We start from the raw sequence: 144,179 nt of genomic DNA, 5'->3' as shown, positions 1-144,179 counted from the left end.
GGAACACATGTGGCAAGTTATTTTAAAATCTGTCCATACAAGAGAAAGTTACAGCCCGGACACGACAACCTATACTCTATGTCCTTATATGCAGCACTCCATTGTAAATAAACACTAAGTGTGACCTTGACCTTTGAGGTACGGACACGGGTCTTGCACGCCACACGTCGTCTTGGTATGTGGAACACATGTGGCAAGTTATTTGAAAATCTGTCCATACAAAGGAAAGTTACAGCCCGGACACGACAACCTATACTCTATGTCCTTATATGCAGCACTCCATTGTGAATAAACACTAAGTGTGACCTTGACCTTTGAGGTAGGGACACGGGTCTTGCACGCCACACGTCGTCTTGGTATGTGGAACACATGTGGCAAGTTATTTTAAAATCTGTCCATACAAGAGAAAGTTACAGCCCGGACACGACAACCTATACTCTATGTCCTTATATGCAGCACTCCATTGTGAATAAACACTAAGTGTGACCTTGACCTTTGAGGTAGGGACATGGGTCTTGCACACGACACGTCGTCTTGGTATGTGGAACACATGTGGCAAGTTATTTGAAAATCTGTCCATACAAGAGAAAGTTACAGCCTGGACACGACAACCTATACTCTATGTCCTTATATGCAGCACTCCATTGTGAATAAACACTAAGTGTGACCTTGACCTTTGAGGTAGGGACACGAGTCTTGCACGCGACACGTCGTCTTGGTATGTGGAACACATGTGGCAAGTTATTTGAAAATCTGTCCATACAAGAGAAAGTTACAGCCCGGACACGACAACCTATACTCTATGTCCTTATATGCAGCACTCCATTGTGAATAAACACTATGTGTGACCTTGACCTTTGAGGTAGGGACACGGGTCTTGAACGCGACACGTTGTCTTGGTATGTGGTACACATGTGGCAAGTTATTTTAAAATCTGTCCATACAAGAGAAAGTTACAGCCCGGATACGACAACCTATACTCTATGTCCTTATATGCAGCACTCCATTGTGAATAAACACTAAGTGTGACCTTGACCTTTGAGGTAGGGACACGAGTCTTGCACGCCACACGTCATCTTGGTATGTGGAACACATGTGGCAAGTTATTTCAAAATCTGTCCATAAAAGGGAAAGTTACAGAGCCGGACGGACGGACGGACGGTGCGATTTTAATATGCCCACCTTCGGGGGCATAAAAATGTTAGTTTGCGTTGGAGGTTTCACGGGAATGGAACCCGCAAGAATTAAACAATATTAATTTTTGAATCCATTCAAGCGAAGTAACCTCACGACTATGCTGACACAGGTGATGATAATTTTGGTTATTATATACTTACGAGCTAGAATAGTTAGATCAATGTCCCATATCTAGACTATATTTAGTGCAACCTCAACAAATCGGAAAAAATTAAACCTACTTAATTTCTGTTTAAATCAATAAATTAAAAGGTATAATGTTTTTTTAAGGCTAAACAATTGAAGAAAGAACAAACAAAATTGGCAAAAATGTCAGTTTGCGTCAGAGGTTTTCACGGGAATTGAACCCGCATTAAACCAAGTGAAAGTCAGTTTTTGATACCAATTCAAACGAAGTAACCTCTTGACTACGCTGACATAGGTATTTCAATATTGATATTATTGGATTTATACTTCAAGCTTTAAAGCAGCGGATAAAAATAGTCAGACCATGAACTATATTTAGGTTATACTTTCGTGGCTCATTATACAATATTTCCCATTTATTTAATTATTTATATACTTTGCCAATATTTCAAGCAGACTCCATTTTTTTTCAATCATTGCTGTCTTAAATTTCCAAAATGATTTTGAATCTGTTTGAATTTTAATAATGAATTTATTACTTATTAATAAAATGTGTAATAAACATAATAGTGCATATGATAAGTAACCCCTTGACTAAGCTGGCACAGCTACGAAACGCTGGATAATATTGGCTTTATACTCAACAGCAAGCATCCTTAGTTGCCACAGTATTATGTGATCACAAGTTATATTTAGATAACAAAATATTTAAATCTCGTAGTATTATTTGTACCCCTGTGTTATTTTCTCATTACATGTAGAATAGTTCAAATCTAAACTAATTCTTCTAAAAAGAAATTAAACTATTAATTTTATGAATTTATTCTAAACAAGAGTCCAGCCACAGTCTGCTTGAAGCTTGTAGCCATTGCCTGTTGACCATTTCCTTAGTGTAATTTTTTCAATTTTTTTTCTGCCATGTTATTTTTTTTTATTTATTTGTTCTTCTTTTACTTACAAGATATACATATTTGGTTGGCAATCGACCCTTACCATGCTGCAATGTTGTAAATGTAGTTCAGTGCTCACTGCTGAGTTGTTTTGGACAATCTCATGGAAAATCAAATAAGAAAATCATTAAATCTTTTTTATGTTTAAATCAATAAATCAAAGGAATTATGGATTGTAAAAGCTAACAAAAAAAACAAAAAAAAACTTAATTGACAAAAATGCCAGTTTGCTTCAGAGGTTTCACGGGAATGGAACCCGCAAGAATTAAGTCGCAATTAATTTTTTAATCCATTCAAACGAAGTAACCTCATGACTATGCTGACACAGGTGATGAAAACTTTGGTTATTATATACTTACGAGCTAGAATACTTACATCAATGTCCCATATCTAGACTATATTTAGTGCAACCTCAACAAATGAACAATGAATTAAAACCTACTTAATATCTGTTAAATCAATAAATTAAAAGCTATAATGCTTTTTTAAGGCTAAACAACTGAAGAAAAAACAAACAAAATTGGCAAAAATGTCAGTTTGCGTCAGAGGTTTTCACGGGATTCGAACCCGCATAAGACTAAGTGACAGTTAGTTTTTGATACCATTCAAACGAAGTAACCTCTTGACTACGCTGACACAGGTATTTCAGTGTTGATATTATTGGTTTTATACTACAAGATAAGCAGCAGATAAAAAAAGTCAGAGCATAGACTATATTTAGTTTATACTTCTGTAGCTATATACCACAGAATATACAATATTTCCCATTTATTTAATTATATAAAATTATCTACTTTGCCAAATATTTCAAGCAGACAACATTTTAGTACATCATTGCATTCTTGTTTTTCAAAAATTATAAAGAATCTGTTCGAATCCAATAATGAAATTATTTGTAATGCAATGGTTTCTGATTAATTTTAATTTGTTCAGTGCATAAATCCAGAGACAGTCAGAAATGAGACTAGCAGCCGTCGCTGACCACTGCCCCAGTGTGGTTTAATCACAGAGATCATGACCACTATTCATCATGTGTCTATGGACAAAAGTCCACAGGTAAGTAATGAAACCTACCGTTGACAATCTTCCTTTAGAAAATTGTACATTATGTACATATTTAGTTCAACATCAAATCTTTACTAATTTAATCAAAATTAATAGTCGTCTTATGTCATCAGTATCATTTGGGATTATAATCACTAATTGTTTTAAAAAATGCTAAAATCATTAAAATATTAACTCCCTTACAGATCTTGAACAATTTCCCTTTTTATAGTAATAGTTGCATCCCTTGATTTACGACAACTTATAGTAGTTGCTTCCCTTGAATCATAGTACCATATTTTCCTACACTCTACTATTCAAATATTTAAAGATATATGACATCATACATGATAGATTATGCTAGCATAAAATTAATTATAAATCCCAAGATTTTGGGTCTTCCTTCGAGATGAATCATATCAATATGCCACCTGAACCAAGGCATTGTGCAGAGCCTGGCTGGCTGGCCTCCATTTAGCTGGAATTAGTTAGCTCAATTTTCTCTCTTCTGATTTGGGTCATAATTAAGGTGTCATTCATCTTTGCTATACAAACAATCTTTTAGTACTAAAATATTCTCTTCTGTGTTTAAATCTCATCCTGTATGACAGTTAAACTTGCGTTTCCAAATTCCACCTAACACAGCACAGGGGATGCAGTGGGTTCAGCCCATACCAGAAATGCAGCCAAATGGCGCATGCAGATCTTATTACTTTCAATCAACCAAGGTGTAGATTTGTAATACATTTTAATTTGAGAATTGAAAATGCTGCATCAAAGTTTTATATTTCACTTTTGTTTATTCTCTTTTTAAACGAAATCAAACCATGTCGTGCAAAGAAGTCCCAAGTAACATCCGCTAAAAAGGCGCCTTCTTGAGACCTCTCCAGTGAAAAATGTACTGGTTTTTAATCATAAAGTCCAATTTTATAATATACGCTAAATCCATGAGAAAAATACCAATACCAACACATACAAGCCAGTTGCTGAGAACCGACAAAGGGCAGACAATCAGCGTACATCTAGGTCCCAAAGTTAGGGTTCTACCAGTGACCTCCCCTACTTTCTGAATACCTGAAAATGTCATAATAGAGAGGTTGCGAAACACTAGCTGTAATTTTAAGTGTAGCTCATTTAAGTACAAGTTGCAGTTGGTTTATAATGTATAAAGTTGTAGGTAAAATTTCTCTTTCTATATCAATAAATATTTGTAGGCTCACCTACTAACGCATAAAACGTTTTCCTCATGATTTTGCCGATGTCATTACTGTTCATCTTGCACGCCTACTCTTACCCAGATGACATAGCTAATTAACTTTACATATTTCCTGCATATTTGCTACAAGCATTAAACTTGTTCAAAGTACACATACCTGGATATATTAGTCAATTATTTATAAATTTCTGACAATGTTTCATGAGAGGATCTGTTTCCTGTGAAGAAACTAGTAGTGGTGATTTTTTGAGAGGCTAAAAGAATCATGTGTCTTTGGTCAGACTCATTCCCACAAGCTCTTGGTTGAGAGGTGGACAATTTAACCGCAAAACCACAGACCAACTTCTTTGCATCATATGTAAGTTGTGTTTCTATAAACTAATGTTCTGACACATTTTTCTGTTTGAGACGTTCACTTTGATCAAATTTCTAAAACAAGGGAATGATGTCTGAATGTTTGAAACTTCAGGCTTTGTTCAAGTTTCAGTATAAATACACTCAAAAAAAGCTTTGACCCCTCTGTAGCACTTAAAATGTTTAAATATATTTTCTTTTGACTAGAATTTTAAGTAAAAGGACAGAATATTGGGAAAGACTTATTAACAACTTAAATTCCAGAAATCGGTTCCCTGTTAAGAGCACTCATCGTTTTTCTATTAAAGATCATGACCTTTGGCTTTCTTTGTGTGTACCAAGTAAAAGTAATAAATGAAATAAAAGTGTGATGCAGACAAAAAAACAACCTCTTCAGTAAATATTTCGGGCCTTTACTTACTTGGTTTGGTGTAATTAGCATGAACAACAGTCTCCTCCAGTAAACTATTACCTGCCAGATCTGAAAATATAAATTAGTACTACCAGGTATGTCTTCTTGCCATCTTATTTGCATTCTTTGGCTATACTCCCAATGCAAACAAATATTTCAACAATTAATATTTCTCTTGGATGTACCGGTAATGAAATATTATAACGTTCGTTCCTTAGATTATAGAAATATGTTCAACAGATTAACATTTTATATTGCATAGCAATAAACGAGAATACCAAAATCTAGAATACCTTTTTAGTTGATAAAGAGAGGCCAAACTAAACAAACATTTAAGCCAAGGTTGAAGGCCTTGCCACACATATGCCTACTGGCATTGGTTATATATGCACTAAGTTGAGATGAGAATATCTAGAGTTTGAAATAAAGCCAAAACTCAGTTTTTACTTGGCATTGCAGAAATAACATTGTTAACATATAATGACCTTTTCCTTGAAAAGCAAAGCATTTTTCGCAGTATTCAAAATGCCTATGCCTTTTCAATTTCGAAAATACGTGCAAAATCAGGGACATTTAAGTAAGAGAGAAATTTCAAAGAACAACAACCATTTGACCCATTTATAGACAAGTTTATACTTATTTAATGGTGGATGTGGTTTATCACTCAAGCAGTTATATTGATCCTTTTACTATCCTTCCAGGGCTTCCATTAAGAATTTGAAACTGGAAGTATGAACTTCTTGTCCATCAATTTTGGAAATTTTTCACTGAAATGTGGAAGTTTAAGTCTCCAGAATACAATATCTTTTCCCACTATTTTTCAACTAGAATGTTAAATATCAAGTAATTTGCAATTTTAACTTGCCGAATTCAAAGACTAATATTAGTAATAATTCATATTACTTAAAGACTGATTGAAATTGTGACCATAAAATTAAAATTGACACAAGGTTTTGATATTTTGAACTTCCAAGCTTTCTACTTTGGAAGTTTTCTTCAAAATTATGGAAGTTTTTGTACTTCAACGAAATCAAATTTGGAAGTTTTAAGCTATTTCTAGGCATTAATATACTTCCAAACTTCCTTTAGTGGAAGCCCTGATCCTTCCTTTAATGTTCAAGTTTTGTTTACCAATATTTGTTGTGAGCCTGTGTATGGCAGTTAATTAAAAATATATAACTAAAACAAACATGCCAAAACTCTTATATAGAGAAACAAAATTGAATGTAGAATGCTATGTATTTACCATGGGTTTTAATGAGACTGGCAACTGGTAGAAGATCAGGCAACTCGAGGTACTTGCTCTCCCTGTCTGAACACACAGCAAACCACTTAAACAAGGCTTACCTTTTTAAAGCACAATATAAGCAACCACTATCATCATGAACCATGAAATGCACATAAGATCATTATTCAAGACAAAAAAATATTTACCAGGGTTTTCAATGCGATTGGCCAATGGCAAGAGATCCGGTAATTCTGGGCACTCATTTTCCTCTTCTAAACAAACAGCAAACCATTAAAACACAGCCTACCTTTTTAAACACAAAAAGTAACAGCCACCACCATAACTCAATGAAATGAATAAAAAGGAAAAATTCAACAAGTGATACCAACCAAATTGTTCCTTGTGCTTGGCCACTGTTTCGAGATCTGGCAATTCTGAACACTCACTCTCATCGCCTTGACACAACAAAAACATGGGGTTGAATCAACATTTCTTAACCATAATAAGACAACATATGAAACACACAAGTTTGCATGGATGAGGATGCTACATGTGTTTTTTCCTCTAATTTGAAAAAGGGGTCAGCAGCTTTTTGCTTGAGAAAATCATCTTCAATTGAACTAAATTTTGGATTTCCAATTTAGCCTATAAATGAACATGAAGTCTTTAAAATAGAGAAAAAAATAAATTTGATTGATATTGTTTTTGAAAATACACAAACTCTTCCATATGAATGGTTTTGGTCCAAATTTGATGAAATATGTTACTCATTTGTTTTCCAAGGCCAAAAAAATGGTTTGGTTCGTGTTACACCCTTTTAAAAAACCAGGTAGGGTAGGTAGGCTTTATTTACTTTTTTATTTGATTTTTATTAGGCTTTATGTAAGATCATTATTGTCATAATTGGGGAATGGTGTTAAAGTAATCTTCTGTAAAAAGCTTTAAAGGTTTTAAACTACATATTACAACACACAGATTTTTTACCAACTGACTAAAAAAAATGGACGGATCGACACCTACATGTATTTCGTAGGTAGGGTGGGGTAACCTGAACCAAATGTAGTTCTTTTTAAGGCCTAGTTAGTTATTTTGGCAATCATTTTTTCCAGGATTTTTTTTCATTTCAAAGATATCAAATCAGCTTGCTTCAACATCCAATGAAAGAGTCAAAGTTGACAAACCTGTTTTTATTTTTGTGTCAGATTTCTGCTCATTTTCTTTTTTCAAAATCTCAGCAATTTCATCCTTAGAGCTTGTTTCTTCTAAATCCTTCTCTACAGTTTTATCACAACCATTCCCAGTTAAAGCACATTTAGTACAGTCAGTTGCAGTTTTACCATTCAACTCTCTGGCATGAAGTTTCTTATGTGACTGACCTTCCTCATTATTTGTAGCATCTTGCTCAAGGCTCTGTTTCACCACATTATCATAGGAATCCTTGCTTTTATTTGTACAATCTTGTTGGTCTATTTGGGGTTCAGTCACTGTCTTCCTCTTTTTCCCCTTTGCCTTCGAACTCCCAGAAACTGGGGCTTTGCCTTTGTAAGGCTGCCTTGTTCCACTAGCTTTCTCAGCGAGTTTTGCTGCAAGCATTGAAAATAGAAATGAATATGCAGAAAAGCCAATTTTAACAGTGTTTTTGGAGATTAAAAACCAATTAGTGATCGATTAATTATCAAATCACTCATCTCTTTTTCTGATGATGTTGACCTTTGATAGGGATTAGAACAACACTAGTCAACTCTAGATCTTTTTCCTAAACCTTTAGAAAGGTTTTTCTGTTTCTGTTTTTCCGAATTTTACCAAAAGCAAGATATATTTGCCCTTTTTAAAGATTATGTATTCATCTTCCAAATTGATACAATTTTGTGAACAGACAGACAGATGAACAGAAAATGTTTTTTACAGCCATAAAAAATTAAAACGATGATAAAGGTAATTTTACCCAAAGATAAGGTGTGGAGACTTACGCTTCTTCTTGGGAGTTTCGTCATTGTTGATGTGTTCCATCATTTCTTCATCACTGCTGTATGTATACCGCACTGGCCGCTTGGCGCCCCTGACAAATAAACATGCATGGATAGAAGATTTGGATCAACAAGCCAGAATCACTGCACTACTACTTGTAATATTTATAATATAGCGAACCTGATAATGTCAGGTTTATATGTTGAACTATTAGGCTGTTTGGGAAGTTAAAAACGAGGGAATAAGAAATTAATTTAGATTTATTATGGAAGATTGAGATTAGCATTCAATAAAAATGACTCTGATGGTAAATCAATTATAATAAAATGGATTATATTTTATCACTGCCGTAAATAATAGCGCAAGTTTCCTAATCCTGTTATGGCTTTATTGAAACACTTTTGAAAAACTACCTCAAACAAAATTGTTGAGCACGCAGAGTCACCTTCTTATTGATGTCATTCTAATTATTTGAGACAATAAGGCATATTATTAAACATTAAAAAACCTACCTCCTCGGTCGGCAAGCTGTTGGTTCTTCAACCTCAACTCTCTTGCTCAGACGTTTCCCTTTGGATTTCACTAGCGGGCTGAAGTTTGGGTCCTCCTTGCAAAGCATGGTCTTCTCATCAATTGCAGGAAGATCATCATCAATAACATCATCATCATCATCATCATCATCATCATCTGAGTGGAAGTAATATATATGTTAATGTCAAATCCAATTAATTCTATGAAGAATTTGCATTGGCTACAGACATATTTTTACAATGAAAATCAAGTTTGTTCATTATCCAGAAGATACAAAACACAGCATTTTGATAGTTTTTTAATAAAATTATATTCTTATTCTTGAATAGTAAATATCCAAAACTTGAAACAGTCTTCACAATAATATTTTCAGCTTCATTGCCTTTTCAGGAAGCTGGCATAATGAACTTGTCCAAAGCCACTCTTACTTGCTGGAACACATTGACAACATGATGAATTTTCCATAAACATTTTTTAACAAGATCTGTTAGCCATGGTTACTTTATGTATGAAAAAAGGTTCCCAATAATCCAATAATGTTGACAGTACTTACCATTTTTATTGCTCATATAAAGCATTTAAATTTGCTTTAATTTAGGTACAGCGTCTTGATTAATCTAAATGATCTTTTTCTGATTCTGCTGACAACCATTTATTTGACTTAATACCCAAATGGGCACGATAAATGAATCTTTAACTTTCCTTCTTCCTGACAATTTTACTGGTCTTGTTCTTTGGGCAAGTGAGTTAGCGTGAAGACTGATACATCTTAATGGAAGAGAGCAATGTAAAGGGCATAAAAGGCAATAGAAATTTTGTCATGTCATTTTTATCAGCCTATCACAGTGTGTGTTTTTTTGTCAGTGCCTTCCCATAAAACCAAATTTTATCTTTCTGCTGCAATTTCTTACTCCTTACCCTCTGACAGACCACACTCCTGATCATCAGGCAGTTCCGGCAGTGCTGGCTCCCATGCAAGTGACTTGGCTGCATGACAGGACAAGGATTTTCTACGGGTCATTTGCAAAGACTGCTTTGTTTCAACTTGTCTCAAATCATCTACAGGAAGATCCTGCATAATGTAAAATAGGCTTGTTATTGCATTTCCAAAGTTAACAAGAGATTTATAGCTACACACAGAAGTGTATCTGTAAGGTAAATCTTTACAACACAAAATCTAAACAATACATTTACCAGTATTGAAACATTTTTATTGTATCTTTCTTATAATGAAACAGGTACAAAGTATTTCATTTTTCAGATTTCCAGAAAAATTATTTCATGAACATTTGCTTCATTTCACCCACCTTTGCCTTGTCGAGGGCAAGCCTTTCTGCCTTTGACTGTCTACGAACTCCCTGGATGGGTTTAGCCAGTGGCTGGCCATCCACAAAGTTAGTCACTATCAGCGCGATCACTTCCAGTGTTTTTCCGAGCCCCATGTCATCAGCAAGCAATCCTGAAATTGTGTACACAAGATGTATAAGGTCAATATGAATGTCATCACTTCCAGTGTTTTTCCTAGCCCCATGTCATCAGCAAGCAATCCTGAAATCGTTTACGTGAGATGAAGCTGTAAGACAGGTTTGAATCAAAACATCCCATAACTTCCAACTGTGGAATGTTGCAGCCCAATACCAATTCCATCGATATATATCCTTTACTTGGTGGTTCGTCATTGTTGAAAAGAAAGATGCTATTAAAAAGTGGTATACAGATGTCTGCTTATTCCCAAAGATGTCCTGGACTAAATCCCCAGCTGTTGCAGTTTTAAAAAATTAACAAAGTACTGTTTTCTTCCAAGGAACATCAGAAAGATTCATCACAACTGAGCTGATATAAACTGGTACAAAATACAGCAACAGCTATAAAATGTGTTTTAAAGGTAGTGCATGTTATACCTCCACAGACACTTTTTGGCCGGTTGTTTGTGGTGAAGTTGAGGACAGTGTTGAAGTAACGGCCGCTGCGCTCTTCCCAAAATGGTGGCAGGACCTCATTGTTTTCCCGAACCATCATCCAGTTTAGAGCTTGCTTCTGGTGAGGGTACAGCTGTGTGCACACAGCCTGTACACAAAGACAACCAATTAAACAGTTAAATATTAAATTTGATCTGAACTGTTGAAGATAGAAAAGTATGGCATACATCAGTCCTTCTAAAACCCTACAATTTGCCGGTTAGGAGCAAATTTGACCATGCCAGATCGACTTCAGTAACAGACTATGGCTAAATAATTTGTCCTAAATTAGTTCATTTTTAATATATAATTTCGGTCCAAAACTGCTAAGTCAGTAAAAAATGAAGAAATTGTCATCCAAATACCCCAAATAAACATGCCTATATGAACATGATAACCATCAGACCAACATGACCAAGTTTGTGAATGTTTTCATATAAAAACGTCTTCTCATTCAGAAGCCAAACCACCCCTATTTTAACCAGTGTACATGGCGAAATTTTGTGCAATATCAACATTTATAATATAAGAAGAAATACACTCTAATTACAATAACTTTTGGACTAAGTCATCATGGTCCTTCATAGTATTTCACACTCATAATATTATGGATGCTTTCCTATGTCAACCTTAAGCAAGTTTTTAAATTCCATGGGATATGGATCCCCCGGCGGGGGACCAGAGGATGGGTTGGAATTTCGGGGGATTTTTCCCACCTGCGGCGGGATATGGCATGTATGAGTGTACTCACCTGAGCAGGCTCAGCCATTGTGGTCTTGTCACCTTTCTTCATCGTCTCGAACACACGATCCAGCTCATTCTTCACCTAACAATGACAAATGAAACAGGGGATCGTGACATCTTAAATTTGAGCTTCTTAGACTCTTCATCGCTCATTAGGTTCCTGTCCAGACTTTTTAAAACAGATGCTCTTTGAAATTCATTTGTGTCCAAGTTCTGTACACAATGGTAAATTCAGTTAAAGATGCACTCTTACTCCCAAAAAAGATTTACCAAAATTCTAATACTATTGTTTAGTATTAAAAAAATGATAAATAAATGTCGAAAACAACTGTTATTATGAAGGATATAAAGTTAAATTTTAAAGAAATGTGCCTAAAACACGGTATTTCTACATAATGAGACTATACATGTAGTAGATAACAGTAAATCTTTTAGCACTCACCAATCAATTAATATTTTTTGCATTTTTCGTTATTAAATACAAGGTTACAAACTTGTTATCAGTAAAAAATATTCTCCATAAATGTATTATTTAGCAAGTAGTAAAAGGTTTATCAGTCAATACTGATGTTTATTATACATGTGTATGCATTGATTTTGAATAAGAGTGTCACTTTAACAGCATATTTTTTCATCAAGAACAGCAATACTAGAAAATTCTACTCTAATTGCAAATATATGATAGATACTGACAAGTTAGCAAATAAAAAGCTATGATTGTCATGATGATATCAAATAATTTTAAATGCTCTTATGATAAAATTGTCAGTTTTAAGATTTGTTTTACCTTTGTTATTACGATTTACACCGGATTTGAAGCACTACAGGAAAGTAAGAAGCTTTTTTCATTACAATAACATTTAAAAATTTACAATGAAAGCAACAAGAGCAGTCGTAAGACAGCGCGCTCGCCCACGCCGCTTTGACTTAGAATACAATAACGATGTAATAATACAAAGTTTGGTCTCTTTATGTCAAACCTAACTAAAATTATTTGATACATAAGGTGACTTTGATGCTGCCCTCCCACCAGCCCGCCCAAACAATGATGCAAGTCATTTAAATAACTTGATTTCCCATTATAAAAATGTGGTTAAGAATATACAAATATGCCTTTCAAAGGAAATTAAATAAAAAAATCCCAAAAAAAATCAAGGGCCATAACTTGTATTTAGGCTTAAAACGGAGTTATGTTTCTTGTTGTAAGATGGTCATAAATAATTTTGAATTTTATTAAGTGCATTTAATGAACGGTATAGAAGTTTTTTTTATTAAAATCCCAACTTGCCCTTAACTTTTACTTGCCTAAAACTTTAACCTTTAGAAGTCAATCAGGAGCCATAACTTGTATTAAGGGTATGGAGTTATGTAACCTCATTGGGTGATGGTCCTGAACAATTGTGTGAAGTATTAAGTCAATTAAATGAAGGGTATAGAAGTTATTAAACAATATCCCAACCTGCCCTAAAATTTTAACCTAAGTTTCATAGTCAAGGGCCATAATTTGTATAAAAGATAATATGGAGTTATCTAACCTCATTATGTGATGGCTCTGAACATCTGTGTGAAGTATTAAGTCAATTGAATGAATGGTATTGTAGTTTTAAGTGAAAATCCCAATCCCAATCCCTAAAACTTTAACCTGTCCTAAAACTTGAACCTAAGTCAATCAGGGTCCATAACTTGTATTTAGGATAATATGGAGTTATGTAACCTCATTGTGGGATGGTCCTGGACAACTGTGTGAAGTATTAAGTTAATTGAACAAAGGATATAGAAGTTATTAATAAATATTCCAACTTGCCCTAAAACTTTAACCCAAGTTCCATTGTCAATCAGGGGCCATAATCTGTGTAAAGAATAATATGGAGTTATCTAACCTCATCATGTGATGGCCCTGAACAACTGTGTGAAGTATTAATTGAATGAAGGGTATTGGACTTATAAGTGAAAATCCCAACTTGCCCTAAAACTTTAACCGGACGCCGACGCCGACGCTGGGGCGAGTAGTATAGCCCACCTATTCTTTGAATAGTCGAGCTAATAACAATGGGGACATCCATTCATGCGGATCGAGAGTGATTGATTCTGTCATACAGTCTGCCTCTCAATAGCCAAGCAAAACTTATATACACAGCTGGAGCACCTACTGATACAATTTCTCATAATAAACAAAAATACTCTTTTCCATAACAGACCTATAATTCATGGATTGGAAACTTCATTCTGCATCTATTTTAAGTGTTTTGAACTATCATGTATAGAGTGCGAGATTATCAGAGATCATATGGGGTGTTTATTTTTAGATGTCATGCCATCTCGTTTTGGATCGAGAAATAGTGCAACATTCATCTGCTGCAATCTTCATATCTACTGCTGCAACCTACAAGTTGGTTTGTATTTTATATATTTGGAATTGTATTTGTTTATAAGTAGTATCAGGGTTTTTTCTCTTACTTTTTTTTATATTACTTTGATTTTTTTCAGAAAATTATTTTGCATTTTCCAAGAGATCAGTTACACTTAAATGATGATGATTACTTGATTCTGTGCATTGATTCTTATCTATATCGTTTTGTTTATATATATCTTAATATTTATGCTTTCTCCAAAAATAAAATCTCTTTCCAGCTTACAATGTCGTTGCTTATAAAAATCACCAAACTTTTTGTCTAAATTAAAATCTTTGCTTCAAGATAAAACAAAAATGGCCTTTTATGTTATTCTGATGAACAATTATAATCTAAAACAAGAGCTGTCACAGAGACGGCGCGCTCGACTATTCCGCCGCTTTTCAGTGTAAGGATTGAAAAGTTTTGGCGAAACATGCATGGATCACTGTTAGATAAGATTTCAATAAAATACATGATGTGCGGAGATATTGACTTAAATGTGGTTACATGCAAAATTTTAACCAGAAAATTTAAGTGTAATAATAAAGGGCCATTATTTGCAAAACACAGTTATCTAACTTGGTTATCCAATTAGGTTGGGTGGTTGAATACCATTGTATAAAGTCTCAATGCAATACATCAAGTAGTTCCTGAGATATTATCCTATGTGTGCTAACATGCAAGACCTTAAAGAGTTATCTTACTTGATTAAATAAGAAGGTTAAATGGTTGGGAGCCTGTGTGTAAAGTTTCAATGCAATACATGATGTATTCGCTGAGGTATTGACTTAAAAGTGGTTACATGCAAAACCTTAACCAGAATTTCTATGTCGAATAAAAAAGGGGCCATAATTTGATTTAATGCAAACTAGAGATATCTTACTTGGTTATTTAAGTAGATTGGATGGTTGAGTACCATTTTATAAAGTCTCAATGCAATACATCCAGTAGTTGCTGAGATATTAATCTATGTGTGCTTACATGCAAAACCTTAACCAGAATTTCTGAGTCCAATAATAAAGGGCAGTTATTTGCATTAAATGCAAATTAGAGTTATCTAACTTGGTAAATTAAGTAGGTTGGATGGTTGAGTACCATTGTATTAAGTCTCAATGCAATACCTCAAGTAGTTGCTGAGATATTAACCTATGTGTGCTTGCACGCAAAACCTTAACCAAGGGGTGACGCTTGGGTGAGTACTATAGCTCTCCTTATTCTTCGAATAGTAGAGCTAATGAATGAAAAACATCAACATCAGCAACTTTTAATGTCGTTTTGTCATGATTGATTACTGAGAACATTTTAGCCATTTTAGATCATTTTCTTCTTTTTTTAAATTAATAAACACTTTCTTTTAATCAGGCTTCATAAATGAAAATATCATATCACAACTTGTCAAAAAAAGCAGAGTTATGTAGATATAAAAAATGAAGCCAAAATAGAAGAGTTTGAGCCTACATGAAAATATTCCATTATTAAGAGATCATTGAACTGTTTCAATCTCGGATAATCAATTTGGTTCCATTCCCAACACTACAGTATAATGAAGAAGCCCACCTCAGCTGGAGTGAGGTACGTCCTCCGAGGCTGTATAGTGGCAAAGGTCCCTAAAGCTGCCTCCTGTGAGGAGGAAGCGGCCCCAGATGGTGACACATGTGACCCTCCCGTCAGGTAGTAGCCACATGACTTGAGTCTGTTAACAACAGTAGCCTGGTGTTCTGGTTTACCCCACAATGAAAGATCCACAGGCATTTTGTACATGTTCTTGTTACCACTTGGGACTACACTGGAATAAGAAGGTCTCCGCATAAGCATACATGTATAATGGTGACAGTGTTACAACTCCTTTTACAGAGAAGTTCAATACCTAGTAAATAACTTTTACAATTATTATGGAATTAATTTTAAATAATAATGGAATTAATTTTACACAATTATGTAACCCAGTCTGCCAATTTTTCACAAATAAAGGCTGAACTATTAGTGTAGTTAATTAAAATTGACATTATGACAGTTGTCATCTTGTCAGAAGTAAGTAACTTTTTCTTTCATTCTTTTATCCATTCAAAGTCCATTCTAAACCATCATGCATTTAGAGTCCAACAACATTGGCCAAACTAAAACACTGTTTCAAGCTAATTGGGTAACCCTAACTCACCCCTCCAGCCTAGAAAAGCTCCCATCCATGATGTAGGCCAGGGGTCTGGCCAGCTCTCGCTTGATGTGCCCCACTTGAATACGGTCAACATTGAGCACACGAATGGCGTTCACATCGTAACGGTTGGTGGGCTCTCGTTGCAAGGCAACCATTTCATTTTTGTTAACCTGTAAACATATCTTACATGATCATATTTGTACATTAGTAAATACAATCCATGGTCATTACAGTACTAATATTTTGAAAGTGAAACATTTTGGTATACAATCGAAAGATACTGACTGATTTGGCACAGGAGTCAGCATCAGTCTGTCAGACAAGTCACTACCCACTTACATATTTATCATACAACTGATATTTTTAATAATCACACAAGTATTAAACCAGATGGCAGTTACAGACATCTCCTATCCTGAAATATATATTGTTACGACCCAGCTTATGACGTTTTGGGGGTTTACGGCACAGCTAGTGTAACAGTGTCCGTTTGGACCTGGCTTTCGATAAACCTTCGGTGACTCAGATAAAGGGGCGATATTCTTCAATTCTTTTATTCAACTATAACTAACAAATGAATTTCATAGGTATTTAATGTCATTGGTAGCGATTTATTCCGAGCAGTTCGTAAGGCAACATCCAATAGTCCCTAACGTTCCCCTCTAAATGGTTAATACAGTTCTTATGGTATATCGTCACAGAGACCTCTGTTGCGTTGTTGTTCCCCCATGTGGCTGACTTATATCAGGTAGCGATAGAACGCGTCCTGGTCGTAAGGGCTGATATCATTCAGTGTTTATTGTCCAATGGTTAATATTTGTCGCTAGGGCCGGTTGTTGAGTGGTCTATCAGATCAAGTTAGATTTGATAGATGATGCAATACACCAAAACTGGTAAGTGTCGGAGTTTGAAGACCTGGTAAAATAGGTGGCTGGCAGCTAGTTGATAATACTATGTTGAAGATAGTCCCGATCCGGTAACAATGTTAAGTTGTTATTCACAAGGTTTGGTCAAGGCACTTATAACGTTGTTATTGAGTAAGTACTCCACTTCTATTCATTTAGTATAATTATACCAGATTTGGTATTAACACTTAGTCAAACACGTTTTTGTTGGAAGTTACCAGATGTGGTTATTACACTTAAACACTGTTAATATGGAAGTTACCAGATGTGGTTATTACACTTAGAAACTTGAGTATGGTTTCAGATACCAGATGTGGTTATAACACTCAGACACTGTTAATATGGAAGTTACCAGATGTGGTTATTACACTTAGACACTGTTAATATGGAAGTTACCAGGTGTGGTTATTACACTTAGACACTTAGTATGGAAGTTACCAGATGTGGTTATTATACTTAAACACTGAAGTATGTCATCAAATACCAGATGTGGTTATTACACTTAAACACTTAAGAATGTCATCAGATACCAGATGTGGTTATTACACTTAGAAACTTGAGTATGGTTTCAGATACCAGATGTGGTTATTACACTTAGACACTGTTAATATGGAAGTTACCAGATGTGGTTATTACACTTAAACACTTAGTATGGAAGTTACCAGATGTGGTTATTATACTTAAACACTGAAGTATGTCATCAAATACCAGATGTGGTTATTACACTTAAACACTTAAGAATGTCATCAGATACCAGATGTGGTTATTACACTTAGAAACTTGAGTATGGTTTCAGATACCAGATGTGGTTATTACACTTAGACACTGTTAATATGGAAGTTACCAGATGTGGTTATTACACTTAAACACTTAGTATGGAAGTTACCAGATGTGATTATTATACTTAAACACTGAAGTATGTCATCAGATACCAGATGTGGTTATTACACTTAGACACTTAGTATGGAAGTTATCAGATGTGGTTATTACACTTAGTAAAATATCAGTCAGTTGTTTTCGTCTTTGGAGATTTATACCAATATGGTATTCTCAGGAAATAGGTATAAGGTAAGTGGCTAATGAAACCAATATGGTTTTCGGCACAGAACTGGTACTGGAGATGGAGGGGTGCTGACCTAATACCAAATTGGTATTCTTGCAGAAGTGGTTACCTGAACAGTAGCTGGTTCCATGATGTCAACTTATCACTTCGGGCAGCACCGTTCAAATGGTGGTGGTGTTAGTAGTTTATACTCCGGGTCCCGGCGTGAGCACATTGAAGGGTCCCAGAGTGACAGTTCGACCACCGCACACCTATCCTGGGCAGAACCAGTACTAGGTGCCTTCACCTCTGCAAGGAACTGACAACTTCTGTACATGCCATGGGCAGTGGTACAGTGCGAATGGTCGTAGAAAGGATTTCATAACCAATCACAACAGAAGTGACCTGGCCCACCCGGGAATCGAACCCGGGTTGTCCGATTCAGAGTCCAACGCTCTATCGATTGAGCTAACCGGGTGGACAAAATGAGCTTTTTCGCGCTCTTATATACTGTTAAAATTACCCACAATCCTATTCATGAACGATTCACAACGACCGAGTCCGAGGTTCACCGAATCGTAAAAAAATGGCTGCCAATATTTTCTGACATTGAAAATTCATATGCTTAGTGCTGGATATCTTCGCTCACTTTGTCAGCTAAGTTTGATAAACTTATGCAACTTACTCAGTAGTGTTTTAAGTTAATTTACGAATAGTTATTTAAAGCCGAATAAACAATATGGAGTTATTATTCGCTATGATATGCTGACCATAATGTAAATCACGATGGGTGGGGTATTTGTTATTCGCTTGAGGATAGTTTTACTGTCTTGAAGCGGATAAATACTTCTGGAAAGATGGATATTAGTCTTAACAAGGTAAGATCTTTTCTCCTTTATCACTGTTGCATTGTTCCAGACTGCTATAAACTTGGTAACTATAGTAACAGGTTAAGATTACACGTAAGTATTGATTTTAATTATTCTGATGTGTGTTTCCTTAATAATTCTGTAAAATTTCCAAGTACATTGGATTTATTTTATTACACGGAGGGCTATAAGGTCCATAACAATATATATGAATATTTGTATATTCTCAAATAATCATACAGTTCCAGCGTAGTACTGCAGACCAACAATATCTCCACGCAGTGAGCCAAAGCAGATCTCGTCATCAAGTTCACTGTGTCCCATCTCATCAACTTCCTTCACAAGGTCTACATCATCATCATGGATTAGCTGACTTGACTGGGAGCCTGAACTGGTTCCTGCAAAGGGTTTGTTCATAATTTAACAAGAGCTGTCACAGTATGTGATGAATGCCCCGAATGTGACATTGACCTATGAACAAGGTCAGTACATGAAAAGTTAAAGATCAAACAAATACATATGGCAAGTTATTTTAAATTGCCTCTGAACATAAAAAAATACCACCCATACGTGGCAGCCTACATTCTTATGTCCTTATATTCAGCATTCCATTGTGAATAAACACAAAGTGTATCTTTCACCTTAGAGGTAGGGACATGGGTCTGGCACGTGACACGTCGTCTTGGTATGTCGAACACATGTGGCAAGTAATTTTAAAATCTGTCCATACAAGAAAAAGTTACAGCCCGGACATAACAACCAATACTCTGTATCCTTACATGCAGCACTCCATTGTGAATAAACACCTAAGTGTGACCTTGACCTTAGAGGTAGGGACACGGTTCTTGCACGCGACACGTCGTCTTGGTATGCCGAACACATGTGGCAAGTTATGTTAAAATCTGTCCATGATATTCTGAGTTATTGAGTCGGACGGACGGTGCGATTTTAATATGCCCACCTTTTGGGGGCATAAAAAGCCAGTTGGCAAGGTTTTAACCTAAAATAGGTGTAAATTTCAAATAATGTTGGGCAATATCCTACTCTTTAGTATTTTGTACATTATACTAATAAATAATAATTCAATTTCTATTTGTTTACCTGTTAAAGATAGTAAAAGCCTTACAGATAAATACAAACAGAACAAGAGTGCAGATACCATACCTAGCCCAAGAAGTCGCTCTGCTTCACATCTTAACAGTTCAGTATCCTGCTGATCATCGTACCAATCATGTTAACGATTTCGCCTGCTCCCCCATGATGAATTTCTCTTTTTCCATCCCCAGTTACTTCTGCTTCGCCACCACCCACGACCCATGCTGAAAAACTTGAGATAAAATTGGTTTTGTTGAATTAATGAGGATGTCAGCATCATTTTGGAAAGCCAGATTCTAGGCCACTTTGGATGGTATTCCGAATGTGCTGGTTCAGTTCATCAGATTCCACTAATAGGGGAAACTGGATTCAGATTCGATGATGCACCAGACAATATTAACCACGGCCCCTCCAGTTCCGGGGAATATCGGGGACTTTTGACTTTCGGTCCAGCCAAGCCCGGGTAAAACCCCCGCCCAGCGGGAACGCACTGATGATAAAATCCCCGCCAAATGCCCCGCAAGGCACATTCCCCGGTTTATTTGGCACGAATACAAAACCACCGCATTCACCCGGTACTGCGGGGCCACCAGGAAGGTAAAAAGATGGCCCATTTCCATCGTCAGCTTGCTAAAGATATTTTATAAAGGGAAATAAAATTACAACTTCTACTAATCTTTTGATAGGGTTTTGCAATGTTTAATAAATTGTATTTCACAACTAAACCGTCAGTATTATACTGTTAATGTACCTTTATAAATAAAGGTGTCAGTAATTTCACAAGAAAAGTTCTATATTTCTGTTTAAAAATATACTTAAAAATGGTCCAAATTCGTAGAAAATAAAATGACAGCCTCACACCAAATAACGAGCGACTCAAGTGAAATGGCTGATCAAGGAACTTGCCAAACACATTATGCCCATAGTATGGGCCCCATACATATTCTGACCAAATTGGTGATGATTGGAAAAAGGCTTTTAAAGTTATTGATCGGACAAGACCGGTATTTAGCAATTTCTATAATAGATGGGCGATTACTCTGGAGTGATTCAAGGGATATGGCTGGTATCGAACTTATCAGAGATATCATGCTCATATACATTCACATTTTGACCCAATTTGGTGATGGCTTGATAAATTCTTCATAAGTTATTGATCGGAAATGATAAATGAAGCCCCTGCCTGCATGACGCCGCAGATGAAACAATGTGTCTTGTTCTATGAACAGGCATATAAACAAGAGCTGTCGTAAGACAGCGCTCTCGACTATACCGCTTTGACTTAGAAGTGAATACAATACAAATGTATTATGTGCCTGTCAAAAGCAATAAAACAATCAAATTAAAAAGTGAACAAGAATCGCGATGTGACAAAACCAGGTTTTTAATGATTGGCAGAAGAGATTCAGTTTCAACTGCTTTCTTCTATTTTTTGTAACAGTGACCTTGATCCTAAGGGCCCCAAACACAATCCCATGGAAGTCATCCATAAACTCTTCCTACATATCAAGTTTAGTCACAGTATGTCAACCATAACTGAAACAGTAATCTATTTTTAGAAACAGTGACCTTGACCCTAGGGGGCCAAAAGGCAATCCATGAAAGCTCTGCATAAACTTGACCTATATACCAAGTTTGGTCACACTATGTCAACCCTTACTTGAGTTATTCAGTACTAACCATACTATTTTTAGCAACAGTGACCTTGACCTAGACCACAACTCTCGGGGCCCAAAACACAATCTCAGGAAAGGTCTCTATAAACTCTTCCTATATACCAAGTTTGGTCACAATATGTAGACCCTTACTTAAGTTATTCAATACCAACATTTTTTCTATAAATAGTAACCTTGACCTTGATCCTAGGGGCCTCAAACGCATTCCAATTAAAGGTCTCCAAAACTCTTCGTATTTAACAAGTTTGATCTCTTTATGTCAAACCTAGCTAAAAAGCTAAAATTATTCAATACATAATGTGACTTTGCCCTCCCACCAGCCCCCCCAAACAATGACGCAAGTCATTCAATATGAAAATGCGGTTAGGCCTAAAAAAAAAATACATTTGGTACGGGTTACCCGACCCTACCTACGGAATAGGCGCCGACCCTAACGTTTTTATAGTCAGTTTGAAAAAAAATATGAAAAACTAAAAAAAAAAAATCTTTTTTTTTTTGCTTTTCAATATGTAGTTTAAAACCTTAATTGCTTATATAGAAGATAACTTTAACACCATTCTCCAATGATGAAAATGACATTCTTATATAAAGCCTAATAATAAAAAAAAAAAAGCCTACCTACCCTACCTATTTTTGAAAAGGATGTAACCCTAACCAAACAATTTTTTTTTTTAGGCCTTAAGAATATAAAAATGTGCCTTTCAAAAGAAATAAAAAAATCAATAAAAAAAATCATTCAAGGGCCATAATTCGTATGTAGGGTTATAATGATCCTTGTTGTGAGATGGTCGTCAATAATCTGCGTAGTATTAAGTGCATTGAATGAAGGGTATATAAGATTTTTTATTAAAATCCCAACTTGCCCTAAAACTTATACCTGCCCTTAAACTTTAACCTCAGTCAATCAGGGGCCATAACTTGTATTAAGGATAATATGGAGTTATGTAACCTCATAATGTGATGGTCCTGAACAATTGTGTGAAGTATTAAATCAATTGAACGAAGGGTATAGAAGTTATTAATAAATATCCCAACCTGCCCTAAAACTTTAATTTAAGTTCCATAGTCAATCAGGGGCCATAATTTGTATAAAAGATAATATGGAGTTATCTAACTTCATTATGTGATGGCCCTGAACAACTGTGTGAAGTATTAAGTCAATTGAAGGATGGGTATTGGACTTATAATTGAAAATCCCAACTTGCCCTAAAACTTTACGGATGCCGACGGCGGGGCGAGTAGTAAAGCCCTCCTTATTCTTCGAATAGTCAAGCTAAAAATGTATCATCATGTATGGTATTTAATGTACAATTATGATATAACATTAAACTGTGTAGTTACAAAGACAAGCCACCCCGACAAAATATTTACTGGGATATCATGCAATTTACATTTGAATAGTATGTGATTACTATATCAGTACAATTTGATGCAAGAGTTGTTCATTGGTTTATGTAAGGTATTTGTTCTTGTTTGATATTTACTTTTGAGTGGAAATACATGTACACTTTTGTTATCAACTTTACCTTGCATGTTTGTTAACACTAAGCTATCAAATCTGACAGCCTATTTGTGTTTTGAGAGTCCCCAGCATAAAAGCGTGACAGTGTGTCATGTGATTGGTTATTGGTAAAACCAGTATGTGTAGAAAAGTTGTAAACAAGATTCTTTCAGAGTATATATATGTTTTAACCAAAGACAGTGTAAAAATTGTTTCCGAAGTGATTTGTTATTGGCGACCTAACTATATTGCAGTCATCGAAATTAGGTTTAATGATAAACAAGCCCGAATTCTTATTCTATTGCTTGGCATCAATTTTTTTAACAAGCCCTGCTCCATAAAATTCAGAATTTGAGCAAGCCCGGAAGACATTTTACCATGCACGGCTTGGGGGCTTGTGTTAATTTCTACCACTGGTATTGTTATTACTTACGTTATAAATATTATTTCTTGGTTGCACTGAATAAAATAGTAACCATGATACATGTACACTACCAGAAATTGTGTAATCATTAAATGTTAATTTAAAAAATTATTTGCTTTCAAAACTGTATTCATGGTCAAAATTTCATTTCAGTAGCTTTAAAAAAAAAGTTGGTCAAAAGGTCAAAGTCAAGGACATCCAAGGACAACATTCTGGGGTCATTACTGGCCATGTCCCGGGGACGTGGCCAGTAATGACCACAGGGGCATAATTTGAACAAACATTCACAAGCAAAACTCGTTTGCAAAACTGTACACAAGGTCAAAATTTCATTGCTTTGTAGCTTCAAAAAATAAACTAGAAGCGCCGCGATGCGACGAAACCAGGTTTTTGTTATGAGCAATCAGAAATTATAGCCAATTAATTTGTTGTATGACTTTATCTTTACTTTTATCAAAAAGAGACGCCCCCCTAAAAAGCAATCCCAAGCTAGCTCTTTACATAAGCTACCCACACACCAAGTTTAATCAATATCTATCAATGCTATCAAAAGTTATTTGGCAAAAAACATTTTTCTATTTCAAGTAACAGTGACATTGACCGTAGCCCCTCCCCACTCAAAAGCAATCCCAAGCTAGCTCTTCACATGCTACCTACACACCAAGTTTCATCAATATCTGTCAATCCTAACTAAAGTTATTGGGCGGAAACCATTTTTCTATTTTTAGTAATAGTGACCTTGACCTTAGCCCCTCCCCACTCAAAAGCAATTCCAAGCTAGCTCTTCACATAAGCTACCTACACACTAAGTTTCATCAATATCTATCGATGCTAACTTATGTTATTGGGCAGAAACCATTTTTCTATTTTTAGTAACAGGCGACCTTGACCTTAGCCCCACCCCCCTCAAAAGCAATCCCATGCTAGCTCTGTACATAAGCTACCTACACACCATGTTTCATCAATATCGGTCAATGCTAACTAAAGTTATTGGGCAGAAACCATTTTTCTATTTTAAGTAATAGTGACCTTGACCTTAGCCCCTCCCCACTCAAAAGCAATCCCAAGCTAGCTCTTCACATAATCAACTTACACACCAAGTTTCATCAATATCGGTCAATGCTAACTTAAGTTATTGGGCAGAAACCATTTTTCTATTTTAAGTAACAGTGACCTTGACCTTAGCCCCTCCCCCATCAATAGCAATCCCAAACTAGCTCTTCACATAAGCTACCTACACACCAACTTTCGTCAATACCTATCAATCCTAACTAAAGTTATTGGGCAGAAACATTTTTCTATTTTTAGTAACAGGTGACCTTGACCTTAGCCCCACCCCCCTCAAAAGTAATCCCAAGCTAGCTCTTCACATAAGCTACCTACACAAAGTTTCATCAATATCTGTCAATGCTAACTAAAGTTATTGGGCAGAAACCATTTTTCTATTTTAAGTAACAGTGACCTTGACCATTTTTCTATTTTAAGTAATAGTGACCTTGACCATAGCATCTCCCCACTCAAAAGCAATCACAAGCTAGCTGTTCATATAAGCAACTTACACACCAAGTTTCGTCAATATCTATCAATGCTAACTAAAGTTATTGGGCAGAAACCATTTTTCTATTTTTAGTAACAGTGACCTTGACCATAGCCCCACCCCCCTCAAAAGCAATCCCAAGCTAGCTCTTCCCATAAGCTACCTACACAACAAGTTTCATCAATATCTATCAATGCTAACTAAAGTTATTGAACAGAAACCAATGTTTGACGCCCGCCCGCCCAACGACAACTTCATTCTAATAACCCGGTTTTCGTTGAAAACCTGGTTAAAAAGTAGGTCAAAAGGGTCGGGGTCAACTTTTGCCCCAGGGGCATAATTTCAACTGTTTTGCTAGACGGTCATCATATGATGCTCCACAACAAATATCAAAGGTATGAGCCTTGTGGTTTGAAACTAGAAGATTTGGAAATCATTTCTTAAATAAGTCTCTAGGAAACTTGAAACCCCTGGGGCAGTGCCAGTTTTATGGCATAATTTGGCAAAATTAAGCCTTATTAAAAATAGCAAGGGCCTGCATAGCTGTTTCAGACAAAAAGATTTTCAAACATATCCAAATTTAAGTATACCAAACCTGTGAACCCGGGGACGTGGCCAGTAATGACCCCAGGGGCATAATTTGAACAAACATTCACAAGCAATTGTGACTTTACATGTAATCTTGGCTAAAAATAGACTTCACTCATGTAGACTTGGCTAAAAATAGACTTAGCTAAAAATAGAATTTTCATATACTTTCAAGGCCCATAATCTAGGCATGCATGGGCGGATCTGGCTGGTTTTCGAAAGAAACCGAGCTCTAATGAATATCTAAATACTGTACAAGTTTCATTGAGATACAATCAAAACTGAAGACTGTATCGTGTTCACAAGCAATTGTTTACAGACGCATGGATACTTTCAAGGCCCATAATCTAGGCTTGCTTGTGCAGATCTTGCTGGTTTTCAAAAGAAACCGAGCTCTAATGGATATCTAAATACTGTACAAGTTTCATGGAGATACAATCAAAACTGAAGTTTTCGTCTTTGTGGTAAAACCTTTCTATATAGCTGCAGAAATTGCAAGAAATAATGGGTATGACATTAACTACTTTCACTTTTGACAGGACGTTGTTATGGTAATGGGTACCTGTTCTGTTTCCCCAGCGTATTTCTGACTGGTTTACGTGGTTTATGCAGTTAAAAGACCGATAATGAATGACAATTGGTACACCAGTTGGTTCTGAAATATGGGTTATAGAACACTAATTTTATTTTCTTCTTAACATTGGAGCAATGTTCGTCGGAAAAAATAAAAATAAAACTACGAAAATGAATTTTATTTTTATTTGGGTTTTGCAATATTTAGGTACAGCGCTCCCGTAAATCTAAAGATATAAAAACTCTGGCCTAAGTGGTAAAATGCAAACATGAAGAAAAAAGGCAGGTTAAACAAACATGTAAATAAAATGTAAAAATGGTAATTTTCTATGTATTCGGACAGCGAAAAAAATAATGAATTTAAGGAGTCCGAACTCTTAGGTGAATTACGGTACTGTTTAATTTGGTCATTCTAAAATGACATCCAGGCTTCTTTTTTGAATGATGGTTAGCCTGGATGTAACCACTCATACTTAATAGCTAATAGGCAAGTGTATCTACATGTAAACCTAAAGGTAAGGAAATACAATTTGGATGTTCTCTGCCACATTTGTTGACAAAAACAATGAGACGAAGTGATTTTAACTGTGTTAAAGACGGATTTCTGCTTCTGTTTTGACTAACTGGTTAAGATTGTTATGCTTGTTAGATAAGTTATGAATATGCATTGCTCTAAAAGCAGCATATGCCACGGACCTATAAACCATGGATTGGCAACTGCCCGATATCGGTGAAACGATAAGAAATAATAATTTACCCACAATCCTTAGAGTGCGCTCGGTAAATATCGGAAAATTCCGCCGAATCTCCGATTGGTGAATAACAGCGTTCTTCGGTTATTTCCACCAGCTCTGCTAATAATTATTATTATTAACACCGATCAACATGTCGCATGTAATATGTTTGTAGAGTGTCGTTATTGCATTTTCTCTAATTATCGAAGTATTAATCAGGACCTAATATGTTCCTGATTAAATTTATATTTAGTTTTAATTAAAGTTTTCCTACATGCATATATTCGGCTGATGTGGGACGTCTCGAAAACGACCACACGATAAGATCTCGGAATGAAATCGCGCTGCACGCGTGAGTTTGAGCTTATCGCATAAACACAGAGGAGAGTTACAAGAGTTATAAACCATGGTTTATAGGTCCGTGCATTAGTCTAAAATAATAGACATGTTATACGGGATTCTTCCAATCCCTAACGTCTAAACGGGAATGTGCAAAAAAACGGGGAGTTTTAAAAATATTGAAATTGTTTTAAGTAAAGTATTTTATGGTTGAAATTGATCATAAAGAGTTATATTCATATTTTACCATGTAAGTGAAATGTTATTTTGCACTAAACAAGCATTTAATGCATTAAAACAAGTTGTTTACCTTTCCAATAAAACGAAAGTTGACTGACACAGACAACAATTATGTGAAGGGGAACAACTCGATTCAATCGTAATAACTCGGCCTCCTCCGACAAAGCTTTGACATAGACCTCATTATACAATCGCCATGGCCGAAATGTTCCGAGCGATTTAAAACTGTGCCCTGAAGCATTGCAGGTGCCCTTCATGTATATATCGTTATGTTTTGACAGAATGAAATGAAGAAAAGCCGTCAAACTCATAATTATAAGTAGGATATTTATTTTTTTGTGTACGGAACTAATATAAAATAACATTATCTGGTAATATTTCTTGTTTTTATGATATTTTTAGACGCTATATGCTTTAACCCGGAATCCTGATCGGAACAACTACCCACTTTTGATACTAAACAATTTGTACCTGAAGGATTTGCCATATCAAAAATCTAAAAAAAATCCGTCAACATACAATTATTTGGACTAGTCCGTGCATATGCGTATGATTTGCATTTTAATATATCAAGTTCATTCATGTACATTTACCTCTTACAGCTCCGCCATGTTTTTGAAACTGTATACAAAACCATGCATTTATTACTTCAAGCAAAACTATCAAAACCGGTTTCGAAACTGCTGAAACCATTAAAACCAAAACTGAAACTGGTTTGGTATGAACAAAAACGCCCATAGGAAGAGCATCCTGAAGTACACTAGGAACTCGTTAAACAAGAACTAATTAGACAAAAGTTAAACGAAAGACGCGCTGGAAAAACTGATTAAGCAATGACTTTTACTTCTTGTTGTTTTTTGCGTTATCAACTTACAGTAGCTGAAAAAGTCTGCGTGATATCTCCCGCACTTTTGTCCGGTGCAATAATATAATTTTGTTGCGTGCAAACTCAAGCCGGTAAAAAAAACAAGATAAAAATTGTAGCGCTGTGCTACCTAATCTTAATTTTACTTACTTAATATAACAGTTTTTAATTTTTAATAGTATCTTCGTAAAAAAATATAATACAATATTAGAGGAGACCAAAGCAAACTGTGATCGTCTGCTCAAAAAGGTACGAAAGGTTAAAGACCACTAAGAAGGAATTGGTCATTCGGAGCTCCTCGGCCATTTTTTTCAAAAACAACCTCGGATGTGTTTGGACGGTTTACATACTAAAAAAGAGGTACGTTTAAGTCCGCTGCAAGTAGATCGCGTAGTGATTTTATTTAGCAGTAAAACTTTATGACTTTACTCTTGGAAATCTTAATAATGTTTGCAATAATAAACTTCACTGGCAATCAGTTTAAACTTAGATCAATAAATACAATTATAAAACATTACATTTCTAAAATGATTTAATTCAAAAAATTACAAACTACTTTAACTGATGTACCGGCATACATCCGAGGTTGTTTTCGATAAAAATGGCCGAGGAGTTCCGAATGGGAATTGGTTTCAAAAGCAGTAGACTAGTTCTATGAATTATTTCTGAAAACCTTCGCTTGGCAAAGGGGAATTACTCAAATTAATGATAGTCAGACGTCTGTGAAACTATACTTTTAATATTAACAAACAAAAATATCGGGTATAAAATAATAATGTTTTAGCACCATAGAGAAACACATTTTAATAAAGTTGTATAGATTCTAGTACACCCTTGTTACAATATAATGCAAAAGAAAACTATGTAACTTGTCTGTATTACCTGGGACCAATAGCAAATCCTACAGGCATGACGCAGGGTCGGCTCCAGGGTTTGAAGTTAGAGGGATGCCCATCCCTCAAAATCGAACTTAAAGGCCTAGTTTAATCCTCCTATAAGTGACACCCCGCTTAAAAACAAACGTGTAATGTACACAACCTCTGTGTATTGATCCTTATCTAATTGCCTAATTGTCTTATCGGATCCCTCATCTGATTATCCTGCTGTGTAGGTTTTGGAGGTTTTATTATAGAAATGAACCCTAAATGACCCTGAGCTAATAAACCGGAAATAGACCCCTATTGTGTCATCAGTGCAATTAGCAGGAGATGTACAACAGAGGATTGTCATGCCAAACATTCCTTAAACTAGGCCTTTAATGTGGTAAAAAGTGTTAACAGGGGGGTTTGGGGTATGTATATGGTATATGAGAGTGGTGTATACCGGTAAACAGCGGATCAAGGGGCGCAACTCCTGCTATCCCCGGACTTAGCATGTCATTATGTAAAACACTTTCAGTGTGTAAAATATGTTTATGTGTCTATAATGCACTATTTTAGAGAAAACTATTTGTTTGCTTAAAAGGGATCCGTACATCCCCAGTCCCCCCCACCACCACCAATGTGGGTTCTTATTGTTATTCCGTTCTAAGGAGAGTTGCGTCCCTTGTATCGTTAACCACCGAAATACATCTGGCACAAAAATGTTGATGTTGTTGTGTGTTTTTTTGGTTGGTTTCTTTGAGAGTTTCGTCTTCTGTAACGTCTAATCTGGGCACGCTCCTAAACAATAAATCTGACTCATTGAATGGAAAATATGCTCTACTTATGAGTAATTTTTAAGTGTGTTGCGCGATCAGCAACTGTCAAGAAAAGGGATATATAAATATATCATTATTTGAATGCGTTACAGCGGTCAGGGACATGGCTGGACCAAAATACGTTTGTAGGACCGACTTGCAAGGGGTACGGGGGCATGTTCCCCCGATTGTTTTGTTTACTCTAAAGTGCGCGTTCAAGTTACACATTTTGGAGCACCATGTTCTACGTGCAAGAACACAATTAGAAAGTTAATTAGACCATTCCAAGGTATACACAATAAATGTATGCTCGTACCCAGGCAGGGTTGGACCTAGCCATGATTTGATGCTGTACCTTAAAATCCCCCTACCCGCACGGAAACGGAAACATGTCATGATTGGCTTTATACGTGGTATTACTACTCGTTTTGGGGACCGTATACTCTCCGGTAGTTTGTTTTGCTAGACGTATTTACATGTTCTACAATCTTTATTTATACAGGGCCTTCCACCGTGCAAAAGCCGTTTGAAGGACCAATATATAATATATAGTTTTAGGTTCAATATTTAGTAAGAATAAAACATGTATCCGTTGGTTGACCGTTTTTACAACTTTATTGTCTTGGAATGAAAATTGACGTTTTGTGGCTAAACGCGTTAATAACGCTTTAAGAAAAGTGATTTTTTTTTTGCGTGTACCATCCGTGAATTTTCGAATGTAAATATGAAAAACTGCAGTCTGGTCCTTTGTCAACAGTATCAATATCATTGGATCTTCAGACATTTACGCAAACATGCGGCCCTTTTGAAGTAACAAAAATAACAAAACAAAGTTGTTAAAACGGTCTATGTGAGAGTGCAGCTTTAAATTAATGGAAAATAACATATGATCGTGATTTCGCTTGCTGATGTCTTATTATTGGTCTTTGGTCCGCACAGAAAGATCACTTGTAACTTAATCTTCAATTCTACATGGCTTGTTTGTTTGGTAATATGAACTTTTCACCTCTTTTACACGAAGGTTATTGTCCTCTTGTGTTTTTCCCCATGAGCTATTGTATTGAATATGACAACTAATAGTTTCCTGCTGATTATATCAAAACAGTACGTGCATTTATGAAATAATTACCAACTAACGAATCTTTCTCTGTGTGTATATTTATGCAGCCTTGAAAACTAATTGCTCATATCATTTCCCCCTCGGATCGACCTACATAGAAGCACGGGATCGATATACTTGTAAACAAATCAATATCGCTGACAAAAAGGGAACATTGTAGCTTACAGACAACACAGATAAAATCCCCAGTTTTGTGAGTGACCTAAATATAATGATGGATTATTCCTGATTAGGCAATGGTTAAGTATTTATAACGTTAACTTATTACTGCGAGCCGAGTGTTAAGTAACAGATGTGAAAACGCGGATGTAAAACTGGATTAAGCATGAAACGTGATAATATTCAGTTGTAAAATCGTCCAGAGTTCTTCTACAGATATTCGAGGAGTATTATTTCATCATCATAAATCACACTTTTGCATTCGGTTAGTTACTTTAGTTTCGCTTAATGTAAAAGTGCATAATGGAACGCCACTATTAACAAATGGGTAACGTTTAATTGAAATATAACTATTCAAATATCTCTAAATAACTCTTCTTTCAACAAATGCAAAGTAATGATTTTAAACATGCATATACACGTGTATTTCTTTTGAATGCATGTACTATAAGACGGAACTACAAACGAAGTGTGTCAGCGAAGTGTGTCAGCCAGTGAGTCAGTTTTTGTTTACAGTATTTCCTGGCTTAAAACCAGGCCATTTGCACTGGTGAATTAATTACTAAGTTCTATATATACATACAACTGAATTCAACTGAATACATCCATACAACGTAGAACGTGGTTTTTAAAAAAAATCCACAGCAGTAAACCTGGTGTTGAACTGTAGTTTATATATAAATGTTTGAAAACTATAAATTCCAACGAACTTCTGGAAAACATGTAGTAAGCTTCTGTACAAAGTGTGCGCTCATGGTTTACATAAACTTTAGTTCTTATATACGGTAAGTGTTGCTAAAACGAATAAACATCATAGATAACTGATATGTGTTATAATATTCACATTGCCACAAAAAACTGAGGTTCAAAGGTCATTCAAAGTCAACTGATAGCTAGACGCGATCGATTGTTCGTACCTCTTGAGACTAGCGAAGTTTTCATGCAAGCCAGTTTGAAAATCAGAGATACGGTAAGTTAATGATCATAATGATGTTGTTCGGTCAGCTGGGAAAATGGATTATGCATGGATTTACTTTGGAGAGTTTTTACTTCGTTTAGTTGGTAAAACTGGTGTATAGAACACCAATAATACATGTGTACAGTAGAAACTGGAAATACATAATAATAAGATAACAAAACTATATTAAGTATACTAAAAGCATCATCTATGAAGAGTGTCGACGGCTCTACATAGTAACAATATTTGCAAACGCAGTATTTGCGAAAAGAATATGTCTATGTTAACTCATGGGCGAAACAGGACTTATTCGAATCGTTGACAATGATAATAATGTTCCGTTTCATATTTTCAGACCCGGCACACAAGGGTAACTGAGAGTAACTGATGCTGGCACCCTGTTGGGGCCGGGCGGTATGCAGTGGTACGTGCTGCTCTCCATTGTTCTGGGCGTGATCGCTTTAGCCTGCTGCCTTTACTGCTTATGGTGCCTCAAACGACCAAAACCGCCGAAACCACAACCGCCGCCTCCACCAATGACGCCCCTCGATATATACAGACAAGTCTCGCGCCTGTCCGGCCACCCGGAAGACAAAGAACAGGTGGCGCCTCTCACGGGCCCGCCCTTAAAAAGACCTCATAGACCACCGCCTTTGTTTATACGACAGCATTCAGCGCTTTCGGAAGGCGAGGTTGGACGGCCTATTTCGCCTCTGGCTATTTCGCCAAACGTTACTCACCAGTATAATAGGTCGCATTCAACTAGCGAGTCTAATCAGGACTCCGGTTACCGAAGTCGCGCCTTTACGTATCCGTCAAGTTCACCTACGGTCGGTAGGAACCGGCCGCCCAGCTTCCATAGACAATTGTCGCGGACGTCGCAAAAATCAGTGGAGAAACGCAAACCGGTGGAGATGTCATTTACACCGATGGGTTTCTAGTTCAGGACCATATACGTATGTTCCGAAGAATAGCCTGAGACTTACTTGGCCGCCAGTGATACGGCGGAGTAAGAATTGTACGTCGATTCTTACACGACTTTGAGTCTGGACGTTTTATGATGACGTTAATGTGTTGTTGTCGCATAGCGGACTCGAGACTCAAACGTTGATTATCCTGCCAGGAAAATGACATGGAACAACAGTTCGGGGAACTGAAGAAAAGGTGCACTGCTGTGGAATTAATCATATGTGTTCGGATATTCATGTAGCATTCCTGAGACTAACTTTCACCTGCACCATTTGATGGACAGTTAAGAGTCATAATCTACACGCTTCGCTGCAGCATTTAAGTTCAGGGACTGTGGAACTGCGTCAGACAAAATACATTAACAAATATAGCTTTTGTTCATAATCAAGACATATAGTCTGAGGGCCTCTCCCATCATATCACCGACGTGCTTATACATTTTCATTTATTTGCTTATGATACATAAATCAGTCTTTAGTATTATAGCTTACATGGAAAAGCTTCAAGGTTACGGTCATTGTGCGATTCTTATTTCAATCATTTTGCATATGTACTTTTTAAAAATGCTTTCCGATGATAAATGGAGTGTTGAAGGTAATACTGCCGTCAAATTGTACATTTTTTTTTTCATGAAATATGAGTGTGTACACATAGAGGCCATCTTATCAGCGGACGTAATTGCGTCGTTTATTATTGGTTGTGATGAGATGATAAACTATGGCCTGAGTAGAAATGTAAGACTATGTTAAACAATTTATTTTGAAATTGAAATCTGTTATTCGATTTCTGACACTCGCTTACAATTTAACTTACGACTCGTTGTTAAAGGGACACAATACAGGTTGATGCCAATAAAAAATCTGATCAATAGAAAAAAACATATGATTTTCAAATTGATAAAACATATTAGCTGTAGGCGCTTTTTGAACTGTGGAATTGGTGGCCACATAACTATTAATTGAAAATCACGTTTAAAATGGCTAATATTTTTCATCTGTGCACAAATTCTCAAATGTTTTGTTTTGTTTCAATCATGTCAGTCAAAAAATGAGTTAAACATAGAAATAATTTAAAATAAGAAATAAAATAAAAACGAATGCATCAACCTACTTTGTGCCCGTTTAAGATATCTGAACATGGTATATTTGTTCTCTATCTTCAAGTGAATGATGAAAACCACCATATTCAGTGTAAGATGCCAAGGTCGAGAGAAGCATTTTTGTATTTTATCTAGCAGTATTTAATCAAGTATTTTAACTAGCAGTATTTAATCAAGTATTTGCTCAACATGTTTGCTTTAAAGCACAAGACAATTTTGAATGATAAGCAATGATTTTTTTTTGTTTTATCAAAATGTTTTTTTCTTTCCTAAAATTGCCATTTAACTAATTAAATATTTGTTAGACTTGTGACAAAATTAATCAGCCTGTCACATCCTTACCTGTTGCCATTTAAGTTTCACTGCTGCAAGATATTATGTCTAAGTCAATTTATCAGTGTCAATTTGTCAAGTATTTAATTTAATTTTTATTTTAATATATTTTTGTAGGGTTGTAAAACAACACTTGTTTTCCTATGCAGTATGAATATCTGTAGTGCTAGTAATTAGTTTTATGGACTTTGTAATGCAATACAACATTTTTATTTGAGTGGTACTACGCATTACATTTTGTATGATTAATAATTTTAACTGTTTGAATACATGTCTTAAATGATATCATATCATACTTTTAATGTTTGTTGTTTTTGCTTATTGTACAAGCGCCCGTTGCTGTTATGAGAGAGCTAGGTTTGGGAAAGCTACTTGTACGGGTATGTGTACATGTGTACATGCGAAAGACTGTTTGACGCTATACCATTTTGTACAATTGATGAATTTATTAAGTTCTGATATCTAGGGCCCTTGTTGACAAACTGTTTTCAGTCTGACCTGAAACTAAAAATCTCTTCTTACGTATATTTTACAAAATCTGTGCATATCAGTGTAATATTCTATATTTTGAAATATTTCAACAATTTTCATCATCCATGCTCTGCTCTAAGTCCATTAAAAATTATACTAAAGATGTTCAATATTTGGTCTTGAGTCTGAACTCAGACATGAGACCATTAATAAACACTGGCCCTGGGCCCTTGATTAGAAGGAGTCTCAAGTCCGAGTCTAGACTCATAATCAGAAAAGCGATGTGATGAAGAAACAAAAAAATTACTTTATGCCAGCCCTTTTAAAATCATTATCACTATGTAAATAAAGGTCACAGCTTCAATTAGTAAAAAAAATCAGCAAAGTTCACCATCAGTGCTCAACTAGAGCGAAAGTTACAATGAAATGGAGACTCGCAATTTTGAGTCTCGAATCTGAACTCGAGACTGTTTGAAATTATGGGCCCTGCAGGGCAATGATTACAAACAGCCTTAAGTCTGAGTTCAGAATCAAATGACACAACTGTTTAAAATCAGTTTAAAATCTTTATTTTAATGTAACTTTTCTCTAGTTCAGTATTTATGATAAACTTCACTGAATTTTAATTATTTTTATTTGAAATTAAACAATTGTAAACATTTATTTTGCTTAAGCAAATGGAATAAAGAGGATTCTCTGAAATTTAATAAAGGGCTTTAAAACTTGGAATTGAGACTGTTAGTAAACATGGGCCAAGGACATGTAAACATTGTGATTTAAACATCATACAACCATGCAAGTATGTGTTGGCTGTTCAAGGTGAATAATAATCACAACATTCGTGAGTTGACCTAGAAAAAGGGAGATCTTGCATACTTTGAAAGGCCAACTGCATCTAGCTACACATAATAACAAGCTGTGCTTTACATCTCTCAGCTGTTTAAAGAATCAATTGTTATATTTTCCCAGTTTAATACTACTATGTTAGTAACTAGATGGAAAAAATTATAGCTTAAAGTAAATTCCTTGAAGATGATTTTTTTGGCATCTGCAACACTTTTTGTCCTTGATTTGCACCAGCTAGTTCTGGAAATGCTGAGAAAGAATATTTCATAAACTTTGGATGTGTTGATCGACATCTTGCAGACATTTAACATAAGTTAGATTGTAATGTATTGTGTGATTTTATAGTCAGCCTTCTAATGATGGCCAAATATTGAGGGTTTTGTATTCAGATTTGTATTCTTTATTTTGACATGGTTCTGTGATGTATGTGCTATTTGCAGTTTTTATTTTACAAACTGTAACTTTGTAATGATCATTGTACACATTTTATCAAGGAAAGCAATTAAATGCAAGCTATCAGAGTAGCAATTATGCAAATTAAGTAGATAGACAAGAAACGATGTATAATGCTCAGCATTTATTCAATACCTCCATTGACAATAGAATACCAGTATCAATCACAAAACTCAACAATAACACTTGATTTCATCAACAATGAATAATTTACAAAATGGCAAAATGACTAAAAATAGTTTGAATTCATTTAAGAAGAAAATTACGTAGAATTAATCTATGATTTGCAAATATAACAATAGTATTATTTTCATGATTATTATCATACAAGATACATAAATTGTCATCATATACAATAGAAACATGTTGTACAGGAGAAAATATTCTAATAAATGTGACAAAAAATAGCCAGCAAACCCCTGCATGTTAAACATGAACCCAAAACGTCTGAAGTACAATATTTTAAGATATTTTGATAGTTTAAGACAAAATCCCCCCCTCGCTCAACAATATTTCTTTACAAAGACCAACAAAATCCCCCCTCCCTCAACAATTTTTTGCCAAGACAGACAAAATTCCCCTCCCTCAACAATCTGTTTGTCAAGACAGACAAAATCCCCATCTCTCTAAAATTTGCTTGCCAAGACAGAAAAATACCCCCTCCCTCAACAATCTGTTTGCCATGACAGACAAAATCCCACCTCCCTCCATCAATAATTTGTTTGTAAAGACACTTTGTATAGTTTAGATGGTAAATAAACTTGGGAAATGTCAAGGTTAGTTGAATATCATATGATGGTTTTGGCCAGCCTATGCAAAAATAACCACAAAAAGACCCCCTGCACAACTTATAGGGCATGCACGTCTAAAAAGACAAATACAGTATTTTCAAATAATATAGAATGCTATAAAGACATGTGTTAAAGACACTATTATTGTGTATTATTTTCTTCCAAGGTCAACGATACCTGTACTACAGCATAACTGCCATTTACAGCACACTGGTAAACCAACATAATTAGTGTTATGGTGTATAAATTTGTAATTGAATATCATAATTAGAGATTGAAGAAATACACAATAATTTTTTGAAAATATTGCATTAGTTTTTACATTATAAATGATGAAATGTTTAAAAATATGTATAATATAAAAATGAATAAAAATATAAAAATGCCTTCACTTGTTTTCTATTGTTTCCCATTACATTTCAATAAATCATCTCAAACTACTTACTAAAAACAGTTCATTTTCTAGTCATATGCTTCGTTATCGAAATTTTATTTTCAAGACAAAATACATTTGAAACAATGAGAGTTTCGATACACTGAATATAAGCATGCTTATTGTATGATTTCATCTTTGGGATAAAGAACATCATGGATGTAGTAAACACCGTTAACATTTAACAATGATGATTTTTTATGTGAAAAACACAGGCTAAAAAAATATCAGCTTTATGATGACAAAGATGACCTTTCAATCTTTTTTAAAACATAACAACTTACAAAATCTAACCATTACTTTCTAACAAAATCTAAATAAGTTTCAACAGTGACACAAAAAGCGAAGCAAATTATGCAAACAAATTCAAAAATTATCATTTAATGTAATTATGCTCTGTTTGCTTCAGACACATGCTTGTTAACATTTCATACATTTAAGACGTTATTCAAACGCTATGTTTTAGCTTGTCTGCTGAGCTGGTTAGCAGTTTTGCTAAGGAGAGCAATTAGAATATGTCGGCCCCCTAAAAATAGAAACAGATTTTGACGTATTGCAATTAAAACAATTACTAGTAAACACTACAGTTTGAGGGATCATTAAATATATTTCATTAAGTTCTTGCAATATGTCTTATATAATTCCCTATATAAGATATTATGACTTAAAAATATTAAAATTATTTCGATTTATCATTTAAATACACCCAATTAACAGTTAATTGATAACCAACCTTTATTTAGGGTTTACAATTAACTGATAACCAACCTATCTTAAGGGTTAACAATTAATTGATAACCAACCTTTATAAGGGTTAACAATTGATTGATAACCAAGCTATCAAAAGGGTTAACAATTAATTGATAACCAACCTATCTAAGGGTTAACAATTAATTGATAACCAACCTTTCTTAAGGGTTTAAAAAAAATTCATCGACATAACAATCTTTAAATTCGTAGTTTCAATTTAAGATTTACTTGTGAAGTATCAAATGTCCAGTTATCTGAAACATTGGATTTTTTCAATAGAGATAAAATGTTTAAACTTTGTAAAGATGTAGGATGAGTAATGGGACTAAAACATCAGTAGTTGACACACTTAAGTACGCTTTAAGTTTTTTGTACCATCTTTTGGACATGTCTTGATAAATTTACTCGACAACACAAAGTGTTTTTAGATAGCAGAACAAGTTCAACAATACATGTAGCATTCAAACAATGCTTTATGGCATAATAAACGGAAGACACATTCAATATGTAACAAAAAGTTCTAGCTTACTGAAGACTTAAGTGCTGTCTGAGTGAAAAATGAGTGCTTTGTCAGTAATTAGTGCTTTGTGAGCGATATACTGGAAATAAAAAAAAAATTAATGTCAAATCACAACAAAGTCATCACCACAGGGGGCAGAAACAAACCATTTTTACCATTTCCCAGCCTATTGGTACTAAAAACATACTGTGAATATATAAATATATAGTATATATATAAAATAAAAACAGTTTGCTTCATTACGCTTTCATCAAAATACGAATTACAAGTCTATTAAAGTGTGAAAGCATGCAAAGATTTCTACAGATACATGTTACAAAGGGCCGATTGCCGTTCAGGCAGAACTTAGTTAAAGTTTCAACGTTGTTGACATCATCGTTATTAATTTTTTTATTTTTACTGCTCTGATAAACATGTAAGCTGCACTATTTTTAATAAGGTCGTTATAACAGACCCGGCTTTATTTGTGTTATTTAATTGTACCTGCATACCACAAAATATTTCACCTTACCGTAGTTTAAAACGAAGCTGTAAACAACGTTGTTGATTTCAACCAAGTTCTGTACAATCGACACCATTGTTTATCATAATAGGAATGTTTAAAATATATACTCTATTGATATTCATTCTTATGTTGCTGCATTGTTTACGACTCTCGAACAGTGTGAACCTAAACAAATATTCTAGAATTATCACACCACACAAATGTCTCCTAAACATGTGGGCTGCACAATCTTTAAGTGCACTTGAGGTTGATAATGTACGATTTCCCAACTGAGGTTACCATATTATAAACCATATTGATCAAATTAATGGGTCCATCACAAACACAAAGTGCTGTTATTTTACACGATGATAAATCACGTTTCAATTGATTATGAAACTAAACTTGAATCTATTTGAACAACTTTCCATCAGTAAACACTCAAGTTGAGTTACCATAACAGAAAGATTTAATAGGTTTCTCTCACTGCTTACAAATAGATGAAAGAAACTTTTTTGGTCATGACATTGCATTTCTTTGTGAAGATTTTTTTCCAGCAATAAATGGCCTAATAATGGCCAATCAGAAATTAGCTACTTATTTAATAGTCGCAGGCCAATCAAGTTGAAATTTGGAAGAAAGGGCATATGATTTGTTAATAAACGGGTATTTATACAGCAATTATAATTCCATTAAGTTTTCAAATATTAAATGGATACTTAAGTTTTATTTCATTAACTACCATTGAAAATGGGCATGGACTAAAGTAAAATGGGTGTTAAACAGCCAAATGAGTTGTTGATTTGACAAAAAGCTCATTTTCTAGAAAGTGACATTTTAGTTTTTGAAAAGATTCAAAGCAATTCAACTCATTTAATTAAGGACCATATTCAATTAAATTTGACATGAAGGCCCTTTGATACATGTTCTTTAAAACTGTATCTTGTTTATCCTGTCAAATCAAAAGTGGCTTTATGGTCAAAACAAGATGTTTGATGGATCAGAATAGTGAACATCACAGGGAATATTGAATAACTTTCCTTCAGAGTGTAATAAAAATCTGTGACACAGATTTTAGATTGTATTGCAAGTACATCCATTCTGTGAAATTCAGATAAAATTCATCAAAAGAAAAAAGAGTTTATAGCAGTTTACTTATTCCACTGTCATTTTTTATATTTCAATTAATATATTTTTCCTGTGAGGTATAACCTAAAAATAAAAAATAAACGTGATGCAAATGAACTTTTGTCCCCATTAATATGACACCAAATTTTAATATGTATCAGATACTTTGGAAAGAAGATGATCTTCTTTCGAAATAGGTATTATGGCCTGTTTAAGCAGGAACCCCGCACAGGGGTGGGTGTATCGTTAACTGCATGCATGACCTAGCTATAACAAAATTTATAAGCAGTGTTAACCATCATGCTACATAAATGACAAGGCCTCCTTTTATGTAAGCAAGTAAATAAATAAATCATTTAAGAGTTTTACAAATATAACATTTTGAAGATAAGAAGAGATTGACTCCTTTATTACATCAAATCCTTCAAGCGTCTATATAAATACATGGAACTTGAATATGGATTTTAAGGATTATGAGCATATTTCATACATGGCATATTTCTTGGAGGCTTCCCAGGTGATTTGTTCAGAAAACCAGGGAGTTTAAATTGCCTTCAACTAATCATGTAACAGGATTTATTATCAATTAACATATATCCACTGTCATTGCCATTTCTTTCAGCATTAACAACTTTTAAGAGCATTTTATTTAAACTACAGTAGCTGTTCTAAATTGAAAAATATATTATAATGATATATATAGAGAGAGAGTATTAATGTTGTAAGGAAATGTATTGCATATAGCACACAAGAAAACATTTTGTTTGTTAAATTTTGGCGAATATTCACCTATTCACTTCCACCTAGGCCGGGGCAGGGGGTGGGGAGATAAAGCATAAATCCTAGTAGATTTACCCTCCTGCCACGTGATTTGGTATGTATAGTATTTTGCTTCAAATCTCTGAGCATCTGAACATATAAATTTATACATTCATCTGTTTCAGGTAGTAGTAGTAGTAGTAGTAGAAGTAGTAGTAGTAAAACTGATTAAGTTAAAAAACTGAATTAAAACATATATTGCCCTACATCTGACATAAAGTGCAAGTGCAGCTATCTTCAGACATACTACCCTACTTCAGATATTTATTGCAATCTGTTGTCTACACGTATACTGCCCTAATTCTGATATTTAGTTCAAGAAGTTATCTTAACCTTTTTGCACCACACAAAGGCCTTTACACTGCAATCTTATAGCATGATGTTAAATTGACAATTAAGTATCAATTTAGAAAAACACAAATAAATAATTCACACTTATACATTATAACATATGTATTTATGTTTCAAGATTAAATTCTAATAATTTCTTTAAAAATAATATAAAATACTAAAATTACTTAGATATTGTAATGCATCAGAGTAATAATATTTAAAAGTATACAACTGACTTACTAATAAAACGCTAAAATATAACAAGAAAACATATCACAGCCAACAAACGCACCATATACCCTGGTCAAAGCTAGTCAGTATTTTTACAAAAGTCAATGGTTATTAGAACGTTTGCTAATCAAACTTTGTATTTGGACAATGAACAAGAGGCATAACTCAAGCAATTAGTCAGTCAGGGTGCAATATGAGTTACACATAAATTATATCAGATTTATTACTGAGTTTTTACACTATGATGCAAGGCCCTAATTTTTCGAAAACTCTTAAGCGTAACTCATTTAACTACTCACTTAACTATCTTATTTCATTTAGCAATATTACTTACATAAATATAATTTTATGAAACAGGAAGCAGTTTATCTTATTTATCTTAATTATAATTTCCTTTAATAGCCTCAACACTCTTTAAAAAGAGATTATTACACAATTTATACCAAATCAAAGATAACATGCTCAGCTTCATCCTGTTATAAAGGATTTAAGATGTTCTGACAAATACGGGCCAGATATGTATTGCCATACAAACAAGGTTTTAGTACAGATCAGCTTAAAAAATGATACTCCCAACATTTGTAAATTCTATGTTAAAATAAACAGAATTGTAAATACAACATTGTAGATACATAACAACTTTTTAGAAAAAATATATACATTGAAGATACATAACAACTTTCAAGAGAGAATATAAACAATTTTCTCACACAAAGCCCTGAATAAAGCAAGAAAATATTTACAATTCACATATTGTAATATATTGTATATAAAATATTGTGTATTACATTAAGCATTATACCATAACATTTACACGATCTATAACATGTATATATAGATAAAAATGTGAACTCAACAGGCCTCAATTTCTTGGAAGCTCTCAAGTGTTACAAGCTTAATTACCGGTCACTTATTTCATTAAAACCTAATGTGTAACTTTTTTTTGATATTACCAAATACAAACTAGAGCTGTCACAGGAGTGACGAATACCCCCAAATGCCGCCAGGACACAGGAATGGCAAACCATTCCTTTGAAAAGAGGCCATAACTCCAAGGTTACTGCCAAAAAATGTTCAAATCTGTCAACCCTTTCATGAGTTATCGTCCAGAAACCTTTTTTCTATTTTTAGTAACAGTGACCTTGACCCCACCAGCCCCAATATCGACATTGATCTGTATCTTCTGATGTTACACCTGTGTACCAAAAATTGTTCAAATCTGTTTAACCTTTCATGAGTTATCGTCCGGAAACCGTTTTTCTATTTTTAGAAACAGTGACCTTGACCTTGGCCCCACCAGCCCCAATATCGAACTTGACTTGTATCTTCTGATGTTACACCGATGTACCAAATTTTTTTTAAATCTGTCTAGCCTTTCACGAGTAATCATCCGGAAACCATGAAAACCGACCGACCGACAGACAGACCGACCGACCGACCGACAAGCTCACTAACTTGATCTGTATCTTCTGATGTTACACCTGTGTACCAAAAATTGTTCAAATCCGTCTAGCCTTTCATGAGTTATTGTCCAGAAACCGTTTTTCTATTTTTAGTAACAGTTACCTTGACCTTGGCCCCACCAGCCCCAATATCGAACTTGACCTGTATCTTCTGATGTTACACCTGTGTACCAAAAAATTTTCAAATCTGTCAAGTCTTTCATGAGTTATCATCCGGAAACCGTTTTTCTATTTTTAGTAACAGCGACCTTGACCTTGGCCCCACCAGCCCCAATATCGAACTTGACCTGTATCTTCTGATGTTTCACCTGTGTACCAAAATTTTTTCAAATCTGTCTAGCCTTTCATGAGTTATCGTCCGGAAACCATGAAAACCGACAGACCGACTGACCGACAAGCTCACTCCTATATACCCCCTCAAACTTCGTTTGTGGGGGTATAATAAGTTTATCATGATTTTCACGAAGACAATTTTAAGTACAAACACTTAAAAAATGTAAATATTACACAAATTATACCAAAACAAAAATAGTGAGCTTAGCTCGTGTTACAAGTGACTTAAGATGCTTCCAGAAATTGGACCCAGGATTAAAGCTTAATTGAGCATTGAGAAACAATCCAACACTTAAGTTCCAGCAGGATCAAACTACAGCACTTCGTTTATAGGAATTTGTTTTAGCTTTATTGTGACGGAAAATGATAGCTATATAATCATCTAGTCAATTTCCTGGGTAAAACAAGTACTGATGCCCATTTTGAGTGGCTGTGGGAAAGTTCTCCTGTTGGGTATGGAACACACAACCTCTTGGGTGAGAGGCAGACATCAGTACCACTAGACCACTCTCACCCTGGCGGGGATGGAACACACAACCTCTTGGGTGAGAGGCAGAAATCAGTACCACTAGACCACTCTCAGCCTGGTGGGGATGGAACACACAACCTCCTGGGTGAGAGGCAGATACAAGTACCACTAGGCCTCTTTCAGCCTTAAACAACACACAATGACAAACTGTTTTCAAACCCAGTAGAATAATGTTAGCTAAGGTTGAAAGTTGATCATGAAAAACATCCATTATGTTGTTGTTGTTTTCAACACAACAACTTTGCATACTAGTTTTTGTGAACATGCAAATTTGATCCTCAAGTTTAAACAAACTATTGCTTAAGAACATTAATTCAGGAATTTCAGTTAAAAACTCATCTTAACCTGCTTTTTTCATTCAGAGTATTCTTAACTATTCTTAACTTGTCAGCCCATTAAAAAGAATACTTGAAAACCCATCTAATTTCTTTTTTTTCTAATCATCTATAACAATGGTGGAATCAGACTTTTTTGCTCGTTTGTATGGTGAAATTCCCTTTCCATGTTTAGAAGACACGTTTGATTTGGAACTATTCCCATCACTCTGTGAATCTGAATGCTTTTTGTCATCATCAATATCCTCGTCACTATCATCGTCAATGATTATGCAGTCGCTACTATTATCAAGATCACTGAAGTCTCCATCATTCACATCATTGTCCTCATAATCATCATCGCCATCATCATCAGTGTCACTAAAATCTTCACTATCATCACCTTCTAAACTGTGTTTACGTTTTAAACCTCGACTAGATCCCTGAAATGGTGGTATATCAACAGAAGTGTCAGATTCTGCAGATGATCGTATTTCACTGAATGGTAGAGACTTTGGAGGAGTTGATTCAACGTCCATTACAAACAATTCCTGTGCAGAAAGTCCTGATGCACCACTTTGACTAGACAAGATATCGACAGGAGTAAGTCTCTGCTGAGGAACAAACCCAAGGCTATGAACTGAGCTCTGCGAGATTGAGGAGTTATTAGAGAGGCTTGAATTGTTTGACAAACTCCGAACCAGGCTAGTTTCACTTGGCACTGTCAAACTACCTGAGCCACTGGCCTGAACAATGTCTGCCTCCTCCTGGCTACCTGAAACTGAGCCGAGAGAGGTCGCAGACCCCTGTGACGTCCCTTGACTTTGAAAGAGTCCGGAACCGTGAGATGAGCTTGTCTTTGCCACAGAGCCACTCGAGTGGCTACTGTCTGTAGATTCACTTCTGTCTGTGTTTTCGTCTGATGCTTTCTTCTGTTTCCGTCTTTGAGCAAGTGGGGCCTTGTTTACTTCCTGCAGTGTGAAACCGTCCCTCGTGGCTTTCTGGAAGGCATTTATTGTGGCGCTAAGCTGCATCTGGACATTGTTAGCACTTGTTAGAACACCAGGGGTCTGTAGGGTCTTTTCTGAGAACATACTGTTGTTATTTCGCAGCAACCATTCGTTTTTCTTCAAGTCTTCCATGGTAAGGCGCTTCTTTGGATCTACTGTCAGAAGACCTGAAATAATTCACTGCTATTAAATGCATCATTATGACAATGCACCTTTATACGGGAGATGAAATTTTCTAATTTTATAGTGCATTTTTAAAAAATAATTTTAAACCACTGAGAAAAAGTTTAAATCACTGCAAAATTATAATTATAAAGAGCGTTGTATTACATATTATTTAATACCTTCTGCAAGTGGATGGAAATGTTTTTTTCTTTTTTTCAGTCAAACAATGGGTAAAACTTAACAATTTTTTAAGCCAGTGATGATCTTGAAAGATTTTTGAGTTAAGACTAAGGTTAAAGTTTTTTTGCATGCAGCAGACACATGCACCATGACAATACCTTGAACTTTTCCAATGGAAAAATACATGGGCTAAAAACGTACAAAAATTAATGTACTGCATTTGTACCTTGAATGAGGGACTTGGCAGCTGTTGATACATTGTCCCACTCAGAGGCGTTGAAGTTGAAGCGTCCAATTTTGATCTCCTGCATGATTGCCGATGCCTGGTCCTCGCTGCTCCCGACTTGAAACGGCACCCGACCAGACAACATCGTGTACTGGAAGACAACAGTACATGACACTAACAACAAGTGATCACAAAACCTGATAAATAGCTAAATGAATAAAATAAACACTTCTTTCACAATCTGTGTCAAATACAGAAGGATCGGAAGTAAACACATGTACCGTCTCTTGTCTGCCTTTTACACCTGATCTACATTACTCTACATCACATTATATTTGTAGGCATAGTTATTTTAACTGTATGTTGACATCTTTCAATTAATAGTGCACCAGTGTCCGTCAAAATAAAAAAAAATGGCCAGCACATTTTGTAACTAAAATGATCTAAGTCTTATACTTCATTTCCTATTATATTATGCAACATAGCATTTTCGAAATATTTTTTGAGTAGAGACAGCATTTAAGTTTTCATCCTGCAAAAAGCTACAACAATTTAAATGACGAAGTGAAGCTACAACTTACCAGTATAACTCCAAGACTCCACAGGTCACATGACTCATCATATCCTTCCTTCTCCCGATTGGCTGTTGCCTGTAGCAACACTTCTGGTGCCCCGTATGGCAAGGTGAAGCATGGAGTGCTCAGTTGCTGGTTTCCGGGTTTCAAGCGGGCAAAACCAAAATCTATGATCTTGATCTCTGCGTTTTCTTCTTTGCTCTCATAAAGCAGATTCTGTGATAAAAGAGTAGAGGATATGATAATGATCGTAGGTTATTACATTGTCACTGATTCTTACTACCTTGTCATAGTTTAAGGTTTAATGGCCATGATTTTAACAAAAGATTTCATATTTTAAAGTAAGAAATAGTCAACTTAGAAAGTGTCCCCCACCTCTGGTTTCAGGTCGCGATGCACGACGCCACGCCTGTGCATAAAGTCAACAGCAAGAACAAGCTTGAGCATGATCTCGCTGGCCTCTGGCTCGCAGAAGCTCTTCTTCTTGCGTATTCTATTGAGCAGTTCTCCCCCCTCACATAGCTCCAGTACCATGTATGTGTGGAGCTGAATACAAAACGCATGAATCAGAACAATCTATCAAATCTTAAGTTTCTATACACGGAATTTGTGAGGGTTTAATTTTTTTGCATTTTTTTCCCTTATTGATTTGCTGGCAAATTTAAAAGGTAGAAAAATATTCAATCTACCATTGCTTTCCCATGGCATAACAAAAACTAACAAAAAAACATAAACCTAGGGAAATGGGCTAGAACAAAAAAATAATAAAACAAGAAACGTCGCAATGCGACGAAACCAGGTTTTGAATGATTGACAGAAGAACTTCGGTCTGTGTGTGTATTTATATTTTTAATACCAGTGACCTTGACCATAGGGACCCAAAACGTAATCCCATGAAAGGTATTCATAAACTCTCCCTATAGACCAAGTTTGGTCAAGATATATCAACCCTAACTCAAGTTATTCAGTTTCAACCATTTTTTCTATTTTTAGTAACAGTGACCTTGACCTTGATGCTAGGGACCCCAAATGCAATCCCATGAAATGTATCCATAAACTCTTCCTATTGACCAAACCAAGTTTGGTCAAGATATGTCAACCCTAACTCATGTTATTCAGTTTCAACCGTTTTTCTATTTTTAGTAACAGTGACCTTGACCCTAGGGACCCCAAACGCAATCCCATGAAAGGTATCCATAAACTCTTCCTATAGACCAAGTTTGATCAAGATATGTTTGACGCTGCCCGGCCGCCCGCCCGCCCTAACAACGATGTTTGTCATTTTAATAACCAGTTTCAGTTTGTGAAAACCTGGTTTAAAAAAGGACCCCACAAAGTTTCCAGCAATCCAGAGTTCTAAATACTACACCAGGGCTCTCACTAGGCTGAAAATTTTGGGAGAAGTGACTTCTCGCTTCAGTCAATTTAGGGAGAAGAGGGGAGACTTTAGGGAGAAGTGATACTTTTCGTAACACCTGATACAAAAACTATGCCATACCACACCCCTCAGTTTATATTCACATTCAAATTGATTCAACTATATAAAATGTTCATAAAATAATGTATCATTTTTGGCTCAGCAAAAGTGTATTTGTCAATGCCACATAGTCTATCTCCAAATAGCATCTAAAATGAAACAAAAACCAAGACAGCTAAGAATTTGAAACAATCAAAATGACAAGTATATTAACAGTCAATATAGTAGGGGGACGAATCTTATTTTGGTACGTTCGAGATAGGGTACGAATGTCACATTCAGCTATGCTGTTATTTACTTGTCTCTGGCTAAATAATTTTAAATATGCTGACATTTAAGAACCAAATGACATTTAAATCACTGTCCTTGATGAAAACTTTACCAGTACATATAAATGGGAGGTTGAGAAATTAACTCGGAAAATTGTTCTGACAAAATGGCGATCTCGCCGATTTTTTTGACATCGTAAACAGGAGAAAAATACTGTAAGTATTAAAACTCTACATAAAGCAAAAAAAATAATATTTTGTTGTGTACAAATCAATTTTTTATTATGAACATTTCACTAAAACCAATCAAATATTTGGTGATACGTCATGTTATTGATTTTCTTAGCGCCACCTTGCCGATGGCCCAAGATGGCTATGACCGTCTGCTTCAAAAGCAACAATGTTTAAAATGTCTTGCATTGTTTGTTCTATACATATATCAATTACTTTTTAACTTCATTAATGCCTGACACGATTTTTCATAATTATGTCGCCTTTTCTATCTCATTTACGAACGTATATCGTTTTATCACAGTCTTCTCAATGTACATTCTGATTGGTTAACTTTCAATAGCTTCGCCTACCGGCAATGTTTTGGTAATTGGATGACATCGCCCAATTATTGGATTAGGAGATTACCAAATTTTATGAATGGCTAATTGCGATGTCTTGACTAATGGGACAGTGGCCAAATACTCGCTGATTGACAGATTTACAATGTGTTATAATTTTGGCGAAGTCAATGTCGCTTTGATGATACAAATGGGCGAAGTCTGGGAATTTTAGGCGACCACTTCGCCCAAGTCGCCCCCTCGCGAGAGCCCTGTTCACATCCCTTGGAGCTCATTCTTGAGAGTAACAGCGATAACAGATCAAATAAAAAACTTTGAACTTCTGATAAAATCTTGATGTAGATATTTTCTAACAGCAAGAATTAATTAAACACATTTTTTTGAAGAAATATTTTTTAGAGTCTCGAAAATACTTGTATAATGACAGTTGTCACTACTTCACCACTCTCAACTGAAATGTCAGACTTACATCATCATAAAAAATATCCACCAGCTGTACAATGTTCCTATGGCTTTGACATAGTTTCAATAACGTCACCTCCCGATTGACATCGATACGTCGACTGATAATCTTTACAGCGTAGGCCTGGCGTGACCTCTTGTGGTAACATTTCCTGTAAAAGTAAAGATAAACTGTAATCAGAATGCTGTTATATCAGATAACTCAGCATAATGCACTAAACAACTAGAAATGTGTCCATAGGACACGGATGCCCCCACTTCGATTTTTTGTCACAGAAAATAAGCCATAATGATTATTCAGGATAATCTGAGGGCCCTAACTCCTAAATGATTAAAGCGATTTCCATGGCTATCGAACTTGATCAAGATATTATGGTCACAAACATGTGTTAAAAGTTTGGTGAGGATTGGACAAACAGTTTTCAAGAATTAGATCGGAAACAATCTTCGGGACATATTTTTCAAGTCTTTTTTTGCAAATAAAGGGCCGTAACTCCTAAATGACAAAAGCGATTTCCATGGCTATCGAACTTGATCAAGATATTATGGTCACAATCATGTATGTAAAGTTTGGTGAGGATTGGACACATACTTTTCAAGAATTAGATTGGAAACATATATTTTTGAAGTATTTTTGGCAAAAAAGGGCCGTAACTCCTAAATGACTAAAGCGATTTCCATGACTATCGAACTTGATCAAGATATTATGGTCACAAACATGTGTTTAAAGTTTGGTGAGGATTGGACAAACGGTTTTCAAGAATTAGATCGGAAACAATCTTCGGGAATTTTTGGCAAAAAAGGGCCGTAACTCCTAAATGACTAAAGCGATTTCCATGACTATCGATCTTGATCAAGATATTATGGTCACAAACATGTGTTTAAAGTTTGGTGAGGATTGGACAAACGGTTTTCAAGAATTAGATCGGAAACAATCTTCGGGACGTACGTACGTACGTACGTACGTACGGACAAGGGCAACCCTATATGCCGCCACTTTGTGGGGGCATAAAAAGAGATCACCAATGTAGAACATTATGCTCTAACCAGTAAGTGGTCAGTGATTTTTTTTGGTGCAAATTACTGTCTGCAAAAGGCTCCCTTGAGAAATATCTCCAAAAATTATATTCTTTTCCCAATTTAATAAATGCAGACTACGTAAATGAATGAAAAAGCAACGAATTTCTTCAAAATCTTGACAAGACCAACTCTTTCACAGCATAATGTATGCATAAACAAGAGGCACATCAGTGCCTGTGCTCCACTGGCCAAAAGGTTCAAGCAAAGACCACCTAACGAACATTTTCGTCAAGTTTCATAGAAATACAATCATCAATTTTTGAGGAGAAGTTATTTAATTATTTTTTTTACTTTAATAGCTCTGGCTGCCATGTTGTGCAGTGGACCGAAATGATTTGGGCAATTTGAGTAAAGGAGCACCAAACAAACATTTCTGTCAAGTTTTATCGAAAAAAGGTCATCGGTTTCGACGACAAGTCATATAAAGTTTTTTTTATTTTTTAGCTCTGGCAGCCATGGTGTGCAGTGGACTGGAACCATTTAACAAATTTTGGTTAATGACCACCCAAGGAACATTTCTGTCAAGTTTCATCAAAATCTGATCATCGGTTTCTGAGGAGAAGTGGTGTCAAGGTTTTTCCTATTCTTAGCTCTGGCTGCCATGTTGTGCAGCGGAACGGAACCATTTGGGCCATTTTGTCAAAGATTTTGTTGAGATGACCCTTGTTATTAAGTCTCATAAAGATTATGTCAAAATTGTGACGCAGGCAATTTGTGGACTGACGATTGACTAACATGTAATCTTGTCTTGTCATATGACAGGCGAGCTAAAAATTACAAACCATTGTTTTCCAAATGGAAATGGAGACGTCGTTTGCTTTGTACAAAGGATCAGAAGATCGCAAAACAAGCAAAGAAATAAACCTTGGAATTGTTCTTTTTTGTTATCACTTTTGATTTATCAGAACTGCTATATAATCATAATTGTGGTAAATCAGTTTCAGACTGGTTGTCAGGTGTACCCACACAGCACATGTCATGTGATACCTAGCAGGAAAGATGGCTTTGGTTAAACATTGTAAACGAAGAAATAACAGCACATATCTATGAAAATAGATGTTTTAATGTTTAATGTTTTTCCTTTAAACTATAAATATCGACCCAAAATAATGCTTAAAAGTTAAACAATTAATAAACATTTAATCTGAATAGATTATGAAGCAAATATCTAACCTGAACAAGAACTGACGAGATAGAATCGACTTGGTGTTTCACTTACACTTTTCGGCCATTTAAGTTACTAAAAATAGCTGTTTCATAAACTTTCAGAATGTCACTTAAACGAAAATTAATGTTCAGTCTATATATACTTTCCTATGTATAAATGTAAGGTTTTTAAATTGATCTTTTTGTGAGAACTTTATGCTTATATGTTTACTCATAAATTATTATTGTTTAAAAATTATTTAAAGATGCTATACGTGAATATTAAGACATTATTTTTTTTCTATTAAAGGGAGGTAATTCAGTAGTAAAATGTAATCAAAGCTATTAAAGCATGGCATTTCTTTTCTAACCATGTTGATATTATTACAGTCTATTCAAGCAAGATGCCTTTTGTTTTTACATAGTACCCATAGGTTCTGAAAAAAAAGGAACATTCCTGTGAAGTTTTGTCAAAATCCGCTTATCAGTTTCAGAGGAGATGTCGTTTAAAGTAAAAGTTTACGCACGCACGCACGCACGCACGCACGCACGCACGCACGCACGCACTCACGACGGACAATCTGTGACGACATAAGCTCCATGGCCTTCGGCCAGTGGAGCTAAAAAATGAAAACATGTAAATTAGCCATTATATTAGCTATTTTGGCCTGATTTTGTATTTTTCCCAAAGTCAACTTTTTCCCAATTTGCCAGGCACAGGTGGTAAAGATAATTAAAAAGAATCACTGGTGGTTAGAAATTGCAGACAATTCATGGGTCAAAACTCTATAGAGTGCCTAAGGTAATTGGTATGGGTAATGAACTTACCTGAGCTATGAAAATGCCTATAAGTTTAGAGAAGAATTGCATTTGTCCGAGAGCACATTAATTTGTCACAAACTTGGAGTTTCAAGGGCTATGCCTTAATGAAATGTATACCTAAAGGACAAGAATCAATTAAAAGAAAGGGAGCAGACAATATAGACTTGGCTATAATTAAGAAAATCAATGGAAACAAGAGATGTTTGTCAAACATTATGCTCCCCTGAGCACCATGGAATATTTGGACAATTGAATGAAATATACATGGACATAAATGACAGCTGATTTGTCATTGACATTAAATGCCTTTGAGGCAGTTTTCAAAGTGTGAGGATAGTAGGTAAGAATGATGCCATACCAATGTGGTAAGAATGAAGAGGGTGAGGCATTCTTCAGTTAGAAATCAGACAAGCTTTCAGTGTTGAAGGTCACTGTGACCTTTGGACCTGATGACCCCGAAATCAATAGGGGTCATCTACTGGTCACGTCAACTCTTCATGTAAAGTTTGAGGACCAAAAATCTACCCAGTGTCTAGTTATTATTGTGACAAGCTTACCGCGTTCAAGGTCACTGTGACCTTGACCTTTGACCTCAAAATCAATAGTGGTCATCCCCCCAATCTAAATGCCAAGTTTGAGGGCCAACTGACATTCTGACAGACCGACATGTGCAAAGTAATACACTCCCTCTTGTTCAAAGGGGGGCATAATAATCACTTTGATGTTGAACTACTTATTTGCGTACTCATGGGTAAGATTGATAATTCTAAATGTACATGACTCATTGATTAACATTAAAAAATAGCTAAAAAGTGCTGGATGAACACTAGTCTGTTGTTTTTCAGTTTGAAATGGGGCATAACTCAAAAATTAATAAAAGAAAAAATTCCGGCCTTGCTGTAAATGTGCATATTGTCTGTAGCAACATACGTACAAGTTTGTATTTTTAAATACTTTTAAAGATTCACTCTTACGTTCAAATAAGCAGAACCACAATTAATACAATTGTTTTAATTTTCCGTAAAGGATGAATAAATATCGAAAACAATGATTATTATGAAGGATACCGTGTCAAATTTGAGAGAAAGGTGCAAAAAACATGGTATTTCTACCGTATGAAATAATCTTGATCTCTGTAAATCTTTTAGGACCCACCAGTCATTTAATATTTGTGCGTTTTCAGCTTTTAAACACAAGGTTTCACACAAGGTTACGATCTTAATTTCAGTAATAGATATTTTCCCTAAATTCAATATTTATTAAAGTTTAAGATTTATCACTCAAAATTTATGTTTGTTATATTGATTATAAATAAGAGTATCACTTTTAAGGTTTAAAAGTAAAGGCAAAGATTTTGCAAGCGGCTGCCAGCCACAACACAATGGCTATGACAAACAGACAAGTGAAAACAGTTGTGAGTATTTATTACTTGAGTAATATACAGATCTTCCTTGATAAATCATAACATCAGTGTGTGTTACCTGCAGATGGAGAAGCTTCCGTCCCCCAAGGCCGGTGTCTTGAGATCTAGGTCATACGTGTGAAAGAACTGGGAGTTCTGTAAAAACAATAGGAACAATTTTGAGGTCACAACATTTGCTAGTGTGTTTAGCATCAAATTAACAATGGCTGCCATTGATAAGACATCAACATACGGTGCTATAGTGTATTTTCGCCATAATAATATACCTGATCAGGTATTTGTCTTGACTGTTGTTCTTGAATTTCATATTTGTAAGATGGCAGATAGCCATTTGCTGTATAGCTTAAGGGCATAAAGCCATTTGCTGTATATCTTACAGACATAAAAGGTAAAGAATTTATCATCATGTTTTGGTGTTTTTTTCTATTCAAACTTTTCCCTCAAGGAATCAGATACTGATAGCTCTTATTTAACACTAGCATGAATGAGTGGTCAGAAAACAGTACAACAGGACAGAAGTGTAATATAATAACAGAAAGATTTCCAGAAGTCATTCTAATTTCGAGCATACCTTGAAATGACTAGCATACATGAGTTGTCTGTTGTCCGGCTGCAACTCTTTGGACTGACAGAGGAGGTCGTTGCTTACTGTATTGTCACTGAATATCACAGACGGAGCAACATATGAGTAACCCTGAAAATTGTGTAAACAATTCACATTAAACAAAATAAGCAAACAAAATGTGTGAAACAAGAGCATCACAAGCAAATTACAAAGTTCATCCATTCTTTCTGGATTGGTCAAGGGGCACAACTACACAATGATGGAAACAGAGTTATGGGCCATTATCAAATCAATGTTAATGGCCTTGTTACACAAATGAGTATGATGGTAACACTGTGTTCATGCGTTCAGTTTCAGTTGTACTAATTGAAGTGTTCAAAGATTCAAGTTTTATAAATATTTAACATAGATACAGCAATAACATCAACTAAGGACTCCTACCTTGAAAAGCTTTTCTCCATTCATTGGAACAATGGCGGGTGAGTCGGTGGCCTGCATTTTCGTAAACTCATCAGCAAAGTTGCTTACATCAAGTTCATGACGAATCTTTGGCACAAATGGAGCAGTTACATCCTTAGCAGCGAGAGCCTTCCAATTAAGGTCCTAGAAAAATATTTGACATTAAAGCTATATTTTCACTATAAATGATGAATAACCCTATGAACTGGATGAAGGGAGAAAAATTGGGTCTGTTTTCAATATATAACTAATGCTTACTCTAAGACGAGCCTCCATCATTTCATTCAAAGTAACAATTAATTCAATAGTCCAATGAAACACACTTATATAGTGCTAGATTTAAATCAATTAAACGGTAAAAAGTTTATGCAATAAACTGTTGGAAATTTAGCATTTTCAATAAAAATGTTAATATATTAGGTTAATTTCTTTGCAGTACCTAGTCGTGCTATAAATATAAAGACATGATGTAGGGAAACATGCCAGTTAATTGATTTCATAATATAAAAAAGACCATCTACATCTATTTTAAGTAGGGATGCAAACAAGTATTCGAATATTTGATCAAACTTTTGGTATTCGAATGTCAAATCGGTATTAGAATATTCGATGTTTTGTTGTTGAATAAATATAACAATAAACCTTTTGCCTACAACTTTGTTGTTGTGTTCAAAGTGTGTTTGTCTAGTTTTTTACAACAATTGGCCAATACTGCCAGAGGTGTGAATGTGATACACTAAACACGCGTCATATGTCATTTAGGGACACATCGTCGGGTGCCATAAAAAGACCCTGTAATTTTACAATAACTATCTTAATAAAACAAGTGATACACAAAATCAAACTATTTTCGGTAAATTTGAATGCCTTTGCCAATTAAGGAATAAACTAGTTCCCGAGTTGGTTTGGTTAAATCCATAGTTTTATTTAGTAGAGGTCAATCCCAGAACGAAGCTGCTCGTACTACGGAAAGACCTTCCATTGGCCCATAATGATATTTGACCAGAATCCATCTAAGTTTACATTGTTTACAAATATGAAGGCAGAGGAATAAAACTAAAACATTTCGTTTTTTCTTTGTTCTAATGTATTACTTTTAGTCTTTCTGAAATGAGGAATTTCAGAGATTCATTTGGTGAAATTCAGGGTCCGCCACGCTTAGTGGTTACGACAAGGAAGGGCTAAAATGCCACGCTATTACTTGAGCGAATATTGTAGTAGTTTACCACAACTTTTAAAACATGTATTTTGGTTATCTAATTTTCAAATATACTTTCGAAATAATTACCAAATATTCGAATATCAATTTTGCCATTCGTTTGCATCCCTAATTTTAAGCCATAAGACTAATTCCTTATCCTTATTACATATGCCAATAGCCCTTTTTTGCAATCATTGGGTGAAATGTCACAATGTTACATGTAACTTGTTCTTCAAAGTTTCATCAAGACGCCTAAATACAAAATTGTACAACAGAGTTTGCACAGACAGTGCAATACTCATGTTAAAAGTTCCCCTTGTGACGATATGGAAATTCTTAATGAAATGACCCCTTAATCTTCTTACAGTAAACAAGGGGCCTAACTTGACAATTTCTTAAGCCAGAGTTATTGGTCTTGCCATGCATGTGTGTATCATCTCTGTCAACATGTATATCAAGTTTCATGTGAATATCTGGAACGTTTGCAAAGGTTAATTGTTTTTAACAACATCGCTGATTTGATGTTGCCAAAGCGATGATAATACCTTGACTTTTTTTCTTCGTAAAATCAAATAAGGTAAAAATTATTATTTGCATGGCTACCCACCTTGAAGAACTTGTGACTTTTTACTTCTTTCGCACCCCTGGCCCCTAGTCTCTTTTTAGGGTCCTTTGTGAGTAGGGCAAGAATAAAATCCTTTACAACAGGAGAAAATGATTTTGGTATCGGGGGTTTGGCTTTACAAACTCGCCTACAATAAAAGACAGGTTAAAATTAGTGGCGAGACATACTGAGACAAAGACATGGTTGTAATTAATTACATGTGACAAAAAAGCATATAAATTCAATAAGAAATTTCAATAAATGTTTTAATTTTCATGATTTTAAAGTTATAAAGTTCACGATAAAAGAAAAATAAATATGTAGTAATTGTAATGTATTCTCAATTAATCAGAATACTATAATGAATTTAAGTTTAAATTGATTTGTAACATTTTTTATACTGAGTTTAACTCAAACTGTGTCTTAATATCAATTCTTAATTATTGATAAATAGTTATTCATTACAAAGAAAGAAATAAAACCAAATGAGGATGACAAACAAAACCTGGTTAACTTCAAATTGAAAGATTCTCCATATACATGTATGTCTAGGGAATAAAGTTACCAAGCAATACAGATTAACCACATTTGGCTAAGGGTAAATTGTGCTTACCTGGAAATGTCTGACTGAGAGTTGCTTTCACCATCAACAGTGAATGGGGAAGCCCCAGTGAGAAGTTCATATGTCAACACACCCAATGACCACCAATCAACCGTCTGGAATGGAGCAATACTCAGGTTACAAGATGCAGATAATTGCATAAAAACACTAATGCCAAAGTGTTGTGACCTTATAACTGTACATGTAGGATTGTATGTAGTCATAGTTAACATCAGAGGGACATAAGATGTAATATTATCTACCTTATTATTTTCAGTATAGATTATTTGAGGTAATTTTTTCTATGATATTCAACAACTAATTGCCCTAAACGAACCTAATAAACATTTCATATTGAAAGTCCCTTGTACTTGTGTATATCAAGTAACATATCATGTCTTGGAAGGTTTTCATGAGCTAACACAAGTATTTATATAATGACAACTGTCCCCGATTTGGGGAATACCAATGATCACAGATCTCAGGTAGTGTTAGGTATAAATCCCCATGTGGTAAAAGTTTATTATTTTTTTCAGTCCCTAAATATTTTAGTTGTGGGTAGGTAGGTTCTTCAGTTGTTGCTTTTCCTTAAATCTCTCACCTCTTTAATTCCGCCATAAAAAGATGGGGAAAAAGTTAACACCGGAGAGGCTAAAAACATTTGTGTTGCAGGTATTTTTATGAGTCTGTCAGGAAACAGCAAACAATCTATTTATAAATTGTAGCCACAATTGTTGACACATAATGATAGATACTATATTCATTTTTTATCTTGTCTACTTACAAAGTCATGACCAGAATGTCCCCCCTCTACAACCTCTGGAGCCATATATTCGATTGTGCCGCAGAATGAGTATGCCCGGTGCTGTCGATCGCTTGGCAGAAACTCTTTGCTCAGCCCAAAGTCAGTCAGAACAATGTGCCCGCTACTGTCCAACAAGATGTTCTCTAGCTTTATGTCTCGGTAGATTATACCAAGCTGAAAATATTGAGTAAGAATTAAAACACTAGCTGTGAAATTTGAACATTTGTGTGCAGTTATTTCAAAATCCTTCCAGCAGCTTAAGAGATACAAGCTGGATGTAATATGTGCTATGAATATCATCTCAATACGGTGAACATTTATTATTTCAAAATCCTTTCAGCAGTTCAAGAGATATGTAAAGGTCACAAAATAAAGTCATATTATAGCCATATGACCTTTGACCTGTAAGTGTGACCTTGAACTGAGCTGGTTGTAACATGGGCTATGCAAATGGTCTCATTATGTTGAACATTTGTGGGTATAGTAAATTTCTGTGTATAGGAAGCACATTTTTCCCCTAGAACCCACCACCCCCTCTCCAAAAAATGCTTGCGTCTGATCTTAAGAAGCCAGATTTGCTTTAATAGAGCAATAAATGAAAGGAAAAGGTGATTTTTTATAATCAGGTACCATTGACAACAGCAGGTGAGAACAAATAAAAGAGTTCACTATTTTAAAGTTTCGAAATTGTACAATAGATTTTAGCACATCGTCTCAATATGGTGAACACTTGTGACAAGCTATTTCAAAATCCTTCAGAGTGCATGTAACAACCAGCTCGATTCAAGGTCAAGGCCACACTTACAGGTCGAAGGTCATATCACCACATTTTGTGTCAGTTTCATATCTTTTGAACAGCTTGAACACTGTTTTAATATGGTGAACATTAGTGGGTAGTTAATTCTAAATCCTTCAAGCGGTTCAAGAGATTTAGAGTAGACATGAAATATAGTCATATGACCTGTATGTGTGACTTTGGCCTTGAACTGAGCTGGTGGTAACATGCCCTTTGTAAATCTTCTCAATATGATGAACATTTGTGGGTAGTTTTTTTCTTAATCCTTCAAGCTGTTCAAGAGATATGGAGCGGACATGAAATGTAGTCATATGATCTTTGACCTGAAAGTGTGACCTAGCTTTTGAACCGAGCTGGTTGTAACATATGCTCTGCACTTCATCTCAATATGGTGAACATTTGTGGGTAGTTATTTCAAAATCCTTCAAGGCGTTCAAGAGATATGGAGTGGACAGGATTTGTGACCGACAGATGGACGGACAGGCTATGTTGGCCTGGTTGGACGGAAAGACAGACAACAAGCAAAATAAAATGTCACCCCATTTATAGAGACATAACAATATCTTGAAAATTGTTTACCAATTTAAACATTTAACGGTATGACAATGAATGACTTTATCAAAATCTTGTGGTTGGATTAGTCAGTGGCTTTCTTAATGATCAAATAAGAATCCGTCAAGCGGTCCCATAAGTGGAGGCAAGACCATATACCGTAAATGACTGGGTATTAGACGCACTTTTTTCCCTCAGATTTTGATGCAAAAAAATGCCTGCGTATTATACCCAGTAACAATTTTTTGAACTTTTTTTCTGAGGTCAATTTCAAGCCGAGAGTTTGTTTAGATTTATGTAGAAAGGGATGTTACTCGCGTCATATTGATCGAGTATATACGGGTTAAAACGGCAGTTGAAGATCGGGATACGGTATATCGTAAGACGTTTATAATTTCAACAAAAATATTTTTCGATTAAAGTTACCGTAATTCACCTAAAAGTTCGGACACTCTAAATATTTGGACACCCATAATTATTTCCCAAAATAATTTATTTTGCGTACCTAATTTTCGGACACCCAAAGGACATCAATCATAACTTTCATAGTTACCAAGTTTCACAGACGAAGATTATTGATTTTTATCTTTACAATGCCTGGCAAGATTACCTAACCGTATACACCACTGTGACAATTTAATTAGTTACTACCCATCCTAAACGATTTATTGCCTGGTGAAAAGGAAGTGTGATATATTAATTTGAGGATTAAACAAACAACAAGGGCAATCAAGGGATTAAGAAAACATCGACATGGCATGTTTGTGAAACGATCTGCCAATAAGCTTTCAAACTTGTACCACACTTATAGACTCTATGAAGCAATAATCGTACAGTTATACATTATAATCCTGCATAGCAATGTCCATGCTCTCCACGAGATCCTCGTGGGTATAACTGTAAGTTATGTGACGTCACACAGCGTGACTCTTTGATCTGAAGCCGATAGAATGTGTTTATTCAGTTCAGTGCATGTATAAAATGGTGTTTTAATTAACTTCATGAAGGATTTACACTTATAGGCGTAATAAATAAGTTTATGACCATTGATTACTACAGATAAATTAATAAGTGGTATAAAGCAAACATGAAGAAAAAAGGCAGGTTAAACAAACATGGAAATAAAATGTAAAAATGATAATTTTCTATGTATTCGGAGAGCGAAAAAAAAAAATAATTTATGGTGTCCGAACTCTTGTGAATTACGGTATTCAATATTATTTTGAATAATAGATTACATTAAACAATAATCAAACTTACATATAAAAAAGCAAAGATGGGCACTGTCAAAATATTTTTGCATAACATAACTTTTCATTCTCGACAGTATGGTTTTAAAGATAACCATCGCCATTTTCACGAAAACAACTTTTTTTGGCACTGTCAACAAACATGTTGGCTGAAAATGCCGGACGATTTTGACATTTTTTCTATGCGTCTTTTAACCAAAAACAAAGATTAAAAGTTTTTTTCTCGGATTTTTCACAATTTTTTTTCCCTGCGTCTAATACCCCCTATCGTCTTATACCCAGTCATTTACGGTACACTTAAATTGTGAAATATATTAGTAACCTAAATCACCTTATGTAAGGTCTCAAGAGCAAGAACGATCTCTCCAATGTAGATGCAGACTTCTGGCTCCCGGAAATGTTCCCGCTGGTTAAGATGCGTAAACAGCTCACCACCATTTACATAGTCTGCAAAACAGTTTGTCTCAACTTTTATTTATTAAGCATTTATATGCAACTCATTCCTTATAATCAATAATCATGAAACCTGAGACATAAGTATAGGTTATTATTTATTTGAAGTTCTCTACGGAAAAAAATGGTTCAAGTCTGGCGTATAATTAATTGGTTGATCATGGTTGATTTCTGTTTGTTTCTGACAAAGTCCTGACTTATTGACATCTACTCATTTTTATCTTTTGCTTCTATTTCTGAACATGACTGTGTTTGAGTAAGAAATGTTATATACGCAGCAATATGAATGCAGCGGTATGAATGTCGGTATTAGTATTTTCAGTTTTAGGCAGTTACACATAGCCAGTGGTTTTCCATGATTATCCTCCTATAAAACCTGACAATACTACAATACATTCAGTGCAAATTTTACCTAAAACATCTGGTTTTATTATTCTCATTGGTTAACTCACATCAAATAATTAAAACTATGATGAAACAATTTTTATATGGATTACCAATATGAGGGCGATTCAACTAAAAATAATTGCAAAATAAACATTGATCAATATAAAAACTAAATGTCAACCATTTTGGAAAACGCAGCCATCCCATTGGTTACTTTTTTTTTATACCAACCATTAATATAACAGGGATGCCAACTGAAAATTGAAAAAAAGAGGAAACCAGTATGAAATAGGAGTATCCCAATCACATTAGAGTTTTTACAAAAAATCCTTTTTGTATAGATCAGATAAAAGGCTAAAAAAATAAGTTTTATGGCCAAAAAAGAGGAAATCGGCTGAAAAGGGGAAAAATTGGCATTATTGTTATAAACTGACAAACATTATGTAGTTTAAACATCAATACAAAATAAGGCTCTTTTTATCCTAGCGAGTCAAGGTATTTAACCAAGTATCAACCACAAATATATTACTTATAAATACTCGTCTATCTATTATAAATGATTTTTATTGAGATTGTTAAATTTACAGTTAATGCACAAAACATTTATACATTTTATTTGATCCTCAACTGTCAAAATGTGCAATACATTTTGCAGTATAATTTACATATTATATTACATGAAACTTGGCATGATTATGCACTTTTGAATTTACATAGAGATATTGTGAAAAGCAATCAATTCAATTAGTTATATCATAAATGCATTACAAAGACATATATGATATATTAATACATGTTGTACTACTTTTATAATCATTTATCATTTAAATGAAGTGTACTGTTTGCAAACATGGGTCAAACAATAGAAAAACAATAGAAGTGATCACTTCCTGCTCATGAAATATACCATAAACTATATTTCATTTTAAATAGACAAGCTACTTCGAGTTTTATAAATAGGTGTTATATTTACAATTACTGGATCTTAAAGACAATTTAGTTCCCTGTTTCTTATAACTAGGCTAGTAACCAAAAACCTTTATATTGTACTAAACAGCTATGTATTGAAAATGTTTCATTCAAACAATTGTCGTTCAGGCCTAAATGCCAGGTTTAAAAAAAAGACAATGTGCTGCATAAAACACTCTGCGCACAGTGGTCAGAAATTGGCTTAGGCAGAGCTATATTTGTCAAGCATTATAGAGAGCTGATGTTTCTACCTTCTGAGCCCTGTGTGTAGGAGTGAAAAGGGAAGGGTGCTAAGGGAGACATTGTAACAGGCTGTGATGAACTTGAACATGATAAATTTGACCAAAAAAAAAGTTAGAAGCATATTTAGGTTTTAGGTTTTAACTGCCAGATATATTAAGTTGCATGTATTCATAATCATATAATACACTTTCAAAACAAAGGAAATATTGTATTATCTAAGGCACTCAATCCAAAACAAACAGAAGGGTGTTCATGCTGGTCTCCATGAGGGCAGAGCAGTGCTAGCAAAAAAGTGCAGGATGCAGCACCCTTCCATAATTCTAAAACCCTAACATGCAAAAAGATGAAATGGAGCTGTTATACCTTCCATTAAAAGTTAATTTGGAATATTAATATTTTATACTACTATTGAAAATAAGCTTTTTTTCATTTTTTGGTGTCACTTGGGTAAAGGTTACTCTACTGACCTAAGATAATATCCGAATGTGTATCTTTATGTGCTAGTGAAGCTCAGCTTAGTCTTTCGGCCAAAGAAAAGATAAGGCAAAGCTTACCTTAGTGATCTGACAAAAGATGTAGCTTACATTACATATCTTACTCTAGTGACCTAAACAAAGATGAAGCTTAGATTACTCGAGTGACCTAAACAAAGATGAAGCTTAGATTACTCGAGTGACCTAAACAAAGATGAAGCTTAGATTACTCGATTGACCTAAACAAAGATGAAGCTTAGATTATGCAAGTGACCTAAACAAAGATGAAGCTTAGATTACTCGAGTGACCTAAACAAAGATGAAGCTTAGATTACTCGAGTGACCTAAACAAAGATATTTTTTATTCTAGTGACCTAAACAAAGATAATACTTAGCTTACTCTAGTTACCTAAACAATGATGAAGCATAAATTACTCTAGTGACCTAAACAAAAATAAAGCTAAGCTTACTCTAGTGACCTAAATAAAGATAAGCCTTAACTTACCCTAGTGACCTAAATAAAGATAAAGGTTAGCCAACTCTACTAACCTAAGATAAGATGAAGCTTGGCATCTGTCTGGAAGGCATAATGAAGCTTTACGAGGAATGGGGACTGTCGTATAGCCTCCAGGACTTGTCGTTCTGTGTTTGTGTGCTCCGTCGTCTTAGTCTTTTGAACTATGGTGGCTTTTTTAAGCACTTTCATGGCATACAGTTTGTCTTTGTCAGGCCCATCAAGTTTACGCACCAGAAAAACCTTTCCATAGGCTGAAATAAAAGATGTTCAAAAGATAATAATTAATAAGTGAAGACGAATAATTGCACTGATGTTTAATGTTTGTGTGTTCTCTTAAATATTGTTTTGTTCATTCAATAGGCATAAGATGGATATTCCAGCTGTGTATGAGTAACTTATATGACTGGTTCAGTCAAATCAGCAAGTTAATACATTTAAATATTGAGTGAATGTGCCAATCAACATACAGAGTAAGACTACTGTGTAGAGATATGCTGAAGTAGGGCTTATATGTTGCAATTAAATGCTGAACTAATGATGCTAAAATGGAAAAGTCAGCAATAACTGAATATGACAGAAAAGAGACTAAACGCCAGATGGTCCCAAAGTTGCAAATACAGTATTTCCTCAAAACAAGCCCAGCATTGCCAGTATGCAGCTGATAATTCATCATTTTACAATATTAAAAGAATAAATGCAAACAATTATGTTGCTGTCTAAGCAGAGTTTCTCAGTTTAAAAAAGCGTGGAAGGGTTTATCCAGACACCTTGAAAGTCAGGTGATCGTTTCATTAATAAGTGGTTTAGGAACCCGAAACAGTTCCGTTTCCTTGCAATATATGTTATTTCGGTAAGCCATCAATGGTGTATATTGAGCATGTACAAGTCACGTGATGAATTCAGATAAATATACAGACACTTATTTTTTTTAACGTACTGGAATTTACGTGGTAGACCATCCAAGTAAATTTTTGAATTGGGAAAATGCACAAAAACTGCGAAAGATGCATGTTTCATAAGCGATGTGATACTTCAGTAGTAAGATTCAATGTGTTGTACACAACAGTGTCAATTTTATGGAAGTTTTTAAAATTTCCTTTTATCTTGCAATTGTATCATCTGGGGTCTAGTTTCTTTAATTTCCAACTGCCAGCAATACATAAACATACCTCCTGTTCCCAAAACCTTGAGCAGCTCAAAATCTTTAACAGATACATGGTCGCTTCCAGGTTCCAGGTTGACTGAAAATAAACAAGTGAAGTTTGTAAAACATGTATGCTCATGGACGCATCCAAATAGTCATTTTGCATTTACAGTCTGTGGGGTAATAACAGATTAAGACCAACTTCCCTTCCAAGTTTGAGGATAGTAGGTATATTTTTTACCAGTTCTAAATGTTGTCATAGGAGATGATGAATAGTAGTTTCCAGTAAAAAATGTATGCAGTCACCTGACAGCAGTATATTAATTTGATACTTCAAATTAAGAACATGGGAAATGCAAGATATACATATATACAGATAGCCGCTTAAAGGTCGATTAAAGTGGTTACCAGGTTTATATTAATAATATGACAAAAGTCACTTTCTTGTAACTGTCGAGCCAAACAAACTATTTATTAATCTATGTATTCTTTTTTTAAATACTTTTTTTGAAAGATGACCATGCTAGTGTTCACTCTGGAGACCTTGACCTATGATCTGTTGATCTAAAATTCAATAAGGGTCGACAATTTGGATCTACAGGTCATGACTATCCTTCCCATCAAGCTTAAACATTCTCTTCAAACTGATTGCACCTTGACCTTGGTTCATCTCTGATCATGACCAACCTTGAGTCAGAGGACCTTAAGCTGAACAGTTCTCAAGTAGTTATCAATAGGACAGGGATTGGTCTTCCAACCGGTAGACATGTGCATAGCAATATACCCCAGGCCTGCTTCTTCAAAGGGGCACATAATGTATATAAACTAAAGCTGTCGCAGAAGTGACAAGCCCCTGAATGCCACATTGCAATTTCACTTATCATGCTTAATCAAAGTGAGTTTTAATTAAAATTAACTGAGTAATTTACAAAATATGCTTATACCAAAAAAACGTAACAGAGGGCAATAACTCTAATTAGCCAAAATACAGAGATGGTTCTGGTACACTGCACCTCCGCTCATTGTGCATTACCATTGTATGAAGTTAAAATTAAATTCCATGCTTTTATTTTCAAATTTTGCTCTGGAAAAGAAAAGGTATCAAAGGGTAATAACTCTGAAGTGAGATAAAATACAGTTATAGTTTATGTACACTGCACTTTCTCTAATTGTGCTTTACCTAAGTATAAAGTTTATTTAAATTCCATCCAGTAGTTTTCAAGTTATGCTCCAGACAAGGAAAAATAACAAAGGGCATTAAATCTGTTAAAAGGCAGAACAAGCTATGATTCTTACAAAATGCACTTCCACTCATTGTGCTTTACAATTGCATGCATTTTAAGTCACTCTATCCAGCAGTTTTCAAGTTATGCTCCAGACAAGAAAAGGAAACAAAGGGCAATAACTCTGTAGTTGGCTGAAATACAGTTATGGTTCCGAAAAGGAAGAATAATGTTTCTTATACACAACACTTATTCTCATTGTGCTTAACAATTGTATGCAGTTTAATTACATTCCATCCAGTAGTTTTCAAGTAATGCTCCGGACAAGAAACAGAAACAAAGGGCAATAACTAAAAATTAACTTAAATCGTGTTATGGTTCCTGTATACTGCACTTCCTCTCATTGTGCTTTATCATTGTATGCAGTTTAATTAAATTCAATCTATTTGTTTTCTAGTTATGCTCCGGACAAGAAAAAGTAACAAAGGACAAAAACTAAGCTTAAATACAGTTACGGCTCTTATATCGATACTTCCTCCCATTATGTTCTTTCATTGGATGAGGTTTCATTGAATTCCATCGAGTTGTTTTGAAGTTATGCTCCGGGCATGTTATGCTACGGACAAGAAAAAGTAACAAAGGGCAAAAACTTAGCTAAAATAGAGTTATGGTTCCTGTACATTACACTTCCTCTCATTGTGCTTTACCATTGTGTGCCGTTTAATTTCATTCCATAAATTAATTTTCAAGTGATGCTTCGGACAAGAAAAAAGAACAAAGGGCAATAGTTCTGTTATTAGCTAAATAAAGTTATGGTTTCTTCATAATGCACTTTCTTTTATTTTTTTCTATCATTGTATGAAATTTTATTGAATTCCATCCAGTAGTTGTGAAGAGAAGAAAAAGTAAAGAAGGGCAATAACTCTGTAAATATATGAAATAAGGCTTATGATTCTTGTAAACTGCACTTCCTCTCATTATTTTCTACCCTTGTATGAAGTTTACTTAAATTTAATCCAGCTGTTTTTAAGTTATCCTCAGGACAAGGAAAATTGCAACGGACCGAACGACCGATGTTAACTCCATTTTACCTCCTTCAAACTTCATTTGTCAGGGGTGATATTATGCTTTTGTGAATAAAAGCCCTTAAGGCTGTTTCCCATATTTCAATAGGGGACATTTATGAGAACAATAGCCACAATATATAACACAATTGTCATACTTTATATCCTTCTTAAAATTTGCTTAAATAAAACAAACAGAATAGTTTCATAAATTGTCAATGATCTTAAAAGATTCTGTTCATGACCAACTTTCTTTTTTATAATAAATATGAGACACAATCTGAGTGAATGGGAAAAGCATACTCATATCGTTAATATTCCAACCACTCTTAATCACAGTGTTTTAAGATTATACCAAAATAAATAAACTTAAATCAAGATCTGAACTTGTAATTTGAAAAGTGAAACAAGAAAATCATTGATGAAATTTAAAGCATCAAATGGTGAAATAGTTTGTCATCCCCTGTATAATTCAATTGGAAAATTAAGTAAGGATCAGAAATAAATTTCATGTTCGAACAATCAGCTGAAATCAAACCTATAAATAATAGAACAAAATGTAAGCTATAAATAGAACATAGCATAAGGAAATGGGAAACCCTCCTGTTAAAAACATTTTCAGAAAACCAGGTCAATAAGTAGAACTTTAGCTGGGATCTTTCAACATTACTCAACATTGAAACAGAAATTACTTCTGAGCAAATTAAGTCAAACATGTGCAATAGCAAGATGAATGAAAACAACTCTAGATATTGTGAAATCCTAACTTAAAGTTCAATGTATCGTGAATCATAATTTAAAGTTCACAGTAGCGATCAGAGACCATATTTGATTATAAATAATTATACATAATCACGTATTATTATACATACAGTTGTTATTTATCTAAAAAAAATTCATCATCTCTGCCACTTATGAATATATCATGCACCTGTTATGACGATGGTCAGAATCTGAAGATCAATTTTCTGGATCTGCAAATCAGTTTTGCTCAAGACTGCTTAAAATGTAACAACACTACACAACTACACCACATAAATTTTATAAGTTTGAATACAGGAGGTCAAAATACTTTCCAAAAGTTGAATAACAGGGCAAATATTTGACCCTTAAAACAAACTACAACTTGCATTTAGTTCAATAAGTGAACAATATCAAATATACCAAGATTCATGTTTAAGTTGGCAGTTATGTGTGTGATATTTGCATCATCATGTAAATGTTTGTATTTTGTGGCATAAATCTTTAAGACACCTATATATGTTTGACAGCAACATGGCTGGTAAGAGTGAACATATTTAGTTGCTCCCCATCCCTGGAGTTGGTAGGATTGTCGTATTCCTTTGGTCAGAGAGGCTCCACTGGCGACATACATGTAACTCTCGGGGTGTTAAACCCACAACCAACACCATGTTTAATGTTACCAGGGTCACTCTATTAAAGACTTCTTGCAAACCTCTGAAGTCCCTAATAGGGATTTTTTTTATATAAATACAGAACCTTTACCAAAAATGAAATTGTGTGCCAGCACATGCATAATTTCAGTAACACGGACTGTCAGTGCAATAGCTATTGCGATCAAAAACACAAAATGTCTGCACCATGTTAACACAAAACAAAATAGAATAAGTAAAATAAATTAATTCAGTTATTCTTAGACTTGGTATACTTTGTAATAGTTCATTGACAACAGCAGAGTTCAATAACCTTATTCTAGCTTGCAGGAATAATCAAATAGCCTCAGTTTGACCCAACAGGAATAAAAATAGAAACAGATTACTAGGACATAGACCTTGTAAGCTTGTTTATTACGAGTGCTTATGCACCGGCCATCATTACAAGTATTAAATAAATTTATGCAGAAACTGCACTACACTGTATGTTATCTGTAATATATGTCAATCTTTAATCATTAACTACCTCTTTTGATAGTATTAAACATCCCTAAAAAAGTGGTAAAAGTAAAGGCCATTTTAACAAATACATCAAACCCATGTAAGCTACTTTGGCACAACAAAACTTAATTCTTTTATTAAATGGAAACAACATTTCAACTGTGTCTTAAAGGGGCAGAATGTACCCTTGCTAGCATTTAAAATCTGTCTTAAAGGGGCATAATCTAGGCTCACTAGCACTTAAATTATGTCTTAAAGAGGAAGAATCTCCGCTCAGTAGCATTTGAATTTGATCTAAAAGGGCAGAATCTAGACTCAAAAGCATTTAAAATCTGTCTTAAAACAGCAGATTTTTTTCTTCAATGAGTTCTTATGTTTATTTCAATTCAGGAACGAAAGAAATGATAATAAGATGATCTACAATATGTTTTATTTACCTTAAACCGAAACAATTTAGACTCAGATTATGATGAAGGAAAGGAAATAAGGAAATTTGATTAGATTAAGCTGACTTTAACAACAGACTGCTAACAAGTTTGAATCCTCCTGAAAACAAACATGTTTATTTTCCACTAATACCTATAAAATTCATTTTATTTCCATCAATCTTTTTACATTTTGGTACGATAAGAATGTACCATAACTATAACAGGACTAATATTTATGCAATCTGGTGAAAAAACTATATTTTTCTATAACAATAGGTCTTCAAAGCTTGAAATATTATAACATCACATAAAACAAGTACTATTAACAAGAAAATATCTTTCCACTAATTAAAAATAAATAATTATACAACTAAATATATCAGTCTCGGATAAAAAACAATGTATAGCATGTAAAATGATGTATAATAGAATTGTCAGAGAATTGTGCAATTTCTGCCATTTTGTGAATGTTTAAAACAGGAGTACCATACATTTTTTTCATCAAGAATGTAAGTTTGTTTCTGCAAAATGCATTTATATGGAAGAAATTGATCACTACTGTAGAGGGGCCAGATCCCACCTGCATACTGTTCAAATGTGTATAGCCAACTTTTAACTGTCAGTGAAATTTTGTGTTTGTAATTACAACAGTTAGATTGAATTATTTATATTAAATAACAGTTCAACTATTTGAAAATTAGGTTGCTTTTGATACTGCACCAGAATGCACCATGGAGCACATTGAAAACATGCTGGATGAATTTCAAAATAAACAAATTAACAAAATAATAAATTGAACAGAATGTTGCATAAAACGTTTTCCATGAATGCATGTAAAAGAAATGCACCATGCACACAATCATTGTTATGAGGTAATTGGAATATGTCATGTTCGTTCGCACATAGCATTGTTATGAAGTAATTGGAATATGTCATGTTCATTCGCACATAGCATTGTTATGAGGTAATTGGAATATGTCATGTTTGTTTGCACATAGCATTGTCATGAGGTAATTGGAATATGTCATGTTCGTTCGCACTTAGCATTGTCATGAGGTAATTGGAATATGTCATGTTCGTTCGCACATAGCATTGTTATGAGGTAATTGGAATATGTCATGTTCGTTCGCACTTAGCATTGTTATGAGGTAATTGGAATATGTCATGTTCGTTCGCACTTAGCATTGTTATGAGGTAATTGGAATATGTCATGTTCGTTCGCACATAGCACTGTTATGAGGTAATTGGAATATGTCATGTTTGTTCGCACATAGCACTGTTATGTGGTAATTGGAATATGTCATGTTCGTTCGCACATAATCATTGTCATGAAGTAATTAGAATATGTCATGTTCGTTCGCACATAGCATTGTTATGATGCTTAATAGTCCACAGAATGCACTTTTCTTGCTTAACAGACATGCCTTTCAATAGTTTTACCTTGCCGCTTGATATCTCTGTCTTACCCGCCCTCAACACCACTATGCTAAAACAGTCATTTTGAATTAACAGGTCCTAATTCTTACTTAAATGCTTGACACATTAAACATGCATACATGTACATAATGACCCAATGTATCCGCATTCTAAACAATTGTCGACTTTTGTTACACGGTGTGCGATTGGTTAATAGTTAATCTGGTATCCAATCAATAATAGAGTTTCATTCTTACTAGCCAAGTCACCTGGCGTCTCCTTCATGGAAAGATGCCCCTAAAGTACTAAAATCAAGAGAGTGGGCACATTTTGGGCCCCTAGAGGGATTGATAAAAAAAAAGCAACATGTAAAATTTATTTCGATGACATTAGTTATCCATGCAGCATTTGAAATGGAATCACTCCAACGATGGGTTCGAATCATCAAATTCAACATGTATTGAAAAACACCACACATTTATACCAGAAACTATCTGTTTATCTGTTAAATAAATTTAAATGAATAACAAATCATTGTCATGTTTTGTTTTCATTAAAAAATTATCAACAGATTGTTTCTGTTATAAAGTGTGTGCTATTGTTTTTTTTTTTGTTATTTAATTTTGTAAACAGATAGTTTTGTTAATTAAAATCTGTTCTTGATGAAACAATGTCCTACATGTTTTGTAGTTTTTCATAATTGCAATGATTTAATATGCTTTAATATATACAACTTAATTTTAAATAGAGCAATAAGTAAAACATTAACCAAATCGAAAATAATTGAATCAACATGTTTGATATTGGAATCAAATCAAATCAATTTATCTTTTTAATAACTGAATCGCTGCAGCTCTAGCAGTGGTGTCGAGCCCCTTTAAAAACACACTTTATCACTTTTTTCTCCAATACCTACATAAAAATTGAACTTGGACAATTATAGGGGCCTGTGTACAATGTAGGGTAGATAAAAAAAGCTGCATGGTTGAGCCTCTAAACAGGCTTCTGGTTGGCTGGATATTTGAACCTCCCGTATAAATGTATAGCGACTATACTTTTAAGGCAGTGTTTATGTCGTCAAAAAAGGAGTGAATTGAATCATTCCTAATTGGACATTTTTACACTCTTTAGAAGTCTAAACCTGAGCACCAGGTAGAATTACTGGTACCTTTTTTTGGTTACTGGTGTCATATGGCCAGAAATTGAACCTTAAAGAAACCAATGTTAGATAGGACTGGCAAGACTCAGTCAGCCCTGGTACAAATTATCCTGTACCCAACGTAACATATAAAGCAGGAAGTAATTAAAGCTATATACATTGATTCGATCTGGCAGACCATTAATTTTAAATAAACCTCCAGCTGTCTAGAGAGAGGTCAGTTGTTTCCCTTTTATATATTGTATAAGTGTTTTTAACAAAACAATAATGAGTCAAACGTACTGGGTGAACCAAAAAAGTTTTCTTGAAAATATGATTCATAGTGGAGAATATTTGGACTTCCAATGTTGAACCGAAATTATTGTTATTTGCGCAACTTTTTTTTAATTTACTTGTGTCAATTTGATTGACAGTTCTTTAAAGATAGCAGTCTGCACAGACAATGCAAACGAAAACTCAATTTGCAAACGGAAATCGCAAGCCACTTACCATTTTTCAATTCATATGTCACCGTCTGTGTGTCTTTCGTTGATTCATCCGGGTCGGGTTCCGATGCCATACCCCTATTTTTTGGAAATTCGCGATATATACAGAGCAACACAGGTGTCAGTCAATACACAAAATTTGACCCACAATGCATTACGATAGACGGAACTGTCACGTCCATCCTATTTTTAGTAACAAAACACGTGTGTTTGTTTACATTTAGATAATCGTCAAAACAGTAAAGTATATATATGCTTATTTAGCGATCAGTTCACTGTGTTAACGATTGCAATACGTATAAAGTAAACAGAGAACACAACGTGGTAATAAATTTTGCGTTAAAATATAAATACCGAAGATTTTCGAGCGAATCGGCTTCGCAGTCAATGACCTACATTATGCCCACAGCACGTGACTGCTGCACGGGCTCGTCTGCTGGTACATTGTAGAAACGTAATACACAACATTGAATCCGTGTTATTAAATTTCGTCATAAATCGGATTTGAAAATAAAACATTCTGCTTTAAAGGCGCTACAATATAAAAAAAAATTAATCTGGGACCAATAAATACCCCAGGGTTAATGCATTATAATTGTTTCACTCATTTGACTTTAATTGACCCCCTCCCCCCGCCCCCGCACAACCCTCCTCCAAAAAAATACAAAAAAGTATTATGATTTGTGTACAGGTAAAAAAAAACACTAGCGATAATTTAGCTGGGGATTTTATGACCGCGTATATATTAATTCAAAAACAATATAGAATTTAAAGGCTAATATTTTTATCTGAATTGTTTTCATCAATTAATTCAGACAAGTAAAACATGATGATGCACTCATTAGGATTTGAACAAAAATAATCATTCTATAGCGAGCGCCTTCAACAATTTTGTTAAACAAGCGACGGCTTCAAACTTTTAAAATAATATTAGGTTAAAAGGTCACTGTCAAAATCACCTAATGCAATAGTAATTTTTTGTTCATTTTCTCAAATGTCAGTGCTTTAGCATGGACAATCAGAAAGAATGTCATCTACGGAAAAAATAAAATTTGTTTGCAAAACCGACTGATACACGGTGTACAAATGTCCATTCAGTAGCTTTAAAATGAGACTGTACAATGTACTGAGGTCAAATGTCGTGATCATCCAAGGACAATATAGCGACCATTTTTTGCAAAGCTGTACATAAGGTTCACATATCATTGCTGCAGCTTTAAACACAAGAACGCAAGTCAGGCTCATCTAAAACAATGCTGAAATTTGTTTGCAAAACTGTCGGCCACACTTTCCAAATTTGAAACATGCAAAGGAGGCCATTTAGTATCCCCCAACTCACCCCACGACTAAGTTGTAAGAAGTCGAAAATATAATATACATATCTTCTAGATGTCACATTATAAATCTCTCTGTTCGTTGATAAATATCTGTACGCAAATTTTCCGTTCTATTTACGCACGCAAAAGCTTTGTTAAATTCTGATGTTCTAGTCACACATTTGATATTGAGACTGGTAGACATCTAGGAACTGTATATAAAGATAGACTTTGTGCTTTTTGTTTTGATTAAGATATAGATGTAGTTGAAGGTGAATACTATGCTTTCTTTGAAAGCAAGAATTATAACACTATACAATGTTTTTACTTAGACAATATTACAACTGCAAATTCGTGGAATAATTTAATAGCAAACTGTATGCAAAACATTTTTAACAAATTGACATGCCTATTCGTACATGTACATGCACTTATGCACAATAACTAAACATTGATGGGTCTCTGCAAAATATTGTTATGAAAATGAATATTATAGTATGACATTGATAAAAACATAGATTTACTTAATAAACTTGACATGACTTGTGTTAGGTAACTACTCTGACCAAACTGATATTTGAATGTCTCTAGAGTGTTAACAAATAAATTGTGAATGGCGCACGGACAGGCATCCGACGATCGTGAAGAAATCTGATTGAAGACCAAACTAGCTGCAAACGTCTTTTGACATTATTATATTCCTGCTTCCTTGGGATGTTAAATCAGTCATTGTATTACCAACCTTTTGAAAGAGCCCCATCAAGTGATTTTCGGCTTATACAACTATCATGCTTTTTTTATTATTTGTTTTGGACTTGTTGTTTGAGGGCACTAAGATCACAGAAATCGTACCATGAATGACATTTTAAACAAGGCCGACCCCGGGTGCATTTAAAAAACGACAACGGTGCTCCGACATACCACTGTGGCGCAAAAGCGCTGTTATTACAACCAGACGCAACGAAGAAGATATCACTACACAGCTTCTAAATTCTCAAGATCTTTCTCAACTGAGCACATGTATGTAAACTTTTTAAATCCTGTCTATTTTGCTGCGATGGAAAACGGTGACCAAGAGCGTTGCCAAACCAGGGAGGATCTCCATGAGAGTGGTTTGGTCGGGCTAGGATCTTCGAGGTTTGAAAGTTGCACGCTTATTTGAGCGTTCACATTTTGTGTAGAAACATTGGCCATCCATTCTTAAACAAGTACATGTAGTCTTAAACCATGGACCGAGTGGCCTCAATTTTTCACCCTCACCACACATAATAAAACTGGACATAGAAGTTTATAGATACACACATCCTGACCATATTTCGTTAACATGTCCTCTTTGTACACTGATAACCATGCATTTATTTAACAATATAGTTCACAGATCCAGTCCCTACCTTCGCATTTCAAATTAATAAAACGGTCACGGCGTTGAGATTACTCAATCCGTCGTACATGTATAATACCCTGTTCAAACAGCTATATATGTGACCTTGCGTAGACCATGCCGATGACTTCCGGTCTAAAAAAAGTTATCCAGTCGAGGCATATCGCCGTCACATCAATCATTTTGAAAAAAAAAATCCACTGCATCACGATTATACTGCGATGCTCTACGTCAAAGGTGCTGCTCTCTCGCTGCCACTACGATTCCACACATACCAGTGTTGACCAAGCAGTCGTTTCAACTACGTTGTCGCAACAATGTACATCAAATACTACGTTGTTGCACGTACCTACATGTAGAAGACCATAGAACGATGCCGCTATGCTGGTGCTGACCATATAACGCATCTAGTACGATGTTTATATAAATCGTGGGTGCTCAAACATGTCATCAGTTGTTGTTTTTTTAACTTTAAAGATTTAAAGATGAACGTACCTGGTACTGAATTGATTCAACTTGCTCTGCTCCTACAAGAACAGATGCTGGCTGAAATCCATATGGAAGAGGTACTATAGAGGAGGAGGAGAGACCAAGAAGAAACTGGGTACGACCGTTGCTGGCTGCAGACAGGCTCCAGTTCATTATGATAGACTTCTGAGGGAACACCAAATGGACGACATCACTTATGTTTTCAACTTCTTGAGAATGCAACCAGAGATGTTGGATGAGCTGCTTTAATGGGGTGAGGAATCACGTGACTTTAAGGGGTTCTCACATGAATCACCACGGGTCACAACCGATGTAAACACACAAGTAAGTGACGTTAATTTCTAAATAACTTTTTTACAGAAAATATATGAAAATATTTCTTAGCATATAAAAGACAACATCATTTTCTGTTTCTACATGTGTGAATTTTTAGATTTGCTTGTATCTAAATGATGCAATCCTTGGACAAAAATTCAACTTGACGGAATTTGGTAGAACGATGCAACGCTGAATGTTTTTAAAACTTGGTTTTGTCACAGCGTTTCAAGCTGTTTATGAGACCTTTTGACCAAGTTCTCGACTGCACATTTCCTATTGTAAAAGATGAACAATATTTACGGAGACAAATAGTTTTACAAGGTTTAATTGAATTTTAAATATAATTAAGGCTTCGAGTGTGTAAACAAGATTGTTTTTTGATATGACATACTGACCTTCTATTTGACAAAAAACACCTAAGATCTGATTGTACAGACATCGTTAACCCATACTCATGATACTGGCCAAGTTTCATTAGTTTTCTACCACAATTGTTGCCTCAAAAGTGTTTACAAGTTGTTGTTTTTATTTGACCTAGTGACCTATATTTGACACGATAAACACCAGTATCAAACTTTACCCCAGTTTTATGAAGATATACATTCTCAAAGTTTCATTGATTTACGACCAAAATTGTGGTTTATAGAGTGTTTGATGTTTCTTTGATTTAGCAAGATTAAATGACCTATTTTTATACCCCACATGACGCAGACTTAAACTAGATCGAGCCATTTCATAGATTTTTACGCAAATATTGTGGCCACAAGAATTTTTTTGTTAAACTTGGTGACCTTCTTTTTGATCTCACATGACCTTGACTTTGATTTAACCAAATCAAACATTCTGTCCAAGATTTAGTATGAAATTGAAGGCCCATAGAGCTGTGGATCACCACCTTATACATGGAACTCTTGCCACTGCCTTTCAGTTACATACTCCTATGATTTGGGCTACATATTTTGCCAAGACAATCATTGTGATCAAATTTCACTTGTGTGGGAAGAGAAAAAAACAGCCTTTTTAGTGTAAGCAAGGTTTTTATAAAAACTGGGCTATTGACCTAGTTTTTGACTTGAGATAACCCATATACAAACATGTCTATTATTTCATGAAAAACATCATTCTGGCCCAATTTAAGAAGCATTGATCTATAATTGCAGCCTCTATTGTGTAAACAAGGTTTTTCTAAGAGTTGACCTACACCTAGATGCCCTGTTTTTTGACCAGTTATGGCCAATATTCAGTCAATATATTGCCAAGACAATCATTTTGATAAATTTAACTATGATCGTATAATAAAATCAGTCTTTAGTATTGTGTAAATTATATATATTTTTATTATACATAAAATTCGGCCTTTGATTTAGTTTTAGACATTAGATGACCCATATGACAGTTGCTTACTGATGTCATAAAGCGCAGTAGTTTTAATTCACTATTGACATCAAATAATTCCTCTAAAAATCATGTTATTACGATTATTTATTTTCATTTTTAATTAAAAGTCTTGCATACTTATATATTTGTTTTCGCTTAATCGAAATGGCATAATATACTTTCATAAACTATACAACAAGCATTTTCAGTGAAAAGATATCCCCCGCCAACGATGGCTTGTTTGTGCTTGATGGCTTGTTTGTGCTTGAAGGTTCATATAACATTCAAGTTTCATTAAATTCTAGCAGCTAGTTACTGGGAAATGGCTGCAAACAATGATTTTTTAAATATTCAAGGGCAATAACTCTAAGGAAAATTGACCAATCCAAAAGAAAAAAAGACAGGCATCATCACAGTATGTTGGTTCTTATTTATTCCAAGTGTCATGAAATTCTACCAGCTAGTTGCATAGAAAAGGCTGCAAACATGGATCTTTTAATAAATCAAGGGCAAATAACTCATATAGAAATTACACAATCCAAAATATAAATAAACAGGCATCATCGCAGTATGTTGGTTCATATTTATTTCAAGTTTCCAGAATTTTTACCAACTACATGTAGTTACTGAGAAATGGCTGTAAATGAGAGTTTTTCAAAAAATCAAGGGCAATTACTCCAAGTACAATTGACCAATCAAAAAAAAAATGAACAGGCATCATCCCAGTACAGAAATTCATATTTATTTTAAGTTTCATGAAATTCTGCCAGCTAGTGACTGAGAAATGGCTGTGAATGTGCATTTTTCAAAAAATCAAGGGCAATAACTCCAAGGACAATTGTCCAATCAAATTTTTTTTTGGACGGGCATTATTCCAGTGTAGTGGTATATATTTATTTTAAGTTTCATGAAATTCTACCGGCTAGTTACTGAGAAAACGCAGGTGACGGACGGACGGAAGGACGGACAGAAGGAAGGACGGACGGACAACGCCACTTCAATATCCCCCTCCTTATTTCGTAGGCAGGGGATAATAAAAGAAATAAGAATGGCGGGTTTTTGCATGTGACTCATCTTACATGGGGGTGTAAGACGGGGTTTTCCAGCACTGGTCATATGACCAGAAACACAGGTTCGGTAAGTAAGAACATATTTTCTACCCAAACATGAAACTTGATCAGAATGTGTGTCTATTCTTAATCTAGGTTAAAATGGATTATGAGTCATATTGATTTAAAAAAGAGAAGTCACTAGTCCAAATGTTAAAATAATCTTTATTACCAAAGGCCAATATTTTAGGTTAAAATGGATTATGAGTCATATTGATTTAAAAAAGAGAAGTCACTAGTCCAAATGTTAAAATAATCTTTATTACCAAAGGCCAATATTTTACCCATTGAATCGGCATCAAACTCAGTCTTAAATAATTCTTCCTTGTCCAGTCTAAACCTGATTGCTTGTTTTAATGATATCACTGGTTTCGACATGATTTCCACATTGCTTTCGCTATGGTACCAAGTTGAGCAACATAGGGTCATCATCTGAAGTTCTGGTTAAGATTGAAAAAGTAAGTCAGCTGATAACAAAGCTGTCAAAGAAACATGACAAATGCCTCCCAATGTGACATAAAAGACATGTAGCACACAGGGCCATACATCTGTATAAAAATAATGAACAAGAAATGCTTAAGTTATTCAGTTTCAACTGTTGTTTTTTTTTAAATTTTAATAACAGTGACCTTGACCTTGACCAGAGGGGCCCCAAATGCAATCTCATGAAAGGTATTCATAAACTCTTCCTAAATACCAAGTTTAGTCAAGAAATGTCAACCCTAGCTAAAGGTATTCAGTTTCAACCATTTTCCTATTTTCAGCAACAGTGACCTTGACCCCAAATGCAATCCCATGAAAGATCTCCATAAACTCTCTCTAAATACCAACTTAAGTCAAAATATCTTAACCCAAACTAAAGTTATTCAGTTTAAACCGGTATCCATAAACTTTTCCTTTAGTCGACCATCACTTAAGTTATTCAGTGCAACCATTTTTCTATTTTGAGTAACAGTGACATTGACCTAAGAGCCCCAAACGCATTCCCATGAAAGGTCTCCATAAACTCTTATGTTTAGTCAAGATATGTCAACCCTTACAAAAGTTATTCAATTTCAACTGTTTTTCTTTTTTTAGTAACAGTGGCCTTGACCCTAGGGGCCCCAAACATAATCCCATGAAAGATTTCCATGAACTCTTCCTATAAACAAAGTTTGGTCAAGATATGTCAACCCTAACTGAAGTTATTCAGTTTCATAGGTAAGTTTGAAGCCGCCCAGTAGCCTAGCCATCAGAACAACAACGCACATCATTCTAACAACCAGGTTTCACTATGTTTAAATCTGGTTAATAAGCCAGAGTTATGGACCTTGTTGTTATTATGTGTATATTGTCTCTGACAACATGTGTACCAAAGTTTCATTTGAATATCATGAACGTTTTTTCAGAAATGGCAAAGATTAAAGTTTTTTACATGCTGACAAATGACACTGCTGATGACACCAAGGCTATCTTGTTCCCTAAACTTTTTAAAACGAAAAACAGATGAGCTAGCAAGTGCTGTAAAAAGTTTAGACATAAACAGTGTATAAAAAAGAAACAAACTTGTTTGACTTCTTTCTTATTTTATTTAGGAAACAGTTGGCCAAATAATTATGTATACTAAATGTATGAAAATTGTGAATCATGAATATGGTGATGCTGTATATACTATACATGTAAATGAGATATATAAACTAAAAAATCGTCAAAATATCTTTACATATCTAAATGACCATATGTTTAAAAATACTACTGGAATAGTAAGACATTGATGGTCTTTCTGTACAATTCATATGGACATAAACACTAATATAATGGAATGTTTTCATGCTTGTCATTTTATACTTTACAAAATTAAATCATACTGAAAAATAAATGCAATTCTATAAAGTATTTCTTTTCATAACAAAATATGTCTCCTACCTTACCATTGGCTTGTAAAAGTGACCTTGACCCTAACTGACCATAAGACACATGTGGTATATTGTGTGGGAACTTTTTAACATTTCATTCACTTTGATAGGCAAACTGACCGGCCAATGGAGATCCTTAGCAAAAACAATAAGACCTCAACAATAAATAAATGCATTAAGTATTAATATATATACCAAACATTATTTACAAGAAAGTTCAAGTTATCACAATGATTTAGTGTAGAGATGAACAATTGTATGCAATGCTTTATACAGTCAATCAAAATATATACAAAAAAATATCACAAATCTTTAATGTAGGAACAAACAACCATTGTATATACAACCACATATTTTATACTACATGTATTTTAACACCAACTTGTGCATATATAAACAGTTGCATGTAACATATTATAATTAAATAAATTCCATTAACAAACATAACAAGTTTTGTGTTTTTCTTTCTGTAACAAATTAAGGCCTTATGTTAAAAATGTTTACTACATCAAAACATGTAAAGATTTGTAAAAGGTTTGAAAGTTTATAAGATTTGCATTGTAAAGAATTACATGAATACACGACATCAACCAGGCACTAAGTATTAAGCACACATGAAATGTAACTTAATACACAAATATTAAGTCACAACCAAAGATCTGCTTTTGTTTCCTCAAAATTTCTAAATATCAAAATAACAGCCGTATGTAAGATTCAATGTTATGCCAACATTTAGCACATTTAATTAGCAAATAGAATTAAATCAGCAATGAATTTCTTTTTATTTGCAACAGAAATAATACTGAAAATAATCATGCATAGTTACATGTAAGTCCAAGCTACCATAAATGTCCTAATAGATGCAAATAATTGTCAGTAAAAATTAGTTGTGTGTAACCTTAGAGAAAAGCACTAGAGTACAATGGCTGACTGATCGACCATCAAACAGTGACCAATGTTTTGAAGCAGAGTAAGTATTATAAATGGCGTAAATGTAAAACTGCCTAGAAAAAGGACAAATATGGTGTGTATACATTTTAATAGTCACATATAAAAGGTTCTTACAAAAGCATACATTGGCCATGAAAAATATATAAGAAACAATTCTAAAATAAAGGCACTTGTCCTTGGATTATAACATGAAATCTTCAGAGAGGAATCTCATAATTTTACATCTTTTTCAAGAATTATCACCAAAATGCTGTTCCCAAACAAATTTTATCTGTAATTAAAATAAGTTGGAGAAAAAAGGAAAGATAATATACTGAAGCAATATATAATAACAGCTCATTAAATTATCAAAACTGAAGGCACTATTATCTACTAAAGAAAATATTGTACAATCAACTCTCCTCCTATATATTTTGCCCTCCAAATACTTTCCTTTTTGGTATTTTTTGTGGTTACCAGTATTTCTTTAGCTCCAATATTAATTTAGAATAAAGAAACTGCTATTACAAGGTGTCTGCTATTACAAGGTGTTTAGTTTAACTCCTAGTTAGCTTTGGAAATCATTTACAGACAAAAAACAAAACAAAAAAGATAGCCACATCCTCAACATGCTATATGCCTAAAAATAAAAAAAATAAAAAATATAAAACTACAGAACTATCATGACAACAAAAGAAATACGGTAGGTTTGTACTGAAAGATACTAGCAAATAATATCCATTTTCTTCAGCCCATTCTCAAGTCTCAGCTATTTTACTGTATATGTATGCTAAACCCATAGCTTGTTGCCATCTTTACCCATCTCTCCTTCCTTGATTTAAGTTTTAGAAACAGACAAAAAAATCTGGAAAGACTTCTCGCACATTCACTGCCCTTCTATTGGGGAAGTTGGTGTATAAGGACATACACAGTTAGCTGGTATTGTAATTTCAGTATAATTTTCAACATTTTCAATATCATGAAAATATACCATCTATCAGTATAAAAGATTTGTTTTAGATATAAATCCTAGGTTAGAATAGAATGTAGATCTTTTCATTTGTTAATGCAACGTAATGTTAGCTTGGTTATGATAAATCTTAAACAGAAAAGCCTATTAAAACACATAGCAAGCATTTGAACATAACTGTGCATTTTATAGGGGCAAAAGAGCCTACATATGAAATCAATCACCAGCATGCAGTTCTGTTACACATATAAAGACAACATCAACATTCAAGAAAACAAACAAATGCCTGTTGCACAAAACCATTAACAAAATTGCACTGATACAAATGTACAAATCTACATAGTTGACTCGGTTAGCAAAAGCCATACATAAATCCAAAATATCACATGCTTTGAAAGCAGACGACGACCATGTCCAACAAGGGAGGTAACTAACACTTTTTCCCCTTTCCCATCATGCACTTTCCAACTTCCTGTAAGGGAGATAATTTACAGATTTCATGTCCAATGCACTTTTTTGTGAAGATTCAGTCTTCTTTAAAGGCGTGTCGCATACCTGTTGAATACAGAAAACACCACACCTGTGATATTTGAAAGATGACGAAATATATACTTTTATAATTACAGTATACCGTAAGCACATATCAACCTTCATGCCAGTGCTTATGAACTATTTTTGTGAAACTTCAAAGATTTTTATGTCTTAAATTACAATAGAGCAATTACATTGCATGAATAGATAGCTTAATTCTATTACAAAAAGTTTTTAATATCAGTATTTAAAATATTTGCATGCATTTTGCTCAAGGTAATGCATGCTTTCTATGATCTGAACGGAATATAGGTATTATTGTTGTTATGAAATGTAAGAAAAAGATTTTAAATCAGTAATAATCAGCCTATTATCTTAAAATCCCCTGAACTGCAGGAAGTACAAATCTTTAATAAAAATACAAACCAGACAAAAGTACATTACATTTGTTTTTGTAAATTAAACAATATAAAAGAAAACCCATGAAGTCAATTACTTTTAAATTGTTGAGAGGAATTATTCTATCACACTGTGTATAGAAAACCCCAATAGTCTAGCAAAATATCTAGTATGTCATAAAACTACACAAATATATATAATATATATATATAGGAAAGTATGGAATGATATTTCCTATGAAAGTAATGATACCTCTGTTATTTTTGTTCACATCAATAACATAATCATGTATACGTTTCATTTTTATTGACATTTTATGAGACAAATATAAGTTACTGATTAAAAATCTCTCATTGTACAGTTTTCCTGCTGAACGTTATGGATGTGAACTTTGGAATTTTAAGGGAGAGAACTACAATAGCTATACTCTACAATGCCATCAAACAATCACACCTGTTTGCCTCCCTTTCCAAGTTGTGGTGGTTACACTTCAACACTAGTGGTGTATATGCTTTAATGGTGAAAAAATACATCATGTCAGTTAGTTTTCATGAACTGTTATTTAAGACATACAGTAATGACACACTGCTATTTCACTTGCCATGTATGTTTCCCTTTCAACATTTCTTATGATTTTTTCAACACTTAAACTGCCGCAAATTTGCTGACTTTCCTGACATCATCAGCTTTTTTTTTTTTTTTTAAATCAGCCCGATTCTATGAATATTAAACACTCGACTTAAGATATGCTGAAAAAGCTTGTTTAAAGCTAATTAATGAAACCTCCTGCAAAATGAACCATATTATTGATAATTATGATGATGGAAATAGACACACTGTGATAATTGTACACCATGGTTGGTACACAAAACACTTCAAATAAAAGCATGCCTTATTAAAATCTTGGTGTACATTTATCCACAAGATGATTGCAAAGAATAGATGAATGAGCTCCTTCCCGTAACTTACAGGTTGACTCCATCAGTCCAGCTGAAGATTTTACCAAAAACAGACAGTTGAATAATAACCCTGTATGAATATAAACTACATTATTTATCAAGCTATCAATAATTTCAGCTTTTTTAATTATCTTCATCCAGAAATAAGACACATACAGTAAGTAGAGTGATCTACCAAAGTGCTAATTTCCTGATATTGAAGTCTTACTTGACTTAGTGTTTGGCCTAGATGTTCACTAGCTCAATTGCTTTGTATTAATGCAGGTATCTTAAATGTTCAAATAAGTTTGCCTTTTTATCGAACCTGTGGCGATGTTCATTTTTGATGCCGGGTGACCCAATATAGTTTTTGGTATGAGTTGAAAGGGTTTTGCTTGATGATTACCAAGAAATTAAACAAATGCCTGAATATATCAATTATTGTAATTTGTTTTATTTTCATTACTTTTAAACTTAAACTGGACGTAAAAAGACATCTTGCAAACGGTCAAGGCCAAAAAAGCAGCTTGTTTGTAATATAACATTGGTTTAAACAGAATACACATTAAGCCTTTCAACTGATACCAAGGTAAAATGGGGTAACCTGGCACCCAAAATTCACATACTAATACATTGGGCACCTTAATTAGTTAACCTGCACTACCTTCCAACATTTAGTTCATTAATGCAGAGCATTAATAATGAAACAAGGGTAACATATTCAAATTCATACTAATTGTCTGATTTTAAGCAATGTCAATATCTGAAAATTTGTCAATCTTAACCTGCTTTCTAAACACAACTTATCACATCACAACAACAATGACTGACATAAGGTATGTACATGTATTTCAGCATATAGGGGAGCATACTTTACAGGGTTGACTCCATTATACATCATGAATGCAAAATCTCTTCCTACCAGTTTTTATATTTTGAATACAACACATGGCAATCACTTAATTAATAAATGAATCAACTAAGATTCTCATTACAGAACATTTTGTTCATTTTTGAATGCCATGGGCATTTTTTTAAATATACTGTGAAAAAATGGTATAGAATGGCCACGCCAAATTAATGTTTTGTTTGTTGGATTTTGGCTTGATAAAAACTGATGCAAGAGGGCTAATTAAAACTTAAAAACAATTGTTTCCATTTTGCATAAAGAAAATCTGACAGTGAAACATCGATTTGGTGTGGCCTAAAACTGAGACATTGCATCAAGGGTAGTGAACATTTAAAGCGGTGTAGATGATACCTCTAGCAGAGCATGGTCAGAGAATGACAGATTCAGGGAGAATGTCCATATCAAATGTCACTTTCTTCTGTTTCCTATTATATGTAAAATCAAGTAAACCAGTTAGTAAATGCTACATTCATCTTAGCTCAATAAATTATTGCTACCATAGCTGTATGCTGGTATGATTCACTCTCTATTAGTTTACCTTGGTAGAAACCAGTACCAGTGCTCCTTTTGAGACGTCCAGAGAAAAATGAAACCCTTAGCTGGGCTAATACCCTTTTCAAAAGGCTCAGAGAACACTGTAACCCCTAGTTGGGCTGGAACACAAGACCTCGAAGGCGATTGCGTCAGGGGCAGACACCAATACCAAAAGACTACTTTCACTCTCCTATTTAACATTGAGCGTGAAAATGCTTATGCAGTTATAAACAATATAACTAGTAAATTTTTGTGGAGAAAGATGCTGATTAGATTATATGATAAATCAACATGCATAAAATAACTACTAATATTCAGCTGGGCAATTATATGATTACCTCCATTTTTTGTACTCTAATATTAAACCATGCAATCTAAGCAATCTATTTGCTGCTGTATATATATATATACATGTATGTAAAACTAAAAAAAGTATGTGATATCTATATGTACGGTAAGCTGCTGTAGAAATAGTATACAATGATTATGTAATATATCCATACCACAAACAGGGAAGTGAGCTTTAGCACAAATGACCTGCTTTATTCCTATAATAACAAAAACAAACTCTTTTTGTCCACTTATTATATCAACTTCTACACAAAAAGTTTCATGATACATATACTGTAACTTATTTTTGTTCTTACTTGAAAATGAAAGGAAGGAAGGTGAATAATCAAAGGAAAACAAAATCAAGCACATTCTAAAATCTACATTCATTTGGTGCCAGGAGTGGAAAGTGCACAGGAGTAAGCAATGCCTATGTAAGGGAACAATATCTTGATGATAATTGTGTAAGGAATATAAGATATCTTCTCTCTGTTACATAATTGAACAAGCGCAATGGAGCAATCGCCAATGCTCGTCTGTTTTTTTTGTTTATACGTCCAAGAGGTATAACATGACAAATATTTTAGCCAGACTTATGGGCTTTGCTATACATGTGCGATTGCCTTGAGCAACAGGTGTCCCAAGTTTCTTTCCAATATCGTCCAAGTTATGGTTATGGTGAAAGGTTGCGCACCATGACACCGACACGAGGTCTATGACAATACCTCAACCGATTTTCTTAAAAAAACAGACAAGCCAACATGGGGTCTTTACACGATAAGGAATGCATTATAGTTAACATCACAGTCAAAATCCCTGCTATTTAAAATCACATAAAAATATAGAACTATAGAAGTTTTTGATGAAAAAGAAATGATTCAATTAGAAAGTAAAAAAATATTCGAAATGATACCAAATCGTAAAACAGTAGTTTTGCAAAAATTTAAACATATGCTTATAGAGACTCGACTGGACATTTCTTACCTTAACGACCAATTACAAAATGAACATTAGACCTTAAAATATTCTCTAAAAAGAAAACAAATGAAAAACTCATTTAACAATACTTTCATTTTGTTTCAATGTCCAACTGAAGTGTGACACAAGGATGAAAACAAATACTTAGGTAGTTTTCAAGCACATCCATACTCGTACCATATCTCCTTTTGTTCTGCCTCTGTCAATCCCTGGTCCTGGCCTCTAGCTACAGTTGGTGTAGCATTATTCAACTGGCCCCTCCGCGATGGTGGGCCAGATGCCATGATGGTGTATTTCCCTGATTTCAGAATATCCTTTGTTTGTCTGGGTGGGGGGACTGGCGGGGTCCCTCGTGACCCACCATGCCCTGGTGCCCCCCGGGGCGCACTCATATGATTGGATTGTGGGAACTCGTTGTTAAAACTGGAGTCTGAGTCACTTCCTTGTTGTACATTGAACATTGAAGGGGGTACCGATTTTGGTCGATCAACTCTGACAGGTGCTTGTCTTCTTCGAGGTTGCACATTATTAGACGGTCCGTTGCTTAATGAATGGCTGTTTTGGGAGGTATTGTATGAATGATTATCGGCAGCACTCTTGTTAAGTAATTGTGAATTATTCAGATCACTTTGGGAATTGTTCAAACCGTGTCTCGGTGGTCTGCCAGACATATTGTTCACAGTGGAATTTAAGGAGGAATTTAATGATTGATCAAGGGGGTAAGATAAAGTGTTACTATCTGAAGCAAAAGCACTGGCTGGCCTTGCTCGAACTATATTTTTCTGTCCATATGGCCTAGGTGCAATATTTGACCGTGACACAAGTATGTTTCCGCCTTTCCTCTGAGGTGTTGATTGCTGACTGGCCGGGGGTCTGTCATCATATTGCTGCTGACCCCTCTGAAAGTGGGGATGTGTGGCCTTTAGGGGCCCCTGACCTGAATGACCTTGACCCTGCTGGGCCCTGTTCCAAGCCTGAGATGAAGACCCATGACCTGACCTTACAGATAAGTCCTCCTCTTTGGAACCTGACAGTTCATTCTGACTAGAATAACTGGAATGGTGTGAGTTGTTTCCACTGTGTGTAGAGGTGGGGGTAAAAGCACTATTGTGCCCCCTTGTTAGCATATCCAACCGAGCATCTGGGGTAAGTCTATTGTCACTATTATCATGAACACGATTATACTGAGGAGGGGAAGTATAACTGCCATTTACGTCTTGCCCTCCCGGCCACTGAGAGAAAGCTGAACCATTCAAACCCTCTGATAGTGCATCCTTTGGTTTGGCAGGAGTTGAGGTCTTGTTTGGCTGCATACCATATATGGTCGGAGAAACCACCAATGAAAATGCGCTTTCTTTAAAGGTATTTTGGCCACTTTCGCTGCTTCCTGTGGAGACATTGGAAAGGCGGGACATGCTGTGATCTGACTGCAGAGCCACATCAGGGATGGAGCTTATACGGGACCGGCTTTGAGATGTCGGTGGCGGGGGAGCGGGCTTACGGCGGCGGCCCCCATGATCTGTGCTGTCACCTTTCTCAGACTTCAAATCCAACTTTCCCTGAAAAGGAAGATTATTTAAAAACTATTAAAATCTTAAGGCAAGATGCAACCAATGATGAATTATTCTCTAACTAATTTCAAAATCTTTTACAACTTTTAATATGTAACAGCATTTTATCTTTTTATGACTTTCCCCATAAATTCTCCTTAATAACAATTTCCGGCCAAATTGGATATTCTTATCAGTTTAACATGATTTTATTCAGAGTACTTCTGAGATTTACAAGAAATTCCATTTCTCACTAAAATTTGCAATACTAATGTATCAAATCATTCATATTTTAGGGATGCAGGAGCATACCTTTGAATTTGTAGAAGAATTATCAACTCCTTCCGCCAGAAACTCAGCAAGCGTCATCTCCTGGTTCCCGCTACCATTGCCACTGCTGTGTTCAAACCCACCCTCATCATCATCAAACACGGGCTTGCCTAGTCCTGAAAATCAAACATTTCCATATCAAATCATGTTTCATTAAACTTGACCCTGAATCCAAGTGTCGAATAGGAGACAAAAAGACTTGCGGGACCAAATATATCTAAGGATCAGCAGAATAAATTGTTATATAAATTAAGATACAATTCAAAGTCATCACATTAACATAATACAGTATGTGCATAATTATATACCTGGTAGGATACTCTTAGGAAGATTAAAATTAATTTGAACCATTTTTTAATAGCAAGAAAAATAATAAGGGGCCTATCGTATAGGGAATTCACACAGAGATGCTTTGTAGCGAACAAATACCCAGCAGGAATGTAACATCAAAGCACTCTGTAGCTGTCACACACAGAGGTGCTTTGTAGCGAACAAGTACCCAGTAGGTATGTTATATTAAAACACTCTGTAGCTGTCTGCTGCTCAACTAAAGCTGCATTTGTGTTACATGGCATTGCAGAACAAAATGTTCATCAAAAATCATCACACAAACTTTCTCAAGGTTAAACCTTCCACGTTCTGTTTCAATTGTTTATCTCAATATATCCGAAACTAAAGAGGGCTTTTGGTGCAGGCTGTTGCATTAAAACAGAAGTGCTTGTTTGTGGCCAAAGCTGTAAGCGCTATGCAACTCACTCCAGTTAATTTAAGTGATCCGTGCAGCGTAACCACAGCATTTGTTGTAGAGATGTGATTTATTACTTCTGCATAATAGATGCAACACTCAAGAAATGATACATGAAGCAAAAATGACTCCATATAATATATTGTTCATTAACAAATCAAACCAATTGCCAATATATGAATATAAAACAATTGCTCGATTTCCATCCAATTTTTCTTTTTAAAATGGGGGCGGGGTGTGACAATATATTTTTTATTATTTCTTTATTTTTCTTAGATGACTATTTCACCGTTGAATACGACGAGTTCATGCTCTTTCTCAATACATAAGGAACCATACACAAGTGTTTCTAGATGAATCATGAACAATATTGTAACAATTCTCCTTTTTTATGAATAAACGCTGTTCCCGGATAGTACCGTCAGATACACAAATAAAGACCCTAGTTCAACATTTTTATTTGCATCAATAAAATTTAAGAGGTGGCTGGAAAAAGGTGGGTGGGGATGAAAATCTAGCAAATCATTTTCAGTTGCCTTATGTGAATTCATTCTAATTGAAATTAATAGCCTGGAAGTTTCATAGGACTTCGCTTTGAGTACCAACAGCAACATTAGAAACTTCTAAAAATATACCCATAACCAAAAATTAAACATATCTTAAGTTATAAGAGATAACTTTTAGATGTATAAGTTGAAAAACAGTTTGAGAAAAAAAGAAAACTAAATTTCAAGCATGGACAACTTCACAGTGAGTTACTAGTAGATTATTCAAACTCAAGTAATAAAAGAACTTTGACGATCCCATATTTTGTTTGGATTTAATGTATAACGTTGAACAGTGCAATTAACCATCTCCAGTGTGTGTTTTAAGTGCTTTGAACATGTTACAAGAGTTAAGAATTATTCTTCCAAATTGATCATTGATGACTTAGAAATACAAGAGGGCCATGATGGCCCTGTATCGCTCACCTGTAGCTTTGCTAAATAAAGTGAACATTCTGACCTATTATCATAAAGATCCAATGAAAAGTATGGCCCCTAGAGGCCACTCTTTTATTTGTCCCACTGACCTAGTTTTTTACCCCACATGACCCTATCAGTAGGCAATGCTTCAAACCAAATATTTAAGACCTAGTCCTTGTGGCTTCAGACAAGAAAATTTTAAAGTTTTTTCCTATATAAGCCTATGTAAAACTTGTGACACCCAGGGTGAGGCCTCTTTTCACCACAGGTGCACAAATTGAACAATCTTGGTAGCGGGCCACTAGATTATGCCACATATAAAATGCCAATGTCTTGTTGGTTTAGACAAGAAGTTTTTTGTTCTATATAAGCCTATGCAAAACTTGTGACTCCCCCCAGGATAGGGCCTCTTCTCCCCAGGGGCATAAATTGAACAATCTTGGTAGAGGACCACTTGGTTATGATACATACCAAATATTGAATGTGTAGGCCTTGCATTTTCAGACAAGAAGATTTTTAAACACTTTCCTTATATAAGCCTATCAGGGGCATAATTTGAATAATCTCGGTAGAGAACCACAAGGTAAAGCTACATACCATATATCAAATACCTAGGCCTTGTGGTTTTAGACAAGATTTTAAGTTTTCACTAAATAAGCCTATGGTAAACTTGCGACCCCCGGGCAGGGCCTCTTATCACTCCAGAGGCATAATTAGAACAATCTTGGTAGATGTCCATAAAGTAATTATACATGCCAAATATCAAAGCCCTAGGACTTCTAGTTTTGGAGAAGATTTGTTAAGTTTTCCATATCTAAGTCTATTTTGACCTCTATTGTGTTCACAAGGTTTTTCTACTAATTGACCTATTGACCTAGTTATTGACGGTAAATGACCCAATATCGAACTTGACCTAGATTTTATAGAGATGATCATTCTGACCAAGTTACATTTAGATTAGGCTTAAGTTGTGACCTCTATTGTGTTCACAAGGTTTTTATACTAATTGACCTAGTGACCTAGTTATTGACCGCGAATGACCCAATATCGAACTTGACCTATATTTTTCTAGAGATGATCATTCTGACCAAGTTGAATTGAGTTAAGCCTAAAATTGTGACCTCTATTGTGTTCACAAGGTTTTTCTACTAGTTGACCTAGTGACCTAGTTTTTGACCTGGGTTGACCCAATATGGAACTTGACCTAGCTTATGTTAAGATGATCATTCTGACCAAGTTTCATTAAGATAAGGCTAAAATTGTGACCTCTATTTTGTTCACAAGGTTTTTCTAATAATTGACCTAGTGACCTAGTTATTGACTGCGTATGACCCAATATCGAACTTGACCCAGATTTTATAGAGATGATCATTCTGACCAAGTTGCATTAAGATTAGCCTAAAATTGTGACCTCTATTGTGTTCACAAGGTTTTTGTACTAATTGACCTAGTGACCTAGTTATTGACCGCAGATGACCCAATATCGAACTTGACCTAGATTTTATAGAGATGATCATTCTGACCAAGTTGCATTGAGATTAGGCTAAAATTGTGACCTCTATTGTGTTCACAAGGTTTTTGTACTAATTGACCTAGTGACCTAGTTATTGACCGTGAATGACCCAATATCAAACTTGACCTACATTTTATAGCGATGATCATTCTGACCAAGTTGCATTGAGATTAGGCTAAAATTGTGACCTCTATTGTGTTCACAAGGTTTTTCTACTAATTGACCTAGTGACCTAGTTATTGACCGCGGATGACCCAATATCGAACTTGACCTAGATTTTATAGAGATGATCATTCTGACCAAGTTGCATTGAGATTAGGCTAAAATTGTGACCTCTAATGTGTTCACAAGGTATTTCTACTAATTGACTTCAGACCTAGTTTTTGACCCCAGATGACCCAATATCGAACTTGACCTAGATTTCATAGAGATGATCAGTCTGACCAAGTTTCATAAAGATTAGGTCAAAATTGTGACCTCTGTTGTGTTCACAAGGTTTTTCTAATAATTGACCTAGTGACCTAGTTATTGACCCCAGATGACCCAATATCGAACTTGACCTAGATTTCATAGAGATGATCAGTCTGACCAAGTTTCATAAAGATTAGGTCAAAATTGTGACCTCTATTGTGTTCACAAGGTTTTTGTACTAATTGACCTAGTGACCTAGTTGTTGACCGCGGATGACCCAATATCGAACTTGACCTAGATTTTATAGAGATGATTATTCTGACCAACTTGCATTGAGATTAGGCTAAAATTGTGACCTCTATTGTGTTCACAAGGTTTTTGTACTAATTGACCTAGTGACCTAGTTGTTGACCGCGGATGACCCAATATCGAACTTGACCTACATTTTATAGAGATGATCATTCTGACCAAGTTGCATTGAGATTAGGCTAAAATTGTGACCTCTATTGTGTTCACAAGGTTTTTCTACTAATTGACCTAGTGACCTAGTTTTTGACCTGGGTTGACCCAATATGGAACTTGACCTAGCTTATGTTAAGATGATCATTCTGACCAAGTTTCATTAAGATAAGGCTAAAATTGTGACCTCTATTTTGTTCACAAGGTTTTTCTAATAATTGACCTAGTGACCTAGTTATTGACTGCGTATGACCCAATATCGAACTTGACCTAGATTTTATAGAGATGATCATTCTGACCAAGTTGCATTAAGATTAGCTTAAAATTGTGACCTCTATTGTGTTCACAAGGTTTTTGTACTAATTGACCTAGTGACCTAGTTATTGACCGCGGATGACCCAATATCGAACTTGATTCTAAAATTGTGACCTCTATTGTGTTCACAAGGTTTTTCTAATAATTGACCTAGTGACCTAGTTATTGACTGCGGATGACCCAATATCGAACTTGACCTAGATTTTATAGAGATGATCATTCTGACCAAGTTGCATTGAGATTAGGCTAAAATTGTGACCTCTAATGTGTTCACAAGGTATTTCTACTAATTGACCTACTGACCTAGTTTTTGACCCCAGATGACCCAATATCGAACTTGACCTAGATTTCATAGAGATGATCAGTCTGACCAAGTTTCATAAAGATTAGGTCAAAATTGTGACCTCTATTGTGTTCACAAGGTTTTTCTAATAATTGACCTAGTGACCTAGTTATTGACTGCAGATGACCCAATATCGAACTTGACCTAGATTTTATAGAGATGATTATTCTGACCAACTTGCATTGAGATTAGGCTAAAATTGTGACCTCTATTGTGTTCACAAGGTTTTTGTACTAATTGACCTAGTGACCTAGTTGTTGACCGCGGATGACCCAATATCGAACTTGACCTACATTTTATAGAGATGATCATTCTGACCAAGTTGCATTGAGATTAGGCTAAAATTGTGACCTCTATTGTGTTCACAAGGTTTTTCTACTAATTGACCTAGTGACCTAGTTTTTGACCTAGGTTGACCCAATATGGAACTTGACCTAGCTTATGTTAAGATGATCATTCTGACCAAGTTTCATTAAGATAAGGCTAAAATTGTGACCTCTATTTTGTTCACAAGGTTTTTCTAATAATTGACATAGTGACCTAGTTATTGACTGCGTATGACCCAATATCGAACTTGACCCAGATTTTATAGAGATGATCATTCTGACCAAGTTGCATTAAGATTAGCCTAAAATTGTGACCTCTATTGTGTTCACAAGGTTTTTGTACTAATTGACCTAGTGACCTAGTTATTGACCGCAGATGACCCAATATCGAACTTGACCTAGATTTTATAGAGATGATCATTCTGACCAAGTTGCATTGAGATTAGGCTAAAATTGTGACCTCTATTGTGTTCACAAGGTTTTTGTACTAATTGACCTAGTGACCTAGTTATTGACCGTGAATGACCCAAAATCAAACTTGACCTACATTTTACAGCGATGATCATTCTGACCAATTTGCATTGAGATTAGGCTAAAATTGTGACCTCTATTGTGTTCACAAGGTTTTTCTAATAATTGACCTAGTGACCTAGTTATTGACTGCGGATGACCCAATATCGAACTTGACCTAGATTTTATAGAGATGATTATTCTGACCAAGTTGCATTGAGATTAGGCTAAAATTGTGACCTCTATTGTGTTCACAAGGTTTTTGTACTAATTGACCTAGTGACCTAGTTGTTGACCGCGGATGACCCAATATCGAACTTGACCTACATTTTATAGAGATGATCATTCTGACCAAGTTGCATTGAGATTAGGCTAAAATTGTGACCTCTATTGTGTTCACAAGGTTTTTCTACTAATTGACCTAGTGACCTAATTATTGACCGCGGATGACCCAATATCGAACTTGACCTAGATTTTATAGAGATGACCATTCTGACCAAGTTGCATTGAGATTAGGCTAAAATTGTGACCTCTATTGTGTTCACAAGGTTTTTCTACTAATTGACCTAGTGACCTAGTTTTTGACCCCAGATGACCCAATATCGAACTTGACCTAGATTTTATAGAGATGATCAGTCTGACCAAGTTTCATAAAGATTAGGTCAAAATTGTGACCTCTATTGTGTTCACAAGCAATTGTGAACGGACGGACGGACGGACGGACGGACGGACGGACGGACGGACGGACGACGGACGAAGAGTGATCACAAAAGCTCACCTTGTCACTACGTGACAGGTGAGCTAATAAAACAATTCTGTGTTTTACTTATTTGTTGATGACCCATTGGATTGTCAACTGTTTGCCAACTATGATATTCCTTAATTCCTTAATAGTTTATATCCTATTTTAAGTATTTTATAACATTATATGTTTTTACTTAACTCATACTAATATGTTGTAGATTTATATGTAGCAAATTAGGATGAGTCCTAGAAATTGACTTCACCCACTTGTACAAAGAACACTTCTAAGTAACAAAGCACTAAAAAAGTAGTTCACTCATTCAAGTAGCATTTCCCGAGCCCCCTAATTCCATAGCTGCTGCCACTAGTATGAACAGATGATAAATTGTGTTGATGAATTTATGGACTAAGATGGAAGACAAAATGTGGATGATCAAGTTGGAAGCATTTGCTAACATTGCTTTCACCGTTCACCGTGCTTCATGTTACCTGGTAGAAACTTTGAGACGTTTAATTTTGAATCAGCCAATTCGTCAGAAGATCTCGATCCTACAATTTGGGATGGAAAAGTAAAACTACTATCACACTTTGTAAGAATGTCAGAGTTTCAAAATGTTGTCTGTTTCATTCAAGATCTTAGTTTCAATTATACAACCATGATTACTATCACAGTGCTAAAAAATTGTTATAATTGTGATTGTCATGAGTATCTATCAAATTAGGACTAACTATAACTTTATATATATCCAAATCAAGATCATCGAATGTCAAAACGATCCATATTTGTAGAACTGCAGCTTACAGCTGTCTCTGGATTCACTGTTTTGACATATATTATTTTATTTTGCTTGGATTGTTCTGTTGTACTGCATTTTTTTATGAAGTAAGGTTCCTCTAAGATATTGAATGAAACAAACACAAGTCACTACAAGGTAAATACGAGGGGTTAGTAATAACAACTGCATAAGACCGCTGAAAAAAGAGCCCTTCACCACTAGTCCAGTCTATAAAACTACCGAATATTCATTGTACGGAAATGTCTCAAAGCCAGGGGAGCAGATCTGTTAAAGGGATTAAGGTGACAGCACTTGAAGTATTTCAGTACCAATAAAATATTTTCAAATTATTATGATGGCCAGGAGCTGGCTTTTTTTTAACATAAAATGTGAAAAGAAAACAGTTTCATTCTGATACCTGATTTAAGATACAAGAATGATAAAACGAGATGTCTCATATTTTAAATGTATTTGTTTATCAAAACAACTAACCCACCTTTGAGTTCATTGCCAACATGTTGAAGACAAAAACAAACATAGAGAGTAAAATAACAAAGCTAAACATTCAAGAGAAACTGAAAAAATATGTGAGGACACAAAAAAAGTTTAGCACCCATTGGACACCATTCAGAAAGTAAAAAAATATATAAACAAAAAAACAATCAAAATCTGCCAATTTACAAAAAAAAAAGTACCTGGCAAAAGCTTGAACTCTGAATGGAAATAGCATTTACTGTTAACCATTGTAAGTTGATTCACTAAAGTATAATTCAGAAAATTAATAGTATCACTATTGTAAGTTGATTCACTAAAGTATAATTCAGAAAATTAATAGTATCACTAACAGTTAACAAAAATAATATTGCTTCATTTTTTATCATGACTCAATAATTAGCCAACATGTTAAAAACACACAGCTGTAAGTAAAATAGAACAGGCAAAAAAGCAAGTTTTGAGCGAACACTGTAAAGACACGAGTGATTCTATATTAAAGAATTTGTAAGTTCTTCTAGATTACCTCTCAAATCAGATTGTGAATGGCTAGGCCTATCCCAATGAGGGCTAAAATCAAGGGCCGGGGTTGATTTTGCCAGCCCTTTATTTTGATTGGCTAATCGAGGGCTATCCATATCACCATGGAAAGCAGCACTACTTCCCTTGCGGTGGCGAGATCGTCTCTTGTCTGTGCGTGGGGTTCAATGAAAATGTGAAGAGATTAGAAAACAAATGTAAATGCCTGTTAACATTTACCGAATGACCCAAAGATGTATGTGGTAGGACAAAATGGTATATACATGTGGGTGCATCAAAAGGAAGTGGTGCATAATGGCAAGCAAGGAAGGTGCATACATCTTTGAAAGCGCTCTTCTTTTTCATAAAAAAATGCATTTTTTTTGCAAAGTTGAGGTGAAAAAGCTTCTAATATAAGCATTATTTTACACTTTTGTGAAATATATGCTTTTCAAAGGTTGTATCCCCTATACAGCAGCATGCATAACGGAACAAAATGTTTCTATATTATAGGTAGGTATTATCTAGAAAACAAAACATTATTTTGTGACATGGTTTCTAGCTTGTCAAGGCTGAGCTTGGGTTTTTCATTTTCATTTTAGTAAAATAAATTATTTAATTTTCTGTCACTGAAATAGGTGCCGTGTGTTCAAAATCAGTCAAATTATCAGATTTTATCAGCCCTGGTACTAAGTGTATCTAACAAGGTTTTGGGTATTGAGAAAGATTCAAGTCTTTGAACAGTTGCCCGCATAAATGATGACACCAAGCTCAACATCTTTTATTTTAACACACACAGAGCTAAAAATAATGCATCACACAGAAAACAAGCACAACATCAAACACATGACATAATAACTGATCAACAACTCCCAAAGAATGGCTCCTCACTTTACTGCAAAATGTAATACACCTACGCATTTTGAAAGTTAAACTATTTTATCCATAACTGAATTTTCAAATTTGCAATAAGAACAATCCACAGGCACTAAAACTGTTATTCAGAATTCGGAACTTTTTGATTGTTGAATGTCAGAATATTCCATCCATTGGCTGCAGGGCAAGCGGTGTTCAAGGTTGGTAGGTTGTGCAGTTTCTGTATTCATTACGTAAAACTGAACAACTCTGAACAAAACACAAAGTGACAAACATGCAAAGCAACAGTGAACAATGAAATTGCTTTCAGATCCGTTTTCTGTTTAGAAATATTTTCCCAATAGAATCTGTATTTCTTTTCTTGGTAATATATTAGAAATCTTCAAATTATGTTACTACGTAACAAACAGCATTCCATTGTGAACAAAAACTAAGTGTGACTTTGACCTTAGAGGTACAGACAAGGGTCATGCACGCGACATGTTGTCTTCGTATGTCGAACACATGTCATAAGGCTCTTTGGAAGTTAGTGATAGATCCATGCAAAGTTGCATGGTAAACTGCTTGTACATGATTAATAAGGGAATATAATTGTTCCCCAACTGCCTCACTGCCATGAAACAAGTGATTGTAAAATTGGTAGACATTGATATTTCATATTGGTAGACGTTGATATTTCATTCATTCATTCATGTTTTGCACCTTTTTATTTGTCAATTTATTTAATTGCCTATGGCATCCAATGTTCAATAATTTGCCTTGTGACCCCCTAATAGTTTGATTTCATTTGAATGGGCTTAATGTGTACAGGAAGAATATGTAAATCTTATTTCGCTACAAATATTGCCAACCCACTTTTTTGCCTTGAAACTTTACAAAATCATTTCATTTCCAATTTCAGTTAAAATAAACACAATAATACAATCTTCGATAACTTTATCTGGAATGTATTCTCAGTAAAAAAAAATACATATCAGTAAATCAGCAAGCAATACCCTTCCAAATAATACCAAAATTATATGTGGTGACCAGGCATCAAATTTAAACATGTTTTAACAATAGTTTGGATTAATGACAAGCTTATTTTGCAGTAGATACCTTAATATATTTCAGCAGAACAGGCTGCAAGTCTTAGAATGTGTTAATTCAAAATGCATTTTTAACAAAGACATGAGAACTTTTTGGTTTTATTTCCATGCAATAGTATTCAGAGTATCATGCCTTGGTTTTTCTTAACTCATATCAACCTTGGTATACTTTTATACCTGTACACGTTTATATATGGTGCTCAAATATGGTAACTGATATCATCCATAGTATACTTGTATAAATGTGTGGTTATATAGAGCTTCAACACAAACTCAAAAATGGTAACATAAACATACAAGTGCATTAAGCAAACAAGAGGCCCAAAAGGGCCTATGCTCTACTGGCATGGCTTTTGTGGTCATATTAATCCAGAGCATGTATGTATGGGTAAAAGGCAACAGACATATACTTTATGTTTTGTGTTTGGGTTACCTGAAAACGTAGCACGTTCAACATCTGAGCCCAGAAAGTATTGTAAGCAGATTAGTTGCATGAACTATTTTAATATGTGCCAAGTAAAAGCCATCTGACAAAAAAAAATGCTTTCAAAACTGTACTCATAGTAAAAATTTCTGTAGTTTTAAAAGTTAAAAAAAGTTGGTCAAAAGGTCAAAGTCAAGGGCATCCTAGGACAACATTGATCAATTTGAACAAACATTCACAATCAATTGTGCTGATATGGATGCACGAACACACAAAAAGATTTTCAAACCTTTCCAGATTTATGTTTACCAAACCTGTGAACCCTGGGTGTGGCCAGTAATGACACCAGGTGCATAACTTAAACATTCACAACCAATTTTGTTAAGATGAATGCGCAAACTACAGAACTTAAAGCTAAACAATGGCCTTTGGGCTTTCAACAAGAACAAGGCAGAGTAATTCACAAAATCAACTGCAGAAGCAAAAAGCAAATTGTCTCTCAAAATCCAAGACTTGCAAATTGTCTCCCTTAACTCTAGACTTGAATTTACATGTACATGTAAACTTGGCTAAAAATAGAATTCGGTCATGCAGACCTGGCTAAAAATAGAAAGCATTTCTTCAAAACTTTCATGGCCCATAATCTAGGCATTTATGGGCGGATCTGGCTGGTTTTCGAAAGGAACCGAGCTCTGATGGATATCTAGATACTGTACAAGTTTCATCGAGATATAATAAAAACTGAAGACTGTATCGTGTTCACAAGCAATTGTTTACAGACGCACGACCGCACGGATGCACATACTACGTACACATTACCATCGCATAAGCTCTTCTGGCCTTTGGCCAGTAGAGCTAAAAAACAATTTGTCAAGAGAAAAAGAATATAATGTGATACAACACAAAATTAAGTGATGAAAAGGTGACATTTTTATTTTTTCATTTTCATTTTCTGATAAATATTATTTACAACTCTTAGTACATATGTACCATGTTTATCACATCAGCTTAGTTTGCATACTCTAGCTTCATGAGCAAACAATATAACAGTATGCACACACATTTCTGTACTTACATGAAATATTATTCAAAGGAAAACATGTCATATACAATTACCAACATTAAAATATTTCTCTTTAAATATCAACATGTACAAGAACCATGCACTTTATCTCAAACCTCCCTCAAATTAAATCTATATTCAACTGATGGTTCAGGACTTGGCTAAAGTTAACAATGTTATTACTGTCATCGTTGTTGACTATTCTGGAAGCACCATGGAGACACTTGTGAACTGCACTAATTCTTTCAAAAATTGTGACAACAGTTTCGGCTAAGTTAGTTTTATTTAATGACATCATTCTGCACATCATAAAACAGTTCACCTTTAAAAGTTAACAATGATGCAGTTAACAAGTTGTAAACTGTAACGAAGCTCTGAATAGTCGGCCAATGGTGAAAGTACTGGCGTTTTTTTTTTAATTTCTCCTTCAATTCTGCATTCTGATTTAAGATTCCTGTTAACTATTACCAATGATTAAAGTAAAGTTCACCTTAATTACAGGTTTAAACAGCCACCTAATGTCAATAATTATTATTGACTTATAAAATATTATAAGTTGTAAGTAAATACGACATAGTTGATTAACCCAAAAGGTAAATCTGTTTTCTTTTTCTCGGAAACCTTAAGACAAACAAGAGTGCTGTTTGGAAATTTTAACGCTGACTGTGGTATTAAGTAATAAAAAAGAGACTTTCTCGAATATAATTATTATTATTATCATTATTATTATTATTATTATAAGCCCAAGTTATGTGGCTTTCTATACATGTACATATTGTTTATGCTAACATGTGTACCAAGTTTCATTTGAATATTTTCAAAGGTTTTTGAGTTATGGCAAAGGTTTTTGCACTACACCAGAGGCAACACCTGGTACAAGGCTATCACAATAACCAGACACTTTGGTGCATGGTTAGTAACCAAAATCAATAATACCAGAAGACATACCGGTTTTCTTGGTTTCCTCTGCATCAGCGTACGGCCCGGAGCCCGTAGACGAGTCATCAGGACTAGCATCAAGCTGATTCAGGCGAATTTTACTTTTCTGAAAGGCATGAAATGGGGTTACACATAAGGGAAAAACATGTAAGGCTTTTTCTCAAATGTTTGATCAAAAAGTAATGAGCAAGAGTTACAGAAACAAGTTCTGCCTTGGTTAAAGTTTGACATCTTCTACAATCTTACAATGAAATCAGGCACCTCTTTACAAAAACTCAAGCTACTAACTCCAACAATCTTAAACATACAGACAAATTTTGAAAGACAAAAAAGAGCACTCTAGCTTTGTATCTTTATTGGTATAAATTTCACCCATCTCGGTATAAAATTTGTGAATTAAGTTTTTATTGCACAATACAATGAAGTACCAGTCCAGCTGCAATACACAGCCCGCTCGAAATTTACACAAGCCTGCAAGCCCTGCACTGGTAAAATGTCTTTCGGGCATGCTCAAATTCTGAATTTTATATATTAGGGATTGTTCAAAAATTTGATGCCAAGCAATAGTATAAGAATTCGGGCTTGTTTATCCAAAAGTCTAATTTCGATGACTGAATACAGCTGCTAAACGCCATTAACCAGAAGAAAATCAAGGAGTAAAAGTGAAAAGTTTCTTACTTATATGAAATAAAGAGCAGGTAGAATGTTTCACTTTAACATTGAAATGGAAACAACAAAATGTAGCAAAGCGATTAAAGATGTGAATGAGAGCTTCACCGAAACTGTAAATGTATACTCGTTAAAAGAACATGCTTTTTCCCTGACATACAGACCGTTAGGCCCCGCATCCGCTGGAGAAGTTTTGCTCCAAAACCTTTGTTTTTCTTCTGTTTTTCTCGATGTTTGTAATGTTCCATAATCTTCTCCTCCAAACGCTCCTTTTGGCGTCGTAGGTCAGACAACTGCTCACTGTAGAAGAACATTTCTTAAAAAATCACAAATAAGCTCAGTTTTTAGTCATTAACCCACTAAGATCTTCAAGACCATGAATTGTGAACAAGCCCACGGCAAGTGGATGCCTATACATATACATAATTGAATGATGACAGCAAGGTCATAGCAATACTTCAGTCTAGCTTATCGTTGGAAACAATGTATGATCCACGATAGGTTGCAAACTCTCAAAACATATTTGAGTGTGAATGTGGCAATACTTTCCACTTCATTATTATTATTGTTACAAGATTTTATGTCATTTACTTCTTCCTCTAAAGGGGCAACTTACAGATATGACTTTTCCTGCCCGGCCATCTGGTCCTTATTATTGAGAGCCAGGCCGATCAGGTGCTCGTTACGCTCCATGAAGAAGTTGACCTGGTTCATCAGTGCCTCCTTCTCCTCCATACCCTTCTGGTACATCTCGTTCATCACCTGGAAAACATATCATCAAGTACAAGTCAATGTAATTTAATACCAATTTATTTTAGAAAGATATGAAATTAGTTACAAGCAAATATGTATCAAGCCCAAGTTTCCTGGGTTGAAGCTAGAACTGGTATACATTTATAAAGTTAGAAAGTCTTCATGATGAAGCTTGGTCACTCTTGGATCAATGGTAGACACCTTTACCACCAGACCATTGCAACCTCAACAAAGTCATTATAATTGCCAAGGGTTAATGTCTAATTTACCTCATAAGAAAAACTGATTTTTTTCATTGCAAACATTTGCCGAGTTAAATATTTTCAATTCAAAACATTGCAAAAAATGACTTGGACAAACTACGAGTCACTCCTACCATACAGAATAACCAAAGCAGGGTTGATTTATAGAATTGCTCAAAGGTTTCTTAATCATTTCTTAAAAACTTACATTATATTTGTCGACTAGAATGGCAACTTCGCTCTCCATATCTCTTTCCCTGTCCTTTATCTCTGATTTTTCTTGTAAAGACATATTAAAGTCAGTCTTCACTTGCTTGTTTTCTGATTCAATTTCAGAATATCTATTTTTCAACTTTTCATACTCCGCAAGTAGTCGTTGATGATCTTCGCGTAATTTGTTATATCTACTTAACATGTCACGCATTCGATTGTCATCGTCTTTTGAATGAATCATATTATTCAATTGCTGATGTAAATCTGTGTTCTCACTTTTCAAAGTTTTATGAACAGATTTTAATGATCCATGTTCTGATATGAGTGCCTCATTTTCATGAGTTAACTGATCATGCATTCTCTGCAGAGTGTCATAATCATGAACAAGTTTAGTGTGAGCGTTCTTCAAGTCGTTCAACTGAGACCTCCATGTTTCACACTGATTTCTCAACCCCACTTGTTCCACCTGTAACTTGGCATTGTGAGTCTGCAAGGCACCTTTTTCACTCTGCAGTTGTGAAATCTGGGACTCCATTTTCCTGACCTGCTCATTTTCAACTAGTAAAGATGCAGCCTGAGTCTGTAATGAGACTTTATCATGCTGAAGCTGGGCGTTCAATGCTTCCATTTTCTTTATTTGTTCATTTTGGCTATTGTTCACTGCCTTCACATGGTCATAGTCTGCCGTCAAAGTAGCATTCTAAAAAAAAATTAAAAAAATTGAGCAAGTTATTATATGGATTATGCCATAGGTTAAATTTACATTTAGCAAAATGTGTAGTGTACTTTCAAAAGAACTGCAAGTCGTACAATAACAATGTGTCAGCTTAAACACACTATAAGGAAGTAAAAATGATTTTTATTAGGGATGCAAATGAATATTCAAATATTCGAATATTCGATCAAACGTTTGGTATTCTATAAACAGTCCCCGTAATTTTGCATTTACTGGCTATTAGACAAGTGACATTAAACACATTCCAATTATTTGTGGTGCATTTAACTGACCATGCCAATTAAGGTTTTAAGAGATCGGCCTTTCTATCCAATGTGTTGTCTTCACTGCTAATCAAGCTTGGCGATATTGCTCAAATCGCCTTGATGATATGAAGGACATGTGCTAGTTATGTGCTTTAAACTGTTTTCCATGTTTTGATATAATGCTCTTGCCTTGTAACGTAACTGTATGGTTTAACATTTGAAGGATATATGTCCTGTATTATTGTACAATACATAAGTCAAAATCGACGTTTGGTCATGGTGTCTTTTTCTATAAATATATTTCGTAAATATCAAGCCTAGAAAGAGGCTGCAAGTCCCACGCTGACGCATATCATCATTTAACCAGGAAAATACGAAATCTCCGATCTTATTTTGCATTGTTTACAAATATGAACACAGAGGAATTGATACAATTCGATATTTTGTTCAAAATATATCGCTTTTTCTTGGGATATATTCTGAAAATGGGGAAATTCAGAGGCTAATTTGTGGAACAATAAGTGTCTGTCGCATGTACCGAATACGACAAAGAAGGGTAACAGAGCCCCGGCTGTTACGTTAGTAAATAATAGTTCACTTCAATTCTTTAAGGTTCATTTTGGTATTCGAATATTTGAATATTCGATCGTAAGAATTACCGAATATTCGAATATCAATTTTGCCATTCGTTTGCATCCCTAATTTTTATCAAATAAATATAACCTTCTTTCAAGGGCAAAGGCCGTACATGATGAACAGTAACATTACTGTCTCATAAATGATAACCCTACATCTTTAAATGTATGTGTTGTCTGATATGTACTAGGATTTCAAAGACTCTATTTTAAAAGCTAGATATACAATTCATTGAATTTTTCAATGCCAAGTTATTAAGAGTGTCTCAAACCAAGAGCTTTTGCTCAAAGTCCGATTCTGGTATGGGTAAAAAAAATCGCTGTCACAATCAAATCAATTGAATAATAATAATTATGCCAATATTTATTTCCCTACAAATTGACTTAAGGAAAAAAATCCTGTAATGTTCAACAATGAGATGGGTACAGTTCGCAGGATCATCCCTCTGTCAACCATGTTATGTTACCTTCCGTTCCAGTTGCACGAGGTACTTATGGTCTCCAACACCAACTCCTACACCAACTGAGGGACTCGACCTCACATGGGGGCTCCTGAAATGAGCAGTATCATCAGTAATAATGGCATAAACAGCATTGACATTGTCACAACTTAATTCCATGTTGCCCTTTGTAGTTCCCATGCAGGTGTTATTGTCCTGGTCATCACCACTGCTACCACCACCACCATCACCACCACAAGGATCAGGTCCAAGCATGGTAATTTTAGGTAAAATGAAGCACATTTTTTCTATAAAAATAAACCTGTCAGCTTATTTCGACATATTTGACCAACACCTTAGAAAAAAGTCTATGTGTTAATTAACATTGTTTGTCCTGAACTTAATCTATTAAGACTTGTGCGTCTATAAGATCATGTACAGTACTTACAATTCTTGTTCTTTTCCTAAGCTTTCTTCTTCCATTCGCTGCTTCAGAGATTCACATTCCCGCCGTGTTACTCTCAGGTCATTTTGTAACTTCATGTTCCGAACCTTGGACTCCTCAAGTCTTAAATTCAAGATATTTGCATCAACATCATTTCAACAATAATTATTTCACATTAGTTAAATTAACACTTGTGGGTAATTTTTAAGATCTATTGTATTTTTTTTGGAGCTTTCATTCTTTGAAGTTGGTACATGCTAACAATGGCCATCACCAATGATGATACCATGGCTTTATCAAGATACTTTACCCTTTTTTTTACTCAAAAGACATATAAAATTGTTTGATTGGCAGTACTAATCAACCATACATTTGTTTTTAATCTTGATGTTTCTTGTTTCCACCAGAAGTGGAATGCTACGCCTGGTTGTTTTTTTGGAGTTGAACATACCTTGCCATAAGCATTAATCATATCACATGTGTACATATAAAGTTCATTTAAATATCTTGAACGGGTTTTGATTTATGGCCAACATAATATTTTTTTTGCTCTACAATGATAACTAATGATAACACCCTAAAACATAGCTGGATTGTAACCAAAATTGAACTTGACCTGTAGTTTATAGTGTTTAGCACAAGTACCAACAGTTATTTAAGTCTGGACATACCATTTGGCAAATTCTAAATTGAAATGGGTCCATAACTTTGTCGAAAATTGGTACATGTTGTTTGGAAAAATCTACCTATATTTTATTGTGTATTCATTTCAATGGACGACCCATAAGTTATCCCCAGGATACTGTTCTTTTTGGCAAAGTTGAAAAGGAGAAATTGCTCCATAAAGAATTCGCAGTTTGTAACCAAGTTGAACTTGACCTGTTTTTTATGTTATTAAATATGTAACATGTGTACCAAATTTAAATCTGTTAACCCTGTTATGAGTTATTATCGGTAGAAAACCAACGAACGAACTGACCAATCAAGCTCACTCCAAAAACTTTGTTTCTGGCAGTATAACAACAACACAGGCATCACAATGCCTCTACTCTTTTTACAAAAAACACACACAAAAAACACATGAAATTATATCCCAGAAGCAAGGGGACCGACCTGCTTTCGAGCACATGTATCTCGCCATCTCTCAAGGACACCGTCTGGCTCAGTTTCTCATGCATCATGGATTCCAACGCCTTGAAACGACTGAAAATACATCAAAATAACTGTGCTTTTAAATATAAATCTTTATAGTAAAATCATGATAAAGTTATGCATGCTTTAAAGCCATCAAATTAAACTGTGCATACATATTATGTCCATGATGATCTGCTTGAACCGAAAACAAAACTGTCTAGAACAAAGAAGCTTATAGAAAGACATATATAGTAAAGTATCATGTATAATTAAGCCATTTGATAGTACTTCGGGAAATTAGTACTTATTGCCTTTCGCTGAATATTTTTGCAACACAATACAAACCTATATATATTTTCTTTAATTGAATTTAGTTGCACAAACGTCAAGTTAAAACTTCAAAGAGAAGAACCAAAACACATAGTTTTCTTCTGTTGTGAAAGAAATACTTTACATCTTATGACTTTTGTATAACCATAAAAAAATGCCCATTTTTACTTTAACTTAAGATTTATAGAATGCTAAGTTGTTTGTTTATTTACTAAATTCTCATCTTTATAAAGACTTACAAGTAAGTTTCCACTTTAAATTTTTGCTCATCCGAATTCCGACGCAATTCCTCCAAGACCTTGTACTCTACCACACATCTTGTACAGAAATTGTCAATGAACAATTTCAAATCACCTTCCTTCATCATGAAGTAATTAATATTATTTTTCTCAATAACTTAAAAATGACCACAGTTTTTTATTAAATTTCCTGAAAGCATCAAAATTGCAATTGAAATTCTAATCTGTTCTTCCTTATTTGTTGTTTTTTATAGTACAAGTTATGAGAACGCACGCTTCTCCTCTTTCACCGACACTTAACATTTAACTTAATACTAAATTTTGAGGAAACTATAAAGAAGAAGACACTTAGTCTTTTTTTGCCTCATGGGAAAATTACAAAGTCAAATTTGCGAGCACTTTTCACTTGAGAATACGATCCATATCTCCAAATAGACCTTGGTTTTGATTTTATCAATTAAAATATGATAGTTCAAGTATATATCCTTAAACTAACAGTGGAAGAGGCTCATTTAAATCACACTTTAGTCTGATTTTTTTTTTCAACAATCTGTATATGAATCAATATACCAAGTTTCTTTTCATTCCTGTTTTCACACCTTAACAACTTCTTATTAAAGATATACAAACACCAATTTACAAATTAAAAATTTAATCCATCATGGCCTTTTTGTATCTTCAGGCAAAATATTTCAACAATCCAAGCTGTTCATTCACATTTTTAATATTTAATGAAACACCCCAATGACAGAAATAATTAAACAATTTCCAATTATCAAAGATGTACTATCGTTTGAGGGTGAACACTTGTAATTCCAAACTTGCTTCAACCCTTTCATGAGAATAATCAACAAGATTATTGACCAATATGTGTTTACATTACCATTAGAATTTCAGTTTTCAGACATTTCATTCTGCAACAGACCTTGTTATCAAAGAATTCACAAGCATTGCTATTCAATTCATCAACAATAAAAGTCAACCCAAAATAAACAAAGTTTGTTTGACAAAGTGTCTAAATGGGAAGCCTAATTTAAAGGATAAGTAAACGTTATGTTCGATCTTTGCCCCCATCGAGCGCAGTTTTTGTGAAAACGCCAGAATGGGGAATTTGAAAACATGCAAGCGTCGCTGCATTTTCCCACACAGTTTACAAGCCTTTTGAAAGTAAACTATGGGAAACTAGGCCTGCAAATTAACTAAAATACTTTTTTTAAAGATTTTTTAAGGGTGTTATTTCGAGTTCTTGAATATGCTCTAATCATCCTAGGTTATATCTTTTAAAAGAAACATTGAGTTTACACATTTGTTTTATTTATTTTAAACATATTTTAATCCTGGGATCATTTTATAAAGAATACTTGGAGCGATACCATACATCTTGATAGGAGGTTTTCAGCGGAGCATTCCATCAGTTGAAAATCTCTCTTACAAATCCGCTTCTAAGACCTTGATGAAACAGCCTCAAGGTTTGTAAACAAATTTTTTTTTTTTTTTATCTACGTCAAAGTTTGTTTGAAATTGTATATTATATACAAAACAGTGCTCCAGCCAGGATTTGAAAAGGGGCAGGGTGCTAGGTCAGAAAGAGCACTTTTGATGCGCATTGAATGGGCCTTGATGGGGCACTTGCAAGAGCCAATCTTCAATTCTTATTGTTAATGTGTTGTAACTACTTTCAATACTTTAAATTTGTTATGAATACCTTAGCTGTTATCTTTACTTTAGTGTTAAAATTATGTTTCTTTATTATTTTTATACTTATTTCTGAAAATTGACACTGTACAGCAAAATGGCACAGCAGGGTGTAGTAAAAAGGCAGCAGGGTGCTCGAAAAGCCCCACCCTGCTATTTAGGCCTAGTTGGAGCACTGATGGAACATATTGGATTATAAAGTTCAGTTTCTTCCTTCCCCCACCATCAAGAACTTGGCTACTCATAATACAAGTTTGGAGTAAAACCTTAACCCTCCCGAAATACTACATGCTTATAGTTAATAACTTATTGACCAAGCTTTCAAATTTGAATTAATTACAGCAGAAATATTTCTGTTATGTTATCAAAATTAAATATATCTAAGAGCAATGTATGCATTATTATGATAATATGGAAAGGCCTATCAAACATATGTCTCCATTTTGAATAGGCCTGAAAAGAAATGGAGCCATTGAAATGTATGCTCAAATATGATAATATTTGAAACATGGCAAACAACTTAATACTTATTAAACCCATAATGAACAAAGCTAGAAACTAGTAATGTACGTGTCCATAAGACATATTTGCAACACTCTGCTGGAAATATCGCAAGCAAGTTATTGAATGTTTACAAAGTCATGGGACATAACTCTAATCTTGAGTTATATACATAACATATTCTATCAAACTTATTTTATTTTATTTTAGACTATCGCATTTCTTCTGTACAAGGGTATGTTAAACACGGGGTCATGGCTAAATATTAGGTAGGCTTAATAAAGGACCATGTGCAGCCGAAAAGAGGTACGGTGCCTAGGGTGAAAAGGGCACAGGCCAAGAAGATTTTGAACATTATGAATTTGACAGAAAACTGAAAGAATTGTGTTCAATTGAAGTAATGTCAGGTTTTAACTGCCAAATATGTTTAAGCTTAAATGAATTTATAATCATATTTTAAGATTTAATCAAAACAAAAGAGATATTTGACAGTCTCAAATATTTAATTCTATAAAGGCAGAAGGGTTGACTTGAAGGCCTCCATGAGGGCAGAAGAGTGGTACCAAAAACAGACAAGGGGCAGCACCCTTCAATAAGTCTTTAGCCAAAACTATATATTAAGGTTCTTTGCTGTTTATTGCAGGTAATCAAAGTTCCATTTTAATCTCTTTTCAAGCTATATGGTCAACATTTAAGTTTTATAAGCTGCAACTATCACTGATACTAAGACTATGATAATACATGAACTTTTTTCCTTCTAGAAACAGATAAGCTAATAGTTTTACTAACGACTGAAAACTTCCCCGTACCTGTCACTGCCCTCGGAGCTGTTGAGAATGCTGACTTTCAGGTCCTGGTGTAGTTTGTCCAGCTCAAACTGTAACTCCTGTGCCTTTCGCTTCTCATTTATCAATTCCTGCAAGTATAAAATATAACTTTTATGTTAAATATATGCAAATTAAGTCCACATTTAAATAAATCCTGTTCAAAACATAGCAGGAGCATTAATTTGATGATGAAGCTGCACTCTCACAGTCTGACAGTTTTAAATTTTTTGTCTCAAAATCAGCTATTATTGGCATCAATGCCGTAAATTCAGTCATATAAGATCACTCACATAAAAACAGATCATATTTGTTTGTAAAACTGCCAAAATTTACATTTTTTTTCGCTTTTAGACAAACTCTTTTAGGCCTTTTTTATTTGCTTCTATGTTTTACGAACACCGCCGCTCAAAAAAACTCATTTTTGAAATAAAAATAAAATTGTGATTTCGGTTTTGTTTTATTTCCGCCGATGAAACTTTATCGCGGCAAATCATTAAAAGCAGAGGACATCGCAATAAATATTATTAGTGTAAACATTTCTGAAAAAGTTTAAGCCAATGAAAAACATTCATCGGATTTGCAGGCTGGTGATAAAAACCTGGTATCCGGTACCTGGAATCCTCCGGTATCCGGTATCACTGTCTGATACCGAATTATGTTGATATCAGGGTTAATATCAGATGATAAATCCAAGTATCCACGGTCCGTTATTAATTGCTTTTTGACAACCAATGCATACTTTAAATAACACGGTATCAACATAATCCGGTATCATAAACTGTGATAACGGCTTTTCTCGATATCGATACCTGGTACAGGGTTTTAGTTCACGCGGATAATCCTTTGTGGCAGGGTGACTTCCGGTTTATTTCCGGGTTATAACAGCGATAAATATGGACTAATTATCGTGCCTGGTTTGTTATTATTTACTTATTTTTATTAGATTTGTCATTCAAATGAGTTTATATTACATTATTGTGATATTACTTGAATGTCATGAGCTATAAATCGCTTGACTGTTTACCTGGACAGTTTAGTTCTGGTGGGTGGAGTAGATGGTTCAGAAAAGACTGCAGTTACTATTCTTATTGGAGTATTATTAATAACAAAAAATATCATCTATTCTAAAACATTTGTTTTGAAAATTAACACAAATAATACATTAGGCTGTTTTACTATCTGACAGTGATAATCTATAATGAGGAATCTGTATGTTCATTACCAGGTACAGTATAACTATATAATAGTCTTATGAATGAACATATATAAATCATCATCAATATAAATTATGATATTTATACTGCTCTGTGTGTTTTATTACTATGTAATAAAATATTTACTTAGAAAGAGTAATTATGTTATGCTGTCACCTTTGAAGTGTTCTCAGCTTCTGATACTAGTTACTACATGTAGTAAGTTATGTTTAAACATTATGATGGCCACCGGACTAGTCACATACACCCAGGCCTGGAATTAAATCGGGGTCCAGATTGTCTTAAAACCCATCCATAAATAAGTCTGAGAGTAACTAATTTTTTTTATAAAAAATATACTTTTAGTGTTCCATTCCTTTCTTTACAGATATGATATGCTGATGTTATCTACTGAGACCATCACTTTCAATGAAGAACATCACTACAATCCGTTGGGCTGCTAGATTGGTAGCAACATGATGTAAGCTAGTGCCTCTTGAAACACTATTGTTGGTTGGGCATCTGTTGCTTACTGGACCGCTATATTGGATGGACCATACGTGTTGGTTGAACAACAGTTACTATAAATGGTTGGACCGGAAGTGTTGGTTGGACCACCAGTGTTGTTTGGACTGCTTGTTGGACAGAATGTGTGATGGACAACTAGTATTATTTGAATCACTGTTGGATAGACAGCTTTTGTTTTATCAGACAGCTATAATCAGTTGATTTACAAGTTCCTGGATCGCTAGTTGCTGGCGGATAAATATTCCCTGTACAAAAGGAAACAAAAAAGCTCTTTTGCTCACTGTAACAATGACATGGTTGGGGAATTGGTATCAGACAATTTGCAGCCAAGACAACACAGTGAAGTGATAGCCGATTCCTTAAACTCTAAAAGGCAAATCATAGAGAATACATCATAGCTTTTGCTTTTCTGTGTGCTTTTTTTTCCTCGACCAAAAAAATAAATTCCAGAAATGTAATTTTATTTTTATTTTTATTTCCTCCTCCTACGACACTTCACAACTCTGGCCGTTCGTAAAACATATAATTAAAAAAAAAAGGCCTAAAAAAATAGCAATAAAATATTAATTTTCAAACATTAATCTTAAAAACTTGTCAGCATTCTTATATCACTGGTTTCCAGACCTTTTACCCCAAAATTGGCTCATGGAAAAGCAAACACGAAAAGTTGTCAAAACAGTCAATTTGTGAGAGTGCAACTTTAAACACTAGCTATCAGGTAGAAACCTAGTCTCTTTACCTCCCTATAAGTTACCTTTTTTACAAGTATTGACAGTTTGCACTTCTCATTTTTCCAACTTGTGTTATGCCAACATTTGTATCTCTAGCTATGTTACAGGAACATATTTGAAATGGAATCACTTGAAAAACAAATCATAAGTTCCATAAGAGTATCCCCTTTTAAATTATAGCCTTAAGGAAGAGTTTTTGCATGACTTTGTCAATGATATTCTCATCTTCTCCCCGAAAAACAAACAAGCTAAGAAATATTAAAAAATATCATACTTACAGTTTTCAGATTGCCGACAGTTTGTCTCTCTGCTTGCAAACTCCGAACTAACTCCTTATGTTCCTGATCTAACACATCACTTTGAGATCCTGACACCTTATCTCGCTCAACATTCCTTTGAAGCTCTTTATAACTCAGTTCTAACATGGAATATTTGGTTGCCAGTTCATCTAGGGCACTCTCTCTAGCCTCCAGGGTGTTCCTATTACGTTTAGATTCCTTTTGTAACTGGGCATTCTCTTTCATATGCTTTAAATTATCTTTTTCCATTCCAGCAATGTTACTTTCCAATTCTGATATCCGCTTCTGGGAATGTTTAGAAGATTCTAGATTCTTTTCCAATTTTTCATGATCCATTTCAAGTTCAAAATTATCCTTTTCAAGCTGTTTCATTCTTTCACTTGTAATTTCTAACTGCTTTTGCAATCTCATGTTCTCGTTATCTAAATCCATTAAATCAAGTTCCATTTTTTCCAGCTTTTCGTCCTGAGATTTCTTCATCTGTATCACTTTCTGCTGTTGAATCAACTGTTTTTTCAACAAACTTATCTCATTTTCAAGCTCAGCAACCTTTGTTGCTGAGTTTTTCAAGTTATCAATCTTTTTCTGTAGTTTCTGATTTTCAACAGTCACATTAATATGTTCCTGTTCAACAGTTTCAATTTTATTTTGCAACTGGTGAATCTTGGATTCATCCTTCTTTGCCTGAACAACCATATCAGCATTGTCTCTTTCCAGCTTATCTAGCTTTTCATTAGCTAATTCCTGAGTTTGAAGCCGGTGTTTCAAATCCATATTTTTTCGTTCTAAAGATTCATTCATATTTTCCAAGGAGTTTAATTCCTCAACAGTTTCTTGAAGCTTCTGATGTGTGCTTTGCAATTGCCTATTTCTAAACTCCACATGTGTCATAGCTCTATTTTTTTCTGCCACAGTTTCATGAAGTCTCTTGTTCTCCTTTTCCAAATCTCTCAACTTAATGTCACTGGTCTGTTCATTCCGAGAGCGTATTGCTTGAACGGTCTGATTCAATTCCTCATTTTTCTGCTCAAGTTCTTTAATGAGAATTTCCGAGTTTTGTTTTACATCTTCCTTAGATCGAACAGCAAGATCTTTTTCTTTCATTGCATCTTTCATCTTTTCTTCGAGATCATAAAACATATGATTTAACTCAATGTTTTCCTTTTTCAATTTACCCACTTTTTGCACTAGGCTTTCATTGTCTTTTATCAGTTTCAGATGTTGGTCAGATTTTTCAACTTCGTGATCCTGAAGTTTTCTTAACAAGCGTTGATTTTCCAGCTGCAGGCGAAGTAGCTTTGAGTTCACAGTTTCTTGTAGCTGGTCTGATAAAGCACCACCAACCCCTGTGAAGAGACATAAACATTTCTTAGTAATAACTAGCATTCATTTTCATACATGTATTTGCCCGATTGGGAAGGGCAGTTATTTTCAAAAGAGGTTTACAGTAGATTATACTTAACTTAAGACCAGTTATGTTGTTGAATACAGCATAAAATTCACAATAGAAACTTGTTATTTTGATATAGGTTTAAATATCTGCATATGTACCTTAAAAACTGGCAAGACAAAAATGCTGCAGAGCAAGTGCAAATGCTCTATCATTGTTGTTTTTAGTCAAGAAGGGGGTAACTCCACATTTAAGCCAGAGTGATGGATCTTGCTATGCATGTGTGTATTGTCTCTTGCAACATCTGTACCAAGTTTCATTTTAATATCTTTAAAGATCTTTTAGTTATGGCCGAGGTAAAAGGATTAACACTAACACAACTACAACGCTTTCTACGTCTCCTTCCATATGACAAATTTCCAGCTCATGTCCCATAGCTTGACAAACTCCTTACCAGCAATCTTAGCCTTTGAATTCTCTATTTCCTGGGCGAGGTTTGTTGCCTCCTGTAAGTTCTGTTTTTTCTCTAGTTGCAGCTGTGCATTCTCGTAGATCAACTGAGAAATACGCTCACTGTCTGCATCTCGTTCCTGAAAACAGAAAACAGAGTTAAAAAAATGTATATTTCCAAAAGTTTGAGTGTTTAAGATAAAATGCTTAGGATAAGAAACCTTTAATCCTAGCATGGTTTGTGAAGTACTACATCAATAAATGAGAATGTACATGTAGATCTTAATATCCTGCTTTCTTGATTTCCTTAATCAAAACCAATTTCAATATTGTTTTTGAAATTGTTTAGGGATTTTTGAACTATACCAAATTTTAGAGAAACTCGGTGATAGGTTGTAGCACTTATCTGTTGAACTGTTGTACTCAAGTGTTCATGAACACCAAAATGTACAAGTGTAATACTGACTTTTGGTGTTCATGATGTGTGTGAAATTGCTACTTACACTGAAACTAACAGTGTATATTTCATAACTGGAATTCAATAAAAGGGACATTGAATTGGACCAATGCTTACAGCGGAGATCTCGTCTATTTGCTGTCTGTACTTTTCTAGTTTCTCCTCGAGAGAGCCGAGTGTCTCAATGCGTTCCTGGTAATCTGATAGGCGCTCTTCCAAAATCATCTTGGTTTCTGTCAGGATTCGGTTGTCATCAATAAGTTCCTATAACACGAATAGATATGACTCTTATGATACACAGCAAAGACATAGTACATAAGGATTTTGGAGTATTGCAGTATTGCAAATGGGAGATAATTCAGTAAATATAGGTTGAAGGATTAAAGCTCTTGCACCCTACACATCCTCTCATTACTATCATGATATATACATAGTTTCATATAAATCCCTTCAACACTTTTTCAGTTGAGGTCTGGACAAGCAGTTTCCTTATTAATACGTAAGGTAAAAAATGAAAGGGGGAGATAATTGAGCAATGACTGAAGCTAGGATTATGGTTATACACACTGTGCTTGTGCATTTTGCCATCCGTCTAGGTTGTAAGTTTCAATGAAATCCCATCAGTTGCAGCGATTATTTGCTCTCCATTTGGGGAGCATACGAATCAAAGGCTTTTCCCTTTTTGAAAACAATGAGATATAAATTTTATGTTAATCATGATTACACAGGGCATTCTCTAGAAACCAGAGCACGTTAGCATGTTAACTCAAACTTGATACATTCTCCAAACAGTTCCAGCTACTCTGTTTACCTTGACTCTTGCCCTCATGAATTCCATCTCATTCAGTCGTTCCTTGTATTTTAGAAGCTCTGACTCCAAGCTGTTCACTTTGCCAACCTGAAAAAATAATTTATCAATTTATTTCCTGACATTTTGTATTTTCCATTTAGATACCTCACAATGGCCAGTTTTAGCTTTTTCAGCTTTTAGCCTTATGTAACCATTTTTCCCATATCCTATGCCATGGAATAGCAATAAGGTGATTAGTAGTGAAACTTTCTGAAGATGTTCTTTCATTGATTTAGCTTCATGAAAGCACTTTGGGTTTGGCATTGCATATTATTTAAAAAAAACACAAGAGCAACACCCAAGCTTTACCATCGAAGCTTTCCTGCGGCCCAGACAATGACATTTCCTAAATTGTTTTACTTCTAAATATCTGTTATTTTTACTTCTAGATTCCACAAAAATGCTCTCATATGCTTCCAAGATTTGAGATTTCATTAACGGAAAACCCACTTACGCGATGGCCTGCATATTTATTTTGGCTAAGCCATTGTCTATATAGATAACAGCAATTATGATCTTTAACAGAACTTGCTAAATCCTCAATTAATATACATTTATGTAATGGCTCTAAAAGATATGATTTTTTTCCACTTATATTTCATTGGTGACTCACCTTTTCTCTGAGGATATCGAGTTCATCTCTGAATGCCCGAGCAGACCTGGATTCTGCCAACAGTTCCGAGTTCTCTCGTTTGAGCCTGTCGAGGGTGCTCTTGTACTCCTCACACTCATCTTTCAGGTCCATCAGCTGGTCCTGCTTCCCCTGCCTGGAGAACAATGTACATGTTACCGCACAATATATTTGACATAACGCCTAACCAAACTGATATTAATATTCATAACTGTTAAACCAATGAAGAGTTTTACTGGTTACATGATAAACCATGTGGACTTCGACAAGTCTGTGTCTTATTTGAGACGCGAAAAGAATGTGGGCTCTAGCTCACAGCCTTGTGAGACCAATAACACTAAACCACTCTCATCACACGAAACATTATACAATATGAAAGATATAACATGAGTGTTCATCAATTTTTGATAGTGTAAATAAAAATAAACCGTAAAGCATGAAGTGGAATTACGTTTGTCATAAAATACCTAATTATCAGCTGTGCAAAAATACTTATCACAACATATTGAGATTTCAAAAGGTTTTAATTACATAAAAATTGGGTTGCCATTCAATGAAAACACCTTCTTGTTTTTTAATTGTATTTCTGATGACCTCAAGTTTCTTTTCTGTTGAGAAAAAGTTGCCTGTGAATTTTAAACTTGTCAAAAGTGAAAACAACTCACATCTCGAGCTTGAGTTTTCGCACGGTGGCCTTACTCTCTGTGAGCTCCTTTACCAGGTGGTCCTTCTCTGGCGTCCCCGTGGGGGCCACCTCGGTTGCCATCCCCTCCACCTGCTGCTGGTAGTAGTCACGATCAAACACCAATTCCGTGCTCATCTGTTCAGTAATGGTACTTATTAAGAACTCATTTATTCTTGTTTTTCCATATCTACAGAAATTGGTCTAATTGACGATTAAACATTTATGTTGCATGCTTACGAAACTGAAGTCAATATTGTTTTGTTCCGATCCTTGAATAGTTATGAATATCTGATACCCTATTTAGTCAATAACAGTCTGCCTGGCAACTTCTTCAATGAGTTTTTTTTTATCATTTTAGACGTTTGGAAACATACTATGTGGCATATTATCATTCCAATACTTAGCAAGTGCCATAATCTTCATAATAAACTTGCAAAAGTATGTGAAGAATGTTTAATCTGATGTCTTTATAATTGTGTGTCGCAGTCCTAAGTCGGAGCCATGATCGGGTAAATAAATCTCAATGTTTCACCCAGAATAAATTGAACACAAATAATCAATTTAGTAATTAACAATCACGCCATTAACCAATATTCACCAAAAAGACTTCGGGCCTAGATGCTTGCGATGCAACACAAAAGGAATACAGAAACATAAAAAGAACATTTTTAATTTGTGCATTGGTTCTATGTCAGTTATTGTAAGCTCTACAAAATTCGACACTCACCTCTGCATAGCTGTCTCTTTCTTTCAGCAGTTGCTCAAGTACTCCTAGCAGGACATCCGGATCCTTGCAGTCTCGAGACAATGTATGAGTTCTCACTTGAATCTGTAACATAAAACATGGAGATCAACAATGTTCATTAATACTATCGTCTGCACGTGATATTTTCATCACTTATGACAAAAACACCTTATTACCCCGTATTGGGTAAAGTCTTCAATGTGTGGATGCATTCAACATTACAAATATTTCATAAAATACCCTCCATCGGATAAGTTCCAAGTCTCAATATGATGATTTATATAAGTTTGGCTGTGATGACAACTATAAGCTGGTATGAACTTCATACAGGTCTGATTTTTTAGTATAAAGCAGTACTGGTGTTTGTTTTGAGAGGGGAAGAAAATGTCCAACTAATGGGGCTTAAACCCACGACCTTGTGAGGTGCCACTAGAACTCTCTCATCCTCTTCAATGTACACTACTTACAACATTTTAAATCTCACTATTTCACTTTTACTTTCAAATAAACAGTTTCTTAGCTTTAAATATTAAAGAGTTAGATACAAATTTTCTTTGCAAGATGTTAGCACCATATTTGATCTGAAATGAAACAGACCTTGCTGTAGTTTGTCACTACTTAAAGTTCAATATGAAACAAAAACATCAAACTGAAAAGACTTGATAAAGAAAGTCACTTAATAACTGTGGATCTGAATTAACTAACAAAAGGAAAGCTTGCAACTTCCATCACCTTAATCAGAATTAACTAGCTCGCATATAACATCCAAATTAAACAATTATAATTATGTTTTGCTAGTTTGTCCCGGCACTACTTCACATTCTGAAATTTAAGCAAATAGTGCAATTATTTTAATATTCTCCCATTTTCTGTTTTAACCTTTTACTGTATGCATTTGATAACTGTTTGAACCAAGGTCCTCTTCAAGAGGATATAAAATTCTTCAAAGATTTGTTAAGTATAATCTATAATAATCTTGCTAAATCTCAATATTTTCAATAATTAAAAGATGCAAACCTCCATTAATGCAAATGTAATTATTAGATGAACCGTTTACATTATTGTATTTAAGCATTGTAATTATACTCAGACATACTTAAGAACATATCAATCAGCTAAACTCTTAAGCATCTTTGCATTGGTTAATACTTAGTAATGCCAAAAGTATTCAAAATATCTTAATCACTAAATATTTGAATCAAAGGGAAATAAATGTTTTAAATGACACATAGAACTTGAGTAGGTTATCTCCCTTAAATCATTCTAGAACCAGGGTGGCTTAGGATAGTATCAGAGTCTAATCTGCATATTAGCACGAACAAATTCATTCAAAGTTATTTCTGATCCTTCCAGGGTTAAAGAGCTACAGAGCCGACACAAACATATGGCTCCTCTATAAACATCTTGAAACAATGTGCTCAATTTGTTCAGTCCTATCATTTTAATACGAAATTCAGTTAATATGTGCCATTAAAATAGCCCAGTCACCTGTTGGATCCCCTGGGCAATTTCTGTCTGAACACTGATGTCGAGCTTGGTGATAGCGTGGATAAACTCGTCCTTCCGTTCACACTCAACCGCACAGCCAAGAATCAGTTGAAGGGCCTTTCTTATCTCGGCAAAACTTGACTCTGAAAAACAACATCCAAGAACATTAGTTTAATATTACCGTATTATATCATGCATAGGACGCACTTTTTTACCCCCAATTCTCGTCTTAAAAATTGCCTGCGTCCTTTCTATGCTATTAGAATTTCATCTGTTTTTTTCCAAGTCCATTTCAGGTCGAAAATATCGGACAGGGGAAGAACGCGGTAATAGTAAGTATCTGTACTGCGTCACCGAAGAGAACAACTAACATAGGTAAAATCACGCAAGTTAACACACGCAGAAATATATTGAATGTTTACTTTAAAATGATTTATTGAGAAATAAATTGAAAAAGACCATGAGTGTTCACTTTTTTTATAAAAGGGACGCTACTCACAAAATCTCGATGTGAGTGCACTTTAACTGGATTGAGTTATAACGGCAACGGAAATCGGGAAAGGAGGTAAATATCAATTAATCGTTGTTTATGATTTTAATGTTTCGATATTTTACAAAACATTTTGTTGTATGTTACTGTTTTAAAAAATTGATAAATGAATGTGCATAACGCAAAGTAGCATTATTGTCACTATCAAATCTTTTCAAATGTGCGAAGGTGTGAAAAACACCCGCTGTCTGTTATTAGAAAAACAAACTATTGTTATGGTAATACCTTATGGTTGTTTGTTCGCACTTTACCCGATGTGCCTTCCGCTGTCAAGGCTAATTACTGACACTTAATTATGCCGACATGCTTTAATCCGCACAGCGACAAGCCTTATCAAAACAATCATCAGTTTTGACAATACACAGTTTTGTTGCGATTGCAACGGTTGCAACTGTTGACTGTCATTCAGAAGGCATGTCGGGACTATTGCAACGGTTGCAACTGTTGACTGTCATTCAGAAGGCATGTCGGGACTATTGCAACGGTTGCAACTGTTGACTGTCATTCAGAAGGCATGTCGGGACTATTGCAACGGTTGCAACTGTTGACTGTCATTCAGAAGGCATGTCGGGACTATTGCAACGGTTGCAACTGTTGACTGTCATTCAGAAGGCATGTCGGGACTATTGCAACGGTTGCAACGGTTGACTGTCAGTCGGGACTATTACGGCATTTGTATAAGTCTTATAATATGTGTAAATGTTCTCAAAATATCAAGACATATATCATTGTTGTGTACGCTAATTTACCAAAATACGACAATAATTATCGAAATACACAAGACAGTTACCAAAATATGCCTTATATACAATTTTTTGTTTGTTTTTTACTTCAATATATGTTATAAATACTTGACCAACCTCAATTTTTCAGCTCCGATTTTGACATTTTTCCGCTACGTCCTATCTTATATATTAAGGGTTTTTACCCGTTTTCTCAACTATTTTTTTTTGCCTGCGTCCTATCTATGCTAGCGTCCTATACATGATATAATACGGTAATATTATAAATTTTACAACATAAATGTTGCTGTTTGTGTTTTTCCTTTGTTACCATAAATACCAACAATGCTCAAAAGCATCTACTTCCAAAAAAACACAAAGCAACATTGTGAAAGCTTGTGACGTGTATAAAACCCCGTGACTTGCATTTCCAAATCCACCAAGTTGGTTCATGATAAATTTACCATAATAATAAAAGATTTTCTAAAAAAAGACCTTATAAATGAAAGGTCCCTCACACTTTTGCCTTTAAAAATCTTCGAGGAACTATGATCTCCATTCAGTGGAGAGAACAGTAAGAGAGATTCATTTAAGACAGGTCCAGGCAATAACAATGCATATCTGGAATGTCAACATTCTGGAAATTGTGTAATACAATGGTATGGGGCAAATTGGTCCTAATTGGAATCCATTAACGGCAGTGCATCATTGATTAGTACCGGTACTAGCAAGCAGAGGGGTCTGATATAAGTGTAAGGTTATACTGACATGACACAGACTCTCTTGAAGATCGGAAGTTGTTTCGTTTTTTAAAGAACTGACTGAAAAATACTGTTGTAATATACCGGTAGTGAATGCAATGGTTGCGTAAACCTATTCTTTGATGTCCCCTTTCATGATATCCCATACCAAGCTTCACCATCAAAAACATTCTACAAGGTGCGATAACAAAAAGTTTGCACAGAAAATGTTTACGAAAAACTTTGGTAATTTCTGATGGAAATTTGTTTTAATCTACGATATGAATAGATTATTTGGCAAGGTTGAGAGCAGGTAGATCTGACGGTCAATGGTCTGAGCCTCACAGTGAACAAAAATTCCTATTAGATTATTTGAAAGTAAAAAACTGCTCTTGATTTCTCTTAATATACAAAAGAAGTAATATATTGGTGATTCCGATATGATTTTTCCATAGCAGTGAATTCAAACTGTCAGTTGCACAAGACATCTCAGCCACAAATATTTCAGCATCAATCCAACTTTCTGTCTGAGATTTTGATACAACTGTTGCATGATTATTGAACAGCATAGAAATCTGACAAACTGGCCTATGAATAATACATTGAATGTTAGATTGACAATCGGTTCTTTCATGATAGGATCTCTTACCAGCACTGCCTTTCAGTGTGCGATCAGGTATGTGTGATTGCCAACTTTTGGATTTAACTCTTAATACTCTGTTCTACATTTTTAAAACAAAACATATCCAGTATTAGATTACAACCTACATTTCCAGCCAAAGCAGTTTTGTTATTATGGCCTTAAATAAGTATTATGCTTAACTGTTATTAGACATGATTTCATTTTAATCTATTGTGAGTCACTAATAGAACCTATTTTGTAAAAGTTTAATGACTTCATTGCCTCGCTTATTCTGCCCTTCTTAATTATTAAGATTTTACAAATTATGCTCTATTTACCTATAGCAAAAATAAAACATTGTAAATTTTCAAAGGAGGGCATTGATACAGGTCTGCATTGACAAAACAAGGGGATATCCAAGCCATAACAACACAGTTATGCAATCTTTACTACAACAAATGAGCAATTGTTCATAAAACTTCCGTTGTTCTCACATTATTTAAACTGATTCAATCATGTAATTTGAAAGAGAATTTCATAGAAATGTTGATATTTTTGTCACTTAAAATCCAGCTCCAATGTATTCTAAAGTTTGTAATGTGCCTAAGCTCAGTTTTCAAAATTAACCATAATAAAATAAAACATGCAGACACAAAGATATTGTTGACAGCTTATTCAATAAGCTAATAATTGTTTGCAAGACATGAAACCTCATAAGCTTGAGACATTATTACTGGCATGTTACAAAGTGCCTAATTGAAAACGTGTGTTCAATTTGCCAGTCGAGTGTCTATTTGAATACAGATGACCATTATTTTTCTTGTCAAGTTATTTAGAAACATCTGAGAATAAAGGAATATGAAGGGAACTTGAATAGTTTTATTAGCATATATTTGACATTTATAAGCCATTGATGCATAGCATTTTAGATGAGATACATGAATCATTTAAAACTATGAGTTCGTACAGCAAATATGTAAATTTATTTTGATATTAAACTATGCACACTCTAAAGAATGATTGAGAAAATGCATTTGTAAACCAATCAGAATTACATATTTTTAAAAAAAATTGCACGTTTATACTCCATAGAGAGATTTGCAATAACTATGTCCAAAAGCCAAAAAAACTAAGGATCAGGGAAAACAAAAGCAAAAAGTGTTACAATATAGGCACATAAAGCATTTTAATAAACTGAATAAAAATATCTTCATCTGTAAAAAAAAAATGCATGAAAACTCTGGCTGTAAGCCTAAAATTATCTTATTCAAGTTCCGTGCGTTCAGCTCAGAGTCTCATGTTTCGATAACTTTTTTTTTTGTCTTGGAATGAGCCAATTTTGTGTATATGTCTGAAAAACAGTGATGTTAAAGACTGCTGATAAAAGATCAAAAAATTTTGTTTTATAGGTTAGGAAAAATGAAAATTTTGGCAGTTTTCTAAACAATTGATATCTTGATTTGATTTGAAAACACTGATGCTAAAATCAGCTGATTCTGAGATAAAAACCAAAATGTTGTCAAATCAGTCAATCTGCCAGCTTTACGAATGCAAAACTTAAATGGAACAGAAGATCACATGACAATTAAAGCCAATGTTATTGTTTACCAATAAATGTCAAGTTAGCTTAAATATAGGTAGCTATGACTGTCGCTCGACATACATGTTCAAGGTCCAAGTTTTGTTGTACATGTTAAAATTTTAGGCAATGTTTTATTACACCAGCATCATGTGATAGATCTAATATCTTACAATCACGATTTAACAATTATCAAAAATCTAAATTGCAGTTTTGCAACTAGTTCTGTACTCCTCACATAAAATAGTATTTTTCTTTAAAAAGATTCTAGCCACTTACACTACACGTTAGCATTTTTCTTTTGTATTTGTCATTGAACTAATGTTGGGGATGTTCAAACTTCTCTGCCTTTGAAATTATCTCACATACCTAATTATTTTCTTCCAAGCATAATTATGATTATTGATTAAATTGTTTCAACTTTCAAGAAATACCAGATGTTGCACATTCTCAGTATTCGGACCCATTATAATTATTGTCCATAACTGGTCATTTGAACAGTTGGACACTCAAGTATTGCCCTTCATAATGGGAAAATGCTTTACATTTCATGTCATGCAGAATTGATTATTAGCATTTGGACCAAATTTGCATGCAGATATTCAATCAATAAGACATTATAGAGCTGACTTTGTAAATATTCTGGATTTCCAAAAACACAATCATATCAGATTTCATTTTAATACCAACAAATTTATCACCAAATTGACAATCAGCTTAATAATTTATTCTTTTTAAATGCAATTATCATTAAATTCTTCACTATAAGGCTTACAACGTTTACAAATATTATTTAAAACGGCCATTTACTAAGCATAATAAAGGAGTGATTAAATAATTCAAATAATTTGTGAAAATTGTCGAGCTACATGCAATAAGATGATATAATTAGAAAATTTCCCTTTCAATAACTGCTTATCAATCCTATGAATTATTCAAGTCAAAGTAACCTTAATGTCTTCTGTCAATAATGGAATCATTGTGGCTTTATATTCCTGCATTTTTCTTTCTCATGGTCATAAAAAGCAACTAATAAAGAAATGATCAGAAAATTACAGTGACAGTCATTGAAAATAAGAATTTTAGATGAACAAACCCAAATTCTTAAACTAGTGTTTGCAATAATTTTCTTTAAATATTTATGTTTATATATTAAAATCCGGAATTTGAGCAAGCCTGTCTAGCATTTGGTCATGCAGGGCTTGTGGGGTTATGCTTATTTTGACCACTGCAGTCATTATTCATTATTCGTTTGTTAGACCTGATGTGAGTACACTGTAGTTAGAATCAAAATATTGCATCTTCAAAAATTATATATGGAAATATGTCACATGGGAGACTCCTATAATGTCCGTCGTGGAAGACAGTATTAATTATGGTGAGGCAGCCAAACGAACCTGCTACCCCTGGGGTTGTTGGTCAAGTGTCTTACCACTAGACCATGGATTAATACACCTTATTCTGTTGGACCACTGAAACAAAAGCACTGGTTGAACCCATAATTTTATTTGAGCCATGGAATAACAGCTTTAGTTGTGTAACCTAAAGTGCTATGATTCCATTAGTCAAATAAAATCATGAGGTAACTGGGTGCTAAATTGGATTAAGTGGTCATTTTTTGTAAACCACTTTAACTAGTTTAACACTGTAAACTCATAACTTTGTTTGCCTAATGGAATCATAGCACTTTAGGTTACACATTAATTTCCTTGGCCAATGAAATCACAGCACTGGTACCCACCTTTTTCTGGCTCCCTGCATATTAATGTGATATCCGGCATCTTGGCAATTAGAATTTGCTGTAACACATCCTGAAAAAGAGAGGAATATCTAAACAACTAGTTATTTGATTAATATTAAAGATTAACATTTAAATCATTTTACCATATACATGTCCTTGTATCAGTGTGCGCTCAAATAGATGCGGCAGTGTACTACTGTACAATAAGTCTTTGTAGATGTACATGCCCTAGTATATACCTATTAAAGGGGCTTTTAAGTCTGATGTGGGACACAAAAATTACAAAAAATGCAACTCATTTCACTTTTAACATTATTTCATCTGCTATTTTGTTTTTAGCCCACCTTTTGATGTCATTTATATAACCCACTTCCCTATTGAACTACAAAGGTTACACAACACCATTATTGTAAGCAACAATATTTTGCAGCACCACTTCTTCCAAGGGTCACCAATAATCCCCATTATGACAAAAAAGTATATTCTGTATTTTATAGTGACTAAAAACTACTGTGTAAACAAAAATACAATCATTTTCTTGTAATTAATATGAAATATAAAGTATCATTATACATACATCAAAATGCATACATCAGACCTTTTATTAGTCATGAAAATGAAAAGGCATTCTATAGAAACAAAATGATAAATAAAACTAGTGTGTTTTATTGTAACAATATATACAATATCTCAAGAACTGTTATGTTATCATTTAACACAATGTTTTTAAGCAAAAGCACCGTGGAGTAAACGCTGATGTTTGTTTATTTTTTACTTGAAAAAAAGGGGCATAAATCAGCAATGATTTCAGCCAGAGTTTTAGGCCTTGCTATGCATGTGCTCATTGCCTCTTGCAACATGAGTATTGAGTTTCATGTGAATATTTAGTCGGCGCCCAGAAGGGCGCCAACTATATTTGATATTACTTTAGAAATATTCCAACTTAGGGACTAGTTCATAAATTGCAGAACAATGCTTTCAATAGTTTCCATGTTGCATGATAAAATATGAAGTTTATAATGTTTTATAAAACTTTACACTTTAATTGATAATGAAACCTTAAATTATTATAGCCCTGCTTATCATTTTGAAAATTTTGATTTTAAATACGAACTCAATCATAACAACTCGGCCATCTCCGAGATAGATACAGGCCGATGTGTCCCGATTGATATCAAGGTTACACGGTACTATTACAATATCCTTTATGTTTGTAAACCTCCTATGCAGTAATCTCCCTTGGTGACAGCAAAAATGCCGAGTTTTGAAAAATTAACCTTGAGCTTAATTGTTTGTTTTGAAAATGTCATTCGAAAGAATAAACTCCAGATAATTCCCTCTTGATGTGTAGTATTTTTATCCCCGTTCTATATACTCATATGAGTGAAATGTGTTACATAAACTTATACAAAATATAAAGCAAGGAATTCACATAACATGTCGGTACAAATAAAAGGTGAATTTCATGCTATTGAAATCTATGTATTTGACCATTGACTCTATTTCTTCCGAAGAAACGTTTGTATATTTTTGTTATAATTTAGTTTTAACCGGAAGATTACCTCGGGAAAACCCCCCAGAATATCTATAATTCCGGGCTTAAACTATTGTAACAATATTATTAACCATAATGTCCTTCGAGCATATGTACACCCTACATAGTTTTTTTATTACCATTGAAATAATAACCATTTTTGGTTATCTGCATGCACATTCTAACTTCATTGCGCCGACTTGATGGTATGCATCAACTTTTTTCTTAAAAAACACACCAGGCGATAAAAAAAAATTCTTCCAAGTTGCTTAATAAAGATTTTTTACAAACAAAATACTTTATGAATGCCAATATAAGACAATTATCAAGCCAGAGACCAAAGATAAACAAACATTTTGACATAATGTTTTGATCAAATAATCAAAATTGAAAAATTACAGGGAAAATCCTGACTTTGAATAAAAGACAGCCATTTTGTCAACAAAGAATATTTACCAGTATTTACTAAAATGTTAACCTAGTATGGATAAACAAAGCCTTCATGATATTTGTAACACAATGTTATATTTAACAAAATGCCAGGATATTGAGTAAATTGTTAAATCTTTCAAATAGAACATAAGGACAAATAACCATTCACAATGTATTTGTCAGTCAAATTGATTAACATGTCAAGTTTTATAACATTGCTGCATGGGTGGAACATTTTACTGACTTACCAAGTCAATATATATGAGATAAAAAAATTTATAAAAAGCTTTCGGAAACTTTATTGACAAACATTAATACAAACATTCCTTTCCCCCAAGTTGTGAAAACAGTCAACAACAAGTTGAATACATTTTGAAATTTCAAAAACCAAAAAGGCGGAATAATAGGATTCCATTTATATCTGCCAAAAGCTTTCAATGAAAGGCTGGTACATTCAAACATAAATTAGAAGCAAATGTTACAAAGGCACCTGAAAAGTATTGAAAAGTCTTAAATGTTGTTGTTTTTTTAAATATTTTTTTTTATCTTTATACATAATGACAATCTTAAATTTTACGTAAAAACAACAACAAAATAATGTTAGTCAACATTAATAATGATTCTAAGTGTGGCTACTGCCAAGTCTTTTAATTAACTTTACGGGTCAAATCTAATTATGGTCCTAAGTCTGATTATCCTATATTAAGCTATTTACGTTTGCTGACGCCTGTCGGAAAGAACACTGCTGTTATATTTACCCTTGCAAAATCAATGCAAAATCATGTGCTGAAATTCATTATATTCAAATTTTAATATTGAATATGATGCCAGGCTGCGGTGCACCTTTTGAAATCCTTCACTACTCATACAATTCCATGACTGTGTTCTTTTAGGAGAATATCGTTCACAAATTTCATTCTTTCTTTTTGGCGCATTACAATTAAATTCATATATTAAAGATGATAAATTATGCCTGAACACTTTCCTGAACTCTTAAATAATTAGGTGTCAAGTAAGAATGTAATTTTTATGCCAGAAGAAATCAAAATATGTTTACAATTCTGTAATAAATGGTAATTATTCCATATATGTTTATGATCATACACAAACTTATTTAAATATTTGACATCAATAAATTAATTGAATGGCATAGTATTTTATGGGCAGTCCATATGAAGAAATAGCAGCTTACGACCAACTGTGGTATTCATCCTTTTCTGAAGCTTTTGATTGAAACCTAAAGTCAAGCATACACTTGGTGTTATTGCTCATGTTTCAGCTAATTGGATCGCAGGATGGACTCTGATTCAATCATGTAGAAGCCTTCCAATGAAAACACTGCCTCGGAGTTCCATTTTCGTAAATTAATAAGCCTTTTTAATTAGTGGTACTGGGCTGTAATGAGTACCCGAGTACCCAAGTAATCGCGAGTCAAAGCAAAATATTCGACACAAATACTTGCCAGTGCTATAATCGCTGGATCGAGATTCAAATGCAAAATTTAATAAAAGAATATAACAAAATGATTTAATTCAATTACAGCTTATATTTTGGCTGTTTAAAAAAAAATATATAATGCAATGTTTATCCGAAATATGTTACAATGACACAACCGGAAGTTAATTGATACAGCGCTAGCATTCAATTCAGTGTGCGGTGTTTGAATGAAGAATGCTTCTTGTCAAGGTTTTAAGGGAATATAATGTTTTAAAAAGAATACAAATAAGAAATAAAAAGTCAAAGGGCATAAAAGAAATTATAAAGAGAAGATCTACAATAATAAAATAAAATGTGAAACTTATGTACAGCTATCATTTATTTTTGTCTGCAATTCAAAGTCAACATGGAATCCCCGTCAACAAAAACATCAAATCCAGCGCTATATTTCTCTCTTCTAAAATCTGGAAACATTTCGGGTTTGATGTAAAGGCTGACAAAAAAGTGAAAACTGAACAAAAATGAAGCTTTTGTTATACTTTCATTATTCATTTACTTTCAAATTATGTATTGCTTTATACCAAGTGAATCGTGAATCGATTCGTGGATTGCAGGTCAAAAATCGCGATTCGAATCGGATCGCCTTTTGTCCGGCGATACACAGCCCTAATTAGTGGGTTATTCAGCAGTTCATAGATGCATTTTTGCCAGTATTGAGACATTCATGCAAACACTAAGAAAGAAATTATTTATTTTTGCATTATATAAAGCAAATAATTCAGCAGTCAGGCTGTGCTAGGTAAATATAAATAATAACTATTACCTAGTTTATAATTTATGGAAAAACAAATGAATCTGGCAGTTTTACAACACTTTCACAACAGCTTTTTAGTCAGTGAATGGCCAAAACACTGTGTACACAGGCTGTGGTTAAAGCTGCACTCTCACAGATTGTCCCTTTGGCAACTTTTTTTATTATTTTTAGTCTTAGAATGAGCCAATGTTGGCGTAAATATCTGAGAACCATTGATATAAGACTGCTTGACAAAATGGTCTATCTGTGAGAATGCAGCTTTAAGCTTTTGAGTAAACCTAATTTTATTTTATTTTTCCAGAGAATAAACAAAATATTGTACTGCTATAATAACAATACCTTATTTTTGTCACTTCTTCACATCATGTAGAATTTTAGGCAAAGACATGATGGAGTAATGCAACCTAATTGTGTGATGGTCCTGAACAGTTCTTAGGAGTACTGTATGAAGTGAATGAATGAAAGGTATTGAAGTTATAAGGGAAAATCCCAAAATTATTTCAAATAATATTGATCTCATCGAATCCACATCTTAAATAAATGTCTATAAAAAACAAAAAAAATATATCATGTCAAAGATAAACATTGTACTTTACAGATAATTTGTGGCCGAATTACAACATAAAACTGAATACCAGCCCAGAAAAAAAATAATGTTGAATATAAATTGGTAAAATTGCAACCATAAAATATATCTGACTGATTTTAACAAAAGTAATTATGTCAAAGATTACACTTTGGTCCATTCTGAAGTATACAATTTGGAGCAATTGTTAATTCAACACCTGCGTAATGATTATTTTCTTTGATTTCAAACTTTTCAGATTTGAGTGGATAATTTACTAGAGGTTCTCAAAACATGGAATTAAATATACTTTAAATTGTGAAAATATAAAAAAAGCTGCGGAAAAATCCCCTAGAGACACAAGTATCAACATCAACGGGCGTTTAATAAAACATTATCGATTTCAATTGAAATTCAATCCCTCTTAAACTTATCAACGAATGTTATAAACTGTACCTAAAGCACATAAATATTTCAGATTTACTGATGAATAATAACATAGATATCTGAAAATCAGCCTCTTAAGTTTTAGGATCTTAGATTTCTTCTACTTCAATATCTTTAAACAGAGCGATTTAAAGTGAACTTGGAACGCCGGCTGGATTTTGTGCGGTCGATTACCGAGGTCGATTGAAACTGCATGACAAGGCATGCTGAAGGGGTGTTGTAAGCTTGAATGTCAACTATTGATAACTTATGAGTGGCTATTATTGATAAGCGGCATGTTACAGGATAAGAATCGTGTAGGAAAATACATTACTATGGCTGACTCAAGCTTAACTGTCAATATAACACACTTTCTGAGTTTACTTAACCTTAATTGAAAAATGAAATTGAAACAGAATCTGTCTAGTCTAACTAGATATGAGACAATTGGAAACATTTTGTGAAATAGTGTATCATTTATAAATACCACAAATGGCAGTTATAAAACATTAAAACATAAAAACATTGCATCCAACGCAAAGGAAACAACTTGTTTACATTAATGATGTAAAAATCCATTTGGGGTATGTATAGGCAAGCTATCAAAAGAAGACTGTTCGTCAGCTAGTTTAAGCAAACATTTTTTTCTCCTATTGAACTCTACGACAGGATATGTTTTCCTATTCTGTTTTCCCTCTTGCAAAGAGTGTTGACATTAGACCTCTTAAGAGAGAAAGCCGACGGAGGCATAGTCGCACCCTTACACTTAGGGTCAACAACCCAATGTCAATATTATACCATAATGGAATCAAGAACACTAATACATATATAGCAATAATACGATAAATTCCACACATGGCTTTGAAATGACAAAGTTGACGTAAAATGCTTGATTTGAAAATCAAACAAATTTTAGGCATAACTGCTTCTAATTATTTATTACCAATAATCATAAATAATCATATTTTCTTAAAATAATCTCAGCCATAAATCCTATAAATATTTAGCACTTGGCATTTCACAGGGCATCAACAAAGCAAAATTAATATCAAGATATTTTAACAAAATCAGTACATTGTGCCAGACGCTTTACATTATTAACAGACCATAGACTACTTAACCATTCTAGGAATAAAACACCTTTTTCGCTATTGCCAAAAATGTTATGCTAATCTTAATAGGAATTTAAAAGATCAATTATGGTTATTTGTCAGGGTTTATAAAGATCTGACTGGCCAGTAGCCATTACCAAAGATGATTATCCATTTTAAGTAGATAATCTTCATTATCCTAATGAATCTATGTCCAATGATTAAATCAATACCTGAACCAATAGTATTCTATGTTCTAGTCACCGACAATGATTAAATACTTCACTACTCAGGACCAAAACAAAGCCTTCTACAAACGTTGTTTTTCAATAGTTAACTAAATTACACCATGTTCGATATTTATCAACCTCTGCTTTAAGCAAATACTGTTTTTAGCATTTTACAGTTTTACCAGAATTGCTGGATCTGGGTTTTTATAGTTGGTTCTCAGATATTTATTAACATAAACTTTAATGAAATGATTTATAAAAGAAACTATGAACGACTCAGAGGCTTAATCAAATCAATACATAATATTATATACGTAACACATGATAAAAGTTCAAAAATATACAACAGATATGACCTCAGAAATAATACGGGTTCCCTCATGGCAGTGCCCATATCGAATATGTGTTGTATGTGTTCTTGATCGTCAAGGGACATATTTAATATTTAAGGGAGGAGAGTATCAAGGTTTATTTCTTTTAATTTGAATCTTATTTTAAGTTTCTCCAAAGCGTAATTAATTAAGACACAAAAAAAAATCATTCATTTCAGTCCATTGTTAACGTTATCGAATGGCTCTAGTTAGGAAATTGATACCTCATCACATTTTCATATAATATATCTTGAGGTCTATTTACGTGGTCTATCCTGAAGCTAAGTTAAATGCAGGAGATGACCGAGTCGTAACGATTGATATCATTGGTGGCACATAAAGGGTGTTGGATAGTAAGATACTTGACCGTCAACCTAGGGGTCGAAGGTTTGATCCTTCTCTTCACTGCTCAAAATACTTACCACCTTCTGGAAGGGATGTTAAACAGGCTGGGATCCAATGTGACAGCGCCCTACACAGGCTCATGTTTAAGAACTGGGGTAGCTCTAACTAGGGTTAAATTATTGTCTGTGCAATAAGCCAGAAACCTTACAAAACTGATTCTCTCACTGGACCCTTATGCCCACAGATGGGCCAGTATGTGCCATTATAAAATAAATGTACATCCATCTGTACAGGTAAAATGTAAACAAAGTTTAATGTCAGTATAATTTAATGATTTTTGCACAACAACCCCGACACCGCCGAAGACGACACAAAGGCTACAATACTTTTTTTCTTTAAAAATTCAGACAAGTTTTAAACACAGTATTTAATTTGAATACAGTTCTCATGCAAATGCTTTTATGCAGAAGTGAAAAACTTAATATCAAGGCAATTCAAAAGATATAAGATATCATTAAAAAAATAAACACTATAAACTTGAATAACCTTCTGCACACAGAAGTTGTTCTGAATTGCGATGGCATTCACAGTCAATCTATATAAGATCAGAAATCAAGGTCTTTCATTTGAAAAAGCATAAAATTATTTCAAGTTTTGGAATCATATATCTGTATTTCATATCAATGTCATCATGATCAGAAATCATCAAATGATATATTATGGTAGAATTTTCCAGCATGGTATCGATTATGAATAACAGTTTAATTAAAGTTTATGTAATAGCAATTTCCTATCTTTTTCCATTTCATTTCACCATGCTGGTAAAATAGATATAAAATAAAGTCTGCCATTAAAGTTAAATGTCAATTATGAGAAATTTTATATAAATAAAAATTCTCATAAATGCCCAAATTTATTGGATATCAGGTAAATATGTCAATGTTTTGTAAATAGTAAATCATTCATTTCCAATTTGCAGGATCAAAAGTAAGTTTTAGGTAACACAACATACTTTAAAGACATTTCATTGTTGAATAGAGCTGAGGAATTCAATAAATCTCATTCAAAGTCAATAGATTCAGACCATAAAGAAAGTTAATGTGGTTTACATGTTAAGTGAGAATAAACAAGACCTGACAACATGAAACATATCAGCTCGCAAGCCCAATTTGACCAAATAAGTCTCAACAGAAACATATGGTCAGCCAGAAGTTAACATGACCTGAAAACAATCATCAAAAGTGTTGCAAGCAGAGGCTATAATGCAATAGCTATCCACTTTCTAATCAAGGGGCATAATCACAAACATCAAGGGGCATAATAACAAACAACAAGGTGCATAATAACAAATGTCAAGGGGAATAATAACAAATGTCAAGGGGAATAATAACAAATGTCAAGGGGCATAATAACATCAAGGGGCATAATAACAAATGACAAAGTCAGAGTTGTGGGCCTTGCTATACATGTGGATAGATACTAGTTTCATGTGTTACAAATTTCATGCAGGTATTGCTAGCTTTACGCAAGCTATATACACAAGTACTGATAATACTAGCAAATTAAACCACAGACTTTAAACTGATTGAGCATCATCCAAGTTTAAATATGCTCATAAATAATGCAATAGGTCTTTATGGGATATAAACAATTTCATGGCCAATCATTCACTAAAGATTGACCAGGTCAACACATTCAGAATCTAACTAACATATCTTTGATGAAATTCTTAGCTTGTTGCAAAATTAAAAATCCCAAGTTCTGGGCATGTGAGCACCAAAATAAATTGCAGCTGCTTATGGCTTGACCGTGCTACGTGCCATCACGACTTAAAATGTATAGTTAAAATGCCATGAATTAGATGTTACAGAAATTTCAAGTTCTTCCCATTTATGCTGAGCACCATGGGAGCTAATGGCACCACATTTAAAGGTCTTTCAGTATAACATGGTCAGTGATGGAACCCAAGACTTTTAATTCCCAATAATTTTACAAAACCACTGGAGAATCGTGTCATAAGATTCATGGGCCCCGAAGGACAATCTGAAGGCCCTTAAAGTTGTGTACTGTACAAGGCCAATAATGTACGAACCCATTGGGCTTGTAGTACAGCAAGATAATTTTATGTAGGCCAATCTTGCCTTCAGGTTTGAGTATGCATTTTGTGCAGACTGCCCACTTGTACATGTATGAATGGCTTAAGCCAATTAAATTTCATGCATCAATATTTCTCTTTACTACACCTGAGTCAAGGACAATAAAGATGGACCATTATTCATGGGTCAAATAGAAAACAGCATGCTACTTAAACCAACCCAACCAAGAAATGAGTAGTTGAGGCTTTAATTTCAAATGAGGAGCAATTGTGATTTATGAGTAGAACCTATCAAGCTGTAACCATTGAACAGATTGCAACTATTTGAATTCAAAAAAATAAACCTGGTTTGTAACAGACAAATATTAGAGGTCAAAAAGATCAAACTCAGATGAATGAGGCAGCATATAAAGTTTAATTGTATACATGATTTGTGCATTATAACGAAGCAGTATATAAAGTTTAATTGTTACTTTTTTTGTATACATGATTTGTGCATTATAACAACACAGTCATGTTATATCAAGTTCTTCGTGTACCAACAAAATACACGTTTTATCAATCTTTACAATTTTCGGTCTTTTGTAAATTTCTTTGGCCAATATTTGCATTAAACTTCATAATATTGATTAAAATAGACCAAACAAAACTTACAATCAAATGAATTGACTTTATCTTTGAATTCCGATCTCATCACAGATGGATTTTATCTAGAAATTTAGATCGTTTTAGCCTATCTTTGGGGGCAATGGTATGAATTACACACAAATCCAGCACATAACAAAACCTTCACTGTTTCTGATTTTGAAAATGGTTTCCTTTCAAAACAATAAACAATTGGTTAAACCTTATAAGGCCCAAACATGTACGCAGATATTATACCAGTTGTACTCTATACTCTGGGAGATTTGTTTTATTATTTCTATTGAAAGTTAATGCTTAAAGTTAATTTCCAAAGGGTGTCTTCCGGTGCAATTCCAATTAAAAGACCTGAAAATAAGTCCTTTGCACCAACTCTGTCCATGTAATAATTTACTATGTTATACCTTGTATTCAGTACATGGACAGTAGTCACAATAGAATAAAGGTTACAAATCTTAACTCAATTAATCATAATCATCAAAAATCTCAAAGATGTAAATAACCTTTTGGCTTTATATGTTATATATCTAAAACATTTTAACGGGTCATATATGAGTCAATGCAAGTAAGCATTTTCAATACAGTTAACGCTTCTTTGAACAAAACAAAAAACACTGGTGGTAAATAACTATTAACATTCTTTGAGTGCATTTTAAATACGGGGAATACGTAAAACAGTAGTAAATAATCTACAACCTATTCAACCCGAACAATAGCATTATCGAGACATTTATCGAAAAAAACTCAAACAACTAAATATGGGCCAATAATCGTGACCTTGCAAAGAATTTAAATTCTAATCTTCTAAGCCTCAATAGTGTACATTTGCTTATTCATAAGGAAAATGTTAAAAATTGTTTCTTTAAATCATCAGTTTTCAAAGTATACTATATTGATCTTTATAGATCATTTTAAATGAGTAAAATAATCTTTTATTTTTATATATATATATGTATATATATATATATATATATATATATATATATATATATATATATATATATATATATATATACATGTCACACTGTGGCTACCTTTTCCTAACAGACCGCTGTGCTCATGCCATTTTAAGATATCTAAGTACCCCTTAAATATAAACCACAAATTGTGTTGTTTTTACAATATTGGTGTTGTGTAACCCATCCCTGCTCATTACGCCAGCGGGTTATGTAAATGACGTCAGGAGGCATGCTGTAAAAGGTGACCAATTTGATAAGGCCTAAAAAAAAAAATACATTTGGTTCGGGTTACCCGACCCTACCTATGGAATAGGCGCCAACCCTACCGTTTTTTAGCCTACCTACCCTACCTTTTTTTGAAAAGGATGTAACCCTAACCAAACAATTATTTTTTTTAGGCCTAATTACCTATTTTTTTTTAAGTGCAAGAGCTTGTACGTGTACTTACGGAGTAGTATGCACGGATATTTCTGATCAGGATGTCCCAATTCTGAAGACGGCTATTCACGTCTTGAACGAGTGGGTTCACATCGTCGTATGCGGAGTGCGCACCTCTACAAGCAAACAATGCATATCAATTAGACACAGTATCTGAAACCACATAAAAGGTGTACTACAGTGATGTAGGGCTGCTAAAAAAAGGGCTGCCCCCCCCCCCAACCAGACGCTGAAGCCGACGCTGGGGCCAGTAGTAAAGCCTCCTTATTCTTCAAATAGTTGAGCTTAAAATTTGGACAGAAGATACAAAAAATAATGATGTTTTTTAGCAGTTTTCTGTTACTGAAATTCCTCCGGCTTGGTCAAAATCATTATCAGTCAAAACCAGCAAATTTACAGATTTTAGCAGCCCTTACTTAATACATGCAATAATTCAAAGAAAAATAGTCATGCAAAAATTATTGTTCAAACATGCAACAGTGCTTACTTATAATTGCACTCACGCAGCCTGTGTTATGGTACATTGTGTGAAATATTGCCATTTAAAATATGTATATATATCATCACATTAATGTCTATACATATGAAATAGTGGCACTCAATTAATTTGTATAAACATTGCTGTAATGCTTAAAATAAGATACAGAAATATGCAAACATATTAATAAAACATTAATTTTATACAACATTGAAAAATACAATAATTATCACCACAAATTTGTTATCTCAATTCAGCATCAAATAATAAGCAAAAACAAAATGGATATCTAATGTAGCTAATAAGCTCAAATCACACCTTTCAAAATAACTAAAGTCTAATGGAAGGAAGCATGCTGGTAAAATATTTTATTTTTTTCGGATTTTATCATTTCTGTCTAATTCATTTCTGTGAAATTCTGCCAAATGTTGGACCTGCAAGGATTTTTTAAAAGTAGAATCACAGACAACAAAAAAACATCATACAATTAGCTTAATGCAAATGGGCATTTTTATCTTGTTAATTCATATGATTCTTCTGCCACCTGCCTCCCTAGTTTATGCTAATGTCAATCTCTGGTTTTAATTAACCAAAACATGCAGGTGTCTGCATCCTTTACAAAACAGTATGAAATTTAAGGGTGTATTTCATCAGGTATTTTATTTGGCCTTTTGAATTGCCTAAATTGCTTCAGAAGATCATACATGTCCCTATACATTGTCCTTTAAATTAATACATGTGTATACATACCAACATGACTTACCGTATATATATGAATACAGTTCAAAATACAAGTCAACCATAAAAAATGGACACGTTCACAATTTCCAGCGCTATATTCATAAACAAAATAACATTAAAGCAGTCGTCAACCATAATTTATGGACACATAAAACCATCTAACCTTTTTCTCAAGGTGAGGCAAACAAACAAACAAACAATAATGTATCATTTTTGTGTGATAATGGGTTTATTCTAAGAAGTTCCACGCATACCCCATTAATATCTGCAGATATACATGTTAACAAACCTGGGAATCAGTGGGGAGTTTGCATGATTCAGATGTTTCTACAGACATGTATGAACACATTATACATTGCTTTAGCTTCAGTCTTTAAGACTCATTGAGTGCAGTTTTTCAGTAATAAAAGAAACAAAAAAAATAACAATAAATTTTTTATCAGCTGCTGGGTTCTTGCACCATTCAACATTTTTTCTAGCACATGTCAATCAAATAACTATTAAAACCAACAGACTGGCTAATAAGCCATTTAACAGCAATTTAACATTAACAGCATGAAGTTCTGCTACTTGAAGTATGGAATCGCTTTGAAACAATCATTCCTTCAAGTATACTAGGATTTTATGAGCCCAATCCCTGGTGCAAGGGTCAATAGCAGTACCCAATTTCATAGATAACTTATCATTAAGTGGTCTGAGTAAAATAAACAATGAGATGACAATGTAAGATGAGACTTGAAATTGGACTTAATAGCTCTTGATAACAAATGAAAGTACCTGATACACAAACTACAAAATATCAGGTGAGAAACACAATGTTCCACAATAACAGACAATATATATTGTTCAAACATTAGTATCACATTTTACAATTATTGCATTCATTTTGAAACTCAGAGAGACAAAAAAGCATGACCAAATACTATACAAGTAGTCATCACAAAATAAAAATAATTAATATGTTTAATTGTATCTTTTAAATAAGTACACAAACAATTGTTTCAGTTCTTTTGGCATTGTTAATGAAGTTTTGATATGCATTATTATATTTTACATGACGCCCTCAAATATTTACATTTATATCAGAGATGAGTGAAATAGAGAGGTAATCCACGAGACTATCCTAATTCCCTGTAACAACAGGGATGACTCACCCCACCCCCACTACCCCTACCCCCACCCCCCGTCTGCAGCAATAACCATGGAGGTAAAGAGGACAGTCTGCAGATACATTCATGGCTAGTCATCCAAATAAGTCTTTTGAATGAACAAGCTCGAATTCTTATACTACTGCTTGGCATTACTTTTTTTAACAAGCCTTGCTGTATAAAACCCAGAATTTGAGCAAGCCCCGAAAACATTTTACCAGTGCAGGGCGAACAAGCCAGTGCTTATTTCGACCAGCTCCAATGTATGGCTGGAAGGAATGAGGACAATCTGAATTTATATTTATGACAACAATCCCGCTAATTTTACAGACCCAACAATGAATGTCAAGGGCTAATAGAATTCCCAGTTAAATAAAGAATGACATTATGGCAAACTGTTGGTGCTCAATATCACAGAGATGAAACAGCATTGCCCAGAAATACTGAAGACCCAACTGAGAAACAATTATCCCAGATTATGGATGGCAGAATGACACTTCAAGAAGAGAACATGACAGTAAGCCAGGTGAAGCCCAGACTGTAGTTACAGTAATTATCTGAACAACTTGCAATTTGTACTACTTAGCCGTTGATGATGAATTAATGATTTTGGCCAATTATTTCTAAAACAAATGACAAAAATATAAACAGATTATGCAACTGAGATATGTACCCTGAAATCCAAGTTTATGAAAATACCTCAAACAAAAATAAGTGGAAATTATATGGGATCATAAATTGTGCAAGCTATCATCTACAGGTAAAAAATCCAAACAAAAAAGCATACAAATCATGATATATAATTAAATAGGAACTATAAATATGTCAACAAAGTTAATAAAATCCTACACAGTAACCAATCATCCACAAAATTTAGGGTGTTAAGCAACCAAATTCAAGATAAACCTCGCCCAGGCAGAGTACAATCATCCCATGAATAAAAAAAGTTTTACGCAATAACTTATGATTTACATGGCATCTATTAGAAGCAAGCAAATTCATTTCGAAAGCAAATTAAGCAGCATCTACATGTACTTTTACAATAGCATAAAAGTTCAACTTAGCTGTTAACAACACACATCATTTATTTTTTTTGCTTATGAGAAAACCCCCACTAATATTCAAATGAACAGCCTGTTTACCTTTTGTCAAAGTTTTCGCTGTAAAACAAACAATTTCAATTATGTAACCTCAGTGCAAATATAGTCGATTTTTGTGTTCTTTCCAAGGACATAGAAACAAAATAAATGATTTAAACAGACATTCAATATCAAAAAGAACACAATAAAACTTGCATGCTCAAAGAAGATTATATTTTATTATTGAAAACGTTTTTTTATTAAATATTTGAAGAACAAAAATCTCAGCAAGCTACATGTACTTACATGATGCATTCATTACAATATTTTTTCACACCTACATTATATTTTACATGCACATTTTACATGCATAATAAACAATAAAGCAATAAAGTTGAACACTGCTGTTCGCGGATGGGCAATGTTATTTAAATTGAATTAAGGTTTAAGGTTAGCACCAAATTCAGTTGTAAAGATTCTAGAATAAACCACCATGCAGACTAAAACACCAATGTCATGGCGATCCATTTTCAGAGTGGGATACAACTAGATTTTAGTTACTCCGATTAATTTTCTAAATTTCAAACTAAAGGACATTGTTTTATGTTACATCAGCAATTATTATGAAGTGTATAACATAACAATAATTAATGGCAATGCTTTGTTTTTCTAGAGATACATTTTATTCCTCAACACTGGTGAAATGTATATAGTAAGATGTACAATATACTTACATTTCTCTCATGACATTGTTCAAGAAGACCCCATTGTAGAGATCGCTGTATTCCAGCTTCGGTGACCGGGCAGGACGGAACGTGTCCACCTGCAGAAAAAATGGATTATCTTGATACTTTCTATTTAATAGTTGCACAATAAAGTGTATTCAAGGAAGAAATATTAGCAAATGTAAGCATGTCAAATCCCGCACCCCAAATCAAAACGACCCAATTCCCATTTTGGTAAAAATGTCCATGAATATTTGGCCGAAAGTTGGAGTTTGTATGTACATGTGTACATAGTATTAGATGTTGACTATGCCCGAAGTAAATAAAAAATAATAATGATCAAAATCTCAAGCTAGCAATGTGGATGTTTTGATCAATGTATTGGGGACACTACCAAAACTGGGATGTTTTGACTGTAAATCATGTGCTGTAGTTGAACACTGTCCAGAATTATTTAAACCGCAAACGCTAAAATGACATTTCATAATTGAAAAATAATTAGAATTAACTGTCAAGATCACAGGAACACACCATTTGACACTTTAAATACTGCTGTGTAAATGCTGGTCTTGTGTGCCCAAGATATTGTAGTTCTAAAATAATGTGGCAAAAATAAAAACTAGAAAGTGGTTGTAACAATACTATTACTAACATGCATGAAAACTTTTGATATTTATCAAGCTTTCCTCACTTTACGATCTTCGATCAATAATAGTACTGTAAGTTTTGAGCATGCGGTAAGCAGAAAAGCAAAATTTGGCATTACTCGGAAAACATTCTCGAAATACTTTAATACCATTTGTTTTACAAGATTGGTGTAACATAAAGGAGTATTCCGTACAGAATAGGAGGGATGTTGGCCAAGGGGTTACACTCTTATATTTTCGTTGGGAAATTGGGGATTTATGGAAGGAGAAACCGAAAAAGATATTAATTTTATTCAAAAAAATCTGCAAGCAAAGTAGTTGATATGAGTGGAGTAAGTTCATGCTATCATGATGGTTGCCAATATGTTTTGTCCAAACTTTATGGCCATATGACATATCCACTATTATGTATTCGTCTGTTCGTAAACTTGCGACATTATTACCATTTAATTCATTTGAAAACAATCGACAACATATGACATTAATAAACTGTTTAATATTGTTGTATATCAATCAGGCTTTTGTGTTGTAAATGTTAAATTATTAATAATCTGTCTGTATACCCAAATCACAAAGGGGCAATCCGCGAAGTTCAATGCCATATTCCTTATAAATCCTCGGCGACTAGACAGTCCTGGAAATCACACACAAAACACACCATTGGGTAAATAACATATTTCATTCCTTTTCCATATTATTTATCCATTTGGTCTACACAAGGAAACTTTACAAAACTTCAAGCGGTAATCCAATTATCGTAAGCAAATTCCAATCACATTTCACAAATTTCGTGCACCGATTTATAATATTATTGCGCGGTAATCCCCTTTAGTTTTATTGTTATCATGTCCAAACTTTCGCTGATCAACGAAAATTGACAACAAAAATGGAATAAGCTTCTACATAAAAATGACGAGTACACCAGATCTGAAAAGTACGTACAAAGAAAAGGACTCTTTACTAGCGATGACTACATAAAGTAGTTCTAGGCTACTAATGACGCAAAGATTAAGTTACTCTTATGATCGCCATTTTATCTAATCTCAGTTGTTCCCCTTGACTTCTGTACGGACCCATAGCATAGGGATGCAATCTCTTCCGAATCATGTTTATTTTGTCTCAAATAGTTATGGTTTGGGTCAAACCAACTATTTTCCTACGGGTTTTGGGCGTAAAAATTGATTGGATCGAGTAGGTTGAAATTAAACATCAGCACAATGTTCTAGAGGCGCGGGCCGCCGGATAGCAAACATAATTTCCTCGCATAAAATTCATTAATACATAGAATTAATAACGTGGAACACTTATCCTATATATGAACACTTTCAAGCTTGGGGTTACCACGCAATTAGATGACAACGATATTTAGATACTTGTGCGAGGTGTTTGTTGCTTATTTGGACTGTAAACAAATGTCATGATCTTCAATAAATATTTTGAGATTTTGTCAATGATGGTTCAAATGTTTTAGTATAGTTTACAAACTGCTCTCACTTAAAAACAACAACATTATAAATGTGAAAAAATATGATATGCATATAGCAGTTAGAGAAGTTTCATGTACAAATTCAAGGTCCACAAATTTTACTCCATCGATGTTCTACAGGTCTTTTTTTATTAATTGCGAACGCCCTCTCACATCCATGTACAGTGGCAATTAAGAGTTGAAAAAGTCACAAAAGAAAGAAAAGGGATTGTTTGAATAATAAA

General features: G+C 34.4%; 3 protein-coding genes and 1 long non-coding RNA gene across 16 annotated transcripts in view; 1 reads left to right on the top strand and 3 right to left on the bottom strand.

The window, feature by feature from the left end:
• LOC128209510 (helicase-like transcription factor) overlaps nucleotides 1–28,724 on the bottom strand; it is a 40,265-nt gene extending 11,541 nt beyond the window's left edge. Inside the window, exons 1-17 of the mRNA XM_052913561.1 lie at nucleotides 28,674–28,724; nucleotides 20,257–20,411; nucleotides 19,333–19,490; nucleotides 16,280–16,446; nucleotides 15,679–15,907; nucleotides 11,736–11,810; nucleotides 10,928–11,093; nucleotides 10,334–10,485; nucleotides 9,945–10,098; nucleotides 9,008–9,182; nucleotides 8,498–8,586; nucleotides 7,709–8,110; nucleotides 6,917–6,982; nucleotides 6,734–6,799; nucleotides 6,546–6,611; nucleotides 5,309–5,368; nucleotides 4,294–4,391 (exon numbers count right to left, since the gene is read on the bottom strand). Of these exons, the coding sequence (XP_052769521.1) occupies nucleotides 4,294–4,391; nucleotides 5,309–5,368; nucleotides 6,546–6,611; nucleotides 6,734–6,799; nucleotides 6,917–6,982; nucleotides 7,709–8,110; nucleotides 8,498–8,586; nucleotides 9,008–9,182; nucleotides 9,945–10,098; nucleotides 10,334–10,485; nucleotides 10,928–11,093; nucleotides 11,736–11,810; nucleotides 15,679–15,907; nucleotides 16,280–16,446; nucleotides 19,333–19,416 (2,049 nt within the window). The 5' untranslated portion in view covers nucleotides 19,417–19,490; nucleotides 20,257–20,411; nucleotides 28,674–28,724. The remainder of the gene's footprint in view (nucleotides 1–4,293; nucleotides 4,392–5,308; nucleotides 5,369–6,545; nucleotides 6,612–6,733; nucleotides 6,800–6,916; nucleotides 6,983–7,708; nucleotides 8,111–8,497; nucleotides 8,587–9,007; nucleotides 9,183–9,944; nucleotides 10,099–10,333; nucleotides 10,486–10,927; nucleotides 11,094–11,735; nucleotides 11,811–15,678; nucleotides 15,908–16,279; nucleotides 16,447–19,332; nucleotides 19,491–20,256; nucleotides 20,412–28,673) is intronic.
• Nucleotides 28,725–31,738: 3,014 nt separating this feature from the next.
• LOC128209512 (uncharacterized) lies at nucleotides 31,739–37,927 on the top strand. Of its 2 annotated transcripts, none has more exons than XR_008257010.1 (2): nucleotides 31,739–31,886; nucleotides 32,935–37,927. It is a non-coding gene; the product is annotated as an uncharacterized LOC128209512 (long non-coding RNA). The 2 variants fall into 2 exon arrangements; XR_008257009.1 differs by lacking the exon at nucleotides 31,739–31,886 and adding an exon at nucleotides 31,958–32,406.
• On the bottom strand, nucleotides 36,862–73,118 carry LOC128209511 (ribosomal protein S6 kinase alpha-5-like). The gene is made up of 15 exons (XM_052913562.1): nucleotides 72,979–73,118; nucleotides 65,330–65,401; nucleotides 64,193–64,411; nucleotides 61,450–61,565; nucleotides 58,500–58,694; nucleotides 57,728–57,831; nucleotides 57,118–57,262; nucleotides 55,292–55,453; nucleotides 54,857–54,979; nucleotides 54,344–54,420; nucleotides 49,822–49,966; nucleotides 47,410–47,580; nucleotides 47,041–47,250; nucleotides 46,460–46,610; nucleotides 36,862–46,055 (listed from the first exon to the last, which is right to left on the bottom strand). The coding sequence occupies exons 1-15, from the start codon at nucleotides 73,046–73,048 to the stop codon at nucleotides 45,001–45,003; spliced, it is 3,015 nt and encodes a 1,004-aa protein (XP_052769522.1). The 5' UTR covers nucleotides 73,049–73,118; the 3' UTR covers nucleotides 36,862–45,000.
• Nucleotides 73,119–80,518: 7,400 nt separating this feature from the next.
• On the bottom strand, nucleotides 80,519–143,254 carry LOC128208209 (girdin-like). 12 transcript variants are annotated; one of them, XR_008256872.1, is made up of 27 exons: nucleotides 143,033–143,254; nucleotides 141,832–141,920; nucleotides 141,161–141,178; nucleotides 137,662–137,767; nucleotides 126,273–126,342; nucleotides 120,319–120,461; nucleotides 118,813–118,914; nucleotides 118,066–118,220; nucleotides 117,383–117,536; nucleotides 116,731–116,817; nucleotides 116,037–116,183; nucleotides 115,467–115,602; nucleotides 113,602–114,968; nucleotides 110,854–110,960; nucleotides 107,259–107,348; nucleotides 106,149–106,268; nucleotides 105,728–105,812; nucleotides 103,640–104,344; nucleotides 103,053–103,198; nucleotides 102,601–102,736; nucleotides 101,777–101,873; nucleotides 97,385–97,549; nucleotides 96,080–96,139; nucleotides 89,242–89,375; nucleotides 87,557–88,938; nucleotides 84,143–86,619; nucleotides 80,519–83,314 (listed from the first exon to the last, which is right to left on the bottom strand). XR_008256872.1 is itself a non-coding variant. In XM_052911666.1 (27 exons), the coding sequence occupies exons 1-27, from the start codon at nucleotides 143,069–143,071 to the stop codon at nucleotides 83,296–83,298; spliced, it is 5,838 nt and encodes a 1,945-aa protein (XP_052767626.1). In that variant the 5' UTR covers nucleotides 143,072–143,254; the 3' UTR covers nucleotides 80,519–83,295. The 12 variants fall into 12 exon arrangements, 11 of the variants coding, with proteins under 11 accessions (XP_052767626.1, XP_052767623.1, XP_052767619.1 ...); XM_052911666.1 differs by lacking the exon at nucleotides 96,080–96,139 and adding an exon at nucleotides 97,062–97,079 and having other exon boundaries at nucleotides 84,659–84,679; XM_052911663.1 differs by having other exon boundaries at nucleotides 86,575–86,619.
• Nucleotides 143,255–144,179: the final 925 nt, after the last annotated feature.

The sequence above is a fragment of the Mya arenaria genome, chromosome 11, assembly GCF_026914265.1.
Source record: "Mya arenaria isolate MELC-2E11 chromosome 11, ASM2691426v1".
In the NCBI taxonomy this organism is placed as follows: domain Eukaryota; kingdom Metazoa; phylum Mollusca; class Bivalvia; order Myida; family Myidae; genus Mya; species Mya arenaria.
The sequence above is the reverse complement of the archived record's forward strand: the minus strand, read 5'-3'. Positions and strand labels throughout refer to the sequence as shown.

Excerpts from the sequence above, each read along its gene's own strand:
- LOC128208209 (XM_052911659.1), bottom strand. The coding sequence starts at position 143,071 with ATGGCATTGAACTTCGCGGATTGCCCCTTTGTGATTTGG. Across the intron at positions 120,462-126,272 it reads ATGCAGGGAGCCAGAAAAAG|AGTCAAGTTTTGCCGAGATA; the intron begins GTGGGTACCAGT and ends GTTGTTTTTCAG. Across the intron at positions 97,550-101,776 it reads AGAGGAAACCAAGAAAACCG|ACAAGAGACGATCTCGCCAC; the intron begins GTATGTCTTCTG and ends CCCCACGCACAG.
- LOC128209511 (XM_052913562.1), bottom strand. The coding sequence starts at position 73,048 with ATGGCATCGGAACCCGACCCGGATGAATCAACGAAAGACACACAGACG. Across the intron at positions 65,402-72,978 it reads GACATATGAATTGAAAAATG|TCAACCTGGAACCTGGAAGC; the intron begins GTAAGTGGCTTG and ends GTTTATTTTCAG. Across the intron at positions 57,832-58,499 it reads GACATTCTGGTCATGACTTT|ACGGTTGATTGGTGGTCATT; the intron begins GTAAGTAGACAA and ends GCTCCATTCCAG.